This window comes from Rattus norvegicus, chromosome 20 (assembly GCF_036323735.1).
Source record: "Rattus norvegicus strain BN/NHsdMcwi chromosome 20, GRCr8, whole genome shotgun sequence".
Lineage (NCBI taxonomy): Eukaryota > Metazoa > Chordata > Mammalia > Rodentia > Muridae > Rattus > Rattus norvegicus.
The window spans coordinates 29231042-29373689 of NC_086038.1; the positions used below are offsets into that span (position 1 = coordinate 29231042).

General features: G+C 50.9%; 1 protein-coding gene, 1 long non-coding RNA gene and 1 pseudogene across 5 annotated transcripts; 2 read left to right on the plus strand and 1 right to left on the minus strand.

Moving 5' to 3' along the window:
• Positions 1 to 9597: 9597 nt before the first annotated feature.
• On the minus strand, positions 9598 to 76229 carry Unc5b (unc-5 netrin receptor B). Of its 4 annotated transcripts, none has more exons than NM_022207.2 (17): positions 75830 to 76229; positions 28888 to 29112; positions 27853 to 27996; positions 27438 to 27541; positions 26402 to 26582; positions 25397 to 25564; positions 24666 to 24830; positions 24441 to 24473; positions 22407 to 22601; positions 21776 to 22165; positions 21282 to 21369; positions 19893 to 20061; positions 19568 to 19801; positions 15881 to 16030; positions 15109 to 15273; positions 13758 to 13939; positions 9598 to 12434 (listed from the first exon to the last, which is right to left on the minus strand). In NM_022207.2, exons 1-17 carry the CDS (start codon positions 75909 to 75911, stop codon positions 12269 to 12271), a joined length of 2841 nt encoding a protein of 946 aa, NP_071543.2. In that variant the 5' UTR covers positions 75912 to 76229; the 3' UTR covers positions 9598 to 12268. The 4 variants fall into 4 exon arrangements, with proteins under 4 accessions (NP_071543.2, XP_063135559.1, XP_006256485.1 ...); XM_063279489.1 differs by lacking the exon at positions 75830 to 76229 and adding an exon at positions 53729 to 53874; XM_006256423.5 differs by lacking the exon at positions 24441 to 24473 and having other exon boundaries at positions 75830 to 75966.
• Positions 76230 to 121293: 45064 nt separating this feature from the next.
• LOC134483804 (uncharacterized) lies at positions 121294 to 127346 on the plus strand. Its single transcript, XR_010060841.1, has 2 exons — positions 121294 to 121859; positions 123484 to 127346. It is a non-coding gene; the product is annotated as an uncharacterized LOC134483804 (long non-coding RNA).
• An 8321-nt stretch (positions 127347 to 135667) lies between these two features.
• Positions 135668 to 141595, plus strand: Rps7-ps18 (ribosomal protein S7, pseudogene 18; annotated as a pseudogene).
• The last annotated feature ends 1053 nt before the right edge of the window (positions 141596 to 142648 follow it).

Here is a 142648-nt window from a genome sequence, read left to right on the forward strand (position 1 = left end):
AAGGAAAGGGTTAATTTGGCTTCTATTATCACAGTTCACCACCAAGGAAGTTGGAACCCAAGCAGCACAGGAACCTGGAGGCAGGAGCTGATGCAGAGGCCATGGAGACCGCTGTTTCCTGGCTCGCTCAGCCTGCTTTCTTATAGAATCTGGGACCACTAGCCTAGGGATGGCACCACCCACAGTGGGCTGGGCCTTCCCCATCAATTGAGAAATGCCCTACCAGCTTGCCTTATCTTATGGAGACATTTTCTTAATTAATGTCCCTCCATTACTATAGCTTTTGTCAAGTTGACCTAAAACTAGCCAGCACACCATGTCTCTTCAGTTTCTCAAAAAATAACTGACTTGTTGTTGTAATAATATAAAAATAGAAAAGTTATGGTTGTCTTTTACCCTGCTAGCTCTACACCTCGGTGCCCAAGATATCTGCTAGATATCTTGGCGGAAACACAGCCCAGCCGCACACTTTCCTACACTCAAACCCTCACATAAAAGAACACACAACACAATAATCTTAGATCCAATTGGTAAGATATAATTGCCCACTTAAGCATACAAAGCCCGGTACCATCCATCCCTTGAGAACATTAATAACAACATGTAAATACACAGAGCAGAATCTTAACATCACCTGCCATCTTGTCCTGCCACGGCTTCTCTCTCCTCTCTTCCTCCTGTCTCTTCCTCTCTCCCTTTGTCTCCTCCTCTTCCTTCAAACTTCTCTCCCGCCCATCCTTCCTTCTCCTCCAATGACAGGCCTCCTTCTATCCTGTACCTGCCCTTCACCTGTACTTTACAAATTCAATGGGGAGGCCCTGGTGAAGTCACCTGATTCCTGAGTTGGCAGCTGTCCTTGGGGCAGTGGAATTAGCATCAACATACAGATAACTTCCGGGCAAACCACAACACTAACTCAAAATAACTCTTATGGGAAAGAAGTGTCTTTTTGTTTGGCTGCTTCTGGTCTCCTACTCTCCTAGTTTGGGGTTGTTGTCCTGGTCCCATCATTGTCTGTGCATGGGGCAGCCATACTTTCTGTTCTAAAGGCTTGCACTCCAACTGTGGGGTTATCTGGGACATTGCAGCTGAGGAGTGCCTACGATAGTCACCACTGAAGCATGAGCATTGTCAGACCAGAGAAAGAATTTGTAACAGCCTTCTGGCGGCTTTGTTCTTACACACATGAAGAGAAGGAAGAGGAGGAGGGAGATGAGGAGAGCGAGGTGTCCTAGTTGGGGCTATCACTGCTGTCATAAAGCAAGAGATGACACGACCAAAGCAACCTGAGAAGATAGTGCTTTATTTGCCTTATGCTTCCAACATCACAGTCCATCACCAAATGAGGTCAGGACTGAAACTCAGACAGGGAAGAACCTGGAGGCAGGAGCTGAGGCAAGGCCATGAAGGGATGCTGCTTATTGGCTTGCTCAGCCTGCTTTCTTATAGAACTTAGGGCTACCAGTCCAGGGATGGCACCCTCCCCCCAACCCCCATCACAGGCTGAGTCCTACCTCATCAATGAATAAGAAAATGCCTTAGGGCTGGATCTTATAGAGGCATTTTCTGAATTGAAGCTCCTTCTTTTCAGATAACTCTAGCTTGTGTCAAGTCAACATAAATGTCGCCAGCAGAGATGGGAACTCAGGGAAAGAGGGAGGCAGTCTTGGTTTGGTTTCTATTGCTTGATAAACATCATGACCAAAAGCAACTTGGCAAGGAACGGATTTAGTTGGCTTAAATGTTCCAGTCACACGCGGTCCATGTGAAAGGAAGTGAGGGCAGAAACTGAAGAGACAGGAGGAACTCCTGGAGGCAGGAACAGAAGCCATGGGGTAAAGCTGCCTTCGAGTTTGCTCAGCATGCCTTTAATACAAGCTAGGACCACCCACAAGGCCAGGCTGTAAAAGTATTTTTTATTGACCCAATGTAATTGTCATCTCAGAGGTTTACTGCCTCATCTGCTAACCTAGGCCTAGGCCTGGAAGCTTCTCATGTCTGTACCATCTAATCTAGGTCTAGAATGTTTTCAGCTTCTGAGACTTCCTGCTGAATTCCAGTTCATCCTTCCTAGTTCTTTCTGAACTCTGGCTGGCTGGTTCAGCTCAGCTGTTCCGGCTCAAACTCTTCTCTACACTGACTGCTTCAATCTGGCTTCTCTAGGCTTCTCCTGAATTGCTCTGCTTGGCCTCATACTAACTTTAGCATTCTGTTCTAGTTGGTGGGCTCCCTCTCAGTCTTTGGTTCGTTCTATCTTCACCTGTGTTTAGCTTGTTCTCTCTCTCTCTCTCTCTCTCTCTCTCTCTCTCTCTCTGCAACCTGACTCTGTAAAACTGCCCCTGTTATAACTGCCTGCTTCTCCTCTTCCTCTCTGCATTGCTCCCTTTTCTCCTCTGTTCTTGTGAGAGTTAGGCATATCTTATTCTGTCAAATCTTTCTCTGATCCATCACTTTGTCTGCCACTCAATCAGACATCAACTTTCAAGCATGGGTGCTTCCTTCTGCAAACTAACTTTACCTTCATTGTTTTGGATTAAAGGCGTGTACTAAGGGCATGTCTGCATTCTAGTCAGAGGGATTAAAGGTGTGTGTGTGTGTGTGTGTGTGTGTGTGTGTGTGTGTGTGTGTGTGTGTGTTAAGGCTGAGCCATACCACAAATAGGCACAGATTTTCCAAGTAAGCGACACAGTCTCTCGGTTTACAGTATGATCAAACACTGCACATGTCACTGTCCCCCTTGGGCCAATCACTATCACTAATTAAGAAAATGCCCCACAGATTTGCCCATAGGCCAATCTGATGGAAGAGGTTTCTCAACTGAGGTTTCCTGCTTTCAGATGACTCTAGTTTGTGTCCAGTTAGCAAAAAACATAGACAGTGATGGGAAATTCAAGTTGAGTGGGCCCATAAAAAGTATTTGGGCCCTCATCTTCTAAGACTGTAAGTCTACAAGCTCTCCTTTTCATGCCCTTACCAGATGTTTTAGTTTACTTTTCTGTTCCTATGACTAAACACCATGGACAAAGCACTTGAGAAAGGGTTTAGGCCACAGTTCCTCTTCCTGTCTGTCTTGGCAGGGAAACCAAGGCAGCACAAGGCAGAAGCAGCCGGTTGCATTCCACCTAATGTTAGCAGAGAGCAGTGCATGTGTGCCTGTGTGCGCTCAGCTAGCTTTCTTCATCTTTATGCAGTTCAAGATTTCCCTGAGTAGGGAGTGGTGCCGCTCATAGTGGTCTGGGTGCCCCACTTCAATTAATGTAGTTTATATAATGCATCACAGAATTGGCTGGAGGCCTATTTTCTATGATTCTAACTTCTGTCTGGTTGACAGTAAACAGTGATCACTATAACTACAGTTTTGTTGTTGTTGTTGTTTTTTTTTTTAAGTCACATAGTCTTTCCCCACAACTGGCCAAGGTAGAGAATGAGACTATGGAGTGCTCAGTCCTAAATGGGACATCTATAGAACGCTCTTCCCTCTGAGACGTAGGGATCACTGACGGACTGTGGAAACATGATAAAAGCCAAAGGTGATAAATGTGTCAAGGACACAGTGTTCTGAGGTACAACGGGATGCTGCACATATGAACTCACGGGGGTTGTGATAGTATGCTCTGGTGGTTTGAATTGGTGTGGCCCCCATAGAATCCTGTGTTTGGATGCTTGGCCGTAGAGAGTAGCACTCTTAGGAGGTGTGGCCTTGTTGGAGGAGATGTGGACTTGTTAAAGGAAGTGAGTGACTGTGGAGGTCTTAAATGCTCAAGCTATGCCCAGTGTGAAACACACCCAGTCTCCTCCTGGTTGCCTGTGGATCAACATGTGGAACTCTCATCTCCTCCAGCACCATGTCTGCTCCCATGATGCCATGCTTCCTACCATGATGGTAATGGACTAAACCTCTGAAGCTGTAAGGCAGCCCCAGTTAAATGCTTGCTTTTCTAAGAGTTGCCAAGGTCGTGGTTTTGGTATCTCTTCACAGAGATAAAACCCAAACTCAGACACATGCATAAGGCCCATGCAAACTTAAGCCAGACAAAATCCAAGCACGGGGAAGCGGGCAGGAAGTTCTACCCTTACCGGAAGAGCTTAGACAACTGAAATTGAATTCAGAGAGAGAGAGAGAGAGGAGAAAGGAACCAGAATAGCACAACAAGTTGGGTAGACAGGGAGTTGAAGTGGAGCTGGGGGAGCTAGGATGAATATGATTAGAACATATTCTACAAAATTCTTTAAAAATTAATAAAATTATTAAAAATTTAAATTCACAAAAGAAATTGTGTATACGTTTTCAACAAAATTGGTTGATACTTTTCTTGCCCCCCAAAAACAGAACAAAATAAAAAGGACAGAGTCTTCCTAGGTAGCCAATCCTCCTGCCTGGGCCGCCAGCAGCCCCTCTCCCTCCTTTCCCTGGCGGGTGCTGGGAGTACCTTCTCTGGAGTCTGTCTGGCAGGCTCAAGGGCGTCCATCCGGGTTTACCGGCAGATGCTGCCACCTTGAGGTCATATTCTGCCACTGCAACGCTCCTGTTTTAGGCTCACCAGTCTGATTTTCTTCAGGGTTCCAGGGCCCCCAGCGAGGTGCTCGTTCTTCTAATATTCCTACAATAACTAGTTCTAATCCAAGTTCTTTCTCCAGTTGACTCCTGTCCCCTCTCCTTGATATGGCTCATAGCTCCCTTAGAGCCCGAGGTCTTACTAACACCCTAAACACCCACATCTGTTTTCCTGGTGTCCTGGGCAGCTCACTTTGACCCAGTTTATGAGTGTGTCTAGAGAGTCACTAGCACTCGGGTAGGTCCACTCGAATCCATGACCACCAACCCAAGCCAGGGCTTCCCAGAATTCCCTACACATCTCAGCTTCTCTTTCACTTGATTCAAATCCTAGGACCATACCCCACCGGCATGGTCTGTCCTCCTGTCCACACTTTACAGAAAAGATTAAAAAATCACCAACTAGGAGTGTTCACCCTTCCCTGTATCCCCTACCCCAATTCTGCATTTACAAAGAGGAAGTTCCTCTACTGCTGCCTACTTAGCCTGGTCCCCTCTCTACTGCTCCTCTCACTGACTACTCCCTACCCTGCTCCAGACCTCCCCTCCCTTCCTGCTCATGAGCCTCCTGGACCCACCGACCTTGGCTTTCTCACACTCTCCTCCCCACCGCATTTATTTATTTATTTATTTATTTATTTATTTATGCATTTATTTGCTTTCTGATCTCTCATATTACAGCTTCCTATGGAATTGCAATCCACATAGAGATCTGTGTGCAAACCCCACATAGTGTTTGCGAATGACTACACATGGTAGGTAACAAAGCACACCCTCCACATCCAGGGCGTTGTGCTTGCTAGGCAAGCACTCTACCGCTGAGCTAAATCCCCAACCCCATTAGTTACCTTTCTTACTCCTGTGATAAGCTATGGTGCAGAAGCAACTTAATGACGGGCTTTTCTTGGCTCCCAGTTTGGTGGCTCCCAGTCCTCCGTCATCATTGGGGAAGGCCTGGTAGGAAAAGTGGTGGTTCTGACTGTTGCTGGGACCTGAGCTGGAGTCCCTGAGCACAGTATAAGCAGCTTCTTACTGTGACTCTTTAGCTTCTTGCTGTAGCTTTGTTGCATGGTGATGGTCTCTGTCTTTTATTGCTGTGAAGAGACACCGTGACCAAGGCAACTCTTTTTTTTTTTTTTTTTTTTTTTTTTTTGGACCCAGGCCTTGTGCTTGCTAGGTAAGCGGCTCTACCACTAAGCTAAATCCCCAACCCCCTAAGGCAACTCTTATAAAGGACAACATTTAATTGAGGCTGGCTCACAGTTTTAGAGGTCCAGTCCATTATCAACATGGTGGGAAGCATGGCCGTGAATAGACAAACCTTGTGCTGGAAAAAGAGCTGAGAGCTCTACATCTTGATCCAAATTCAACAGAAGAGAATTATATTCTTCACTGGGTGGATCCTGAGCATAGGAGCCCTCAAGGCTCACCCCGACAGTGACAGACTTCCTGCAACGAGGCCTCACCTCCTAATAGTGTGGTTCTCTATGGGCCAAGCATTCACACACATATGTGCATTCTAACCACCACAGTCTCTGAGGATGATCATCTTTTTGTGACCCAGGACTTATCCAAGGTGGATTCTCACTGGGCTGACCTCCAATTCACTGCTTAGCCAAGGATGGCCTTGAATTCTAGATCCTCCTGTGCTGTGGCATTAGGGTTGTACATCACCACACCTGGCTAATATTCATCTCTAGATGGAGGAATTGTTAGGCTCCACTAGGCTCCTCCCAGGGACCTAGCAACAGCTTACATCATCATTTGTTCACTTGCTGCCTGCCAAGTGCTGGTGGTCTGACATATAAAAAGACTGCTTGTTGTCCCAGCGCGTCTCTCTCTCTCTCTCTCTCTCTCTCTCTCTCTCTCTCTCTCTCTCTCTCTCTCTCCCCTATGTGTTCCTGGCTGGCCTTTCTGTCATTCTCTGTCCTTGCCCCACCCCACGCCTCTGTGACTCTGCTCCATCTGTCTGCCCTTACCCCTTCTCCAGATCCTTATCCCCTCTCTTCCCCCAAAACAAACCTCCCTTATCCCACCAGGTCTGTCGCATGGTGTGATTTCTCAGGGAGACTCCTTGGCATGGGCCCACCAGATACTCGCTTACCTCCACCCACCGCCGTATTATGTTTCATAACAGGAGTGCCCAGGTCATTTTGGAAGGAAATTGAAGCAGATGGTGAAACTGGGTCACAGAGATCCCAAGACACTCTGGTGCCACAGCCCCTGCCTGCCAGGTCTTGCGTTTCTGCTCTGCTATAGTTGAATCTACAGTATCTGAGAACTCATAGGTGTTTCCTTTCTCATTGTCACAGCCACTGCTATTTCTATCCTGGTGCACCCACCCCATGCTCGACTCCACCTGCAACCATTTCTGCTTCTATCAAGATGAGTCTTTAGAAACCTTTAGAAGGACAGCTCCCAGGGTCACCAGATAACTCAGTGGGTAAGGGGTGTGTGATGGTTACGCTTGGCTCAGGGAGTGGCACCCTTAGGAGATATAGCCCTGTTAGAGTAGGTGTGTCACTGTGGGTGTGGGCTTTACGACCCTCCTCATCCTAGCTGCCTGAAATTCAGTCTTCTCCAAACAGCCTTCAGATGAAGAGGTTGAACTCTCAGCTCCTCACGGTACAGGACACTGCCTGAACACTGCCATGCTCCCACCTTGATGACAATGAACTGATCCTCTGAACCTGTAAGCCAGCCCCAATTAAATGTTGTCCTTATAAGAGCTGCCTTGGGGCTGGAGAGATGGGTCAGCGGTTAAGAGCACTGACTGCTCTTCCAGAGGTCCTGAGTTCAATTCCCAGCAACCACGTGGTGACTTACAACCATCTATAATGGGATCTGATGCCCTCTTCTAGTGTCTGAAGACAGTTACAGTGCACTCATAAAATAAATCTGTTAAAAAAAAAAGATAAAAAGAGTTGCCTTGGTCATGGCGTCTCTTCACAGCGGTAAAACCCTAAGTAAGAGGATTGATGAAGAGAACCAGATCCAGAGTTGTCCTCTGATCTTCACACTGTGGTATATGTGTGCTCTGTCTCACACACACTAATAAGAAATATATATTTTAAAAAGAAGTGTCTGGAATTCTTAGTTGGTTTTCTTTTCATTTTTTGGATATTTATTTATCACCGTTTGCTTCTGAAGGTGATTTCTGTCAATCAGCTGAGTCTCGTTGTTATTCCCATTTCAGACCAGAGGAGGGCGCGCCTGAGCTGCCTGGAGAAAAGCAGTCCAGTCTCCCTGGGCGGCGGTAATAAACATCAGGGACTCTGGAGCTTTGGGGAGCCAGATTCTTCCTGGTTCTAACTGCATCGGTTTTCGGGCGCCATCTAGTGGTTAATTTCTTATTGTTCCTGTGGCCCGTTGGCCAAAATGTGACTTAGCCACAGCTCCCAGGGCATGTGTTCCAGGGGGCCCTGAGAACCTCATTCATTCATGCCAAGGTCTATTAAGGCCCTACCGCCCTGTTCCGCTATGATTCGGTAGGAGGGTCCCTAGAGATGAGCACCTGTGCATTTTGCCAAAGTGGAGATCTGCTGCTAAGAGGAGGCCAACAAAGACCAGCTGCCAATCATCCCTGGGAAGTGCTATGGCTGCCTCTCTAGCTCTCACAACTCAGAGGCCAGGGTGGAAGTGTCTTTAACCTCAATCTAGGTACAAAATTCTGAGGCCGTGGTGGCTTAGAAGACCCCCACCCCCACTCCCACGCCTCTATAATTTAGTCTGTCCTCATGCTGTTTTCTCACGCTGCCAGCCACTGGGCTTCACAACCTTTGCACTGAAGACCACCTGTCCTCTCTACCCCACTATAACCACTCTCTAGGCAAGGACCCTTTCTCCCCCACCCTCTGTGTAGCACCTATAAATTTCACTTTTTATACTTGAGTTGCTCAACTTAGTTAAGCCTGGCCCATTTCCTATACCCCCAGGATATGTCTACACCCGCTGACAGATCAACACACTTTTCTTGAATGTTCAGACCAAAGACCCTGGCAGCCTCCAGGCCTATGGATTTGCTGAACATGTTTTCGTGGGTCTTGGCTACCCAGGTAGTGAAAGCAGGCCAAGTGTGTACGTGTGTGCACACAAGTGTGCATACATCATGTGCGCTGCCTTCCCCTCGCCCCATAAACACCCAGAGAACCCATGGACTTCCTTTGTCTTGATAATTTCTTGCTCCAGACTGGCTCCCCTTTGAAATGGCCCCAGAGCCAGCCATAGGCTCTGGGAGCCAAAACTGGCAGGGCCCACAGAAACCTCACATTTGAAGCTTAGCAGACCAATGTCTGGAAGAATACCATGTGTTAACGTAAGATCAGTCTCACCACAGGACATCCCAGACCCTTAAATGCTTGGTGGCCATCATGAACCTCCATAACCAGACCAAGAGCTCTCATTCCAAACTCAGGGGACTGGAGGCCACAGGGGCTGGGAACTGCCAAACTGAGGTCCACAGGGTTATGGGAACCAGCTTATGCAGAGGTACCCATCAGTCATGAAAATTAAAATATGCAGGCTTCCACCTGCAGATTTGTTCACAGGCAGGAGAACTGACACAGACCTATCGTTTTCATTAGCAGGCACAACCTGCACGGAGAATCTTGCAGAACACAGTGTTGTCTGTCATACACTTGGTAACAGTGCACTCTCCTCCTTAGATGGGGTATTTGCTGGTGTGTAAACCACCAGATCCGCACCCTGGAAGCCAATCACACACTCCCAGTATATGCACATCAAGCTCCTCCTGCCCGTACAGCATCTGACTGACCACTCAGCCTCAGTTGGGGCACATCCTATTGACCGGGCCAATGGGTGCCAGCCTAAAGCCTTCATCTCTCCCTCCTATGCTCTGTGCTTTAAGCCCTGGCCCTAACTCGGTGTGCAACTGTCAGAAGGCCCATTTTCCCTTCTGTGGGATGGGGCTATTGAGCTGGGCCAAGGACTGGAGTTCTGAATGGTTGTGGAAACACAGAAAGAACAGGACACTCCCATCTGCCACTAAAAGACACTGAGAAGACATCAGACCAGGACCTGGATTTTTTTTTATAGACTAGGAAATATAATTTATTTCATAAAAATTAATTTTGTTACAAGAGGAATGCTAAAGGTTATTTACAAGTTGTTTACAGAATGAACGGGTGGGGCTGGGACTATCCCCAGTGGATCAGAACCCACAGACACACAGCCATGTTCACAGCCTGACATCCAAGCTCCCACACACCCGACCTCTGAGGGCGGGAGGAAGGTGCTGACTCAGATGCCTGGGAGCCTCAAGATGGGGACCAGAGAGCCCTGGCAGATCCAGGGATGAGGAGGGTCTCTGTCCCTCAGGAGGTGTCTAGCCAGAGCGCAGAAGCCTGGAGCCCCCTGAGGAAGGGCAGGAGAGGCACATTAGGAGATACACGGACTGACTGACTTGGGACAGCAAACAGGCATGTCCTCCTCAGTGGCACGAGCCTGGGCACAGAGGTCATGTCCACGTGTGGGGACAAGTGTGTGCGTTCTAGGAGGGGTGCCCTGATGTGCCCAAGTTGAAAAACACAGGCAAGCACGCACGCGCGCGCGTGCGCGCGCACACACACACACACACACACACACACACACACACACACACACACGATGACACAGAAATACCCTGCAGGACCCGGCAACACCAAGCTGGCCAGGAATGGGAAGGGGAGGTGCCATCTCATTGGAGGCAGGAGTGGAAACCCAACCCAATAGCCCTGCCTGGCTCTGCCCAGAGTTGGCCGACATTCCCCGGGCGGCTGCTACCAAACTATGAGGTTGGAGCCCTGCCCCAGGCTCCAGCTCCAGCCTTTGTGCTCCAGATGCTGAGCACCTCCCAAGAGTCAGACCGTAAACTGGGACTCGCTCCCTACGTGCTCCCACCAGGGCCCAGACAGGCAGGTTTCTGAGGATGGGCAAATGCAGACCACAATCAACTTGTCTCTACTAGAGTCCCAGAGGAGTGTGGGAACCTAAGGGGCCTCGTGGAGCATCCCAGGATAAAAGGACACTTAAGCCCAGAGAAAGCGGTTATGTGCCTGAAGTCACACAGCATAGCTACAACTTGGTTCCCGGGCTTCCCATTTCTATGTGCGGGCTAACAGTGACCAGCAAGAGTATGCCCACGGGGATGAGCATCTTTGGCAGGAGGAGCTGAGGACACTCTATGAGGCACCATTCACCTAGATGCCAGGAGCACCTCGGTCTCAGTCTTAGAGTCCCACTTCAGGAGCCACTGCGGAAACCCAGGGCACAGACGCTCGCTGGGTCTGTGGCCATGAAACCTGCCTCCCCACAGAGGCCCCAACTTTCAAAGCTCAGGACCTGCCAGGGTGGTCTCAATGGGAGTTCAGGGAAGTTTTACAGCAAGTCTTGATTCTACAGTAAGTATCCTTCGATAGGATCTCTATGTCTACAGTGAGGTCCTGGTCTCCATCACTGCCCGTGGGCTGAAGGGACAAGAATTCATCCCTTCTACTGTGGCCCTGTGGAACATCCCAGAATGGGCTGTGGCCAAAGGTGGGTGGAAAAGTTACCTTCACAGCTCCTGACTCCAAGAAGGAAGATGAGTGGGTAAACAGGGTGCGGACTGGCTAGTACCAGCCTAGACACAAAGCCATCCAACCTGGGAGGGAACCATCCCTGGAATAGCCCCTCCCTCTCAGTAAGAGCCACACCCTTGGCCATCACTAGACCAGGAATCACCAAAGTAAAACAGACCTGAACAGTCTCCCCCATCACAGCTGGCCTGGGCCTCCATTTGGGTTCCCCAAAACTAGAGGAGGCCACAGAAGAGCACAGAGAGTGGGAGGACCACCAGGCCAGCCTCTGCTCAAGAGTTTAGCACTTGGTGTCATGGCTAAAACCCTGTCTCAGCTCCCTGCACAGCTAGGGACACTGAGGTCTTGCCACAGCAAAGTATTCCCCTGTGCAGTCTCTTGCTGACCACACCCATGCACACGTGTGCCCGAGAATGCACTTGCCTATGGCCCAAACCACAAGCACAGCCACTCTTAACCACATTCAAGGATAAAAGTTTTTTTTTCTTTCCTTACTTTTTTGTTTGTTTGTTTGTTTTCTTAAAAAGGACCTATCCAGGTATCTGGATGATAAATCATTTTCGTTCCCTAAGAAACTGGGTTTCTTTGCCCTTATAGTTTTTGCACTATCATTGCCCGAGTCTCGCTGACTTCTGAGGCTCATATTCTCTCTCTCTCTCTCTCTCTCTCTCTCTCTCTCTCTCTCTCTCTCTCTCTCTCTCTAAGTTTGTGGGCAGGAGAAAGCGAGCAGTTTGCTTGAACTGAACTTGACCTTTCAGAGAGGACCCGGGATAGGAGAGCAGTCCTTAGCCGAGGACCATGTGAACACAGAACTGAAACCCGTGGGCCTCCAAAGTCACAGGGCTGAGGGTGGTGTGTTGTGGGGGGAAAGCCTCTGGCCTTCAGCTGCCCCCGAGGACTCAGCCCACCCCAGAGTGAGCTGGGGAAACGGTGAGGCCGAGGATCCCCGCCTCCTGGCAGTAGAGCACAGAGTCTTTCTAAGGCTGGTGGTGGTCTGAGGGTTGTGGTGGGGAGGGGCGTGAGGGACCATTCCAGCTGTGAGCCAGGGATGGTGGAGGTTGGACACCCCCACAGAGAGGTTGCCAGGCCTCCTTGCACCATCTCCTACTGGCCCCCACAGGCCTGAGGTCACAGGCACTCAGCAATCGCCATCAGTGGTCATGGCTACCAGCATCTCACTCTTGCCCATCTCCTCCAAGGCACTGGCCAGGCTGTTGAGGTCCCCATCATCCTGCTGCCGAGCTTCCCAGAGGTCTAAGATCACGCCTGTGGGACTAGCTTTGGTGGCGAAGTAGTTCAGGTACCTGTTGGAAGGAAACAAAGAGAAATTTTGGCGCCCCTGAGGTGACCAGCCTGTGAACTGGGAAGCCTCGGGTGGTGGGAAGACTGTGGGCTCCAGAGTCCCCTGGCCTTGAGTCTGAATCCTGTGTTCCTCAGTTGTAGGCTTTGTAGTCCTAGGTAAGTCAGTACACTCTAAGACTCATCTCTCTCTTGATCTCCTGTGAGCAGGTTTTTAGAGGTGGGGCTCTGAGCAAGCCCTACATCCTGAGTGTCTGCCTTCATCAACAGATAAACCCACGGAGGGACTCAGAATCTGCATGAGGGCAGGCAAGATGGTTCTGTGGGTAAAAGTGTAGACTCGAGTTCAAATCCCTGCAGCCAACATGAAAACCACATGTCTATAATCCCACTGTTCCTTGAGCACTCCGCTTCGGGGGGATGGGAAACAGACAGAGGTGTCCTTGCAAGCTCCTGGGCTAGCTAGCCTGACACACAGGGCAGAACAAAGAGACCAAAGGTTATCTTCTGACCTTCATACATGCTTCATGAAGAGTGTGCTGTGTACATGCGTGTGCAACATCTAAATATGTTGTAGGCCAGGGCTGGACCCGTGGAAGGTGGGGCATGGTGGGAGGAGACCAGTCACTGGGGTGTGTCCTGCCCTGGCCCTTCCAATCTATATCTGAGGTGACTTTGCTTCACGACAGCCTCCTGCCACAGTTGTCAGCTTTGCTTTAATGCACAGCAGCGGCAGTGAAAACTGTGCAGGGACAAAAGTCCTGAAGCTGTGTGCCAAGATCCGCCTCTGTTCCTTTTAACTTCCCACATTTCCTCACACAGCTGATGAAGCCCAAGCTCACCCAAAGCACCCTCTCCTCTTCATCACCATCACCAAAAGACACAGGGACCCTGAGAGACCTTCCGGGCAAGCACGTCCCGTTCTTTCTATAAATCTTTTTTATTTTTATTTATTTTTTTAAGAGTTATTTATTATATATAAGTACACTGTAGCTGTCTTCAGACATACCAGAAAAGGGCATCATATCTCATTACAGATGGTTATGAGCCACCATGTGGTTGCTGGGATTTGAACTCAGGACCTCTGGAAGAGCAGTCAGTGCTCTTAACCACTGAGCCATCTCTCCAGCCCCGTCCCGTTCTTTCTGGCATTCACTTTCACTCTGGGCCTGATCCTGCTGCCCGAGCTTCTCTAAGGGTCAGAGCCGAGTCTCAGACCACCTATGTAGGCTCAGCACAAGGGAAACTGGATTGGGACACGCGCCCCACTGCTCTGCCAGACGCTGAGGATGAGGGCAGCGGGGGTGACTGCGGCTTGGGATACTCACCGGTCCATGGAGAGCTTCTGTGCCAACAGCCGCCAGTCATTGCCCCGTGAGTTGGGGGCGTCCAGGCTGTTGCAGATCTTCTGGCGGATGGACAGTGGTATCTTGAAGGCATAGGGTCCCAGCTGTGTGGTGGCAGCATTGCCAGGGGCAGAGCAGAGTGCATCCAGGGAGCCAGCAGGCGTCTGGAAGGGCGGGCACCGGAATGAGATAACCTCAGCGCTACACAGGCGCTCACCCAGTCTACCTGCCTGGGGAGGGGCTTCAGGGCGGAAGCTGTAGCTTAATTGGAAGAGTGCTTGCCCAGTACCCATGATGCACTGGTTTCTATGCTCATCTTTGTCTCCTTTGGGTTCTCTCTAGCTGCCCACTTCTGGAGGGCAAGGGTTTCTCAGTGTCCCATGTCAGTCATAGCCATGGCCTAGCCTACAAAGACTAACTTTGATATAAGTGGTTTTATGTGCCAACTTGACACAAGCTGAAGTTGTCACAGAGAAAGGAGCCTCAGTTGTGTAAATGCCTCCATGAGACCCAGCTGTAAGGCATTTTCTCAATTAGTGATCAAGATGGGAGGGCCCAGCCCATTGTGTGTGGCACCATCCCTGGGCTGGTGATCTTGGATTCTATAACAGAGCAAGCTGAGCAAGCCAGGGGAAGCAAGCCAGTAAAAGCAGCATCCCTCCATGGCCTCCGCATCAGCTCCTCCCCTTCAAGTTCCGGCCCTGTGTGAGTTCCTGTCCTGACTTCCTTTGGTGATGAACAGCAATGTGGAAGTGTAAGCTGAATAAACCCTTTCCTCCCCAACTTGCTTCTTGGTCATGGTGTTTGTGCAGGAATAGAACCCCTGACTAAGGCAGTGGGGAGCAGTCTAGAGAGCACAGGTGAGCTGCCTTGGGCGGAGTTGGCTTGAGACCTGTATGGAGTGCTTTTTGCTACACTGGTCAGCTTAGGGTCTGGGCTTTATCCCCGGCTTAGTTTGGATTTAGTGGGTGGGAGCCATAGGCCGGTCCTTACCCTGACCAGGTTCAAAGCCAGCCTGATGGCCATGGATAATACATTGATATGCCCCTAAGGACATTGATATGTAGCTAAGGACAATCTTGAACTTCTGATATGATCCTCCTGCCTCCACAGCCCCAGCCCTTGAGACTTCATCTTCCACGTGGGGACCATTACGACCCTCTCCCCATGGGCGTGATACCTTGCTATGGTAATATGTGTCCCGTGAACTCAGTAGGCGACTGTTGCTTACTCTAGGTGACCAGACCCCTGCTGTGACTCAGGAGGTGAGTGTCGTTGTGGCAGATGCTGGGGGGTGAGGTGCTTTAGCCCCCAGGGTATCAGTGAGCCTCACCTCAGCCAGCGTGGTGTGCAGCTGGAAAATCTGGCCTTCCCCTTCTACCTGCCGCACGCAGACCTTACAGGTGAACTCAGTGGAGGCTAGGCTATGTCTCTCCAGGGTGAAAGTGCAGTGCAGGGCTTTCTGGCTGCCGTTCCACACATGGTAGAAGGGAATCTCCTGCAGGAAAGGTGGTCAGGGTTGCAGGTTAAGACCGGGCACTTGGAGAGGTGGGTGGGGCCCAGCCTTAGAGAGGGCTGGGCTCTAGGGGCAGATGAAGTCTCTCTGAAACAGCCAGAGTAGGGAAAGACAGGTAGCTGAATGGATTTAGGTTCTGGAGGGAGTTGAGAAGTGGGCCTGTGTGGGAGGGGGAAGACAGAAGTTTGAATGTGCATAAACACAGAAGCTGGCACGCATAGGGCCTCAGTGGTGTTGTACATTCCAAAATGGAGCAGAGGGACTTGAGTGCCAGCGACGAGGAGAGTCAGTCTTCAGGCTAGCATTCAGATGGGTGTGGCCCCAGACCAGCAGCTTGAAGTATAAAAGGGGCTGAAGGGGGGTGAGGGCCACGAGCATTTGTGCTGGGGGAGGTGCAAAAGGGGACAAAAATGTGGCTGTTTGCGGCTGAGAATTTAAGCTTGGGCTTGAAGATTGCTGGGAACATGAAGAATGTTAAAGTGGGGAAGAAAGGACAGGGACAAGAGACCTAGGAAGCCGGGCTTCACTACAAAGGATGGAGTAGTGGTCCCCCGCCACCCTGCTACCCCTCCAGGAGCCCAGTGCTCACCTGGTACTTGGCCAGTAGTTTGCTCCTCCAGTGGGCATGGGGGATGTCATGGAGGGAGAGGCGTAGGTTGTGGTAACTGTCCTTAAAGAGCAAAGGCTTGGGCTCCTCCACCAAGTAGCCACCCAGAGTCCTCTCCAGTTCTAGGACCTCCTGTTGGGGGAGGGGGACAGAAGGAGGGACTTGTTACCCTTAGCCTAAGGCTCTTTGATACCTCAAGTTGCAGGTCTGGGGCCAGACCTGTCTGGTCCAGTTAAGAAGGTGTTTCAGTTGAATAGATGGGCAGATACACCAGTGGGTGAATGGAAAAATATGTGGGTAGGTGGATAGATAGATGATTGATAGATGATAGGTAGATAGACAGACAGATGGATAGATAGACAGACAGGCAGACAGATAGACCAACTGACCAATGGCACAGATAAGTGGACAGACAAACAGATAAGTAGATAGATGAATGGATGGATGCGTTGTGGTTTGCCCTGGAGCTATCTGTATTTTGATGCTAATTCCGCTGCCCCCAAGGACAATCTTGTACTCAGGACTCAGGTGACTTCACCAGAACCTTCTCCCCATTGAATTTGTAAAATACAGTTTAGGGGCAGGTACAGGATAGAAGGAGGCCTGTCATTGGAGGAGAAGGAAGGATGGGCGGGAGAGAAGTTTGAAGGAAGAGGAGGAGACTAGAAGAGAAAGGAAGAGACAGGAGGAGGAAAGTGTGAGAAGCCATGGCGGTGACGTTAAGATTCTGCTCTGGGTATTTACAGGTTGTTATTAATGTTTTTAAGGGGTGGATGGTACCAGGCTTTGTATGTTTATGTGGGCAATTATATCTTACCAATTGGGTCAAAGACTATTGTGTTGTGTGTTCTTTTATGTGACGATTTGAGTGTAGCAAAGTGTGTGGTGGCAGGAGACATGGGCTGCCGAGGAGTTGGGATGTGTTTCTGCCAAGATATCTAGCAGATATCTTGGGGCACCGCGGTGCTGGACCAAGCCGGGTAAAAGACAACTGAAACTTTTTTATTTTTTATATTTTTACAACAACATGGATGGATACATGGATGGATGGGATTCATGAATGAATTTAAAGGTGGCTGGATAGATAGATGAACTGCTGGGAAGGCTAAGTAGATAAACAGACAATAAACTGGATGGATCATACATGGGAGGACAGGGGGATAGGCAGACACACAAAGAGAACATGTAGGTGGTTAAAGGGAGCTTGGAAGGAGAATTACATACATGCAGAGATAGGTTAGACATTCGGTAGGATACTGACAGAGGTCTGCTGGAAGGACAGGGAAACAAAGATGGATAAATGATGGATGGGTAGATGATGGATGGGTGGGTAGATGATGGATGGGTGGGTGGATGATGGGCGGGTGGATGATGGGTGGGTGGGTGGATGATGAATGGATGGATGATGAATGGGTAGATGATGGATGGATGAATAGATATATGGATAATGATGGATGGATAGATGGGTGATGGATGGGTGGATGAATAGATGGATGGACAGACAGATTGATGGACAGGTGACTGGCTGGCTGGATAGATAGATGGATGGATGGATGATGGATGGGTGGATGGATGGATGGATGGGAGGGTGGAAGGATGGTTGGATAGATGGATGGATAGATGATGGATAGGTGGGTGGGTGGATGATGGATGGATAGGTAGATAGATGATGGGTAGATGATGGATGGAGGGTGGAAGGATGGGTGGATAGATGGATGATCGATGGATAATTAGATGGATGATGGGTGGATGATGGTGTTGTGGATCTGGTTTATTGCTTATATTATGTTAATTACATGGGAATTTGCACGTCTACATGTAGAATGCCGAGGGTCCCTGCCCCTTGTTGGCTTTGACTGGTAAATAAAGATGTGCAAGAGGCTGGGCAGGGAGACAGAGGCAGGAGACTTTTAAGATTCCTGGGCAAGAAACACAAGCGAGGGAAGAACAGGCAGAACCGCCATGCTGGGGAAGCAGAAGGATCAGGTGTGAGAAGTACAAGACAGGGGTTGGGGATTAAGCTCAGTGGTAGAGCGCTTGCCTAGCAAGCGCAAGGCCCTGGGTTTGGTCCCTAGCTCCGAAAAAAAGAAAAAGGGAAAAAAAAAATTCAGGAATATCACAGGGAAGAGTGGGTTAGCTGTGGGAGGTCTGGAAGCGCCCAACCACTGAGCTGTTTAAGGCATAATAAATATAAGGCTCTGTGTGTGTGTGTGTGTGTGTGTGTGTGTGTGTGTGTGTGTTGTGTGTGTGTGTGTGCGCACATGTGCGTATGTGTTTGTGTGTTTCATTCAGGAATCCAGAACATTGGGGCAAGTTCCTCACTACCCACTGAGTAGACTAGAGTGGATTAACCAACTACAGTAACCATCGTGATGGTTGGATCACTGGATGGATGTGTGGGTAAACACAGATAGATACACCAATGAGCAGGAATATGACTAGAACAACATCTGAAGGAAAGATACACGAGTGAAGAGTTGGATACTAGCAGGATGAGCACACAGGCTGTTTACTGAGTAAGAGTATTATGTATATACAAGGGTAGAGGGTGGACGGACAGGTGAACGAGTAAAGAATGCAATCAGGCCAGAGCGCGGCAACTTCTCCGCCGATCTTCACACCACCCTCTGGCTACGATGAATACCAGCCCACACCAGTGCCACGGGATCCACTGGAAGGGATTCCCAGGGGTGCCTGCCCCCCTTTTGGAGACCTCCTGGAATGTCAGGGTAGAACGGTCCCACAGGGGACATACTTCTCCCACAGGGCCTTTTCACCTGAGTTGCATCAGTCCCCAGAATGCAGCCTGAGAAAGCCACATGAGACAGAGTGAGTAGGAGAGACCACAACAGAGCCGGGAGGAGGCACTGGTCCTCCAGAAAGAACTGTGAGATTCCTCAGAAGGCTGCCGGAAGGGTGGAGAAGAGAGCCAACTCTATCCTCCAGTGTCACCCCCACTCCATCTCTGCCCCTGCCTCTCTCCCTCACTTCTGTCGCCACTGCCTTTTCTTTTGTGTCTGCTAGAAGCCCATGTTTTCTTAGCTAATCCCACCACCCTGGTCCATCCACCCTATTGACCAACCAATCACAGGTTCAGGCTCAACTCCTGGACACTGCCACTGTCTGAGGCTTACCCTCTGCCTCTTGTAAACACACACACACACACACACACACACACACACACACACACACACACACAAGCATACCTGCAGGGAATTCTACAGAGTACCTGTGAACAGGTGTCTGCTATAGCTGGGCCCCCTACCACTGGATAGCATGACCTGAGCTTACATGTCTCTCCAGGCCTCTCTCTCTCACACCATTATACAAATGCACACCCTACACTGCTCACAATGCTGAACCACACACCTATCTCGGCAGAAGGTCGTTCTGTGGGTCCGAAATGCCCTTCCTCTTCTCTACCCAAAGTGACTACTTGCCACCCAGGGCTTAGGTCTGAGGTCCACTCTCTCAGACTTCTCAAAGATTTCTGCTGCTGGTCTCCCACCTCCAGCCCAGAGCTAGGAGCTGTGGCCTCCATCCCTGTCTGAGGGTCCAATGTTGTTCTGAGGATGGTGCCACAAAGAAGTCTGAAGGAACCACGCACCCGGGGAGGGTCCTAACAACCTGGCTGGGCTGACGCCCTGCAGTGCCCTGGCCCGCTTGTACCTTCAGTGCTGCAGGAGTGTCCTCCAGACAGTAGACCCTGAGACTATACTCCAGGGAGGTGCAGAGGGCTGGGGCGAAGATGGCTAGCTGGAGCCGCTTGACTGCGGAGCGGGAGTAGGACTCGCCCGTGAACACGTAGGTACCCAGCTGGTCCAACAGGATGTGGCAGGATTTAGCCTCTAGCTGGCAGTAGCAGGGGGTGTTCAGAGTCTCCTCATCCAAAGTCACCACCTCCTGCGGGGGACAAAGAGGAGGTTGTCATCGGGGTTGAGATTAGTCAATTGGGGGCAGTTCTGAGAGTCAGTCACCACGCCCGGCGCCTCACCTCCCAGTGGCCCTGATGGGCCTGGGTCTTGAGCTGGAAGATCCAGTCTCCGGCAATGACTTCAGCACAGTGGGGCACAGTGAGGACAACAGGGCGGCACAGGAGGAGGCCCGTGGGCCCGCAGGTCACCGAGGGGCTCAATACTGTCTGGGAACCTTCTGAAAGTGGGCTGAGTGGGGAAGGGCAGAGGGAGGCAGGAAACAAAGGCCAGAAGTAGTCATTTAGTGAGAGATACTCTACTGTTGCGGAACTCCCAACTCTACCCAGGACCCACGCCGAGGCAAGTCTCTGCCCTCTGTGGACTGGGACCATATCTCAAAGGGAGGGGAAGGAAGATATAGCATAAGGAAGTTCTAGATTTTTGCTGTCACAGCAAAACAGTCTCAGCCAAAGCTTTGCACAGCCTTAAGACCTGAGGCTTTAGAGAACACTGTTTTTTCCTTTCCGGTCTTTAAAACAAAACAACAGAACAAAAAGGAACAAAATTGTTTTGAGCCCAGCCGCGATGACAACCTCCTCTTTGTCCCCCGCAGGAGGTGGTGACCTTGGAGGAGGAGACTCTGAACACCCCCTGCTACTGCCAGCTGGGCTCAGTGGTGCACGCCTTTAATCCTGGCGCTCGGGAAGGCAGAGGCCGGCGGATCTCTGAATTCAACGCTAGTCAAGTCTACAGAGTGAGTTCCAGGACTATCCAGAAATAAAGTTAGACCCTCATCTTGAAAAAAACCAACAATAAAACCATTTGGGGTGTGTGTGTGTGTGTGTGTGTGTGTGTGTGTGTGTGTGTGTGTGAATTGCTTGTTCATGTTCTATGTTCTATGCCCGTGTTCAAACTGAGATGGTCAGCTTTTCTTTGTAGCCGTAATCGTTAATCTTTGCTGTCAGGTTGACTGAATGTGGGGTCACCAAGAAGATGCACCCCTGACATGCCTGTCTGTGAGGATGTTCCCAGAGAGGTCTAAGTAGGAGGGAAGATCCAACCTATATGTGGACCACAATACTTGTGGGCTGGAGACCCAGACTGAATGAAAAAGAAAGAAAAGGGAAGGGAACCTTGGACACCAGCGTTCATCCCTCTCTGGTTCCCAACTCTGAATGCTTCATGTTCTTGTGACCACAACTAGAGGGACTCTCACCATGGCGAGCCCAAATGGAGCCCACCTCCTTAAGTTCTTATCATGCATTTGCCATAGCAATGGGACATACGCAATACGGTTGTCTATAAATCCCCTTCCCATAGGAAAGGTTTGCTGTTGCATTAGAACATGCTTTCTCTGAGGGGACACTGGACATTGAGGCCAAGCTCCAAGGGGCAATCAGAAACGCGTGTGGCCAGTGTGGGCAGAGTGGGAGGGGCGCTGGCTGACCAGGGCTGGCCTGTCTACTCACAGGGTGCTTTCAGTCTTGTTGATACGTAGATACAAGTCATAGAACTTGCCCTGGGGAATGGCTCCATTTGGTACCAACAGGCTGACCCCTAGGGAGGAAGAGAGGCCATCAGGAAGGTCACCAGTAGGGATGAGAAGGATGGGGTAGGCTCTGGTTCCAACTTAGGGAAGGGAAAGACTCGAGATGGGGGGTGGGGGAGATACAGGGAGCACCAGCGCCCTGGGCAGGAACACAGTGGCCTAACACTGCTGGGGGGTCAGAGCCTCCAGTGTTAGCCTCACTCTGGCTTGGGACAGGACTCTGAAAAGCTGCCAGTCTCTACTTCACAAGTTGACAAGAGCCTTGCTGCCAGTTAAAGCCAGGGCTGCTCTGTGGGACTAATGATAAGAACCACTCTCAACCCAAACGGAAGTGAGACCCCCTCCAAGTGGTTGACCCAAGACTTCCCTGGCTTTCATTTCCCATCTGAGCAATGGAACCAGATGGAGGCCTACCTGTGCCGGGAATGGTCAGCCTCCCACCCAGGCAACCAAAGGTGCCACTGACACTGCTGCTGGGGTCTCGAGGGAGGCCCAGGAGGTGCTGGGAACCGAGGCTGGCGCTGCGCAGGTGCAGGAAGTGGGTGTCCCGGGAGAAATCGCCTGGGTATGTACCGGGTGGTAAGACACCCAGCAGGTCGGCTCCATCAGCCAGGCCAGCCCCAGAGCCGATGGTGCTGGAGTCATAGACCTTGATCTTGAGGCTGGGCAAGGGATCCAGCAGGGGTGAATTAGTCATAGGGATCTTGTCGGCGGAGTCCTGCAGGGCATACACAGGTCCGCGGTAGATGCCAGCACTGGCCGTTAGGTCCGGAGGGGCGGATGGGTGCAGGAGCTGTGGGTTGCCTGCAGGGGTGGAATGATGGTTAGAACCACCGTTCCCACTCCTCGCCACACTGGTCCTGCCCACTCTGTCCCCTCCAGGCCTTCTGTCCCACCCACATGTCTAGCCACAGGAGGCTCAACTGCCACCTGCCACAGGAAACTCTGGGGCAAATGGGGGCGGTACTCCAACTCTGGTGACAGCTATAATGCTCTGGGAGCCCCACAGCCATTTCTGTCCCACCAGGCTTCTCCAGGTCCTTACTGGGCCTTGCAGTCTTGAAGTTGACGGGGTGGAAACCACCAGTGAGGGCAGCAGAGGAGTCAGTGATGTCCGTGTCGAAGTCCCGGCAGTTTCTCCGGTACACGATCACTCCTACAGCCATGAGAACTGCCAGAACCACAAAGACGGCCACCACGAGGCCCGCATACAGCGCCACGTCTCCCGACGGCTCCAGGGCTGTAGACGCAGTAGGGTTAAGTGAGGGGCAGGCCCTTTGGGGTACCAAGGAAAATCTAGATTCTAGGCTTCACCCGCCAAGGCAGATAGATGGTGGCCTCAGGCAAGTCTCACAAGCTACTCTCCCTTAATAAGTTGTCACAAAGTCTCCACCCTATTGCCCGCCCTCCCGGTACAGTGTGGAAGGAAGGGGATGGAACCAACAGGTCTGATTCACGAGCTCAGTCTGGCTCCCTGCTGAGGAGCCAGCGGTGTGAGGCTCGGAAACACGAATCTACCTACGTGATAAAGCTTTGCTGCGAGCCCACAACAACTTCCATAAGGCCAAACATCCTGGTTCCCCCCGAAACCATCTTAAGTAGTCTCTTCACTATGCATCGGGTGGGAGCTGCAGTGGGGGTAGGGGTGGGATGAGAGGCAGAGCAATGGATGGAGAGGTGGCGAGCAGATGGTGAAAGAAAGATGGCACCCGGGGAGGCCACAGCACAGGTTCAGGTTCACTGCCTTCCTCCAGCAGGGGGCGGGGCTGCAAAATTACTACGCTCTGCTACTAAGCAGGAATGTGCAGGGTCCACAGATCATTCTAGAAGGGTGGAAATATCCTGGCCCCATCATCCTGAGTTTGTGGCTACTGAAGGCTAAGCTGTGAGGGCTGCAGTCGAGGAGCTGTGTTTCCTAATGAATTTAGTTTTAATTAAGTGATACAAGAATTTTAAAAGCCACCCATGGTAACTAGCACACCAGCCAGCTCAGGCGCAGCAAAATGGAGGCTACCCAACAGCTGCTCTTTGACCTAACTTCTTTTGGGAGCTCCAAGAATCACCTGTGCATCATTAAAAACAGGGAACTCTGGGAGAGGGAGCCCGAGTTACGCCTGGCTTTCTGCACCCTTAGACCAGCCCACAGTCACACCTCGTAGCATGGAAGGCCATGGCTTCCTGCTCTGGGAAACTCTCTACCTCACCTCAACAATCCCCCCCACCCCCACCCCACCTCCCACTCCCGCAGCATCCTGGCAACCTTGGGAGGCGCTACCAACTCTTCCTCAAGGCTGGGCTCCCACTTCTCCGGAGGCTCCTGTCTTAGCTGGAGCACGCTCTCCCCTAAACCTGGCCCCACAATCTAATCAAGTCCACACTCACACTGAGGGCCACTTGCTTGGTGATTTATACCCTCTAAACCAGCCCCCGGCCTGTCCTCTCAGTGAGTGGAAGACTTCCCTGCAGATTTTATGATTCCGGAACTATCTGGAAATTGTTCTTCAATTACCACAGGCTGCTCTGAAAGAGAGGCTGTGTTGCCCTGACATTGCTGTCACAGCGGTAAGGGCCCTTGGGGTGGGAGGGGAGTCCTTTGGGAGCTGACTCCAGGCAGCAGCACTCAGACCAGTGTTAAGCTGGGAGGTGCGGCCCAGGGCTAGGGATAGGGCATGGTGCAGAGGTGGATGGGCACACCACTGTCTCCTGAGAGAGTCCCAGAGGGACAAACACTAAGACCACCTGCTTTGGCCACAAAAATATTTAGGTTCAAGTCCTGGCTGTGCTACTCCCTGGATGTTCCTTGGACAGGTTTCTTCCTCCTCCTCTGAGACTCAGTTTCCCATTCTCTAACAGGAGTGAGTGTAAGGGGGAGTCTGGGGCCTTTCTGTCAGCCGAGAGTCTCATTGCCTCTCCGTGACAGAAGTGTGGCAACATGCTTGACGTGCAGGGATCCTGTGGGGTTGTACTGGGAGGAAATAACATCAACCCTTCCTGCCTTGGACCCCACACCCATGGAAAGCCAGCCAAGGAGAGCCAGGAATCCCCAGAAGAAAGAAGAGAGGCGTGAAATGGGACTTACGGCGGCTTTTAGGGTCGTTTAGAGTTCTCTGATCTGTCAAGGGAAATAAAGGGAAAGACCATAATGACCCAGGTGACAGAGAAAGGGTGGCAGAGGAGGTGACGGGGGCGTGGTATGGATGAGATGGAGGGCAGAGGCTCTCTGGCTGCTCTGCTCAGAATGAGCACAGTAGCCAAAGGCTGGGCCAGGGCAGAGGGGCCTGTCACCCTTCTCCAGAGCACTCACTCAGCACGCACAGCCCATCGGTGCAGTTCTTGGAGTCAAGTAGCGTCCCGCTGCAGTCGCGGCCTCCGTTCTGGGGCGGCGGTGCCATGCACTCGCGGCTGCGCCAGTGCGCACACTCTGTGCTGCAGGCGGACCACTTGCTCCACTCAGTCCACGCTCCATCCACTGTAGGAGTACAGCATGGGCACGGACACGCAGTTAGGCAAGCAAGGGGAGACACAGAAACAACACACACACACACACACACACACACACACACACACACACACACACCAATCAGTAAATCCACAGAGCGTCGGGCTGGGGACAGTTAGATGCACTTGGTAGACGAGGGTAAAGATACTCAAGGTTACTGGCACAAAACCTGGGCGAGAAAACAGTCACACGGGGTCACACACACACACACAACCAGAGCACAGGCACAGAGTGGCAAACGAACCCAGAACCAGGACAAGACAGTCAGAAAGGAGGCTGCTGACAGTATGTGTATCTGTGGCTAATGGGCATCTCAACAGATACATGCAGGGAGCTCTCTGGGACCCCAGCAGCCCCTGAAGCCAGGCTCAGCCCTGTCCAGCTGCAGCTCAATGCCTCTGATCCCAGCTCCCAAGCAGCCTGGGACTGAACCAGAAACTAGAGACCATAGAGTACACTGGACCTGGGCTCTGTACCGTCCCAACTCTATACCTATCCCATGGGCAGAAGAGCCAGGATGGGCTTGTGGCTCCTACCTGGGCACACGGTGGTGCAAGCCGTCTTCTGGAAAGCCTGTCCCTCGCAGAAGGCACCTCCATTGAGTGGGGCTGGGTTGGTGCAGGTCCTAGTACGTTTCTGCCAACCTCGGCCGCAGCGGTTAGAGCAGGGTGACCATTCTGCCCAGCTGGACCAACCTCCGTTCACTACAGGGATGGGCCATCACATGACTAACATGGATTTGGTTTCCTCCAGGTCATTTCCAGCCCATCACCCACCTTTACTAACCCAGCCACGCTGGGTGGAGCCATTCACCCTTGGGGCTGGGCACTGAGATGCCACTGTTGGCACCTGAGAGGGTCTAGGAAGTCACTATCTCATCCTGACCTGTTGTACAGTGGTGCAGTAAAGTTGTTAGAGGAGTAACACCTAACTGGAGTCACACGGTGTGTGGTGGGTACTTGGCAGAGGGTAACAGTTAATGAGGGTCACCCAGTGTATGATGGGTACTGGTAAAGGGTGACACCTAACCAGGGTCACACAGTGTGTGATGGGTACTTGGTAGAGGGTAACAGTTAACTAGGGTCACCCACTTTGTGATGGGTTACCTGGGATTTGGCCTGGGACTAAATCTCAGGAGAGGACTCCCTACTAAATTTTAGACACCTCCACTGTGGTTTTCTCCTGTCCTTAGATCCAGAGAAACAGCAGAAAGCAGCAACAGGCCTGGACAGCATCCTTGGCTGTCTGGCTGTGACCCTGCCTTGGGACTAACTCAGGAGAATTGGGCTTTTTATAGAGAGGGCCAAAGGGTCCTGAGAAATAGCGTGCTCCCATCAGGGGACCCAGAGTCCTGACTTGGCCACCTATCTATCTGTACTCTCCATACAGTTTAGGGGGCCCACTGGCAGTTTAGGGGGAAGTGGCAGTGGGGGTGGGGTGGGGGTAGGGGATGGATTGCTTCAGGCCTCCACCTGAGAGCTCCCACCAGAGGGCACCCCAGGTCAGGATTGCAGCACATGCCAGCAAACACCCATCCGCACCATAGACGATGACTGTGGCCGTCGTGCTCCGGCGCTTGGCCACAATATTCTTGGCCACACAGGTGTAGTTGGCTGTGTCTGAGAGGCGCGCCTGGCGGATGATGAGGTTGTGGTCAATGGTGAGCAGGAAGTTAGTGTCCTGAGCGGGATCGATGACATCTTCATTCTTGAGCCATTCCACCTGTGGAGGGGTGGCAGTGAGGACTCATCGTCTGCCAATTGACACCAAGAATGGGTCTCCCGCAGAAGGAAGGGGGCGTCCAAACATAACTAGAACAGCGGGTCCCGCCTGTGTCGTTGCCTATGCCTAGGTTCACGCCTGGCACAACAGGTACCGGCAGGGCTGCAGCTTTACCAACTGTAAGCTGGATCTTGAACAGCGCCCACCCCATGAGGCTGGGGTGAATGTGACCTGCTGGGCTCAGAGAGGTACCAAGCAAGCATAGGCTGCTAGTGTCTGCCCCTCCCGAAGTTCCTATAAGCAGCAGGACCCTGGGTTTGGTCCTCAGTTCTGCTACCCACCAGCATTCATAACCTAGGTGGTCACCCCATCCCTCTCTCTAAACAGTGACCTTGCCCACACTGCAGGGCTGCTGAGGAGATCAAGGCCCAACAGGTGGCAACCACCACTCTGGACCCCACCCATTGCCTAGGAGGGCACAAGCAGGAAAGGCCAGGCGCCCAAGTTTGGGGGCCTCGACGGCCAAGACGTGAATGAGAGGCCTGGCCTTTGGTAGAAGGCTACATGTCTCCCATGAATGCCTGGACACAGGGTGTGAAAGGGGAAAGAAAGGAAGGTGGTGGAGTGGGTAGCGCCTAGACACACCCACCGAAAGCCAGTGGTGTCCACAAGTGTGGTTTCTGGGGTTATGTCAAATAGGGGTGTCAGAGACCAAGACCTTTCCTTGTGAGGCTGTTCCTACGGAGGGCTGGGTGGGCTGTGGGGTGAATGGGGTTCAGAAGCACAGGCAGAACCACAGGACATCTGGAGCTGCTGGTCTATACCCTACCTCGCTGGCCATGCCCACCTCCTCACCTCAGCCACAGGCACTCCCTCTGGTGGGCGGCACTGCAGAAGGACCTCATGATCCAAGGGTACCTCCTTCGCCAGAGGCTCCTGGTCAAAGTTCTTGCGCAAGTCTGAAGAGAGTTCAAGAATAATATCAAGTGTTGAGGGCAGCGTGAAATGCCCACTGTGGCCACTAGGGGGCAGGGCACACCTAAGGAACTGTTTACAGGATCCCTTTACCTGTGGAATAGGGTTCCCCTCCCTGACTCTGGACCTTGCCTGGAATCTTCCAGCTCCCTTTTCCAGGTTGCTGGAAACCCCGGAGCCTGAGGAGGCCTGGCCTCTGGGTCTAGGAGCCCGTGTAGCCTAGCATACCGTGGAGGGTATTTCTCTTCCTGACCTCAATGGGGAGGTGGGGGGAGGGATAATCGGGGAGGCATACAGGCAATGCGGATGTAGGCTCGGCGACTCTTGGTGGTTCCCGAAGAGCTCCAGGCCACGCACTGACACCAGTAGTCCTCGAGCCCAAAGAGTTCCTCCACCTGCTGCCGCGACACCTCTATCTGCACCTCTCGTATTCGCAAGCCTGAAAGGAGAGGACACGTCCACGGTGGCGCCGGAAGAAACCTCTTCCCTCTACCCGAGCCTGTGGCTCGCCTGCAGAATCCCACTGGCTTCCATCTGGATCTATCTATGGCCATTTCCCGGGGCAACGTAAAAACCAAAGCAGAGGGAAGGACACAGGGCCCAGAGAGGTTGTATGACTGCTCCACAGTCACACAGCCAGAGTGATAACGCCCCGGAGGGTCTCTTCTGTTTTTAAGAGGGTCTCACTCACTGTGTAGCCCGGGGGTTTAACAGGCCAGTATCACACTGACAGTTCAATCGGGCTTGCTTTGCTTTGCTTCTAATTCTTTTATTTATTTATTTTAGATGAGAGTGGAATTTCAAGTCTTGAACCTGCCATCCTCCTGTCTCAGCCTCCAGAGTAGCTGAAACCACAACCATACACCACAAGACTGCAGCCCCAAACCAAAATGATCGTTGACAGAATACTGCAGAAACTGCAGGTTTTGGAGCATCTTGAATGTTGTGTTTCTAATTTTGTTTCCTTTTCTTTTCTTTTTTTTTCAGTTAGGGGGCACTATCTGATTCAGAATCTGAGCGAATTCAAAGTCTAAAAAAATTCTGAAATCTGAAACACTCCTGATCCCACGTGTCTTGACAAGGGCCACTCAACACGTGTGAATCTTTTCCTTTATATCAAGAACAACTTCCGGCAAGGAAACATACCATGGATATAACTGGAAACAGTACAGAAAGTATGGAAAGATGGAGAGACACTGCCAGTGTTGTCTTGTCTGGTACACAACTGCAAGACTGGCCAACTGTGAGGGAGGAGGGGACCCTGAGGCCCAGGGGGCATCATGGCTCACTCTGTGGCATCTCTGAGGAGCCCAGTTGGGGCTGGCCTCACCTGTGGCCTCATCCAGGCTCTCCTGCGTGACGTGGCCTTTCTGGCTAACCCACTCGCCATTACACTTGAAGTAGATCTGTGTGGCAGGGAAGGCTCGGCAGTGCAATTCCACTGGCTTGTTCTTTACGATGTAGGCATCCTCTGGTTCCAGCAGGAAGTGAGGCAGCTGCTCCGCGGGTGCTGATGGGAAGGAGTCTGGGAGTGCCTGGCCACCAGAGTCAATGCCTGTGGAGGGAGAGTACCATGAAGTCCGGGCTGGGCACCTCATCCTGGGGACCTGCACCACCATTCATGCAACGTCTCCAGAGCCTGCAGTTTTCCGGCCTGGCCAGCCCTGGGAGGTTAGTGATCCAGAGACAAGGACACCGCCATTAGATCTGCCCATATCTCCAACTCTGGCTCTGATTGGCTTCAGTCACCTCCCACGCCGAAGCCTCAATGTACCACAGTTTGGCGCTAAAGCATAAACCAGGCCAGTTCTGCCTCAAAGCCACCATCGCCCTCTGCGGCCCCACTGGGGACACAGAGACATCCAGGACCTTCGGGGTGTGTTGTGGGGGACATGGTAATGCCAAGCCCAGGGCTCTAAGCACTCCACAGGCTCTTCTCTGGCTCATACCCGCAGCAGAACACAGGGGAACCCTTAGAGCACACAGCTAGGCTAAGCCGGCGGCCACCTCCTCCCCCATGTGGCCTGGTGGAAAAGCCTGTGTCTCTGGAAAGAACAGCACCTTGGGAGGTGAGACAAACAGGAAGGGAGGAGAGCAGGCCAGGCCTGTGATTGGCCACAATTCACTTAGGAAAATTGGCTTTACATCACAAATTCAGAACAATCAGGCAGCAGCTTGGGACAAGCAGTGGGGGGCTTGTGCTCTGTGTTCACTACTGGGAAAATGGAATCAAATACAGGGCGCCGTGTGTGTGTGTGTGTGTGTGTGTGTGTGTGTGTGTGTGTGTGTCCTCCCACCAGCAAAGTGCTTGTAGAGGCAGAGGGGTCCCGGGAGGCCTATATAGGGATCATGCACTTGTCCTTCAGGTCAAAATGTTGCGTGTGGCCCTAAGGAACCCCCCTGTAGGCAGAGGGGCAGGGGATACACAGTCCTTCCGTAAGACCAGAATAAACAAAACATGTCTGTTTTTTCTCTCTATGCACCAGGAGACTCTCCTAAGGCACGCGAGCACACACACACACACACACACACACACACACACACACACACACACCCTCCCCAAACCTAGTGGTTAAGGAGAAGCCAGCCAATGGGATGCAAAGCCATTGCTTCCAGCCCTTTCTATATGGACCAGAGAGTGTGTCTTATGGGTATCCTGCTCTTGTTGCTAAGGAAGACTGGAGGGAAGTTCCAGCCTCCTGATAGGCTGCTTTGAAGATCACACAGTGGTTTGGAGTGGGCCTGGCACATTGCCCCATTTTAGTCTTAGCAAATGCCCACCTAGGCAGTGAGTCATTGAGTACTTGGGAACAGCTGAGTTAATCAAATTCTTGCAACAACCCTCTAAGGTGTGTTCTGTTGTCTTCATTCATTTGATTGCTTGTTTGTTTTTCAATACAGGGTTTCTCTGAGTAGCCCTGGTTGTCCTGGACTCACTCTATAGACCTGGCTGGCCTTGAACTCACAGAGATCCACTTGACTCTGCCTCCTGAGTGCTGGAATTAAAGGTGTGCGCTACCACTGCCCAGCCTGCTGTCCTCATTTTATAGAAGAGAAATTGAGGCTCAGAGAGGCTGGCTGACAAGTTGCTCAAGATCATATGGTTGAGCTAAGGTTTGAACCCAAGAAACAAAAAATCTGGCTATGCCCACCACCAACATGGTGCGGCATGTGTGGTAACCACTACCAGGTCCTCTGGCAACAGCCAAGGATGAAGTACTGGGGGTTCCTGGGGGCTACTCTGCCTGGCCCTGCTTAGAGGAGAGTTCCTAGCCCCCAGATACAACTCAAGACCACCGTCAACACAGCCACCTGTACTTTCTAGCCGTTAGTCGCTTTATCAGTTTTAATGGTATCACAAGGCCACCAAGAATTTATTATTGTTGTTGTTGTTATTGTTATTGTTATGATGTAGTCAGAGCCGAGGAACTCAGTATGAAAGCTGTTGAGTCATCACTCACAGAACACCTGGTTCAGTCACACGGCCACGTGCACCACTGCTCTCCTCACAACAGCAAGGAAACTGAATCAGCATAAATGCCTATCAATGAAAGAAAATGAAAATGTGGTAGATACACACAGTGGAAGTTTATTCATCCACAAAAATAAAATTCTGCAGCGAAGGGGGGGCAGACCTGAAAATTGTCACCATAAGTATGGTAACTCAGAGTTATTTCATGTTATTTTTCATAGGTAGATCTATGGATCCTAGTTTCTAACATACACACACACACACACACACACACACACACACACACACACACACACACACACACACACCCACCCCTTGGCTGCTTTGACAGACCAACAATGACTCACAGGTGCCACCTGCTGGCCATTCCAGTCATGACACTGACCTTGAAGATCACAAGACCAGCTTCCTGGTCTCTGGGGATCCCAACCAGCACGCTAATCATGGTGAGGTCACACAGCCACCTCACCTCACCTCAGCCCCCAGATTCTCAAACTCTTTTGTCTCCTGTCTCTAAGGCCAGGTTTGAGTCAACCCACACTGCTGTCCTCATAGGGAGGAGTTCACTGTTCTCTTGGCCAGGGACACAGGTGGATATGGGGACCAGTAAGCTGTGCAGGCACTGTATGTGGGAGATCCGAGTCGCCTTAGCAGCCTCAGTGACTGTTCTGGAGGACAGAGGATGTACCACACTTCCAATGGACTTCAGTGTTCACGTCAGGAGACATGATGGACACGGGCAGTGGGAATGGCGAGATTGTTCAGTCCACAGGCTTCTCCCCAGCCATGAAGACACCGAGGTGTCAGGATCTAAGGCACTAGGGTAGGCAGGAGGCAGAGCAAATCTGATCGTCCTGCCCCAGCCTCCTGAGTGCTTCAATTATAGGCACATGTCACCTCACCCCATTCTAGTCCTTTTTTAAAAAAAGATTTATTCATTTATTATATGTAAGTACACTGTAGCTGTCTTCAGACACACCAGAAGAGGGCATCGGATCTCTTTACAGATGGTTGTGAGCCACCATGTGGTTGCTGGGAATTAAACTCAGGACCTCTGGAAGAGCAGTCAGTGCTCTTAACCGCTGAGCCATCTCTCTAGCCCCATTCTAGGCCTTTTATGAAGAAGGAGTAGCTTTGCTTTCCCTGAGGTGACCTTTGACTCCAGGCTCAGGCTGGGCAGAAGTGGGCAGGTTGTCTAGAACCTTCTCTGACCTGGTTCAAATCCTCAATCCGAATTAGATCTGAGAAGGTGGTTTGCCCTTTGTCTGCTAACTTCAGGGGGTCTCCATGAGGGTTGTCACCCAAGGAACCAGATGAAAATGTGCCCCGAGAGCAGTGGTCCTGCAGTCTGGGCAGCAGGTGGGGGATGGCCTCCAGCCATGGGCAAGGATCTGGAGATCTGTACTTCGGGTCCTCGGCCATGGTCACCTGAACCCTTTGAAGAAAGTTGTCTGGACCCCTGCATGTTACCAGCTCAGAAATGAGAGGCACTAACAACATCACACAACAAACTAACTCGACCAGATCAGAGTTCTGCTTCAGGCTGGCTGGCACAGGACAGGGAGGCGAGGAGGGGGTAAGGGACGTGTGCACAGAGCTGTCCCATGCTGGGCACATTTATCATCAATCCTCACAGTGGCTCCTCAGCCCCTGGACACTAGCTAATTCTCCCAGCCCTGACTCCCACTGCATGGAGAATCTCTCCCATTCACTGTGGGCCGCTGTGCTCGGTTGGAAGCGGGCAGAGCTGGAGGAGACGAGCCAACTTATTATTATGTTTTAAAAACACAAACCCCACAGGGTGGACCCCTCCTTGGACGCAAAACACTGCCTCCATCTGGCCCCGGCTCCTGTGGGGTTCAGGCTGCGGTCCCCCTCAGAGGCTGTTACAATGCCCGTTACTCATGACAAATGGGGGCTGGCCAGCTTGGAGGATACCAAGTTGTTCCTAACAAAGAAGGCCTCTCTTACCCAGCCCTGTTCCCACACCCTCCACAGACCCATCCATGCCCATGATGTCATTTCCTGTGATGGCCACAGGAAGCAGTCTTGCCAAGAGGGCTGGGACTTGCAACCTCAGGAGGGTCTCCCTCTGAGGCTCAGACATTCCCACTTACAAGAGTGGGGATGGACACACGGTCCTTGGGGAAGCTATACTGCTGCCCTCCCTCCGGATCATTCCCCTGAACCCTGGGTTCTCTGGCATGGACACCTCCATAGTTAACTTCAGTGCCAGGTTTGGTGGGGTCAGAGCCCTGAGGAATGGTCTTCTGCTTCCTCCTCTCCTAGGTAAGAGGACGAAGGTCTTTTATCCCCCCTCTTCCAGAAAATGACCTTCAATCTCACTCGCGGCATTTAAAAGCCTGTATGGTACCACACACACCAGCCAAACAACATGTTCCATTTTACAGGGCTAGAAACTGAGGCTCAACAGCTAAAGGATACACCCAAGACCATCCAATCGCATTGATGATCCTCTGGACCACTGAGAATAGCTGTATCTGTCGTCTTGGTGAGAATCAGGCCTTGGCCTCAAGCCTAGCATGTGGGCCCCTTCCCCTTCATCTGACCCTCCCATGTTCCAGACCTGTTTGTGGGCACCTCAGCCAAACAATGAGCTAAGCTTATACCCACAGGATCACACACTCCAAACCAGAAATCACCCATTACCATCTCCCTACACATCAAAACCATATCCTGGCAGGGACAGAGGCTCCATTCCTGCGGCCCGCTACGATAATGCTGCCATCTCTCTTCAGGGGATGCCAGCCTTCCACCCTTTTTTTTTTTTTTTTTTTTGGGTGACTTGCAATTTCAAATTCCACCAAACACTCAGCTGCTTCTGTGGACAAGGTGGGAAGTGTGTCCCTGGTACATGGACGGGGTGGGAGTGTGTCCCTGGTACATGGACGGGGTGGGAGTGTGTCCCTGGTACATGGACGGGGTGGGAGTGTGTCCCTGGTACATGGACGGGGTGGGAGTGTGTCCCTGGTACATGGACAAGGTGGGAAGTGTGTCCCTGGTTCTGTGGACGGGGTGGGAGTGTGTCCCTGGTTCTGTGGACGGGGTGGGAGTGTGTCCCTGGTACATGGACGGGGTGGGAGTGTGTCCCTGGTACATGGACGGGGTGGGAAGTGTGTCCCTGGTTCTGTGGACGGGGTGGGAGTGTGTCCCTGGTACATGGACGGGGTGGGAGTGTGTCCCTGGTACATGGACGGGGTGGGAGTGTGTCCCTGGTTCTGTGGACGGGGTGGGAGTGTGTCCCTGGTACATGGACGGGGTGGGAGTGTGTCCCTGGTACATGGACGGGGTGGGAGTGTGTCCCTGGTATATGGACGGGGTGGGAGTGTGTTCCTAGTACTCTCTTCTTTCACCCCACAGCCAGATGCTGTGGATAACCATTTGATGCTTCAGACCACATGGCAACCCCACTCCTTCCTGTAGCCCCGCAGCCTGCAGGCCCTTCCCCATTGGACTGGAGACTTTTTCTTTTGCCCCCCTGGTCTCACCCTGGGGCCATCTTGAGAGTCCTCTGTAGTCCCTGCAACAGCTTCCCTAACCCCACTTTAGAAACGCACATTTCAGGGTTGGGGATTTCGCTCAGTGGCAGAGCGCTTGCCTAGCAAGCACAAGGCCCTGGGTTCGGTCCCCAGCTCCGAAAAAAAAAGAAAAAAGAAAAAAAAACTAAGGTGACAAATAATAGAGGAATGTTCTACACCATCCTCCAAACTCTATATACATGTACAAATAAATGTTTAAAAAAAAGAAACGCACATTTCCTGCTCTGAGCCATCTGGGCAGCTCCAGCCCCTGGGACAACCCTCCCTGACCTCTCTCTTTAGACTGTGTCCCTTCCCCAGGTTCCCAGCTCTTCCGGAACCATCTCAGCTCCAATGCTGTGAGCGCAGGGCATTCCTGAGACAAGCATCCCACACCAGCCCCTCACCTTCACTGTGTCCTTGGCGTACAGACCCTAGGTCACTACAGAGCAAACTCCATGGTGGCCCAGGGCCCTGTCTGTAGAGGTGGGCCCACTAGGTAGGCTTTTCTCTGTCTCTGCTGCCCAGCTTCCTTGGAATCAGGGTAGCAGTTGGGGTACAGGAGAGCCTGGGCCACAGAAACCGACTGGAAAGCCGGATCCTCAGAGCTCAACTGATAACTGTCCCCCGAAACAGAACCAGAGAGGGTATGTTTGGGCCTTCGATCACACAGCACATGATCAGTAGAACCACTGGGCACTAGACCCCCAGGGGCATCACAGGGACTTTATTTTAAAACTCTTTCCTTTGAGCTGGGGGCAAAGTTCAGCAGTTCAGCACTTAACCAGCATGCATAGGCCCTGGGTTCAATCCCTGACACATATAAGTAAATTTACTTAAAAAATTAATTAATTAAATAAATAAATTAAATAAATAAATAAATAAAAAAGCTTTGGTCCGTTCTGATTGTAAAGATAATCATACTGTTGACATTAAATGACATTAAGAATGGTTTGGGAAAAAAAAATATAAAAGTAAAACCCAACCCGTTCCACCATGCCCCTTGATGGCTTAATTTTTTTTTTTTTTCGTTTTGTTGTTCGTTTGTTTGATTGGTTGGTTTTGGGTTTTTTTTTTTTTTTGGTGTTTTTAAATTTTTTGTTTTTGTTTTTCAAGACAGAACTCTGTATAAGAGGTTAGCTTTGAACTCAGAGAGATCTGCCTGCCTCTACCTCCATAGTGCTGGGATTAAAGGTGTGCACGGACACACACAGCCTAAATATTTTGTTACTTGAGAATTTCACACAGGAGCATAGGCATGACCTCCTCCTCCTCCCCCCCTCCCCCTCCTCCCTCTCCTCCTCCTCCCCCTCCTCCCAGTCCTCCTCCCCTCCCCCTCTTCCCTCTCCTCCCCCCTCCCCCTCCCCCCCCCCATCTCCATGCAGCGGGCATCAACCACTGACACCTCACAAGCATAGGAATTTCTCATCTCTAGCTTCTACCATCCCATGCCCTTCTTGGTCTGGAAGCCACTGGTGCTGTCTGACACCCCAGTGGGCTGTCCTCAGAGTGTCCACTTCTCACAGGGCCTTGATTTTCCCATCTGGGACATGGGATCATTTTAATTTGCTCTGCCAATTTCAAGATGCTGGGCTTCTTAAATTCAGAAAACCCTTTCTTCAGCTGGGCTGCCCTGTCAGCCACCGACTCCTCTTCCTTTAGAAGAGAAAGAGGTGGCCTTCAAAGGGGGTGCTGGGGTGCGGGCTTATAGCATTTCTTTTTTTTTTTTTTTTTTTTTTTTTGAGACATGGGTGTTGTTCTGTAGCCCAGGCTTGCTTTGACTGGCAGCAATCCTCCTGCCTCCTGAGTGTGGGATCTCAAGCATGCAATTACGCCCGGCTTGGGCTTGACGGACAGCCTCGGGTTTCCAGGGTCCCAGGGTAGACTTCCAGCCTCTGTGTGTGTAGCCTGCTCTCTGATGACACAGAGCTGTAAAAGGCTGATGCAAGCTGGAAGAAGGGAATGAAACAGACTCCGTGGGGCAGATGGAGCTGTTGCCAGCCCCGGGGGACATAGGTCCCTGTTTCGCCTGCCTGTTTGCGACTGCTGATGTAATCACCAGGCCTCCTTGGCTCAGGGCTGGGCCTGCTCACCTGGTTTTCCAAGTGAGCTGCAGGTGGCAGGTGAGAGGGCAGGAGGGCAGGGGGGATGACACAAGCGTCCACGGAACTGCAGGAGATGCACTCCAGGTCACAGGACCCACTGTCACTTCAGGGGAGCTGGCCCCATCTCTGATGTGTCCGTGGCGTAAACCGGAGACACAACAGGCTCTTGGTTAGTTCCCACCTGTGGAGTTCTTGTGTGGAATAAAGAAGGAAACTTGGATCTACGGAAGAAAAACACTTGAACGGTCCCGGATCAGCTACTAGCCCACTGGGCGACTCTGGGCCAGCTGCTTTAACCTCCTGAGACCTCAGTTTGTTTATCTGTAGAGTGGGTGTGGTAACATGTACCCACCCACCGCTGAGGCAATTGGGGGCCAGAGAGTGAAAGCACTTGGGCACTTGGGGACAGCAGTACTGGGTGGGTGGAGGAGCGGAGGATCAAGTGCTGGGATCTCAGGAAGCTAGAGCCACAGGCTGGGCAGACAGCGCTCAAGAGCCTCCCCATGGGGAGGAAGCAAGGAAGAGGATAGCCAATTCCCCAGGGTCTTGAAGGAGCCACTAGAAACATGCTGGGGCAGAGGCCTGCAGGGACCCCCAGAGGCGTTGGGAACAGTAGGCTGCATGGTGAGAGTTGGACCCTAGGGGAGACTAGGCCTCCGATTATGGCTGTGGATACTAGTCTTCTAGAGCACTTCCTCTGACTTGTCTAGGTCCAAGGAAGTGTCCCTCCTCTGCATGCTGTTTAAGTTCTTAATTGTGTGTCGGATTGACTCTGATCAATTATGGTCAGCTCTGATAGGAGACTTTTCACAAGGAACCAAAGGAAAGACACGGCTACACAGTGCAGGTCTGGTCCCTGTCTCTCCCCCCCCCCCCCACACCGCTCCACCCCGCCACCACTCAGAGAACTGGGCGACACCAGGAGGTTCCAGTCTAGAAGCTCCGAATCTCTTTATTAACGTCTAGGTCATATATAGGATCTCAATCACTGGTGTTGTCACCAAAAGTCACATGGTTACTAAATGGCAGAGTCAAAGCTGGGTGTCCAACCCCGGGGCAATGGATGTGCCACTGGCAAAAAGCAAGCATGTCCCTTAGGCTGCTTCCCCTGGACGAGCTGTGTGCGTTTCTAAAGGTCTTTAACTTCCTCCTAATTCAACACCTGCCCTTGATTTAGCCCAGGGCACACACAGTCATTGTCACCCGGGAAGGGAAAAGGTCTCAAATATGGGGACTGGAGGCTGTCGCCTTGGTTAGCCCAGCGAATTCTCTCTCAGACTGTCCGTCCTCTGGCTCCTTTACTCGACATTTCTGAGGTTTAAGAGTGGCTTGTATCATCCGGGTGAGGGACAGCCACCAACTTCCCCGAGTCCCCTGGGATCCAAAGTTCAAAACAATAGCAGCCGGGTTGCCCTTGATGTGGACGTTTTGTAGGTGGCTAATTTTAGCTGAGGACTACAGCTTTTTCCCAGCCATGTCACTGGTCACTGTCTCAGCCCTGGCCCTGGACACAAAAGGTCTTGCTTTTCCTCCCCAGCTGGGAGCTAAGGGCTGCCTGGAGCTCAGGACAATTCCCTTTGTGCCTGCTTCCGGGTGGCTCTTAAAACTCAGAGAATGGTCAGCCTTGAGCCCTCGGCCCTAGCTCTTTGGCCCCTCAGTCTCTACCGCTTCAAGGTCCCCTTGTTATTATTCCCAAGAGGCGGCATTGGTGGTGAAAGACTAGCAAATTCCTTCCGGTCAGGGTAGAGTGAGGGACTGAAGTGCTAGCCGCAGTTCAGAGAGGGTGTGAGTGGCCTGAGGTCACAGAACACCCGGGGAAGGACTCACCTTGGACTGTGCATCTCTCTACATACATCTAGGTCAAAGCCGTATGCAGAAATTCTGTCACCTCCACCAGGGCTGCCTGAGTTTCACCTTGACACCATCTGGAGGTGAGAGGCTGCCTCCCCACTTCGCTGCCCTGTACCTGGTGACTCCTGGCTCCTTCCTCAGGCCTAACTGTCCTCCTCAGAGCCCTGCTCTGCCTGCAACCCCTGTACCACCACCAATGGAGTCCTGTTCTTCCTCTGGCTTGTTTTTCTTTATGACCCACGCCGCCTCCTACCCCATGTCAACTCCTACAGATCAGGCGCACTGGTCGCTTCCTTGTTAATATCCAGGCCCCTCCAGACCCCAGGGTCCCAGGGGACGGACGTTCTGCAATGCTCTGCAACAGCGCATTCCACACAGACAGCCGTTAATCATATGTGTGGGTGCTGAGGAATCTAAAGACCTTGGGACAGGAGCCTGGAGACCCCGCTGTGCCAACTGAAGCCACAGGGTCCTGGGAGAGTGACTGACTGAAGTTCTTGAGGCTTGGGGCAGAGACGTCTTCGCATATATTGTAAACAGCATGGCCTCACCACGTCTTCACTTTGAGACTCAGATAGAATGAAGGCACTACTCTGCCTATTACTGTGCCTTTGGGATATCTTTAGTTTTTTAAGGCGGGGCCTCAAGGAGCCCAGGCTGACCTTGAATTCACTGTGTAGGCAAGGATGACCTGGAGATCCGCCCACATTGCCACACCTCTTTCTGTAGTGCTGGGGATTGAACCCAGGTCTTCATACGTGCCAGAGCAAACGCTCATCAACTGAGCCATGTCCCCAGATGTTTCTGTGTATTGTAGATGCTTACGAAGTGCTTCTCTCGCATGAAGTACTGAAGCCCCTGGACTCTCCTCTGGAGGCCTCACCTTCCCACACAGGCAGGGGGAATAGGAAGACTTGGGGAGCTTGCCCAAGGCCAAGGACAGCTCCCACCCCCCAGCCAGCTCCCTGTGCCTCCCTGTAGAGGCAGGCCACAGAGTAGCCGGGCCCCTGCAGCCACTCCAGCCGGCCAGCATGCTGTAATTAGAGTGCTCCTTGCAGGCCCTGGTAATGAGGGGGTGTCTGGTGCCAGCCGTAATTACAGCCTGGTTGGAAGGCGCGGGGGCCGGCCTCCAAGCCACATTACAAAGTCTGCAGCGGGACTCCCGCCCGCCCGCCTGCTCCCTTTTTATGGTGCTGGTTAAAGGGAGGGACAAAGAGTTGATGGGGAAGCCAGCTCAGGCTGGGGGCTGTGTGCGGTCTTGGGAGAGTTGAGCCCTGAAAGTCCGGGCCTGTACTGCTTTGAAATTATGCTCCTGCCTCACCCCTACCCCACCCACGCCAACATTCCCATCTGAGGTAGAGGTCAGACATGCAACGACACCAACGGAGACGTCCATGGGGCTCTCACTTCGGCCCAAGGTCATAAGCCTTGGACGACAACCTCACCACAGTTAGCACACCTATTTACTTAGCTAAGGTTTAAACAACTCAGCCTCAATCACATAGCCAGTAAGGGCAGATCCTAAACACCGGCCTAGCCTGTGTCCCTGATGCCAGTGGTACAGGGCGAAGGGCAAGGACGGGCTCAGCCAAGCCTGAGAGGCCTACAGTTTGCATGCCGTTTGGAAACTTCCTCTTTAAGAGATGAAAAACTTGAGCCAGGGTGCCTTGTTTAGCATGCTCAAGACCAGACACTGGGTTTGATCACCAGGAATGGGGTCCAGAGGTAAGAATCTCAGACCCATGTTTTGGCAAGTATGCAGGATCCAAGGATACAGTGCCAGCACAGCAAGGGCCTTGTCTACACCATCCTGAGCCTTGCTGGCCTCAGGATGTTAGTGTGGATGGGAAAAGTTATTCCACCGGGTAAATTCTGTGTGGCAGTCTGGCACAGTCCCCGTCTGCCCACCAAGGCATGACAGACATCACTAATCAATAGCAGCACATCTGGACAGTGACTGCATCCGTGCCCTTTTTAACACAGAGTACAGTGAAGAAGAGATTCCACAATCCCCGATTTAACGGGTCCCTACCCACCCTCTCTCAGGAACATCACCTGGAATTGGGTGACTTAACTTCCTTAGAGACCAGTGTCCATGCTCGGTCAGCCTGCCACACCAACCTTGTGGATATGAGGCTTGGGTGGGCTCCTGTTAAACCCTAGTGCAGACCAGGGGCCATTGTGATGCACGGACCCAAATGCAGCTTTTGCAAGGAGCGTGTTCCCTGCAAAGCCATCCAACACAGCAGCAAGCATCTTTGCACTCGGCCCCTGTGCCCCTCTCCCTTCCACAGCCCAACACCAAACACCAGGCTCCAACAACTACTAGCCACTCGCCACAGGCAGCCCACCATGCCGGAGCCTCTAAGGTACTTCCTCTCGCCCACTCTGCCTGGAACCCTCCCTCAGAGCCTCTCAATAGTGCCTCTAATCCTAGCTGTTGCCAGCTTCAAGAGAATATAAGAGTTGCCCTAGAGGTTAGTGTGGGCTGGGACAGGACAGGGTGGACACAGCTCTTCCAGCCCCAATCTCTCTTTCACAGCCTAGGTCCCGGGCCTCTGGGCACTGCATGGAAGACAAGAAGCTCTTGAGGCAGGGACGCAAGTAATTGCCTCATCTGCTTTTCTGAGCCAGGACTGGAGGGCATTTTTCAGAAGGGCACTTTAATTAGGGAACAGGGCAGCTAGCCACCAGGGCCACACCCTGTGCAATCAGAGGCCTATATAGTCTAGGCCCAGCCTGCTCTCTGACCTCAGGTAGCTTCTACCTCCCGTGTGGCTTGGGCAGGGGCCACAGCACCCCCATGCCTCCTCAGACTGTGGCCTCTGGCACAGAGCACTAGATTCTAAGATGTGTTTCCCGTGCAGAGCTCAGGCTCTTGGAGGTGGGAACGGCATCAACCAGGCTAGTGGAGCCAAGCGGCCCCTCGTGACAGGGGCAAAGGCGCCAAAATCCCTGTGCTGGGCCACCGAGCCCTGCTCCTGCATGTCCCCACCAGCAGAGACAACAACAAAAGTCCCTTTTGGCCACTGCCTTGCTTCTCAGAGTTTCAGCTCAAACTCTAAGCTGTGAGGTCCCATGTGTGGTCCCCAGCAATGTCATTCACCTTAAGAACTGCGTGCCCTGCTGTCTGTCTCAGATGAGTGACCAGGACAGTGCTCCACCCTCCACCTTGCCCCAGGCACCTGGGTCGTCAGTCTCAGGCCTCCGCTCCCTTATTTACTCCTCTATAAAATGGGAGTCACACTGAGACTCCCAGGTGACAGCTAAGGCAGTTGTTGCACTATGACAGTGACCAGGCCAGCGCAGGGCAGGGCACTGGAGCTCAAGTCTGCCCCACAGACTCTTAACTATCTGGCTATGGGGCTGAGCCTTTCAAGCTTCCCAGTCTTGTCCACGGTCTTGGATAGGTAAACACTACGGTCTTATGAATGCAAAGTACTTTATAAACTGTAAAGGGCTGCCCAAGTCTAAGTTTAGTCATTGTCATTCTTCTAATTATCTACTTTAACTCAATGACTCACCTCCACCCTGCCCAGGAGAGCCACCTCCATCCCAGCTCAGCCTGTAGAACTCTAGTGATATCTGCTTTGTAGGAACCCCAACAGGCTTGCACCTTGAGGCCCGAGCTCCTCCTTAGGTAGGGCAGGGTCTGTCATCCTCAGGCAGAGTGGAGGAAGAGGGGCTTTGAATGCCTGGTTTTCTGGCAGGAGGACCTTTACCCATCACTTGGATGCTCTGCAGGACTAGGAACCAAATCCAAGAGAAACGGCCACGCATGTGTGAGGACCATGGTGACTAGCGGGCTTGGGTGGGAACAGGGTAAAAGCTGGTTGTACAAGTCCATCCTTGGCTCCTTTTGCCTTTTCCTGATAAGAATCTGGGATGATTACCCAGGAGACCCCATGCTGTTTGACTTCTGGCAAAGCTTCCCCACTCCACCTCCCCTCCTCAAAATAGGCAGTGCTTCTAAGTTCAATGGCTTGTCCTGAGACCTGGGCGTCAGGGGTAGAGGTTCTAAGAAAAGTATTTCAGCTGCTGTGGAAAATGCCATGCTATCATGGCGTGTGTGGTGGTGTTGGTGTTGGTGGTAGGGCCAAGAATAGGTATGGAGGGGTGGCTGTAGCCTTGACCCTTAAGAACAAGACTGGGGGAGGGGGGCTGGAGAAATGGCTCAGTGGTTAAGAGCACTGACTGCTCTTCCAGAGGTCCTGAGTTCAAATCCCAGCAACCACATGGTGGCTCACAACCATCTGTAATGGGATCTGATGCTCTCTTCTGGTGTGTCTGAAGACAGCTGCAGTGTACTTATAGCATAAAAGAACAAATAAATTAAAAAATAAAAAAGAACAAAACTGGGAGAGACTACCAGGCTTTGGCCTCATCTGCAAGCCTTCCTCATCTCAGTATGCTGCTCATCTGCAGCAGGCGGGCAGAGACAAGCACAAAGCAATCCGTGTGGATGCCTCCAACCCCACCAAGGTAGAGGCTTGCCTCTGCTCTACCCGGATATCTAGCTCACCCAGACACGGAGGGCGGCTTGTCCTTAATAAAAAGGAACCAACACACAGGACAGGAGCTTGGCTTCAACAGCTGTGAGATTTTAGGCGAGTGACTCGGCCTCTCTGAGCCTCATTCCTCCCCTGTAAGTCCCTAGAGAGGTAAGAATAAATCTACTCACACATGGCACCACTGGCTAGATGGCCGACATAAAGGGGATGCTCGAAAAACATTCCCTAGTTAGTTATCATTTTTTTTCTGGGACACTCTGTCTAAGTCTCCAGCCTTTATTTTCCTAGCTGCGAAGTGGGCACACTTCCATGGGACCTTCAGCAAGACACACACACACACACACAGAGAGAGAGAGAGAGAGAGAGAGAGAGAGAGAGAGAGAGAGCTCGAGCTCGAGCAGGCGCTCAGTGTTTGTGGGAACCACTGAGACCGGGTGACTTGGCAGCGTTCTCTGCACACCTGGCCACAGTCACCTCTCAGCCTTGCAACAGGCACGCGTTGTTGTCAGGTCCCAGGTGGCTGTTGGGCCCCCGGCCAGAAGCAACACCTTCCCAACCCACACACACCTCCGAGGAGCACCTGGCATGAAGAGGGAGCTCGCCGCCCAGCAGTGGGATGCCAAGGAAAAGGGATACCAGAGCCTACGCAGGTGGCCCTGGGTGCTGCCCACTTCTCAGTGGGGTCCAGCATGTGTGCACTGGCCACCTACCTAGGTGACTGGTCCTGAGGCCTTCATCGGGAGGAGGCTGAGAACACAGCCGTTCTTAGAATCCGAACCATGGTCAGCATTTGTTCCCCATAGGCTTAGAACGCTCAACCCCTGCCTCCTGCCTTTCCTACGAGGTAATAGAATCATTCCATTTAGCAGGTGGGGGTGGGGTGGGCAGAAGCCCCGCAGAAGTGAGTGGCAGAACACGCTGAATTATGGGTGGTGACATCTGGGGTACAGTCCCTTCCTGCTTGCTCCTCAGTGCCTGACAGAGAAACCACAGGATGCTCCAAGCAAACGAGGGACCCACTTGGTTGTGGGACCAGTGTCCTCCAATGTCCTCTTGGCTTCTCCAGGTCTATCTTCTCTGCTCCCTCACCCCATGCTGGCTGGGCTGCTCCTGCAACTCAGCAGAGAGGCAGGGGTTGTGGGCTCTGGACTCAGCTCAGTAGCGTGTGACTTTGGAGAAGTCCTGACCCTCCTCCAGCCTGCTTTTTCTCCTGTCAGTGAAGGGTCAGATGAAATGCTTAGATAGTCTATGATCACCGAAGATCACTTACACACAGAGGCTGGGGGGCCGCTGAGCATCTGGGACCTCGAGTCTGAGTTCACCTCTTGAATCCCCACTGGCTGCCCAAGCAAGGTAGTCTGAGGAATGCCAGGCCACGCCAACCTCCACACAGGCACCCCCTGGTCTCCATCTGCTCTCTCCCTGAGCCTTCTCGCCTGGGCTCGGGCCTCTGTCTGAGTTCCCTAGGCTCCCATCCTGCTCTTCAACTGTGGTGGCTGCCCCTGTCACTAGATCCATTCCTGGCAGAGCTATTTCCCTCTGTGTGAGCTTCCATTAGGCAGGAAATACACCGGTTATAGGCGGGGCACAGGAGGATAAGGTGACCATAAATCACTAGACTCTCCCCTCACCACCACCAAGGCTGCCGGCTCCCCATCGCCTCCCTTCCTGGAGGAGCGGTGCGTGGCTGCGTGCACGTGGCTCAGTGAGGGGCCATCTGCGCAGGTGCAGCAGGCATACAGGGCTCACCCAGTCACTTGTGAGAAAGCCTCTATGACCGTAACAGTTCAACTTTCTTCATGGTGACACCTGGCTCTCCAGAGGGAAGGGCCCACCGACGTTGGGAAGAGATCAATTCACTGAGACTTAAATGATTACCGCAAGCTCGCAGAACACAAATCTAACTCCGCCTCAGGAGCGCCCGCTCCTCGGAAAGAATTCGACCCAGGAAATGTGGGTGTTCACATCAAAGAGCGCAGCCTCGTCCCTATTTACAGATACCTCTTCCTCGACACACCTCCCCCTTTGCAGCACGCGACGGATAGCACTTTTGTTTTGGGGGTACAGGGTGCCGGGAGTGAGGGAAAGCTCAGCAGATCTTCTGAAAGTCGCGTCTGCGCCGGGAAGGGTGAGAATCAGCCTGCTAGCTTAGCGGGGTACGGAGCCTCTGGCTTCCTCCGTGAACAAAGTTTGGTTGAGGAAATTAAAGGAGATCACAGGGGTGATATTAAAGAGCAAATTACTTTAAAGGGCTTCCGCTTGGTCCAGATCTGACTGTAGATGGATGGTGCTAATTACCAACAAGGAGTGGCCCGAGTTGTGAGGCTGGAGCTTCTAGGGGTTCTGGAAGTGAGAGCCCCCCTGCCCCGCCCCGCCAAGTGCCTCCTTCAGCCCCTCTCCCCCAGCTGGTGAGGCACGATGATGGATGGAAGATTCTGCCACTTCTGCGTCCATCCTCTGGTACTCCCGAGAATGAAGTTGGGAGGTGACTCTTACCCCAAACACACAAAGCGAGGGCATGACTTTCCACCTACAGTTCCACTTCTGGGAAACTCTCACGAGGGAGTCTACTAGCTGTGATCACAGAGATGTTCGCCACAGCATTACTTCCCAGAGTGCAATGCCCCTCTGGCAGAGTAAAGGAGGCCTGTGATGCGAACTGCAATGCGCTCAGGTATGACAGCACAAGCTAAGAAGTCTGCGGCACAATTATTCAAGGACAGTCCCCGGGGGGTGTTACATGAGGAGATCAGAGAGATACTAAGTACATGATTAAACCATAAAACAAACCCGGGCATGTGCCTGAGAGGAAATGTACTAGCAGGCAAGGAGGAGTCAGGTCTGGGTGGAATTACGAGTGTTTCTCAGAACTTTTTTTTTGTGGGGGAGGGGGACGCGGGGCGGGTGCAACTGAACTCATCTGGACAATGTAAACAAACAAGCAAACAAACCTCTTCCTGGACTCCCAGATACTTGTGAGGGCAGCCGAGCCCGGAGTTGTTTCAAAGGCCTCGGGGATTCTGGGAAGTGAGCTTCCCCAGTGAGTGGCAGTTTGGGCAGCCTGGGGGCAGGGAGCCCAGGGGCTGCAGCTCTCCATCAGGGGCTGCACCTGCTCCCACAGGAAAAATACCTCCGGGGACCCTCATTGTTCTCTGGCTAGGAGCAAAGTGAGGGGCAAGGAACAGAGCTCACTCCAAGCCAGGAAATAAATCTCCCCTCCTTCACTCAGGTCAGCTCATTTGATGGGGACCTGCGGGTCTGAGGACTCGTGAGAAAAATCTCCCCAGGCTGGGCCCACGCCATTGAGTAGACTCCAGGGGCCCATCCCAGAAGCTTCCTTTGGCTATTTCCTGGCATTGTTGACCCCATAATCCCAGCAGCAGCAGGACATGCTACCTAGCCGCCCTCCCTGATCAGCAGACTGTTGGGACCCAGGTCTTCCTGGACCTTGTGAGATCTGATAATCTGTGAAAGAGGAAATCCCCCTAACCCCCTTCTCCATCAGCTCCACGGACACCCAACTCCCCAGGTGCTGGTTAGGAAGAAGCCATTCAAATTTGCATAAAATTTACATCAATTTGCATAGCCACCTGCTACAGTGGAGAGCGCACTGAACCAAGACTCACACTTTGGAGCCCGGTCCCAGAGATATGATTACTGACTGCATGACCTTGAGCAAATCACTGTCCTCTCCCAGCATCAGTCTCTCCCTATCTACAGAACCAGGGGGAATGCATTGTCAGGAAGTGTGGGCCTGGAACAGCTGTGCAGGACAGCAGGAAGACAGACAGACAGACAGCTGGGAGTGGGTCACTACTGTAATCCCTACTTCGGGCAGGTGCTTCTTGAAAACTTCCTGGGAGACATGGATGAGACAACATCGCTAACTTCCTGGCTTCCGTCACCGTATCCCCACCCAGGCTGTGGGGACACGCAGGGAAGCACCCACACTCTGGCTCTCCCCAGCTGTCCCAGAGCTCCTCCCCTAGGCAGCCGCTGGGAAAACAGTAACTCTGGCACCCTGGAAATGCTTTCAGCCAGGTGCCAGGGAGCTCGGCGGGCCCCGGGGAGTAGGAGGTGAGGCCCTGGGTTGTCCTGGAACCGGTTGGACACAGCACATGCACACACATACACACACTCACACATGCACGCACGCACGCACCTTAGCTTAGACCAAGACAAACATGGAGACCGGTGACATCAGTCTGTACACCAGAGTCCTTGGGCCTGCTGCAAGTACTTCCCGTGTGATGGAAGGGGAGGAGGTGGAAAGAAAACTTCATTCCTGGGGAACCGCTCTTGCGGCTCCTTGCATCAGGATCTCTTGGGCATGGTGTGGGAGGAAGGGCAGAGGTCACCAGCATGGGGCAGTTAGAGCAGCTGTGACCAGGTTTTGGAGAAAAGGGCAGGAGAGCTTTGGCAGCAGCGACATGGCACTTCCCACACTCTAGCAGGGGTGAGGCAGGCTTTGGACTGTCCCAAGGAGTCTGCTCCAGAAGCATGGAGCACAGACTGAACAGCAAAGGAACATGGGGGTTGTTGTTAGCTGCGAGAGTACTTGCCCCGCATACATCAAGTCTCAGATTCGATCCCCAGCACCGCATAACCTAGGGGTGGGGTGGTGGTACAGATCTGTCATCCCAGCACTAGGGGGACAGAGGCGGGAAGACAAGAAGTTCAAGAGCAGCTTGGGATGTATAAGACCCCGTGTCTCAGAAATAAGAAAAAAAGGACTGAGCAGGTAGCAAGGGAGAATGCCTTACCCTTGGAAGTCCTCTGAGGTCTCCTGCTCTAGTAACCCTCTACCCCTTCCCATCCCACCCCCATCATGCCACACCCACGACCAGAAGCAGGTGGTGAATATAATGCTAGTGGTTTTTATATAACCCATGGTTTCCTTGGCCAGGGGGGAATGGTCCCACCCACAGTTAAGATGGCTCTTCCTATATCAGCCCATGCGATCCAGACGGTCCCTTATTCTCAGAGGCTAATCCTACTTGAACAATCCCCAACAGGTGTGCCTGGAGACCTGCCTCCTGTTGTGGCATTGGCAGTTACTGCTACCCATCATCGGTAGTGTGACCTAGGTCCGATGCGATGTGCGAGGAGAGGTGTAAGTCTTTTAAGGTGAAAAGGTGGAAGTTCTCTACGAGCAACCGGGGGATAACCCGGGGATAACCCCGTAGGAACCACTATGGAGCGGTAACAAGATGTTGTAATTTGGTCCTGGATCTATGACAGTGTATTACCGTGTCCGCAACCCAAAGCAGACATCACTAATCGATGCTGACCTGGACAGTTTCCTGTAGCTCTAGAACTCTCAGCTCAACACACCAGGCAACAGGCGCAACAGACCAGCCTCAGGCTTCCTGACAGGAGCCTTTTAGGGCACCTTTACCCTTGGGCTAAAGGCACGGACTGGCTGCTTGAATCCAGGGAGGTTGGGGTCAGGGACAGGAACTAGGCTGGGACACACAGATGCTCCCCTCAGGAATGGGAGAGAAGGCACAGAGGTTCTTGGGGAGCGATGGTTGAGGCCTCCCAGGAGGACTAGAGCATGCAGTCAAGGAAAGAGATACTGTCTGGGGTCCGGTTGAACAGATGGAAGCTCAGGGTCATTCCTGGTTGGTGGGGGAAGGCAGGGGGCTCGCTCTGATGTCTGCCTTGCTGGTGCTGTGTCACTAAAGGCGTCCAGAAGAGCAAGGGCTGCAGCTCCGGTGTGGTAAGAGGCCTTTAGCAAGCTGCTGGCTCCATGGTCAGCTCTGGGCTTCCACACCTAGAGTTGGGGGCTGTCTGGCACCAGGACAGACACTCCAGGGGATAGGGAAATGGGCACCTGTAGCCACCGCCACCCCACTTTGTACCAGGCTATGTTGGGACTTAGACTGCTTCTGCGTTCCATCTAGGCACCAGGACCAAGCTCCGTGTGCACAGTGACCCATGGCCAGAGTCATCCTAAGTCCTCTATCCCTGCAACATGGATGACCCACTCCACAGAGGACTGTTCTGCCAGCTCACTACGGGCCTTCACCCTCCTTGTGAGTTGGGAAGGAGTCAGAGGGAGTCCTGCCAGAGCCCCTTCTGAGACAGTAACAGCTGTGAAGCAAATTCAGGGCGACAGCTCCAGATCCGAGCGAGGGCCTTGCCCAGATAGTATGGAACTGAGGCGCCTGCCTACGAGGGCAGGGATACATCTCAGCCAAACAAGCTCGTGTGAGGTCATCGCTCTGGTCGCTACTGTCCTTAAGCCTGGAAAGTCAGGGGCCCGAGGTGAGGCAGGGGAAGCTGGGCCAGGATTCTAGAGGGAGCCGAGAACCAACAATCCCAAATGTGGTCCCCTTGGCAGCACTGTTATGTCAGGGCAAGAGCTTAGGCTGTGCCAAGGCCTAAGCTGGCAACGTGCCTGAGAAACCTGGGTGGAATTCACGTGTGGTGACAGGCCAGGCCTAACGAGCAAGCTGGACATGTGGCCACCTGCCTATACTCCTCATGGTCTTAGGGGTGTCGGGTGCCCCTAGAGAGCTACACAAGGAGGGACCGGATGCCTGGCCATAGAATAGCTCATGTGAATGAACACCTCCCAGAGGCCCAATGGCCCCCATCAGAAGTGGTAAGGTTGGGACAACAGGTGTATGCTCGTCACTTGCGGGAACATTGAGGGGTGGCACACGGGTACGTGAGTATCTGATGAGGAAAGCATTTATATCTTTCTGTGGGGGTGTACACACTCCAGGGAGGACCCTGAGACCCCCTTGTCTCTGTGTGACTGCCACAATGAGTGCGAACCGTGATTACAGACAGCCTCCTGGTGCGCTGGTAAGGAGACTGCCACCTTTTCCGGCTCGGCTCCAGTCACTATGTATGCAAAGAAGCCACTTTTAAAACAAAGACCTTGGACTGCAGAGAAAAAAACGCTGAGATCCGTGGGACCATGGAGCTCAGCGGATCTCCACCGGTCTACTGGGGGCTGTTACATGAACCGCGTGTCCATTCTGCCTAATGCATAAATTACTAATGTAAATTAAAGGCTAATTGAAGCCCTTTAGGCCCTCAAATTTAAATTATTTAGCAGGTAGTCAGGAATAGGAGAAAAGGGAGGAAGAGCGGAGTTTAACACCCAGAGGAAAAAAAGTGCCAGCTCAGGGGGAACAGGCAAGGCGCCCCTCCTCGCTCCTCTGCCAGCTTCCAACTGTCTGCTCTGGGACTCCTCCCGGCTCTGTCTACAAAGCCTTCCTCCCGGCCATGTAGCCTCCCAGGAGGACATTCCTGCTTAGGTAAGCACCACTGGACCAGCAGCCAGGCTGTCTCTCCTAGGGGTGCTGTGGGCAGGGCCCTGCACAGACTTCTTCAGCTCCTTGGAGGCAGGATCTGGAGAAGCCTCAGGATGACCCCCCCACCCACCCCAGGAACTGAGAACTAGAACCAGGGGGCTTGGGTTTAGATTACTGGGGGAGGAGGGTAGCCGGGGTGGCTGGCCATATCCAAAAAGGAGTTCCCCATCCTTTCCCAGAAAGCTTGAGTTGGGTCAGCAGGACACAGCAAGACCGCCAAGTCACTGGGGAGCCATCCTTCTCCAGAGCCCTGAATCCCAGGCACGCCTAGATAGCAGGGGTGATTTTCCCTGAACCTGCTGTGTATGAAGTATGGACGCTTCCAGTTTGGGGATAAAGCCATTCACTGCCCACGCCCTGACCAGGACTCAGGGGGTGCAAAGAGGAAAAGCCTGTGCTTGGGTTCCTGAGTCGGCGTGGGCATGGCGTGGGGGTAAATGCCAGGCAGAGTACAGAGTCCCTGGGACAGTGACCGCAATACCCACGGCCAACTGTGGAGCCATTAGCGAGGACGTGGGCCAGGGCTGCTGACACCTTTGCCCTCCAGCTCATGCGCTGGCTGAGAGCTCTTCTCTCAGAGTGTTCATTCAGCTCCCGTGGTGCCACGCCACTTCAGATCGGCATTCCCAGCGTCTGGGGTGTTTCCTCTTTGGCACTCCCGTCATCTCTGACTTTACAGCTTTGGGACAGGGATGTCCCTTAACTACCCTGATTGTCTCCTGGAACTTCTGCCAAATGGCTGGGGCTCAATTACTGTCCAATGACTGGCTTTCCTTCTGGACAACCTGCCGGGCCTGAACATGCCACTGGTGGGTGGACAAGGCCAATGACGTTCACACTGGGTTTATGCTGGAATCTAAGCAAAGGCTCAGCCCAGACATCGCTGGCGCCAGTGCCCTTGGAGCAGCAGAGGCAGGACCAGGCAGGTTCCTGGTCAGATGGGGGATGGGCAAGAGACTGGCAATGCCTTGGGCAGGAGGTAAGCTGCGGAATGCTCGGTGCTCCCCTGTGGGCCTAACTCAGTCTCACGCCACCTTGGACACTGCTATGGCTCTATGGTCCAAGAGGGAGAGCATGGGGTCAAAATGGTGCTTGTTCTGACAGGATAACCAGCGCTCACTGTGTATCCATATGGCTTCCCTCCTCAACTGATTACCCATCACTCACCCAGCAGTTTTTGATCGACGGTTGGCTGATCCTCAGTGCAGAAGGGGTACCAGGCTCCCACAGCACCTTCTGCCTCTCCTAGGAAGGCTCTCTTGACAACCCAGGAGGGGAGATTCTAGCATAGACTCCATCCTTCTCTAAACCCACCTGCCCCTGCGTTAGACAGCCACGAAGCCACCCTGCTCCTTGGGAAAGCCTCATTGATATTCTTTCCTGGGGCCTTCCAGCTTGCTGGGACCTCTCCATGCCCCCTCATTCCCCTCTGCAGGGCACAGAGCGCCTTCTATTTCCAAAACCCCAAGTCAGAACACCCTGCTCTCTGTTTCTACCTTTCTTGCTTTGTTTGTGTCGCCCAATGTTGTTTGCAACTCCTGATCCTCCTGCCTCAGTCTCCCATCTGCTGGCATTACAGGTGCATATCACCATGACAGCTCAGACTCTGTTTTTTGCCTAACTTTTCATAGGTGGTAGCCTGATCCCCACCCCCACCCCATTAAGCTATCAGCTAGGAGGGGGTTCAAACTTGAGTCTATCCTTGAGACACTTGCTACCTCCACCCAAGCCAGCTGCACGACTCACGGAGAGACAGGGGATGAGCCCCAGGCATGCTCAGGACATCAGATCATTTACAGAACAAGCCTATAGGCTATATTATTCAATCTATTAATAGGAGACAAGGCCACCATCCAGGACACACAGGGGCAGAATACAACTCCATGGCATCCCTGCAGAGCTCAAGGACCTCTCGACTGAGAGTGTGTGTGAGAGACCTTAGAGTACAGCGGGGGATGGGCAGGCGACTAGAAGAGTTCAGGTCTTCTTTACGAGGTTATGTGGCCAGGCTGGGGTGTGTGGTATCCAGCCTGCTGTCTTGATCAAGGCTAGGAAGGCATCAGATCTGGAAACATATACCTAACACGTCCATCTTGTCTCTCATCATCAGAAGCAGCTAAGCTAAGCTGCCTCTGATCCCTCCAGACCACCCAGAAGGACAACTCAAACCTCCAAGCTTCTGTGTCCTTGGGACCTGCCTACGCCCAGGCTGATGATGCGCTCTGAACGTGAAGGGAGGTAGGGACTTCTGGGAGCTTCTGGCTTGAGTCTGGGTGGCACTGGGACTTCACACTGTGAACTAGCTTCCAGGTGAAAATGACAGAGATGCTCTAAGGAGGTCCCAGCTTCCCTCCACTTTCCCAAGCACCAGCTTCCCAGAGAGCTAGAGTCACGGACAGCACATACACCGTGGGGTATAAAAAGAACTCTTTTCAAAAGCAGTCCCCGAGGGCGGGGGAAGGGAGGCCGATGAGAAAGGAGCCGGAGGACAATAGTGAATGGAGTTAGGATTATTTCCTGAACTCTGACTCCTCGTGGGAACGAGGTTATGAAAAGCTTTTCTTAAAATGGTTATTATTTAGTGGGCTACCCAAAATAAACACGTACATCCATCGCACGGAGCCAAGCAGGAAGCAAGAAACATCTGGGAGACATCTGGCTGCTGGAGAAGAGGGAAGTGGTGGGAAGCTGGTTGGGGAGGGGCTGGTAGGGGCCGGACGTCTGTCTGCGTGCAGTGGTCACCCATGGTTACACACTGCCATGCCAGCACGCCAAGTCCGTGGCCCAGTTTGGAACACAAATCACACACACACAGAAGCCTGCACACAAGCAGGGGGGGGGAGGCGGGGGGAGAACAGCCCCAGCTCATGGCACACCGGAGTAGATGCATTCAGAAGCAGACACCTGTGCTCAGCATCCTCCCCTCCTCCAGATTCTCTGGGAGCTGCTGTGAGGACTTCAGTGTTTTACCTGATCCCTCTGGTAACCTAAGAAAGCAGAGAGGAAAGTACACAGTGTGGAGGGGATAGGAGAGCTGGGACTACCCTGTTCTGTTCTAAGCAGGGGGAGACCTAGGGCAGTTCTTCAGGCTCCCCTGGATCTGCTGCCTCCTTCAGTAATACCAGCTGAGAACAAGCTGAGGAGGTTAGGCCCAGACCCCAGCATCCAGGAAGAGGACAGTGCCATATTCTTGAGACGTCCAAGAGTAGGAAGCCACCCTCTCGCAGCGGTCACAGGTTTAGATTGCAGACAGGAACGTCACCTTAGTCTATGGAGACTAGAGGCAGCCTCCCAATTCAACACCGGGCACCCTGGTGTTGTGACATACTTCCTGTACCTGAGAGACTCTGAATGCCACTCACCCCACAACGAGACCCAGAGGTCCAGAGAAGAAGTGTAGCACGCAAGGCAGAGGATGTTTCTGGTCTGCTGGGACACGGCCCCAACCCTCTGAGGGAACATGATGGTCTAGCAGGGGACGGTCCCTTACAAGAGCCAGAACCCCAGCGCCATCATCTTCCAACTGCAAAGAACTGCTGTGAGCTGTGTCCACCCACGCTGCCCTGTCTCAGAGGGCAAATGACAGGGGCTGGACCGCTCTCCGCCCTCTCAAAGAAGAAAGTCCTGCTGGGTAGTTGTGGCCCCCAGAAGGTGCTACCCGCCCACAGCTCAACCTCTATTCTCTCTGCGTGGGCTTCCCTCTGGGCAGAACCAGCCTGTAGGATTCTGAAGTGCCTCAGCTTCCTCATCTGCACAAATGAGACTGTCCCACTCTGGTGACACGAGGTGTACAGCAAGCCTATTACCTGCCCTGGAATGCAGAGACCCTCCCTATTCTACTGGGGTTACTACATTAGCTAATTACGAAGGGCCTTGCCCCTCAGCCAAGCAGACTGACAAAAGGGGCCATTGCAGCCTCTAAGCGCCAGGCAGTGTGTAAGTCCATCACCACCACTGGTGACTGTTCATCTCTTCAAGTGGGGTGGCACCCACTGCAGGTAAAGGGCACCTTGACCTAACTCAGGAGTTTGAAATCACTCCAAACCTGGTCATACCCTACCTAGTATCCCAGAGGCACCACTGCGATCCTGGGCCCCTGGGTGGCACTGAACACACAGAACTCCCCCTGGGCCGCTAACAGGAGGTTCCCCAACAGCTCTATCAGCCTGTGGTTTAGAGATCTCCTAGGGATGGGTCAGGCTAAGAAGACCTGGCCAGAGATCACTGCAAGTTCAAGTCCAGACCATCCCTTGCACAGGAACACAGTGACTGGCACATTTCTGTCTCTGTGCCCTCGTCCTACTTGGCGTGATACCAGGTTCCAGGAAGCAAATGCTGGCAGCTCTCAACAGCTCCCACAGGGCCAAGCTGCACATGAGACCGCACCCCATATCTAAGGCCTTCAAAGCCCCTGCGACAGGCGGGGCTTGAGTAGGACACCTTCGGGGGAGCTCAGAGTCCCTCCAGAGACTGCCTTGGCTTAGGTGACCTACTGGGCTTCTTGGACCTGTGTGGACCACCTGACCTCAATGGAAGAGAATCCCCGGTACACAAGACCTTAGAGGGGATGGAGAAATATGCAAGTTGCCTGGCTCCCCTCCTTCCTCTCCTGTAGCTGGAGGACCTAGTTTCTGCTTCCATACAGGCCGAGGGCTCCGAGCAGGCAGGCCCTGGCACACAGGAGGCCTTTTGATGGGCTCAGAGACGCACCGATTCTAAAATTAAACAATCCCACAAAACTTACAGCTTCAGGCGGCTAGCTTCAGAGAGGGTCATCCAAACCTGCCCCCTAGGCTGGAATCCTCATAAAAGCCACCTTCCACCTTCTTGGTCCTTGGGTCTATCTATGTACTGGAGAGTCTACCTAAGACACAGGCTGGGAAAAGCAAGAACACACATTCTGCTCTCTCCCTACTCCACTCCCACCCACAGTGGGACCAGGCACCCACTGGGAGGCACCAGGCTGAGGAGTAGTGAGGTCCTAATGGGTACAGGAAGACAAGATACTGTCATACTCTGGCCTCCGCTCTGATGTAACTATTCAGAGGTCACTGCACGGCGGCGTACACCTTTAATCCCAGTACTCAGGAGTCGGGGGCAAGTGGATCTCTGTCAGTTCGAGGCCAGCCTTGGCTAACCAGAGACACCATGTCTCAAAACAAACAAACAAAAAGTCACCACATGGGCCTGTGGGAGGCCAAAGTCTAAGGAATGCAGAAAGGGTGAGAGGAGACTAAACTTACCAAGCTTCACCAGTCACCTTCCCGACCCACTGCCTCCCATGCCACAGTTTGGGCCTATCACAGGCAGGCCATGGTACCAGCCTCCATGGCTGGGCTACTGGCTGCCCTCCCTGAGACCTGCCTTTCTTTGTGGAGTCTTAAGGACCCTATACTAGAGAAAGGGCAGGCGGCACTGGTGAGCAATCCACATGCCCTTGGTAGCAAGCGGCTGGCCCTGAGCTGAGGAGGGAGGTCTAGAAGGGAGGGGATAGCAATTTTAGCATAAACACAGTCAAATTACACCAAACCTGTAGTGGGCGTGAGGGCAGGCCGCACTGGTCTACTCATGAGGGGCCCAGCTCATGATCTCTGGGGCTACTGCTGTAAGCAGAGCTTCTGAGGAAAACCCAGAGGTTCAGGGTTGGGGAAGGAAGGGCAGAGCTTACTGCTCCCCACTCTCACTCGTCTTAAGCTCCCTTTACTGACTCTGTTTCCATCTAAGATCAAGGCCAGTTGTCCCACGGGCTAGCAATTCCCAGTGGACAGGCACAATGGCTTACACACTGCTATATTGAGCATCCAGCTCAGACCTACACTTTTTAAAAGAAAGCATTGCTATTTTATTATTGTTATTGTTATTATTATTATTAACTATTTCATGTGTATGAGTGTCTTGCCTGCATGAATCTGTGCACTACACACGTGCTTGGTTCCCGAGGAGGTGGTGAGCCTCCAGGGTGCTGAGAACCAAACCTGGGTCTTTCACAACAATAACAAGTGCCCTTAACCACGGAGCCAACTCTCCGGCCCCAGAGACCTACACTTCATCACGTGGAGACCACAGGACAGAAATTCAGGAAAGTGACCCAAAGAACCTAGTTTCAAGTCACCCGTGAGCCATCAGAACATCTACCACACCCACCCACCACACCCACTCCCAGGGAATCCTGCTCTGGAGGAAAGAACTCCCAGGCCCTCTCGGTGACCTCTTCATGACCTTCTCACGGGTGGGATGGAGAGGTGAGGGTCCTGCCAGGGACCTGCATGTGGAGCCCCCAGCTGCACACACGTGATGCACCTGACACACCTCGTTCATCTCGTTCCTTAACACGCTAGTTCCTAGGCTTGGAGGATTCTCTTCTGGGTAACTAGGCTCTAACTGGTGGAGCTGCTGTCTCATGCAAATTTTTGTATGGGAAATGCTTTCCCCTGAAATCCAATCACAATTCTTTTTTTTTTTTTGGTTCTTTTTTTTTTTCGGAGCTGGGGACCGAACCCAGGGCCTTGCGCTTCCTAGGTAAGCGCTCTACCACTGAGCTAAATCCCCAGCCCCCCAATCACAATTCTTACAGCCGCCTGCTACCCACCAGTTAGGTACTGGGAAGACGCTTCAGCCAGCACTCAGAAGAGCCAGCACTCAGAGGAGTGACCCTTCTCTAGGTTACGAGTAGCCCGGGCGGCCGGGCAGAGAGGGCAAGCTTAGGATGGCTTGCACAGAGCCCCTCAAACCGGGCTTTACTCTCCCGCCCTCCACCTGGGGGCAGCTCAGAGATGAAAGAGAAGCAAGGAGGTTGCTTGCCTCTGTTTGCAACTCTTTCCTGAGGAGGTCCAGACACTCCCCCCTCCAAAGTCTGGAAAGAGGCCAGGAAGACAGGTTAAAAACCCAGTCATGAGCCCTGTGGGCAACAAGGAGCTGAGGTGGAAGGATATTCAACAGCATGGAGGGGTGGGAGACAGAAGCCAGAAGCCTGTAATGGTAGCAGGTCTGGCCAGTGATCCACCCAGACCAGCTCTGGCCTGATCCCCAGGGGAGCCCTGTGAGAGGCATGGTGGGTTCTGGTGGATTTTGCCTGGTTCTCCTGATCTCTACTCTGAAATATGAGTTTCAGACCAGTGCCTGGCATTCCACCTCATGGAAAGGCTGGGGTCCGTAGTCTCCGGTAGGAACTGCGGCTTTCCTGTTTCCACCCTCCTATTTATTCAGATGCCCAGATTCCTATCTGGGGGTGGGGGTGGAGGGAATCAATGATTGTAATTGTTTATGGGAAAGTTAATGAAGCACTGCCTTTGCTGTCCCTACACCTGTGGGAAGATGAGGAGGACCAGGTCCCCTGCATGGGGGAACCTCACCCCCACCTCCTTAATTCTTTCTCCCAGCTCAGGTTACAGCCTGCTCCCACTGCCCCCACCCCTACTGCAGACCCTCAGGCTGGTCACAGCTAAAAATAAACTCAGTATTGGCATACCAGCACACACCATTACTCCCCAGGAAAGATGCTTCCAGCTTCCAGACAGGGGTCGCTGGTCTGAGGGTGGAGTCAGGAGGCTTCCAGCCCAACCCACTGCACACACTGCCTATACACACTGCTTAGCACAGCGTGTATAAAGACAGACGTGGTGGTAGTGACCCTTCCACTAACTGGTGCTAAGAATGCGCCAGGCTCCGTGCTAAGGACCTTCGGTGAATTTACTTCCATCCACATTAGGGCTCATCTACCCATTTTACAGACCAGAGAGCTGAGGATGGGATCCGCGAGAAGGAAGAGCGAGTTTCAGATCCAGGCTCCAGTAGGAGCAAACAGGCCAGAGTGCTCTCTGAACTTTGTGGCAATGTTATATGGCAGAACGCTATGGATTTTGTTGTGTAGTTGAAAACGAGGCTCAGATAGGCTCAGTAGCTTATCCTAAGGACTAAGGGATGGGAGGGGCGGCTTGATGCTTGATAATCAGTTATCAGGGCTTGTGACAATAAAGAGGGGACTTTGGTGGTCCCAAGGTGGCTTCTGCTCACACCCAAAGGGACCAATTCCTTCCTTATCCTCCACTGGGCTTCTGGCCTTCCCTCACTGGGACAGGCCCCTAACCAGCCTGCATACACTCATTCTCACCCTCACCGTCCCCTAACTTTCATAGTCCTGGAGACCCACCCATGTCCAAATATCCCTCCCCCCACCTCTCTAAGGCTTCAGCCATAAGGACCCCAACTCCTGAACTGTACAATGGGAGCTCCATCTAGACAGACACTTTCTTCCTCTCTTTCTGAGATAGTGTTTCCCAGTGGAGGCCTGGAACTTGCTCTGTAGACCAGGCTAGCTTTCAACTCAGAGATCTGCCTGCATCAGCCTCCCAAGTGCTGGGATTAAAGGCACACCACCACCGGGCTATAGATGAACGCATTCTTTCGGTAAGTGAAATTCTGGGAGCTCTTTGGATGTTGTTTGGGTAGTCTGGGCACAGAGGAAAGTAGGAAAAAGCTAAGGGCTCACTACTGTCAGGACCACAGAGAGCCCTGCGATCTTTGGGATGTTCAAGGAGGAGTGTGTGCTGGGAGACCCAGAATGCACAGAGAAGAGGCCATGGTCTGGGTGAGTCAAGGCGGGACAGGAGACCTGGCTCCCAGAAGCTCCAAGAGGTACTTTACTAAGTGGGTGCCCTGCTGATGGCTTAAGGACAGTTCCTCCTGGCCCTAGGCTGTAAATTTATGAGCTGAAAGGCTGGGGTTGGGGGCAGGGGCGCTCAGGAGGAAACCAACCCAGGCCGATAGATTCTCAGCCTTAGGGCTCCAGGTCCAGGAAGCCATAAAGACTATCTCTCTATAGCTAAGCTTTCCCTCCCCGGCGGGCATTTTAGAGCTGGGGAAGGGCCAGCAGGGAGGCAGGAGGGTTGGAGGGAAGGGAAGGTAGGGAGTTGGAAGGAAGGGAAGCCTGCACAGTCAAAGAGTGCTAGGTGGGCTAGCCTTTAAGTTCTGCCCTGTACTGGGGGTCCCTAGCCTGAGCTATAGCATGGGCTGACCTCATAATTATGGGTGTCCCCTCTAACCACTCTGGGAAGCTGGAAGTGTCAAGAAAATGGTGTCTGCTCCCTCCCAACCCTACCAGAAGACACCCTCAGTTAACTGCAGAAATATGAGATCCGCAGATCAAAAGGAACTTGTTCAAAATCACAGAGGTCATAACTGACAAAGATGTAAGGCAGAACAGAGGGTTCCCACCTCCCAGTGAGGCAGGGCTTGTGAGGCGGCCCTGGGAGAGAGCAGACCAGACTTGCCGGCTGGCCAGAGGGTTTGGTGTTCCCTTCTGGTCCGGAACGGTTATCCTCTCTGTAGACTGCCGGTGAGGCCAGAAACTCTGGAGGTAGGGAATGGGGTTCAAACCATCATCTGTCTCCCAGAGTCTCTTGCTGGGTTCTAGTTCTCTGGCACTCCCTCTCCTGTCCCAAAGTGTCCTGAGCCCTTTCCAGGCCAGCTGCTCCCACAGGATGTGGATGTCTGACTGGCTGGCTGCAATCTCTACCACATCCCCTCTGGGCATGATCCAGGCCCAGGGTTGAGGAGTGCTGGACCACAGAAGTGACTCCACCCTCAGTCCCATCCAGGCCCAGCCTCTAGTTTACACACTTGATTCTTCCAGAGAAAGCCAGTCAGTCCTACGCTTAGGAAACCAGTCCTGAGCTTGGGGCTAAATCTCCTGTGGAGTTTAGCAAAGACAGAGAGGGGTGAGGGGCTGGGGAGGGGGAGGGATGGTGGTGGCTGATAACTGGTTTCACCTCCGTCTTGCTCGGAGCTCTCAGCCCGGTCCCTGGTGGCCCCCTGGAGAGGGGCCGTCTGCAGATAATCAGGGGACAGATTTGGAAAGGAGGAGGAAAAAAGCACCCAGGCGCCAGACAGGATCCTTATCTGCTGGGGCGGAATGTCAGAGGCAGCACACTGGTACAAGAGGCCTGGGGGAGGCCGCATCTGCATCTGAGCCTGGGGGGATGGGGGGGAGAGACACAGAGGGGACCTGCCTTGGGTCCTAGGGGACAAACATTGGGGGGGGGGACGACTTTCTGGCCCAGACAGGGAGGAATGCAACCTACCCGGAAAGGACTAGATGCCACATCCTGTAACCCCTCCCCCTCCCCACCTCACTCCCCACCCCGCTCTAAACTCTCACCTCCCCCAACCGAGAAGGGAGAGGGACCAAGATTCCCAAGGACAACCAGACCTAGCAAGCAGTCCCTAACTGGCAGGGCTGTCTGAGTCACAAGACTAGCTGGGTCCCCTAGCTAGCTGGTGCTCCTGCACCCCAGAAACACCATGCAAGTTCTACCCAAAATTCTAGGACACTTAACCCGAACCACCCAACCTGGAAGATAATACCACACAAAGGCAGAACCAAGCAGCCCCAGGAAGGTCACGGAAGAGCACTATGGCCCCTCAGACACTCGCAGTGAAACCTCAGGCTGCATCTGGCTCCAGTGAGGAAGGCACGTTTCTGGTGGGCACTGTGATGGATTCCCTGGCTGGGACTTCTTTCCTGGCCTCTTTCCCTTGTGTCAGTGTCAAGGCACAGGCCCCAGGTTCCTGTTCAAGTACAGGATCTGCCACTGTGAAGCATCTATTGCCTGAGGCCTCAGTATCTTTAGCTATAAAATCGACTTTTCAGATCTAACATCCCAAGGCTCTACAGGGCACCTAACGGCTCCTGAGAACCTGAACTGACTGTATTGAGAAAGCCAGGAGACTCGGATAGCTCACACAATATCCACAGAACATCAAGTGGTGTCCATGTGCTCTGGGACATCATGGGCTGCCCTGGGCCACCTGTGGACCCTAGTTTTAACTTCCTGGTGACCTCTGCCAGGGGCAGTAGCTGGTTCATATCACAGGTAGAGAGCCATAGAGGGAAATGCCAGCAAGGTTCTGAAGCCTGAACTGGGGGGGGGGCATCTCTTCTGGGCCCCACCTCCAGTCCCAGGAGGGCCTGGCTGGTTTGTCCTTCAGCTGCCAGCAGCAGAGCTGGTCTCTATTAGCTACTCTGGCTGCTGAACGAACAAGGAGCCCAGGACAGAGTGCAGAGCTAAGAACAAAAGCCAGGCCAGGCAGTGGCTGCCCGTGGGGCTGAAGTGATGGACAGGGACCCGCGGAGCCACGGAGCAGGGGAGACAATGGGAGTGGGTGGGTGACCGGGCAAACAGGTTCGTTAGGTCGGTGGAAGGGACATTGAGATCTAGCAGGAACCTCCGGCATTTTCCGGGGCTGTTATTCTAAGAGGCTTTTTATTTATTCAGAGGTTGGGGATGCGGCTCAGCAACTGTCAGCTCGATATTTATTACAGGTGCATCAGCCTGGACCGCGGACCCCGTGATGAGGTGACCACAGGACCCTCTTCCCCCATCTCCTTAGTGTGGCATATACTTGGAAACCTTCAAGGAAAGCAAGGAAAGACAGTCAAAGACAGCCCTTGGTTTACTTTTGGGGGAAAACTGAGGCATCACCCTACCTCAAAAGGTCACAGAGCACACTGGTCACTGTAATAAACTAATGCTCTGAAAGAGAAAAGACCACATTCAGAAATGCAGTAGCGACCTGCCTGTCGCCCCAGATGATCCTGGTGCCAAGACTGCAGCCTTGCCTCCAAGGTGCTCAACCTCCCACTGCCTCAGTTTCCCCCTCTGCATAAGCAGGGTCAAGCCTTCTACCCTGGCTGCAGGTTGCAACTAGAATTTGCTTATTCATCTCTATGTGGCTCAGGACGTGCTAGGGTTGGGGGCTTATGTCTGTCTATAGTCACCAAGTGCCTTCCTTATTAGGTCTCTAACAAAGGCTTCTAAAGAAGGCAGAAGCAACCAATAAATCCTCACCAAGAGTCTCTTCCTAACACACTGAAGACGTGTAAATGACCCAGTGCATTGCTGGGAGTGCCAACAGGCGGAAGTGGTGGTGACATCATGCACCCATCCGGCTCCGAGCCTTCCAGCAGCCTGAGGTCAGCTCACAGAGCCATGGCACCTCCCCCCAGCAGCCCCGTGCTGAGCCAAGAGGAGCCTGGCACTGCCAGCACTGGGGCTGGGCTGCCAGCTCGGATTCCATGAGTCTCTCCTTCCTCACGTACCCTCTCTGTGATGGCTCCCCCACCACCCCAATCGCATCCCTGAACAGCATTCCCCGACAAACGTGAGAGTGCTGCTTCTCATATAACACATGAGCTGTGGTGTGAACTTCTGGTAAATGAAGATCTTATTTAAACTGCGTGCTATCAGGGGAGAAGAGACAGGTTCCAACACAGCTTAGCTGTCTTGCCAGAAAAATGGAGGTGCTGGGGGTGCTGGGGCCCAGAGCCATCAGTATTTCAGAGGCACTGGGAGAGGGGCAACAGGACCCTGGATGGCACTTTAAAATTTATCTGGGACAGACAGGATACCAAATTTCCTAATAGGGTTTGGTAAGGTTACCTTACCATGGAACTGCTCTGTGGAACAAAAGAATGCCACAAGGTCACAAGGCATCTGCAAAAGGCAAAATTTGGGTGGGACATGAGGGCCCAGAGTATACTAATCGCAGCCTTCTGCCTTTGCACAAGAGCTAAAAAGGAGCTGGAGTCCCAGCATCCAGGTCCAAGCCTACAGTCACTGTGGCTGGAAGTTCTGAACAGATCTATGTACCCACTGTTCAGCTGCAGTTGAGGGGATACAGGCTAGAATCACTGGGAGCCTTGCAAAGGCCCAATGTCTAAGCCAAACCTAGATCTGCAGACCAGGGTGGAGAATGGCAGGTGTGTGAACTCAGGCAAACTCTGGATGACCATTCTGTGACATACCTATCAAGCAAATGTTCACTGAGGCCTACTCTGTGTGGGACACTGTTCTGGGCACAAGGACATTCTCAAGGGACACAGCCTTGCCCTTGTGGAGTGAGAAGCCAGATAAAGTGGAGAAATCTGTGTACACTCGCATGAGAACTCCAGGTGGAGGCAAATGCTGACTGGCTGTTAAGAAGCTTTCTAAGAAGGGACATCTGAGATGACGCAGGCCAAAAAGGTGTCAGTCCAGGCAAGTTCAGGGTTCCAGTGCTCCACACTGGAGCAGATTTGCCCATGTAGAAACAAGGGTTCTTCTTCAGGAGCTATGGAATCCACACTCCTGCCAACACCCCTCACATTCACAGGGCGCCCATGGTGATTTCCGGCCATATTCGAATGGTGGGATGAGGTCAATGGACATTGAGAATCTCCACTGGGCTATGGAGGACATTAGAAAGTGTTCAACGGGAAGAAGGAAGGGATTCGAATCTACTAAGCTAACCTCCACCTAACAGGTGGGGAAACTGAGTCTCAGAGAAAAGTGTGCTGCTTAGATGTGGCATCTCTACCTCGAAGGGGGATGGGGACAATGACCCCCGTTGTGTCCTAGCTGCCCCTTCAAAGTCATCACCAACAACAACCCCTTGCACCAAACTCACTCCAAGTCCCTGTCACTCAGTTGCTCTCTAAACAGCCTGTTCTGGCCATGATTCAGGTCCGGGACACACTTGGGGCACCTCCAGGGCTCCCCCAGTTTGTGAAGGTAACATCGATGGCCTTTCCTCTCACGATACCAAAGCCACTGAGGCAGACAGAATGGTACCAGATAAGACTATGGAGTTGGGGGGTTGGGGATTTAGCTCAGCGGTAGGGCGCTTGCCTAGCAAGCGCAAGGCCCTGGGTTCGGTCCCCAGCTCCGAAAAAAAAAGAAAAAGAAAAAAAAAAAAAGACTATGGAGCTGGAAGCTTGGTGGGATCTGGAATCTCCCTTGTAGGGCACACAGCTCAGCTGCACCGAGAAAGAAAATAGGACACAGTTGGGTTGGAGTGACTGGCCCAGGGAGAGGGCAGATGGGAGTCTTCAGAGGTCCCTGCTCAGGAAAAGCAGGCTGGATCACTGGTCAGTCAGTGGACAGACAAGTGAAATCGATTTCCAGCCTGGCGATTGGCTTGTGGAAAGTCATCCCTGATTCTACCTTTGGGGTGAGGCCTGGAAACCGGCCTGTGCGGCCTTGGCTCTTCTGGACGCTTGGAATCAGTGGCTCCCTCTCTGAGCTCAGAGAAAGGGGTGAGTCCTGCTCAATCAGTAAAATGTTTGCCTGGAGTTTGATCTCCAAAACTCATATTAAAAAAGGTAGGCCTAGTGGAACACACTTGGCAATCCCAGCACTAGGTAGGCAGAGACAGGCTGATTCCTAGAGCAGCTGACTTAGAGCTCTACTAAGTGAATCCTACACCAGTTAGAGACCCTTTCTCAAAAAGAGGCAGATGGTCCCTGAGGAGGGATGCCCCAGACTGTCCTCTGGCCTCCTGACACGTCAACTTCACACACAGGAATACATATATACACTAAGCGTGTGAAGACCCAAGCCTCGGGAGGTGTCTAGCAGGACGTGATGCTCACACAGGCTTACTCAAGTCCAGGAGTCACTCTCATGTGCCCTGGGAACTGCTGTTTACCGTCCCTAAAAAATCAAAGGGCAGTTCCTTCTATCCATAAACACAAGAATTCTCTAGAAAGAGCCTGGGGGTGGGGGCGACCCAAGAGTCCCAGCACTCAGGGATCTTGCATGGTTTCCTTTTTCAGCAGCATCCTGGCTCCTGGCAGTGGGCAAGTGCTCTGGTTCAGTAGCCAAGGTGGGAAGCAGGGAGACTGCCTCACCCAACTCTGCCAGTGGCCCTCTCAGAAGAGGCAGACTCTCAGCCCCGCCCCTTCCTCTGCAAGGCCACAGGATCCAGGTCAGGGTGGATTGCACTTTCTAGGTGCTATAAACACTCACTGAGGGCCAAGCAAGATTCTCAGGCTCGCACACACTCTTCCAGTCATTGCCTCTAGTGCCTCTGGCTTGCCAGGCCCCGTATCTCCTGGATGAGGCTGGCACACTCCTGTGGCTACAGGGCCCTGGTAAACATGCTATCCCTGGCCATACTTAAATGGCCAAGGGCTGCCTTGAGGCTGGGGCCATCTTTAGAAGAGCCCCATCATTCCAAACCTGTCTTTACTCTGACCCAGTCACATGGTGGAAAGTCTGCACTTGAGAGGACAGCCCCAAGTCCGTCTGTTCAGTCAGCACCCGTTGCTCTACCGGTAATTGCTAAGTATCTGCCATCTTCCTCTGGCCTCCGCACACGCGCGCGCACACACACACACACACACACACACACACACACACACACACACGCTTGCTCGTTCAGCAGCCAGGTATGCAGTCAGCAGGCTCTTTGCATATCTCCTGTAGTCCACAGAGCAGAACCCTCATCAAGTATCCTTCCAATCTCCTCTGCTTTGATTGCTCACTCACTCGTGTGTGCGCTCTCTCTCTCTCTCTCTCTCTCTCTCTCTCTCCCCCTCCCTCTCTCTCTCTCTCCCCCCCCTCTCCCTCTCTCCCTCTGGCTCCAGGCAGCCTTCGATTGGCTTGGCCTGTCCATGGTGGACCAGAAGGGAACAGACTGCACAGGCTGGCCTGCCCGTCTTCTAAGAACTGGTGGCCAGCAGAGGCTTATGTAACTTCTACCGGGCATAGCAGATGGTACACTGGCTCACGTGCCAGCCAAGCCGGAGCTGACGGTAACCTGCCCTGACATGGCACCCGGTCTCCTCTGCTCGTGAGCATAGGACACATACCAGGGCATGAGGGCATGGAGAGGTATGGAAGGTGGCCCAAACATTCGTCATTCAGTACTCACGGCCCAGCCAGGCCAGCAAGCAGGTTCCAGTGCCGTGTAAGAAGGGAACATGGTGTCCCTATCGCTGCCCCACTTTTTGGGCAGTGGCATCTCTGGGTCACAGCCTCTGGGGGGTTCAGACAACAATTTTCAAAACAGGGGCCTCGCCTCTGCAAGTTGCAATGCAAAAAAGTTGCGGGGCTGTTGGCTTACTTGTCTTTGCCCAACTCAGTTTTTGGGTTTGTTTGTTTCTTTGTTTCTTTTCCTGGTGGGTTGGATGAAAGTCCCCAAGGGTCTGTTATCCCTGGGTCACACAGAGACTCGGCCTTTGAACAGAAGCTTCCAAGCTCAGAAAACTCCACCTAGGCATGGAGTCTCGACTTGAACCTGTGATATTCTGACTCCAGGATGGACCCTGCTTATTTGATTAGAGGAAGGACAGAGAGAAAGAGGCTGCCTAATGTTACCTTGCAGATCCGCTTTGGGACTGAGATTAGAACCAAGCTCCCAAGATTCCTGTGTGTGTGTGTGTGTGTGTGTGTGTGTGTGTGTGTGTGTGACAGACAGAGAGACAGACAGACAGACAGAGACAGAGACAGAAAGTGAGACAGAGAGAGACACACCGACCAGAGGAGAAGGGGAGGGGAGAGGAGAGGGAGAAGAGGAGAGGAGGAAGGGAAGACCAGACCAAGACAAAATTGGCAAGCCAGGAAATGTGAGGCCAGATGAAATTTGCAGCAGGGGTCAATGTGTCCAGCAGCCCGGTCTGCTTCAGCTGCCAGACAGGAGTTCAGATCAGCCTGTGACTCCTGGCAAGGGCCAGTGGGTACCCAGCTGTGAGGCTGGTATTTGAGCCAGGCATCTTGCTGCCTCAGCCAAGGGCCGGGGGATATTTATCTCTTAGGAATACTCTTGAATATTAGTGCTGGATGCACCAAGGGCAGCCTCAAGCAGCCTGACCCTGCAGCCAAATCTGCCATCCTCACAAGGCCCAATTCATGCCAGGAAGCTGGGGGCAGTTGCTGTGGAGGGCTGGGCCTGGACTCAGCCCCTGGCCCTGTGCCTCCCTGCATGCTGCTTAGTCTGCACCTGCTGCAGGCTGCAGAGCCAATGACCATGCAAGGGCCACTCACTCTGCGCAGCTCCAAACAGTGATCGACGGGCTTGGGCACGCAAATCGGAAACGGCTTTATTTTTGAGATACAGTCGTATGCGGCCCTTGCTGGCCCGGAACTGGCTTCGTGCACCAAAGTGGGTCTTGAACTTATGATACTCCTGCTCCTGAGCCCTGGGGTGACAGGTGTGTGGCACCATTCCTGACCAAATGCAAATGTTCTACAACCTAGTATGTGTCTAGTCTGCTCTCTGCTACCCACGCAGCAGGGACCAGGACACCTCGATGCAAAACTTCACTAATTCCTTGTGACTTTATTAGATTTATGGAACAAATTCTTTCTCGCTCAAGGGCCCCCGACCACCTAGTACTTAGCACTTACTGTGCTGGCTCAAACAAGGCAGAGCAGAGGCAGTGAGCAGAGGGCTGGGCCCTTCCTACTCCCCAGTTACTCACCCAGGCAGACAGGCACCGGTCAGAGCTCCCTCCTGGCCAGTGGCGCCTGCACATAGTTTCCTCTCTGTCTCACTTTGCAGCCACCTCACATCTGACACTACTGGTCCTCGGACACATCAGGCTTTCCTTTGACTCCTGGTCACACAATGACTGATGTCACTGCTGACAGCCCTGTTCCCATTACTATCTCCTAGTCATTTCAACCCGTCTCCAGGAGAAAGGACACAGGTGGCCCTGTGACACCTCTGGTCACCCCTGGCTCTGCCTCTGCCCTTCTGTGTTATGAAATGACTTGCAGGGGTCTTGGAACAACTTTCCTGGCATTTCTGATTCAACTTCTTATAAGCTCCGCATCTCGAGCTAGGCGCCGAGGCCCGGGGTTGGGGCAGCCGGGCGCCTGATAGCATTACCAGCCGCTTTGCTTCAGCTCCATCTCTTGCCGCCAGTAACGCCTCCGGGCGCCACACGGGGCCTCTGGGGGATCGCAGACTACGGGTGATCAGAGCTGGAGATTCTCTGAGCTACTAGGCAGCAGGGTGGCCACCAGAAGCTTTATAAAGCTGGCCTCTTTCCTGCCACCCTGTCCCCCAGCTCTTCCCCCAAGGAGGACGCTGCCACCAGGGGCTCTGTCCCTTGTTCTCTCACAGAATCACACGGGAGAGCATGGCCCATCCCCCCACCAGAGCTCGGCCCAAAGGAGTGGTAGGGCAAGGCAAAATGAGGAGGCACAGGACTTCAGAGGACTGGACTGGGGTCAGATTCAGTCACATGGCTCACCAGGGAACTGAGAGCACCAAGAGGCTGGGCTACCTGGCCCAGGAACTGGACCAAATTAAAGCCATGGGCTCTTTGCTCAATGCTGAACAGAGACCGCAGGCTCCAGAAGTCTTCTGAGTCAGACATAAATCTAGAGTCTTCCTTGTGGGGCTGTAGACGACTCTGTCTCCACATATGAACAACTCCAGGCATTCCACTCCACGGCCCAGTCCCCAGCTCCGAAAAAAGAACCAAAAAAAAAAAAAATCAAACCACTCCACGGCCCAAACCGCTGAGCCTCCAAGGGGGTACTCAAGAGCCACCCTTCTCTCTCCAGGAAGCCTTTCCTGACCCCAGGCCCCCAACACACACTTCCTGTTGTTTCTAATCCTGCCGGTAATGATGATGGCTGCTAAGAGAATGAGACCTGTGTCAAGTGTAGGGCTGGGCTGGGGTTCCTGTGACCAATGTGTACTAGGAATCCTCACCCCTGCCCTGAAATCAGCTTCCCTTGGTCCTAAAAATGAGTAGAACCGAGACAGACACAGGCTGTCTGTCCTGTTAAAACCGCTGTAGACCCCTTAAGCCTTGGCGGGTTCTTTCCTTCCTTCCTTGAGTCTCCTGAGCCCGGGGCTCTCGGTCTTTGAGCAGAGATGCTTATGGAGCAGGGAAAGTGAGCTTACTAAGTCCTAGAAGGTAATTTATAGGCAGGAGAGCATAGAGAGAAAGAGAAAGAGAGACAGAGACAGACACAGAGACCCAGGGCTGCATAATGCACACATGGGCATCCCTGTCAATAAATCGACTTTCCGGATGGGCCTCTATAAAGCAAATGAAGTGAAGTGGTTCTGGGTCGTTGGTAGCTCTGTCTGCTGCTAACTGCTAGCTAGAAAACCCCACAGTCCTTAAAGATCTACCTTCTACCTCTTCTAGACTCCAAACACAGATGGGGAGGGAGAGCAGTCAACCCTGACCCAGAGAGGGAAAGATCGCCCATGGTCACAGAGCAGAAGAATAAACAGTAAGACCCAAGTTCAAGGCCCAGAGGGGCTGGGCCTCCAAGCCCTGAGGCTCCCTGTCTTTTCCAGATCCACCCCCTTCTCTTTCTGAGCTTGTGAACAGTGTGAGCGGACACTACTCGCTAGGCACCCCACACCCCCAAAACGGTTCTATGAGGATTTACAACCACCCCTCACAGAGGAGGAAACTGAGGCACAGAGATGAACTGCGCCAGTAAATGACACTGAGGGTGAAGGAGGTGGAGGAACTATGTTGGCCTTCTCAGATCCCAGCTGGCCAAGTCAGGGCCCCTACCTGGCAGCTAAGGCCCTAGGGACTGGCCCCTGCAGAGAGGTATCAGAGGAGGTATATGAAGACTGGGGTTTGGGGGTGAGGACAGCAGGCAGGGAACTCACCCCTAGTGCCCCAACAGGATTCCACCCCACTTGCTAGGCTCCACCCATTTCTAAGAGACACAGAAAAGACAGAATGTAAGAAACCTTTCCCTCTCAACCCTCTGCCCCAGGTTCTACCTTGAGCCAGAGGTGCCGGGAGGGGCATCTTCAAGGCCCCCCAAGTCCTGGATGGGGGAGGGAACTGGTGGTGGAGCTCCAGGCCATCACCACCTCTAGGAAGCCCCCAGGCTTTCAGCATTTTTCTGCTGTGCTCTCCTCTGTTGTCTTCCTGCAGCGCCCAAGACTTTAAAAGCCATTTCCTCATTTTTGGAATGGAGGTCAGGGTGCCTACAGACAGTGACCTCTTTGGGGACCAGCATCAGGGCCTCTGTGACTGATCTGGGCCAGGCCTGCCTCTTCAGTTTTCCAGGAATGCATGGGGTTCTCGAAGGCAAGCTGAGTCCCACACAGAAAAGGGTTTTACAAACTATAAAGGGCTGTGCACATGAGCTGGGGTGTGAGCCTCCTCAAATATGCTGTCTCACCTGAGAGTAGAATGGCAGTGGTCCTTAGCATGGGCACAAACAGGAAGGGCAGGGTGCCCTCCTTCAACCAAGGCAGCAGTGAGAGGAATGGGAGAAGCTCCACAGAAAACTTCAGAGACCTCCCCGAGAGAGGGTCTGCAGGAGCCAGTCAGGTGGGAGGGTTAGCCTTCACATCAGCCCCCCATACCCCACCCCCACCCCAACAACCATGCTCTGTCTGGGTGGGCTGGGGCCGAAGGAGCAGCACAGAAGACTAGTGTCAGCTTCCTGGGCTATCTATGAGTAACCTTTCTTCGTCCCTCTAGGGCACCCTCAGCTTCCTGGTCCCAGCTTCCCCAACAACAGGGTCTGGCACTCAGGCTAGATAGCCAGAGGGAGTCTCTAGCCCTGCAGGACAAATGGCAGGTCCTGTCCTGTCCTGAAGAGGAATCCCCAACAAGGTACAAAGGACGGAGCTTCCCAGGCCTTCCATGATTCATTACACACACCTATGTACACCCAAACAAAATGTACCACACCTATATGACATTGCACACCCCCACATGCTCAAACATCCAGGGTCACACACACGCCACACCCTCTAAACAAAAGGTGGAAACTGCAGCACACTCTGGTCCCCCTGCACACTTCGCCTCCACACACACACACACACACACACACACACACACACACACACACACACACCTAAGAGGGCAATAACATCCCCCCACCCCCTCCTTGAACACTATTCCACCTGCCACCTTCCCACCGTACACTCTCTCAAACACTCCTCAGCGCACAATCTCACACCCACAGGTCCGCCTCGCTGGAGCCTGGGAAGTTGTGATGTGCTGGGGGCACCTTGGGGGAGCTGAGAAAGAGGGGCGTCGGAATGGAGTGGGACATAGAGCTCAATGGTTAGGTGGCACCTTTGAGCTCCGAGGACAGGGCAGACACACATCGATTTAGATTAGGTGGGGAGAAGGGAGCGGTGAAGGGACACAGGGAACAGGAGGGCTTTGGTGGAGAGTGGTTGGTACTTGGGGACACCAGGTGACTGTACGGAATCCAACCTCCAAGCTCCAGAGATGCTAATCAGGCGGCTTTGTAGAGAAGGGAAAAACAGGAGCTCCTAGCAGCCCCAGAGCTTTGGGAGGGAAAACGACACAAAAGGAGGGAGGGGGTAGACAGCTGATTTATGCCTGCACTTCAGCAAATGTTTTCCCTGCCATTAGCCTCGGGAAGCCTAGGAGCCAGAGGAAGGCGCGTGGGGGGTGGGGACCTGTGGCTTAGGGAGCTCAGTCTGGGCTTGTCTGCCCGCCGGCTGCAGCGGAGTTCCGTTCCGATCCACAGCCTCTAGATCCGACGATCCAGATTTGGCTTGTCAACGAACTCCCTGGGAACAGCCGGCAGTCGGCTTCAGAGTGCCAGTCTTCTCCCAGAAGGCTTTAGGAGGGGCTCACTTGTTGCCCTAGCTTACCAAAATGGCCCGGGCACCGGGGAGTGTGGGGCAGGAGCCCCCCTCACCTTCCATCCCCACCCCCGGTGCGATGCCCGGACCGGATCCAAATGGGGCAGGAGGTGGCGCTCCAGCCCAGATTTCAGGACCCAGCCAATCCGGAGGGTAGCAGGGTTCTCGGTCCCTTCGGACTCATGCTTTTTTTCCTGAATGATTCTCATTATGGGATTCTAAATTTCCTTTAAAGGGGTGAGGGTGGGGGGAGCACTGCCCGCACTTGTTTGGGTTCATTCTGCCTTCACAGCTTTAATGACTCCATTTGTGGAAGCTGTTTAGGAAGCTGGTGGAGAGGCGGAGGAGAAGGCCACTAAGTAGGGGAGCCAGCTCAGGCCTGGCAGCAGCCTCCCCCTTCCCCCTGGAGGCCATCTGCCTAAGCAGCAGTTTCTCTGGGCCCAAGGCCACCAACCTCAACTCAGCCCCGTGCCCAGCCCTTTGCGTGGTCCCTACAGACCTGAGCTTCCATCTGCCTCCTTGCTACCTAAAACTCTACTCCGGAGTCCCCAGGATGGTACCAGCCCCAGGGAGGATTAGGTAGTGTTCACTCAGGATCACCAGCCTTGCTGCCCAAGCACCTGAGATGGAAGGGATACAGCTCACCCTGCTGTCTCCCAAAGTTCAGCCCATAGCCACCCTAGACATGGGGTGACTCAGGGAAAGGACGCTGGAGAGCCCAAACCTCATGCTATCCCGGACGGAAGAGAATGGGGTCATGGTGCCTTTCACCTAAGGATTCCATAAACAAACCAGTGGAGACAGTTGGGCTCCCAACTCTACAAATGAATGTGACCCTGTTGTAAACGGTTGCCATCTGACTCACTCTACAGGCTAAGGAGCTTAGCCGTTGGCCTATGTTTTGCTACAGCCAGTGCTGGATGTTGGTGTCATTTGTGAGCATCTACCCGGTCTTAGGAACCCTATGCCCAACCCTTGGTCCAGCTGTGTTCTGTTGAGCAGGATTCCTGCGTCCCAATCAACCCTCCCTCCCTATTCCTGCTACAAGTCCAGTGAAATCCAATTGCCAAAGGAATTCTACCTTTCAGTGCCCTACTTAGGTAGCGTCTCAATTTCACTCAGCATCCTGAACAGCCTTCCGGTGAGGGAAGAAAGGTTGAAACAATAGCTGAGGCAGGCCCTTGGGCCCTGAGTTCGAATCCTGTCTCTGCTGAGCTCCACTGTGACCTTGGGCAACTCCAAACACTTCCCAAAGCTCCAGCAGTTAAAAACATGGGGGTTGTCAGGTCCTACGGAATTCCCCACTATGCAAGGGGGAGGGGAGGAACCAGAGCAGAGAGATTCCGGGGAGAAATTCCTCTCCTGCACTTCCACACTTTAATGAGAAAGCCCATTAAGACACTTGGATTTCCATTTGTTTAAGCGAGATGGGTGCCCGCTTCGGTGGGTGCAGAGGGAGCTAAGGGTTAAGGCACCAACCAAAAGCCACAGAAGCGGCACCAGCTCAGACGCTGGGAAAACTCCCGCTTTAATTGCAGCTTTAAAAGACTGATCAAGAGCTCTCAACTCCGGCTCAACTGTCCCAGCCAGAGGCCTTGGAAGGGTTGCATGAGTAGGGAGGGGTAGAAGGAAGCTCCCAGAGCAACCCAGGGCCTTTGAAGTGGCCTCTCCCAGCCAGTCACTTGCTGGCTGGTGTCTTCCTAAGGGCCTGCAGTTCTAGGGGTCTGGTTTTGATTCTTTCACCACCAAACTTAGTGCAAAAAAAAAAACAAAACAAAAAAAAAACCAAACCAAAACAAACAAACAAACAAAAAAACCCCACAAAACACAAAAAACCTCAGCACTCTCAAGGAGTTGACTACCAGAATCTCAGGAGAAAGGAGGAACTACCTGTACTTTGTTTGGAGCCTTCCCAGTAATCTCTCCTACCTCGGCAGCAGATCTCAACACAGCCAGATGGAAGGGTTCTGAAGGGCACCCCATCCCCCCAGTCGAAGTTGACCTAACTAATATAAAGGAGCCCAGTGTCCTAGTCAGAAATCAGTGTGAAGAAGATGAGATGTGGAGAAAGACTGAGCTCTAGCCTCGCTTTTCCCCATCTGTGAAATGGGATCAGGAGGGAGTCACTGGAAAAAACCCAAAGAGCATTCTGGTAGAAAGATGCTCTGTGCCTATGGCATTGGGGAAACCAGGCTGTGTGGGAGGAAGAGGCATGCTCTCCCTCCAGAAGGTAAGAAAGGCAGCGTATTCTAGGCAAAGGAAGGCTGCAGGCAGACCCCAGCAGCTGGCCCTTCTCCAGACTAGTGGGCAGGAGGCCCCCCCACCATGCCATGGAATGAACACAATTCCAACACCGCTTCAGCTCACTGGTGAGAAATCAAAGCTGGGTATTACAGGCCATTTCTGACTGGGCACCGTTCATGCCCAAATCCATCAAAGCCCTGGGCCTGGGGCTTCTTCCGGGGTAGATGGGGGCTGAATGCTTTGTTAAGCAGAAAACGCAGGCCACCTCCAGCATTCCTGGCCCAGCCCACCCACCCAGAGCCCAGCAGTCCCATTTTTCTCTAAATGGAGCCCCACCCCCAGTAACTGTGGTATCTATTCCCGATCCCACTACCCTGCTGATAAATATGGGGGGGAAAAACGTTTCCCAGGATGCAACCTGGCCCACGTACTATTTGCAAAGACTTCACTCTACCCTCCAGTCACCCCCAGACACTCTTAAACAGAAACTCACACCCAATCCTGCCCCTCCCACATCTAAGTGCACCCTTTAAAAGGAGGCTGGTTATTTAGCGTGCCTCCTCCCCCTCCCCATCATTACCTTCTAACTTCAAAACACTGCTTTAAATACCCGAGTCTGCCCAAATCATAATTAACTTGGATCAAATGATTGAGTGTTGTAACTTTACAGCACAAGGCTTGGGGAGAAATAAAAAGTGGGGGGATGTGCTAAAAGCAAGCTCAAGCCGTGGGAATCGTTCATTCCAGAGGAGGGACCTTTAGCTCTAGAAGAAAGAGAGAGGTGGGGAGGAGGGGAGAGCGGATGCCATCATCACTGAGGGTGGTGGGGTGGGGAGAGATGCGTCAACTCAAGCACTTTCTGCTAGTTTTCTTTCCCCATTCTCAGGGAGGTCTTTGTATAGGGTGGTCCTCCAGTCCCCAAATCACCTCCGAGAGTTGATTCACCCTAATGACAGTTCACCTGCTTGGGTACCAGAGAGGTTGGTATGAGTGTATACTTTTCCTTCCAAGGAAGACTCAGCCCCCTTTGCAACGCCTAGCCGAGCTACTACAGAGCTAGCAAGACACTTCCACGTTCGCGGTGAGAGAGGAGAATTGGGGACTTTATAAACTTAGGAGTCCGCCAAACCCTCTTAGAGCATCTTTACTGGGTCCAGGGGCAGTGCAGAGGCGAGCTCACTTGGTCTAATCCCCGGACAGCGAGAACGTCAATAACCTATATAAAACAGGCAAAGTCGAAAGGGGACACATTACGCCCCTCCACTCTCTGCCAACACTCACCCCAAAACAATCCACCAACCACAAAACCTTTCTATAACCGCCCGAGCCGTACCTGCGGAGAGCACAGGACTCGGCCCCTCCCCCTTCAATAGCTAAAGCCTTCAGACCTCGGCTCCCCAAAGGCCGAGGGGAAGAAGCGCTTCCAGGGTTCCGCAGTCTCCCGCTCTCTCTCCGTGACCCGCAGAATGCTGCTCGTGCAGCCCGAGGGAGCGTGTACTCAGACTTAAGTTGCAGGCGAACCGCAGCGAACGCACACCTGGCTCTGGCAGCGACAGTTTTTCGGTGGCAATCAGGGGTCACTTGGAAGTGAATCAGACCCCATTCCATAGTTAGCAACTATCCTTGGAGGCAGGAGAAGGGAGCTTCGAGCTTACGTGGCACCCAAGGTGGCCACGCGTCGCCCCCTCTCTCGGGCACCGAAGCTGCCTTTTAACTTGGGTGCGTCCATTGCGTTCTCCGAGCGCAGTGACTCCGCCAAGAACCACCCGAACTTGCAGTTGGACGCTGGGACGCGCCAGAACCACATCCCCTATCCCACTCCCTCTCGCTCCTACCTGCTAAGCTCGGTGTCGGATCCCAGCAGAGCAGCAGCGCCAGCAGCAGCAGCGCGCCCCGCGCCCCGCTCCGGGCCCTCATGCTCCTGTCGCCCGGCCCGGGCGCCTCTCCCTCGGGGTTCTTTCCCGGTCCCCAGCCTCGCCGCCTTCGCCTTCGCCGCCGCCTCGCCGTCCTCGCAGGCGCCCGGCAGCGCCAGCCCGTGCCCTCCGTGGGCGCAGCGGCAACCACGCAGCGCCGGGAGACTGCCCGGAGGCTCGGAGCGCTCCGGGAGTGGACGCCGCTGGGGAACCCGGCTCTGGTGCGCCCTTTCCGCGCTCTCCGGCGGCGACCGCCGTCCGCGCCCTGCTCCGAAGTTGCGCGATCCCAGTGGAGTGCGCTCAGTGGCGCTCGCAGCGGCCGCGCCGCAAAGTCTGTCCAAGTGGGGTGTGCGCTCCCCTCCGCGCCCTGCCGCTCCCCGCGGCTCGGCACCTTCGCCCGCCCCGCTGCTGGCCACAATGCCCAGCGCCGCCGCGCGCTCGCCCTAGAGTCAGCGGGCCGGGCCGGGGACTCACACGATAGGAGGCGGGGCCTGAAGGACGAGGGCGGAGCCACGGGGCCCAGCGAGGGGGGTGCCCTACCTCTGTGTAGGCGCGGCCGAGCTGGGGCCTATCAGAGGGGATCCTTGAAGAACGTAGGCTCCAAAGCACCGGAAAGCCGGTTCACTGAAAGCGGCCCGAGTCTACCGGATTTTCTTTCCAAAAATAAAGGAAATAAACATTCGTGCCCTTCTTAGCTTGGGTGTGAATCAGCTTTCGCTTTTGATTCTATCTCAAAAGGGGTGGGGGGGTGTTTAAGAAAAATGTCAAACACCCAAGTCCTGCTGGAGCGGAGGATGTAGGTGGGGAGTTCCAGCTGTGGATATTTGGGCATGAGTTCGGATAGTGATTGGTTCTATTTGTCTCCACGACCCAGGACAGAACTAGAACTCTACGTAGGATCCGGAAGGATGGCTCATCCTGGGATATGGTGAAACAGCCCAATTGATAAAAGGACATGTGTGGGGAGGGGCCTGCTGCTGTGCTTGGCTCAGTGTATAAACTTGGTTCCGCTCCTTAAGTACTTGACCTTGAAGGAGCTGCTTAGCTGTCTCCGTCATTGTCACCTGCGAAATGGGGAATAATGATGTCAGCTGTCTCCTTAGGGATTGAGGAACGGAATGTAGGAAATAGGAAGAAAGCAAGAAAGCGGGGCACAAATGGTGGCAAGTCTTGAGGGAAGCCGTCATCACCCAAGGGTGATAAGCTAATGTGACCAGATGAGACTTGGGAGATAGACATCACCTCACATGAAACTATCAGCATTCCAGTGTGGAAGCCCATGAATAGGCACCATTTCAGCTAATTCCACAACTCTATGAAGAAGTACCATATACACTCTTTTATAGAGGAGAGAAGTGGGACCATTGGTCCAAGCTTTGAGTGAAGGTGTGAAGGGGATAGGGGAAAAAACCCTCCAGGTGAATATGGTGGCCCACACCTTTAATGCCAGCACTCAGGAGGCAGAAGCAGGACAATCTTGGTGAGTTTGAGGCCAGGGCGCTTACATCGTGAGACCTTGGATGTGGTGAGAGGAGCACTTGGGGTCTCTCCCTGAGGCCTAGATTGGCTCTGAGAAGGAGCTGACAGATACCAAACGTCTCCTTGCTGCCCCCTATCCCTCATCGGCTGACCAGGTAAGCTTTTCCTCCTTGCAGATCTGGAACAGTCCTCTTCTTCAGGAAGAGAGCAGCCTAGCCAGGCTCTGAAGTCCTGTGGGAGGGTGGGAGGTTTACAAAAGAACCTAGTATTTCCAAGTTGTTCCTAGATTGGAGAAGAAAGGGTTTGGGAGCCATAGTTGGTGGTGGTAGTGTGAGGGCAGAGAAGCAAGGCCCCCTAGCTGTGTTTGGGGGAGAGGGAGCAAGAAAGTAGGATTTCTGGACACCCCCTGTATCCCAACTCCACCAAATGAAGACTGGAGATCTATTGGAGGCAGTGGGTATAGGCAACGCCCTGCCTCATGGCTGGCCACCCAGGGCCAGGAGGGTGAATCGGGTGGAGTGAACGCCCAAGGCAGGACTTCGGTTTCTGTGGGCAAAGGTAAACGGGCTATATTTAGCCTGGCCTGGAACAGCATGAGCAGCCGTAGTGGCTGAGCACACCCAGCCTGTTCCACCCATGTCAGACCGCAAGCATGCAGCCATACACGCCCCTGGACAGTTACACATATCCGCACAGGAACATACCAGTAAATACACAACAGAGACACACAGGTGCAAGATGACCTTCCCTGAAACACCCTGTGTACAAGCAGGCATCCACCTAGAAAAACACCTTCAGCACAGAGCCCTCGAGATTCAAGGCATATACACAGAGACCTCTGACTGGAAAGGCAAACAGGTATTTGGGTATTTAAAGACTGGCAAGAAACACGAGGGGGCCTGGGTACCAACACTCGCATCCCATGCTCAGACCCAAGACCCAGGCAAGGAGGTGGAAGATGCTGTGCCTGGGAGCTCAGTAGACGCTGCAGCCCCATGCTCCCCTGCTGGAATTTTGCTGGTGTTACTTTAGAAGTTGCTTAATTCCTTCTGGGGAGAGAGGGGCGTAGGAATAACAAGCATTTCTCTTCTTCCTACCTAGCCCCGATCCACCCTTCAGTCTGGAAGCTCTCTCTACTTTAAAAAAGCAAAATCACTTTATTCTAATTAACTCACAAATAAAAGCGCCATACAGCTAGCTTAAGGCGGCTACTGTAATCCTTGTGCCTTCGCTTTCGGCCTCTATCTATCTCAGTGAACATCTCTGTGCTTAGAATGACCAGTCTGAGGCTATGAAGCTTCCATGGGGCTCTGCACTCTTACTGTCAACTACAGTTTTCATTCAGTTACACACGCACACACACACACGCACACACGTATGCACGCACACACGCATGCACAAATTATAACAGAGTGAAAACTAGATTAAAAATAATATTCAGGGGTTGGGGATTTAGCTCAGTGGTAGAGCACTTGCCTAGCAAGCACAAGGCCCTGGGTTTGGTCCCCAGCTCCGAAAAAAAAAAAAATTCATGGGCTGGAGAGATGTCTTACTCTCTCCAGAACACTTTACTTTTCCAGAGGTCTTGGGTTCAATTCCCAGCAACCACAGGGTGCCTCACAACCATCTATCCTGGGCTCTGGTGCCCTCTTCTGGCATGCAGGTGTACATGCAGATAGAGTACTCGTATACATAAAATAAATACATCTTTTAAAAAAGATTCATATCCCTTCATGACTGTGTGTCCTTTTGGTTACCACATCTGCTCACAGAGGTCTTGCCTCTTATCTACCGTGTCTCCCCCGGCCCCACCTATGTGAAATCTCAGGGAGATGCGCTTTTTAGTCACTTGCAGCTAGCTCTTCTTTAGTCAGAAAACCTTATCTTTGGCCCTCAACTGGGAATGACCTCTTCTCTCCCGTGTGTAAGGCCCCACAGCCCTAGGGGTAACACAATGGAGGAATTGTATAGAAATTTCCAGAAGCGTCTTTACACCCTACGCCCTGGCACTCAGTCAGGGCAGAGGGGCGCTGCTTCTAGTTAAGTAAAAACAAGGGCACTGGTTTGCTAAGGTTGGCCTCCGTTTTTTCCTATTTATCAAGGCATGACAATAGTTTCCTGCACACAGTCGGAGGCAAGAGAAAAAGGGAGGCCTTATTGATCCAAAGCCATAAGAAGGAGTTCCAAGACTCCACCTGCATGCCTTGGAGGCTTAAGTGCAGATGTGGAGGACTGTTTAGGGGCATGTTTAGGACTGGAGGCAGGGAAATTTTAATTGGGGCACAAACTGCCTTGAAAGCTTGAGCCAGCGTTGACCCTTGTGGAGGCTGCAGGTGCTTCGGGGAACAGAACCACTCTCAACATGATAGCATGTAGGACTGGAAGTTGGAGCACAGATGATGGATGTACCTCTCAGCCCCCATCCACACTCTCATCCCGACTCCCCGCTGTTCTTTTTACCTGCTTGCTGAGAGATCTTACACTTACCCTTTCCTGGCATCAGCCCCCTCCGTCGTAAAAAGGAAATAATCACCACTTCTCAGGACTAAAAGGAATATGCACACATACTCTGATCTACCTAAGTAAAAACTACCTATTTCATAACAATTATGATTTGAAAGCAGCCTTTGGGGCTCCCTGAGAGAGTGGCTGGCAGCTTGGATGTAGCATTTCCAGCACTGGCCATGCTCGCAGGTGCCACTAGGCGGCGCACTGCAGCCTCAGCCTCCTCTGCGCCGCAGCAGGCTCTGCGAGGCAACTAGGCTACGGAACAGTCCCTGTCCACTCTTCTGGGACCCTCCAAAGAGAGCTTTCTCTTCCCTAGGTGATGGGAGTTGGTGTATGTGGGATTGTGAGTGGGAAGAGTTGAAAATTAAGTTCGCTAGGTCTCTCCTGATTAGTTCCGAACAGAAGGACTAAGTCATTTGTAAACTGCAGAAGGGAAGTGCCTGTGGTTGAAGTCCTTCAATTTGCAATAATATTAGCACACTCAATGCTAATCCTGGCCTAAGTCCTTCACATGCTAACCACACACATGGTAGGGACCCATTCACAGATGAAGGCAGTAAGTTGAGGGCAATGGCGTGTCTAGTCCTACCCCAACAGAGTGGATCACAAGCTGGAACTTAATTGAGATCAGGGGCCAGCGAGATGGCTCAGCCAGCAAAGTGCTTGCTGCAAACCCAGGAAGACCTGGGATCAGGTCCAGAACACCCAGTAAAAGCCAGGGTTCAGTGAGTCCCGTAAACCACGAGCTGCTGGAGGTAAGCTCTAGATTCAACGAGAATCCCTCTTTCAAAACAATCAGGCAGGGGGTGATTAAGGAAGACACTTAAGGTCATCCTCTGGCCTCCACATAGATGCACACACATGTGCACACAGAGGAGCTCACACGATACACACAATACATAAAGAAATGAATATAGCTGGTGGGATGGCTCAGTGGGTAAAGCTGCTTGCTGCTGTGCCTGGTGACCTTGTGCCTTGTATCTTCATTCTGCGACGAGGTCCCAGTCAGGACCTATCTCACGGTGACTCCCTAGGGTCCTGTTGGCTGTGGCAGTTTCTCAGCACCCCACCCTCACTTCCTATGACCCTGTCAGCTGAGGATGGCCGGCTAAGTATTTTGGAAGACGTTTCCCATCTGGTATTTGCCCATCTTGACATTCACGATCATCTCCGAGAGGGGGTTCCGATTTTCCCTAACCACAGCACTTCAGCTTCTATGGTGGGCACTGATTATGGGCAAGCAAGCCTTTGACATGTAGTGGGTGAGGTCACCGCCCTAAATTTAGGATGCTGGGAAGTATACACAGGAGCAAAATATGAAGCTGTAAATATGGGAAAGGGAACAAGAGGGATTCAAGGCATTAAGACGAGGGACAAAGGCCCTGAGGCAGTGAGAGGTGGCAGGTGTGTGTGTGTGTGTGTGTGTGAGAGAGAGAGAGAGAGAGAGAGAGAGAGAGAGAGAGAGAGAGAGAGCTGCATGATCACATACCAGGGAGGGAAGAGACCAGAAGGGATGGTCCTAGCCAGGGCTAGTCTCGTGTGCTAGACCTGAGTTCAATATTAGGGAGGTAGCAGGTTCTCACAGCTGCTCACTGACTGCAGAAGGCCTCATGGCTGCTGTGTCAGGGAGCATCTTTGGGATTGTGTGTCATGGTAATCTAAGGTGGGGTGGACAGTGATGGTGGTGGCCACTGAGTGATCCTACAAGAGGACCTTGTCCCAGGGCTACAAGGAGTCTACCTGGGAGATACACAGAGGGAGAAAGAGGTGTCTGCAATTTGTGCCACAGTGTTGGAGAGCTGGAGTCGGTAGGAGAAGCCGTGAGATGGTGAGGGCGTGTGGCTGGGGGAAGTAGAGAACTGGAGTTTGGATGCTCTGAGCTCGCCGTCTCCCCGGAGCACACAACTGTGGACACAGCATTGACTGGTGTGCTCAGAAGTGGTTATCCCTTAAAAGATAAGGACACCGGCTAATGACCGCATGGATAGTTTGAGCCCTTACAGCCAGACGTGCCAGATGAATGAGCTGTCAATCACTGTGATAAGCGAGAAGACGCCTAGTGATCCCCCCCCACCCCCCATTAAAAACAGGGAAACTGAGACTTAGACGACCTTACTTAGCTATAGAGACAGAGGCAGGTTCAAACCCAGGCAGCTGGTTCCAGAGCCCATGAAGCCAACAGACAAGGCACACAGAGCCTTTTGATCCCTGACTTGAAGGGCTGAGGTAACTCCCATGTCTTTGTGTTTTAGGACACACTTCCTTGCTGCTAGCCACCTAGTTTACTCTTGGAGGTTGATGGCAATTGTGAGCGTGTTAAACTGGAAACCAGGGAGTTGGAAAGCCGTTCGGGGGCTTAAGTACTTGAAGGGAGAGTATGAGGACCTGCATTTGTATCCCCAGAACCCATGTAAAGCCAGGTGTACAGCCTCCGTTTGGCAGAGACAGGAGAATCCATGGCAGCTCTAGGGCCCGATAGCCCAGTGTGTGTAACAGTAGACAGCAAGAGACAGCCTCAAATAAGTTGGAAAGTGAGGTTTTCCTCTAACTACTGGGAGGGGATGTGAGAGGAGAGCGTGGAGAGGAGGGAGGGAGGGGGGAGGGAGAGAGAGAGAGACAGAGACACAGAGAGAGAGAGATACAGAGACACAGAGACACAGAGAGAGAGACAGAGGGAGAGAGAGACAGAGGGAAAGAGAGAGAGAGACAGAGACAGAGAGAGAGATTTGTTTTGTTGTTGCTGTTTTGTTTGAGTCAGGGTTTCTCTGTGTAGCCCTCGCTGTCCAAGAACTTGCTCTAGAGACCAGGCTGGCCTTGAAGTCAGAGATCCACCTGCCTCTGCCTCCTGCGTGCTGGAGTTAAAGACATGCACCACCATGCCTTTATCATCTTGCCAATTCTGGCGAGAGAAAAAAATACTTATGCTCAACGGACACAAGCAATTACTATGAGGACCTCCGTTCAGTTCCCAAAAGCCACATCAGGCAGCTCACAGCAGCTTGTAACTCCAGTTCCGTGACGATCTGACGCCCTCTCCTGGCCTCTCTGAGTATTGCATCGATGTGGAGCATCCACAAATTATCAGGCACACCCTGATGCATACATACCCACATTAATAAAAATATTTTTTTTTAAAAAGTGAAAATAAAATTCCCAAAGGAAAAGGACTGATCTGAGGTTTCTGTTGGGTTCTCACAACCAGCCCACCCCATCAATCCCTCCTAAGTCACAAATGGGAACCATGGATATAAAGGTCAGACAAAAGGAGGGAACACAAGTTACTGCCCCACCAAAAACAAAACAAAAAAAAAAACCCAAAACAGCCTTTTTCTGTCTTCTCACAGTTGACTGTGAAGACATTCCAACATCAATGTATTCAGGTGAATAGTGAGATACCTTATGTAATAAAAACATCTACAGTAATCTTATTCTATATTTATCTTAACAGTGTAGTAATTCAGCTCTTGGCAATACAATTTCCTTTTGGTCTGTCCAGTTTCTGTATTGCTTATAAGACGCTTCCAATACTGAGCACGGTATAATAGACGGCTTTATAGAATCGAGTACAGTATCTGTCCCTTTTAGAGAGGGCAAGGCCACATAATCCACAATATGAGGTCCATACTTAAATCAACTTCTTTACGAAAGGCGGCTTTCCCAGAGACTTGTGATTCTGGATGGTTTGTGTTGAGGCAGACTGGCTGACGCTGAAGTTATAGCTGTCACTTAAACTGAAGGCAAGAAACAATTCAGAAGGAATTTGGAACAGAGACGGCCTCCTCTGTTATGTTTCTTGTGGTTCCGCGTTCACTGCCGGTTCTCTTGAAGACTGAGCCAGCGCTGAAGATAACGGACTGTCATTTTTAGGACGAACGCCAGACACATCCTCCAGTGGGAGCCATTCAGGGCTGATTCACACGCACTTTCTGGAAGAGCGGGAGGAAGGAGGGTCTCCCGTAGAGAATGGTCCCTCGGGATGGGCTGGCAACCAAGGCGAATTTATTTTCCATTTTTCTAAGATATACATTGAGAAGCCTCACTTCAGTAAGTGAACAGTCTGGTAGGGGAGACCCAGTGAAACCCCTCCTTCTGAACTCTAACCCCATCTACCATTAGCACTGGAATGGGTACTCATCGGGAGTGAAGTCGTCCACACACCTGCTTCTGAATACTTGGATCTCCCTCGGCTTTGTTCATTTGCTACAAAAATCTCTTCCACTCCAGACTGTGAACTTGGCCCTGTCTAGCTTTCAGTGTTGGCTGTTCCAACACCACCATGCTGGTTGGCATGTTTAAAGTGGGATCTCGCCGCCGTTAGATGTGTCTGTTGAGAGATGTGTACTCTCTCTGAGCACAGCTTTCCAAGATCTTACTCGTTTACAAGTTGTGTGACGGGGTATTTTCAACAAGGCAAACCTTGAGCTGCAGATGAAGGGAGATATAAAAAAAAAATTTCCAGGAGCCACTGCCCAGAGATCGCCCCTTCACTCAAGGACACTAATGGAAACGAAGACCCAGAAAGACAGGGCTGGAGAGATGGCCTAGCAGGTAGGAACGCTGGCTGCTCTTTCTAAGGATCCGGGTTCAATTCTCAGCACCCACACGGCAGCTCACTGTTATCTGCGACTCCTGGGAATCCACTGCCCTCCTCTGACTCCATGGACACCAGGCAGATGCACGGTATACACACATACATGCAGGCAAAGCACCCATACACATAAGATAATAAAACCCCAAGAGAGACCTAGAGAGACACTACTGGGTGTGCATGCTCTCTGAACCAGGGAACACTGAAGGTGTCGAAGACCAAGGTCAAAGAAAGGTCAAAGAACCCCTACAATCAGGTTCTGGTCTTCCCTCTCAAGGCTGCCTCCCTCACCCGCTCTTCCAAACTCAATTGAGGTGTAATTTACACACAGACCGTAAATGTGAAGTTCTGTGGAACCCGGCCAAGCATGAGCATGAGAACTAGGAACCCAGTCAGGACAGGAACACCTCAGCCCTCCCAGAAGACCCCAACCCTTCCTCAGCCACATCTAAGAGCTCTGGGAGAGTGCAGGTGACACTTGCCTGTCCCCAGAAGTCATCTAAACGGAGGCAGAGGATGTCCTCTGTAAACAGCTTCCATCTCAAAGCCTCATGACTTGCTTAACCAGCTTGTTATACACGGGAAGGTCATCTTTTGTAATTTCTTAGTCATATTAATTACTAGAGTGTACCAAATGCTTTTCTTCTCTCTCTCTCTCTCTCTCTCTCTCTCTCTCTCTCTCTCTCTCTCCCCCCCCCATTCCTTTAGCTATAGATGTTTGGATTCCTTCCCATTTTAGTCTAGCACAATCAAAACTGCTGTGAATATTCTTAAGCAAATACAATTTTTTGTGGACATATGTTCTCATTTCTCTGCTGTGCATACCTATGGGGGCTGGGTCATCGGGTGAGTATATATTTAGCTTTCTCGAAAACTGCCAGGGGACCACAAAGTAGCTCAGCGTGTGCGAGCATTTGCTGACATTGCAGAGGGCCTGCCTGGGTTTAGTTCCTAGCATTCACATCGGGTAGCTCACAACCACCTCAACTCTGGGGGATCTGGCGCCCTCTTCTGATCGCCACAGGCACCTGCACACATACAGCCTACATCCACATAACGTAAAGATTTTTTCCCCTTTCTTTTTTTTTTTTTGTTACTACTGTACTTTATTGTGTTCAACCAAATCACCATGTTACAAAAATAGCAAGCTGCCATAATAAAAAATACGGCTCCTCTATCCAGCACCAGATAGCATCATTTTACTTTCAAGCCTAGAAATTGCACACTTGTATATAAACCAACCGAAGATGAGGATTGAGAGTTCATCTTGGTGGATTTTTCCTTTGATGAATATGAAGTGTCCTTCCTTATCTTTTTTGATGACTTTTAATTGAAAATTGATTTTATTTGATATTAGAATGGCTACTCCAGCTTGCTTCTTCTGACCATTTGCTTGGAAAGTTGTTTTCCAGCCTTTCACTCTGAGGTAGTGTCTGTCTTTGTCTCTGAGGTGTGTTTCCTGTAGGCAGCAGAATGCAGGGTCCTCATTGCGTATCCAGTTTGTTAATCTATGTCTTTTTATTGGGGAGTTGAGGCCATTGATATTGAGAGATATTAAGGAATAGTGATTATTGCTTCCTGTTATATTCATATTTGGATGTGAGGTTATGTTTGTGTGCTTTTCTTCTCTTTGTTTTGTTGCCAAGATGATTAGTTTCTTGCTTCTTCTAGGGTATAGCTTGCCTCCTTATGTTGGGCTTTACCATTTATTATCCTTTGTAGTGCTGGATTTGTAGAAAGATATTGTGTAAATTTGGTTTTGTCATGGAATATCTTGGTTTCTCAATCTATGTTAATTGAGAGTTTTGCAGGATACAGTAACCTGGGCTGGGATTTGTGTTCTCTTAGGGTCTGTATGACATCTGTCCAGCATCTTCTGGCCTTCATAGTTTCTGGCGAAAAGTCTGGTGTGATTCTGATAGGTCTGCCTTTATATGTTACTTGACCTTTTTCCCTTACTGCTTTTAATATTCTTTCTTTATTTTGTGCGTTTGGTGTTTTGACAATTATGTGACGGGAGGTGTTTCTTTTCTGGTCCAATCTATTTGGAGTTCTGTAGGCTTCTTGTATGCCTATGGGTATCTCTTTTTTTAGGTTAGGGAAGTTTTCTTCTATGATTTTGTCGAAGATATTTACTGGTCCTTTGAGCTGGGAGTCTTCACTCTCTTCTATACCTATTATCCTTAGGTTTGATCTTCTCATTTTTTAAAAGTTGTATTTCTATATAAAACTAACTTGTCTGCACATATGTCTGTATATCATGTGGTGACTGTGGAGGTCAATAGAGGGAGTCAGAGCCCCTGGACCTGAAGTTACAGATGGCTATGAGCTGCCATCCAGGTACTAGGAATTAAACCCAGGTCCTCTGGAAGAGCCGTTAGGGTTCCTAACCACTAAGCCATCCTTCCAGACCACACATACATTTTTAAAAGTAAAATAAAACTGGCAAGACTTTCTAAAGAGTTGGTGCCATTCAATCCCCTATCATGAATGTGTGAGAACCCAGCTGCTCTACATGCTTAGCAGCATTCGATAGGCTGGGCTGTCACTCCATGTTAGCCAGGAGACGAAAGAGACACCAGTTTAGTTTTAGTTGCCCCATCCCCATTGTTGCTGGGCTGATGCTGGGCACATTTCCAGGTGCTTATCAGCCATTTACTAATCTTTCTCGTGAAGGGTCTGTTGAAATCTACAGCCTCATTTTTATTGGGCTGATTGTCCTGCGAACTGGCAGGAGCTCTTTAAATATAACACATACACCACGCGTGTCAGGTAGAGGTGAGGTGAGTCTTCTCCAGTCAGCAAACTTCCTCTCCCTTTTCTTAACAGTGTCTTTCAAAGCAGTGTTTTAGTTTTGCTTTCTTGTTTTTGTTTTGTTTTGAGAGAGGGTCTCACGGAGCCCAGGGTAGCCTCGAACACCCGATCCTCCTGCCTCCGCCTCTCACTACGTCTAATTTTTTTTCCCTTTTTTTTCAGAGCTGGGGACCGAACCCAGGGCCTTGTGCTTGCTAGGCGAGCACTCTACCACTGAACTAAATCCCCAACCCACTACGTCTAATTTTTAAAGCTTGAGAGAGAGCGGGTTTTTAATGCTTTTGTGATCATAGTCACTTGTGTCACCTGTTTCCTTCCAGGTAATCAGCCTCGAGTTTAAATGTGTGAGACAGTCCCGACTGCGGCCTTTTCTCTACACGACCAACCAGGGGTGCCAGTGCCATCTTTTGGAAAGATTTCCTTCCCCATTGGGTTGCTGTGGACGCTTTGATCAGAACCAGCGGACTGATCTCGGTTCTGGACTCTTGAGGACAGTACCTGACTCAACCCTAACACCACACTCTATGTGTTATGGTAGATTATGATGTTTTAATTAGGTTCTTTTTTTGTCCGTTTGTTTAGTGTGGGAGGCCCGGGTGAGATCAGAGAACAACCCGTGGGAGCTGGTTTTCTCCTTCCGTCATGTAGGCCCTGGGGACCGAACTCAGGTTTTTAGGTTCAGTGTCAAGAGCCATCTGGTTGGCCCTACAGAGGTTCAAAGCTCATCTTCAAGTCTCCTACCCTGTTTGCAGCTCTTAACATTATTTTGACAGTCTATGTTTCAACTTGTCTTGGAATGAGGTAGTTATGGTTTTTACAGTGAAAATAAATCTTAATGTGAATGCAGTATACACTCGTCTAAATATAAAACAGTCAAAAAACATTGCCTGGTATGTAGATCACGTGGCTGAGGATGAGAAGAAAATCCTCCGACTTAATCAATTTTCCTATGCTAAATATGTAAGTCAATTGATACCGTGCATGTCAACAGTGCAGAATATGGAACGAACTTTCACTTCACAGCAATGATGGCTGAAGGTTTGATGCCATGTAACAAAGTGGGAGTGATTCATGACCACGGAACGCTCACATATCTATCCATGTGTGTATCTCCACTCGGGCTCCTGCCTTACAGCACGTGCCTGTAGGTCAGGACAGTTCTTAGCAGCTGGCTTTCTCTTCATGCACCACGTGAGTCCCAGGAATGGAACTCAAGGCTTAGTGGCATTCTGCTAAGCCATCTTTCCAGCCCTCAAACGCGTAATTCTTCTATCCTAATATGTTTCTAATTGTGAAGAGTTAGGTGACTACCACTAGATAGATATCCAATCACAACATGTATGTATTTTACGTGCCATGTTTTATGGGTTTTAAATCTTATTATTATTGTTACATTTATTCTATAATTATAACAATTATTTAATTTTATAATAGATTATTATTAAATTGATTTATTATTAATTAAACTTTATTCATTATGGTAGGGGATACTAGTAGAGGTCAGGGGGTTGGGGATTTAGCTCAGTGGTAGAGCGCTTGCCTAGCAAGCACAAGGCCCTGGGTTTGGTCCCCAGCTCCGGAAAAAACAAACAAACAAACAAACAAAAAACCCAAAAAACAAGTAGAGGTCAGAGGTCAACTTTGAGAGTGGGTCCCCTCCGTCCACCTTCTTTGTGGGTTCTGAATATGGAATTCAGATTGCCTGGCTTGCTCACTGAGCATCTTTACTGGCTGAGTCCTTACAAGCTCACATGTAGTGTTCATGATGTTGTTTGTGTACCTCTGGTCCTTTCCTGTGACCGTGAGGCTTTATACAGTAACACAGAACATCTAAAAACCACATGTGGAGGCCTCCGGAAGACTTGGAGATGCCGTCAGCCTTTCAGCTCGGTGGGGTCATGGGTATGGTCTCAAGACACTCACACACTGTCACGTCAGAGATCCCATGACCACAGGAAGGATGGGGCTGTCTCCCTTAGTGAGGAACTCTGAGATTTGACTTCATTCTAGGTCAGTTCCAGCAGGGCAGACAGAGGGGTTGGAATGAGTTAGCCCTCAGGAGGGAAGATACAGAAACTGTGATATAGAAGCTCTACCCTGGGGTATGCAGATGCTCCCAGAGACAGGTGAGCTCAGAGCTGCTCCCGGTAGGCAGGCCTGTACCTGGGCTGCGTTATTCTAAGCACACGGAAATGCAGCGGCTCTTACAGAATGGGTTACTGAAGTACTGGGATGCTTGCTAGCCCTATGGCTAGCTCCCAGGTCTTTGGCAGACATCAGGTCTCTGATTAACACTCCATCCAACATCAGAGGATCTTCATCTCTTCCCCAAATAAGAATTTTGCTCATTTCCTGGTCCTTGTTCAGGTAGACTGGGGTCCTCGGACCTGTTCCTCTTCTTCCTGGATTTCTCCCAACTGAGCCGAACTTTACCTCTGAAATTCCATTGAGAGTTTCAATGAGTGCCTTCAGTGGGCAAACCCCAAATGCTATTCCATGCACTCACACAGGGAACTAAGATGATTGCAGGAAAAAATGGGGGGCGGTGCTAGCTGTTCCTTAGAGCCCAGAAACATTAATATTGATATTATTATTAATAAAAGAACTTGGGGGGACTCTTGTAGGATAGCACTGAATGCAGACACCAATTTATCAACATCATAGACGATCCCAAACACAACCAGCTTCTCTCTTTATTTTCTTGTTTTTATTTTTCTCCTCAGGATTGCTTTATATCTTGGAACAGAGATTCCTATTACAGTTATGAATATGTTTTTAACTTGTATGCAAGCAAAATGTTTAAAATCGCATGTCCTAATAGTGGGGGGGGTGCAATTGATGTTTATCTATTGATCTTGTATCCCCTTCAACAGACAGCAGCAGCAAACTAATAGCGCTCGTTTTGTTCTCCAGGGCTTTGAATTCCACACTACCACGTCCAGCTCGGTCCCAGGGACTACCCCAGGGAGGCTCCGGAATGAAGAAAAGACAAACAGAGAAAAGCTGGGACCCGATGGACCGGGCTCTCTGACAGAGCAGCCTCAGCACCTCCGAAGCTCTGAGCATTATGAGGTGGACAGGAAGGCGGGACTATTGCATACACTTGAACAAGGAGGCGGGGTTATTCCAGATAAACAAGGAGGCCGGTCAGCTAATCTCAGTAGGCGTGGTTTCTGGTGAGCCGGCTTCCAGCAGTTAATACCTGGGGGTAGAAAACTGTGGTGAATATTTTCTGCACAGATGGTCAGCATTTGCACGTGGACCAGAAGGCTTTGCTGTCCCTCTGAACCTCATCTGGGAAAACCTTTGCCACTCTTATGGGGTTTAGGCACTGGGGACTATGTCAAGAGTACATATTTATGGGCTGGAGAGATGGCTCAGTGGTTAAGAGCACCCGACTGCTCTTCCAGAGGTACCGAGTTCAATTCCCAGCAACCACATGGTGGCTCACAACCATCTGTAATGGGATACGATGCCCCCTTCTGGTGTGTCTGAAGACAGTGTGCTCACATACATAAAACAAGTAAATACATCTTTAAATAAAAAGAATACACATTTATTCAGGGCTTCCCGTGCTCTCTGTGCCAGACACATATAGTTAAATAAAGCATCTTTCTGTTCCTTCCCAACCGACTTACAAGGTATTTATTTTTTTGCATTGTGCTGTCAGAGAGCCAAGAATGGACATCTTTGCCTGTTCTAGATCTGAAATGGGAGGTATTTATAATGTCTGCACCCCTCTAACATTCTTATTCTGAAGGCTAGTCTCCACGGTGATGCCATGGGAAGGTCATGAGGGTGATTAGAAGCAGGGGCGGTTTGAATACGCTTGGCCTAGGGAGTGGCACTATTAGGAGGTGTGGCCTTGTTTGGAGTAGGTGTGTTACTGTGGGTGTGGGTTTTGAGACCCTCCTCCTCGGTACCTGGAAAACAGTCTTCCGGGTGCCTTCAGATCAAGATGTAGAATTTTTGGCTTCTCTGAAGCACCGTGTCTGCCTATACCTTGCTTCCTACCAAGATGATAATGGACTAAATGTGTAAGCCAGTCCCAACTAATTTTGTCCTTTTTTTTTTCTTTTTTCTTTTTTCTTTTTTTTTTTTTTTTCCGGAGCTGGGGACTGAACCCAGGGCCTTGCGCTCGCTAGGCAAGCGCTCTACCGCTGAGCTAAATCCCCAACCCCTCCAAGGCAACTCTTAAAAAGGACAAAATTAGGGGCTGGGGATTTAGCTCAGCGGTAGAGCGCTTGCCTAGCGAGCGCAAGGCCCTGGGTTTGGTCCCCAGCTCCGAGGGAAAAAAAAAAGAGTTGCCTTGGTCATGGCGTCTCTTCTCAGCAATGAAACCCTAAGACAGAAGGCAACAGGCCTTACGGCTCTGTCCTCCAGAGATTATGTCAGCCCCCTTGGCCCTTCCATCTTTTCTACCAAGTGAGAACAGAATGTTATTTTTTCTACCAGGTGAGGATGTTGCAAAAACCATGAGCTATGAAGCAGGCCCTGCCCCAACACTGCATGTGAGCTCGAACACCCCAGCCTCCAGAACCATGAGTCATGTATTTCTATTATTTATAACCTAGCCAGATCCCAATTATTTATTTTGTGCTACAACAGGTTTATACTCAGGGAGAAAAATATTTTCCATGAAGATGCATTTTCTTCTAGAAAACGTACTTTTTTTTTTTTTTTACTGGTTTAGCATCTGAGTCAGTGATCCATGCTGAGTTACTGTGTTTGTTTGTAACGTTGATTTTAAGTGCATCATATATCTGCCTGGTGCCTGAGGAGACCAGAATAGGGTGTTAGATCCTCTGTAGACAATTGTGAGACACCATGTGGGTGCTGGGAATTGAACCCTGGTCCTCTGGAAGAGCAGCCAATGCTCTTAACCGCTGAGCCATCTCTCCAGGCCCTGGGTTACTTTTTGTGAACATTGTACAAGGCTCCAAGGCCTCCCATTCTCCTCCTTGCCCTCTGTCTCCACTCCCTGTTCTCCATCTTCCTCCTACTTTTTTTTTCTTTTTCTTTTCCTGTCTTCAAATATCCAATCATTCTGGAATAATTTGTTGAAAAGACCATTTTGAGGCTGGAGAGATGGTTCAGCAGTTAAGAGCATTGACTGCTCTTCCACAGGTCCTGAGTTCAATTCCCAGTAGACTCACAATCATCTGTAACAAGAGCTGATTCCCTCATCTGGTGTGTTACACACACACACACACACACACACACACACACACACACACAGAGTGAATAAACCTTATTTTTTTTTTTTTTTGGTTCTTTTTTTCAGAGCTGGGGACCGAACCCAGGGCCTTGCGCTTCCTAGCTAAGCGCTCTACCACTGAGCTAAATCCCCAGCCCCCATAAACCTTATTTTTAAAAGGCCATTTTGTACCCGGCCTTTTCCTGAGTCCAGGTTAAAACTCTGCTGTGTACCCAAGAGCAGGTCATACCTTATGCCTTTGTTCATCCGGCTTTACTCCACTCTGCTTTGTTCTGAAGGTGCTGCCTTGTTAACGGGTCTTGACATCGTGCAACACTAGCTCTCCAGCCTGGGTCTTCTCTTGCAAGGGAGTTCTGACTACTCCAAGCCCTGAGCTATTTCCGTGTAAATTTCAAGACAGCCGGTGGATGTCAGCTGAGAAGCCTGCTGGGACCGTGATTGCCTTCTATTTCTCCATTGAGTTTGAGATCTGATATTTTAACGATATCGGGTGTTTAATTTGTATCCACAATGTCATCTGTGGTGTGTTCAGAAACATCGCCTGTTTTGTGGGATCTCTTTCCACACACCTTGCATTTCAATGCTACTGCGCATGCGACTTGGGCTTTTACAATTTCAGCTATTTGTCGTCAGCAGGTAGAAGCACAATCGACTCTTTAACACTGATCTCTTCTGTGACATTGTGAAACTTATTAATCCCTCTAGCTTTTTTGTAGCTTTATCAGGAGCATCGCGTCATTTTTTAGCAGAGAGAGCTTTATTTACTTCCTGTCGATTCGGCTGCCTTTCTGGTTGTCTGAAGGTCCTGGCTAGAACCTGAAAGATGCTGTATTGAAGAGCTGAGCACTTGAGCACTGGGCTGATGAGAGGGCTTAGTGGGTAAAGGGGCTTGCTGCCAAGCCTCAGTTCAAGTCCTAGAACCCACATGGCGGAAGGAGAGAACTGACTCCTGAAAGTTGTTTTCTGGCCTCCGCATATATACACTGTGGCATGTGCATACCCTTTCCTGTACTTACAACATAAATGAGTAAGATGTTTAAAAAGAAAAACAGTGCCAAGAGTGGGCACCCTCCACTGTTCCCATCCTGCACCTCAACTTTCCTCACTTAATGCCTAAAACGGAGGTGTCGGCAGTGTCCTTTGTCAGATCTAGGAGCCCCCATTCAACAGTCCTTGGGAGCTGAGGATTCTTTTTTTAACCAACAAAGGATGCCAACGATGTCACATTCATTAAACTCCTCTTTCTTTCTGGCAGGACCTTGAACTCAATGCTGAGGAAAGGTCCAGTGTTGCCACTCTCTTTCTCAAAAGCAGTGCAGTTTAGCAGGTAAAGGCAGAGGTTGTGGAGTCAGGTTTCTCATTCCGGTGCTGTGCCACGCCCCCAGCCCCTGACTGGTGGATCCTAGGCAAACATTTTATCACTGAGCCACGCCCCCAGCCCCTCACTGTTGGATCCTAGGCAAACATTTTATCACTGAGCCACGCCCCCAGCCCCTAACTGTTGGATCCTAGGCAAACATTTTATCACTGAGCCACGCCCCCAGCCCCTCACAGGTGGGTTCCAGTCAAAGGCTCTACTATTGGGCTATATCTCCAGTCCTTTTATTTCAAGACAAGATCTCACTAGGTTTCCCAGACCGGCCCTTAATTCACTCTGTGCCTCATATGTGGTCCTCCTGCCTTAGCTCCCTGAATAGCCCTCTGCAGGCACAGCCCTGGCTCCTCTGCTTGACAGAGGTGCAGCTTTGATCAAGACTTGGCCATCGCAGGCTCAATTTGTGCATGGAGATAAGTGACCTCTCGTGACTGTTGGTGAGGAAGGAGGAGCGGGCATTGTGACCAGCCCAGCGCCTGCTGGGATAGGATTTTCCCTTAACAGCAGCTGCTACATCCCTCAAAAACAGAACTCACATTTTCCTGGAGGTGGTGGTTTGAGGATGCTTGGCCCAGGGAGTGGCACTATTTGGGAGTGTGGCCCTGTTAGAGTAGGTGTGGCCTTGTTGGAGGACATGTGTCACTGTGGGCGTGGGCTTTAAAAGCTTCATCCTAACTGCCTGAAAGCCAGTCTTCTAGCAACCTTCAGATGAAGATGTAGAACTCTCAGCTCCTCCTGCACCATGCCTGCCTGAACACTGGAATGTTCCTGCCTTGATGATAAGGGACTGAACCTCTGAACCTGTAAGCCAGCCCCAATTAAATGTTGTCCTTTATAAGAGTTGCCTTGGGCATGGTGTCTGCTCACAGCAGTAAAACCTTAAGAGAGTCTCCTTAGCCCATCTCTTGGTACCAAAAAGTCCTTATTAGGCATCCTTAGTTTCCCCCAAAGTTTTTTAACCTGCTCTGCCTCAATGTCATCCTTCAAAGTCATAAGTGCCGATGAGGACAACTGCCATGTTTCTGAAGCCTGTCCTCTGCTCCTCTTCTCTAAGAGGCGCATTGAGTCCCTTGTGCTGTCACTTTATCTGGAGATAGGTCTGTACAAATGTACATCTTTAGAAGAGGTTACAGAGTGGCTCTGATCCAGTGGGACTGTGTCCCTACAGACAAGGCAAACCTGGACACAGATGTATACAGGGAAGACAGTGTGAGGGCAGTGGGGGAGGTGGGCAGTCAGGATGCTCCAGCAAAGGCCACGAAACCTCTGTCACCAGTGATCATGGCTGCTAGACCAGGCTGGGAAAGAAGCCAGCATGGTTTGCTGACTTGTAGGGAACACAGCCTATTCCTTGAGCTATGACTTTTAGCCTCCTCAACTGTGAGATGCTGTGTTGGTTTAAGCCCCTGTATGTGTGTGCTTTGTTACAACAGGCCTCGGACCTCAATAAGCACCAGGAGACTTCTAAGTGGATTCTGGGTGATTGAACCTGGGTCCTCACACTTCCGAGGGAAGAAGCACGGTGCTGACTGAATCATCTGTCCCATTTCTGGAATTTCTTTATTTGTTAAAGTTTATTTTATTGATCAGTTGAATTTTATAACTTTTGATGACAAACTTTTTTACAAAGTTTGATGACATTATATTGACTGTGGGAGTGCGTGTGAGCACTTGTGCCACCGTGCACCGGTCAGAGGACAACTTCCAAGATTCAGTTCCCTCCTATCAGGTGGGTTCCAGGGATTGAACTCAGGTCGTCGGACTTGGCAGCAGGTGCCTTTACCTGCTTAGCCCTCTTGCCAACCCTGAAAAGTTACTCGTGTTGGCTCTGATATACTACCACATATTCCTACTGCCCTACTGCCCTTCTGCCCTACTGCCTTCTCTGAGGCTCCTCATCTGAGAGCCCCAACCCTGCATTACCCCAATCTCTTTCAGAAAAGCAGCTCCCAAGATCCCTCTCTTTCTCTTTGGCCTCTTCCTCTTTGGCTTTGTTCTCCAACACTGTCCTTCTCACACTCTCTGTTTGGTCACCTCTGTTCCTCCCACAGGAGCATCTGTATCCCTCCTGTATACATCCGTGTATCCTCCCTGGGACCTAGCTGGAACCTGGTTCCATGGTGTTTTCATAATCCCTCTGTAGTGTTTTGAGTAAAAATGACCCTCATAGCCCATAGAAAGTGGCACTACTAGGAGGCGTGGCCTTGTTGGAGTGGGTGTGGCTTGGTTAGGGGAGTTCATCACTAGGGGGTGGGCTTTGAGGTCTCAGATACTTAAGCCATGCCCAGTGTGGCAGTCACTTCCTGATACTTCGGGAAACAGTTATAGAACTCGCAGTTACTTCTCCAGTACCATGTCTGCCCGCATGTCCCCATTCTTCCCGTGACGATGACAATTCACTAAACCTTGAACTGTAAGTCAGCTTCAGTGTTTCCTTTACAAGAGCTGCTATGGTCATGGTGTATCTTCACAGCAATAAAACCAGGAATACAACATCCTCCTTTACTAGGAGGATGCCCCAAAATCCACTTAGACACTGAGGCTCCTGGAGATCAGGTGACCAGCTTGCTACTGGTCAGATGGCTCACCTGGGTCATGGGATTTATCAGGTACCTCTGAGACCCAAACCCAACCTCTTCCTGGCCTGGGTCACATTGTCTACTGCACACATCCTGGGCTTCTAGCCTCTGTCCTGTCAGACACCATGTTCTAGCTGCACAAACAAGCTCTCTTCTTGGTGATGACAGAGTTCTGGGTCTGGTCTGGTCTTTTCCTGTTGAACAGTCACTGTGTCTCCCATAGAGCCTCTGCAGGGGAAGCACATGGAAAATCAAAGATTTCCTGTGAAGACAGCACATCCTCGGGTGCCTACTAGTGATCGCGTAACACCCCATTCATCTTCCCCCTCTTTTAGCACTGGTTTGGAGACTGTTGATGCTTGGGGGCTGGGAGACAGGATCTGAAGAGGCTTCCCAGGTGACTTACCCCTAGTGTTCTTGGTGGTGCTGTCCACTAAGCTCCTGCTATATGCTAGACTCTGTGCTGTTGTTCCATCTTCTCTCAGGTCCTCCCAGGCTATGGCCCCCTTGAGTGGAAGAAGGCTTGGCACTGTCCGGCAGGAATTCCACCCAAGCTGACATGGACAGTAACAAGGGTCCCAGTGATGGTGGGCTGCCAGGTTACCAAGTTGTTGCTGCTCCCTCCTTCTGGGTCTCAGTTCCCCTGGTTGTGAAACAAGGGACCAAATGGTTCTTGGACTTCTTGCTTGTCTCCAGGGCTTCACAAGAAGCAGAACACATAGCAAAAGCCTCTAGAGTATCACTTGGTCAGACATGGTGGCAATTATATGGCACTAGTTTTGGGAGATATGAAAAAATGTCTACTTTTCCCAGATAAGGAACTGAGAAGAGACCAAAGCAATAGTAACGCCAAAGTCCAACTTGGGGATCAATGAGTTTATTGGGATTATTGATAGCACCGTGGGTGAAGGGTTACTATCAGAAGCTTGGATACTCAAAGGCAGCTACATCACTGAAAGCCCACCCCAGCATGTGTGACAACTCATGAAAGCTGGAATCCTAGATCTCCCCCAAGACTTGCAGGCAGCTCCTCAAGTTGGAGAATCTCTTTTTTTTTTCCAACACTCCTTAATGTGATGTAACCTTGGGAAGGGAAGGGGTCCTATGAATCTGGTAAATTTCAGGGATTTTCCTGAGACTTGTAAGTTGTCTACTTCCTGGGTCTTAAGAAACTTCCTTGCAGGATGGAATATTTCAATCAGGAGAAAACTACTGTATAACAGAGACACATACATTGCAGAGGCAGGAGAGTTGGAGGTTCCAGGTCATCTTCAGCTACAAAGTGACTTTGAGGTCAGCTTGGGCTACATAAGCTTCTGTGTATAAACATCAATATGCTGCCCATCTCTTTCCACAGGGCCTCTGCTTGTTGGCTTGTTCAAGTGCACAGAGAACAGAATTAGTCATGGGTGGTGGGAAGCGCCTGAGGAAGTGCTGCCTCTCCCAGCGTGGTACTTGTGTAGTGGGGCCCAAACACAGAGGTGGGCTCATAAGGAATCTTGGCGGCCGGAGGTTGCTTTTGCTAGAGGATCATCAGTCTTTGTTTCTCACAGGCCCACACTCTGAGCAGACACGGGTGTTCATATGTACAGACAATGGCTCCTCTTGCCAGCTTCTTGCCTGATCTGTCCTGACCTTGCAAGACACACATCTGTACCTGACAAGATCAGAGCAAAACAGAGAGTCCAGAGGAGCCAAAATCTTGCAGAGCTATGGCATTTCCCTGAAAAGCTGTGAGATCAAGAAGTCTTTCTGGTATACGGTGACTCGCTTCCTGGAAGCTAGCCATCTGAAGCGATGTGGAGCCTCCTGAGCCACCCGTTTTAGGAATGGTGGAGTCGCCATCTTGTTTCTGTGAATAGTAACTGTTCTCTCTGGTGGGATTGGTAAATGTCTCCAGACCCCGCCATACTAACCGCTTCACATGATCAACAAGGTCCTGCAGCTCTTGCCATATGGGGCTGAGCATGCTCAGTAAGCACCACAGAACTTCAAGGCAAAATCTTAGTTTGTTGACTGAATACACTGATGGAATGGCTCTAATCTGGTTTGGGGGTTTTGCCCTTTGGTGTTTTCAAAGCTGTTTATTTTGTTTTCACGTTTTCAGTGCTAGGGAAGGGACCTAGAACCTTCAACACTGTACTAATGTGTTACACACACACACACACACACACACACACACACACCCGCTTTCCCCTCAGTTCACCTTGGGCTATTGCTGAAAGAGGAGACTGCCTCAGGCAGGAATGTTTGAAGGGAAACAGGAAGGAGAATGTTTGAACCCTTTGCCGGCCTGTGACGTCACCCACTCAGTCTGTTTGTCCGTTTAAATGTAGAAATTATTTTCTATCTCCTCCACATAAATGTCTGATGGATTTTGGGTGTGGGGCAGGGGGACCCATGCAGAATTTTGTTCCTAGGTTTTCTCTTTGTGACAAGGATCAGCTTAAAGGTGGCTTCAAAAGCTGCAGTAGAACCCATCCCATGAAATGTATGCAGGGAATCAGGGAGAGAGGAAGGATGCAACAGGCCAGGCCAGCCAATCAGGTTCTTTTTGGCCTGAGACCACCCAACCTCCTTTCTCTAGACAGATCTGGGCAGTTTCAGGCCAACCCAGCAGCTTTAGAGCTTGTAGCTCGAGTGCAGACATTTCCAGTTTGAATTGTGTCGCACTTCACTGGGCTGTGTTCCTCTATAGCATCGGAGCTGACAGGCGTGACAGGAGTCACATCTGAGGAACTGTCCAGCTTTGTGCTCTCCTGGGTGCCTCTTCGGAATCCAGCCACAGGAAGGCTGCCATGGTGGGGAGTGCGGAGGTAGGCAAGCCGTGACCTCTGCCCTGTGCCTGTGCAGATGCTAGGTGAATCAGAAGAGAGAATGAAGCCCGCTTTTCATGCCTGGACACACTGAGGAAGTCGCTGGGTGTGGGCTGGAGACATCCAAGGGAATGGGGACATTAGAACCTGAAAACAGACCCCCAGTCCTTACACTGCAGCTCTGGATTCTGGGTATCTTGAAATACACACACACACACACACACACACACACACACACACACACACACACAGACACACAGACACACACACACACACAGGACAGGGTTTCTCTGTGTAGCCCAGCTCTCCTGGAACTCATTCTGTAGACCAGGCTGGCCTTGAACTCAGAGACCCACTTGCCTCCACCTCCTGGGTGCTGGGATTCAAGGTGTGTACCACCACTTCCTGCTGGAATCTTAGAATCAAAGCATTCTTCCCCCTCCTGTTGGAGAACACACAGACGGGGGTCCTACGTGCCCTTGGAATCATGAAGATATCTTAGGGTTGGTCACATCCGCCTGAGTCACTTAGTGGCTAACGCATGTTCTAAGGAGACAGTGAAGCCAGTATCGGAGATCTTCAGCGCTGTCAGACGGTAAAAATAATGCTAGTGACATGCTGTCTTTCTTCACAGTGTTAGCGGATGCTTTTAGCATGAGGAAATAGTTCCAGAATGGGACGGACCCTCCAAAGGAAAAATAATCAGCTTGGTGTCCCAAGACAATGGACAATGGAAGGCAGAACGTTCCACGGTTCCATCCCAAGCGTGAAAACACGTGCTTGGGATGAAATTACAAGTGAGGCAAATCTGACATGAAGAGAAATGATAACCAAGTAAAGATCGGAGGCCAACAAAACCGAACCAGATGCTGGAGAGAGGCGAGAGCTGGAAGCTGCTCCCTGGAACCCATCCATCTAGCCAACTGTCCACTGCCTGGAAATGGGAAATCAGAGCACATGATTGTAGGCTTAGATGTTTAAAAAGCCTACTTTTTAGAAGGGTTCTGAAATGCTCTGGTCCCCCTCAGCCCACCGTCCAAAGGTAGGGGAGAAGAGATGACAAGTAGGAGACATGGACCTGTTTGAAGTAGTTCTTTGGGGTGTGATTCCAATCTCTGTTTGTCAGGACGCCAACAATACAGTTCGATAACGTTAAGATACCAAACATGAATCAGCAGCGGCAGCACGATCTAGCGAAAACCGCCAGGCTTCCTCCAAATCGGCACGAGTCAGTGCGAGCGACCAGGACCAGCCAGAACACTAAGAGTTCTTCTCTGCCTTACCTCTCTCAACAAAGCAAAGATCAGCCAAGGTAAAGACACGAGGCCAACAGAGTGTTGCAAGGGTAGCTATGCAAGAACCCAGTCGCTGACCATTGATTCCTATCTGTACTCTTATTACGCGTCCTCCAACAGGTCTTGCCTCAGCAAAGCACCACATGAGTCTGTCTTAGCAGAATACCACGAGAGTTTCATCGCATGACATATCCAGAAACTTTTACTCCACATGATTTAAGGGAAGGTCCTGAAGTCACCACCAGTACAGCTTCTAGTTTTTACAGTCAGCTGCACACATCATTTTAACATTTTTTCTTGTGTGTGGTTCGTGTGTATATGTGTGTGTAGGTGCACAGGCGTGTGTGCGCATGACACGACGAGGCCATAGGACAACCTCCAGCGGGGTCCATGTAGTTTTCCTGAGATAGAGTCTCTCACTGGGCTCACTAGGCTGGCTAGCTGTAAGCCCCAGGGCTCTACGCCTGTCTCCACCTTCCTGGTGCTGGGATTACAAACCAGGTCACCATGCCCAGTTCTATAAGCAGATTCTGGGGACCAAACTGAGGTCCTCATGCACATGTAACACCTGGTAGGCTCCAATTTTACATTTCTTGGTGGTCACATTATAAAAGCAAAAAGAATTTTAAGGTGGCATTAATTTGGGTAAATTTTCAACACGTTCTGAATACAATTTACTTCAACATGCGATCAATATAAAAATGATTCTTAGTTATTATATTCCTTTGGCGCTGTCCTGAAACCTCATCCCGATTTGGACACTATCGTTTCATTAGAATTACTTGATCAGTGTTTGCATTTCATAAAATTTATCTCAATAAAGTACTCACATTCTTCCAAACATATTAAAAAGTTTTCTAATAAGTGAATTGAGTATTTCTTCTTAAATTTAAGTGAATTAAATTAAGTAGAATAGGAACCTGGGCTCCCTCATGACTCCAGTCCCATGTCAGGTGCTCAATGGCCATTGGTGGTCATGGCCGCTATTTTGATAGCCTGCCCTCCTCCCCTTCTGCTAAGGTCCTTGGCTACCACCCTTAGTCCCAAGAATCCTTGGTCCTCAGAGCCATCTCTAGCCCTTGCCACCTCTTGAAGGGTCCCTCAGCAAAGAGACCACCATTTCTATATTTCTATGAGAGCCTTGCCTTGTCATTCCTGTTGGGAGGGATAGAGCCAGATGTGTCTCTACCCAACAGTCAGTCTCTCTCTCTCTCTCTCTCTCTCTCTCTGTGTGTGTGTGTGTGTGTGTGTGTGTGTGTGTGTGTGTGTGTGTATGTCGCCAGTCTTTGCTCCTGTCCCTGTAGCTTATGGGGACTTGTCTCTCAGCAGCAGAGCCAGGCCAAGACCTCCCTCCGTTTGCCCAACCCCCCACCTGTGTCCCCCTTTTCCTCACTCCTCCCGGTATCAGGCTAACCTTGCAGACAATCACAGACACATGGATTGTTACAGCCAGCCTATGTGTGAGATCCTCTTAGACTTTTTCCCCACCTTCAGAGATATGAACCCTGTAGTGTCTGAGGATGCAGTAGCCAGGGTGTCAGAGAATACGAACTCACTGGTGCCATAGCCCACCCAGGGCAGGTTCACAACTTCCACTCAAGTTCAGGGGTTCCCCCAAGCTCTCAGAGCCTGTTTCCCCACATACCCAATAAGATTGTTTACGCCTTTGACCATGGTGACGTTTGAAGGGATAGTCAGCGTGAGCTACTCAATCTAGCACACACCTGGATTACCCCTAATGGTCTAGGAATAGTCACCTGGTCACACTCTGGGCCTCTTGCTAATAGATACCATCTTCAGGCCAGTGTGAACTGAGGCTCCCTGAATCACAGGACCCCTCTGACCCCCAGGTCTCCTCTTTTGATGACCCATCCAAAGAAAGACTGGCTTACTCCTTGGAGGGTGTCCTGTGAACCAGGCTGTCAGATGAATCCATGTCCTCAACCTTTCTGGGCAAACACTCACTCTCCCTGGGCCCCTGTGGCTGCTGCCATGTCGCCCATGGTACCTTGAACCCACCAGGGATTGCAAAACCAGCAGAGATTACACTTGCATTTTCAAATGGGACAGGTCAGCATCTTCTTAGGTCTGTTCATGTGTGTCCCCCCAACTGCCACACTGTCACAAGTACCTCTATGACCACAGTGAAGAAACAGATATCTTTTACCTGTCTGGCACATCAGGATATTCCCCAGAAGAGCATGCCTGAGATGCATCTCCCAGGGCAGATCCTCAGGAAAGAGCAGAAACATGACCGGAAGATCCAGAGAGGGAGACCACCCTAGAGATGCCCCAGAATACGAATACAACTTTCCCGGAGTTGAGACCAGGTTTGCCCAGATGCCTCAGGGTCACCTGTTTATAAGACACTGCTCAGAGCATGGCAGTGCTGGACGGGACCACTGTGAGCTCCGAGCAGATAGCCTTGGACCATCTGATGGAGGGCTGTTAAGAGTCTTCAGTGTCTAACCTTGTTCGGTTCATTTGTGTAGTTTTGTTGGTTATAGGCAGAACAGGCCTAATATAGACTAACCAAGGTATGTTGGTTTGTGCCCAGGCTGCCCTTCCTTAGCTGTGGCTTCTAACCCACTTCCTATCCTAGCAGTTTGGGGGGCCATTTCTCAGTAAATTCCCAAGATCTCACAGGCAGGTGGATTTATACTGACATAATGGAAATGTTTCATTTTAAAACTAAGACGGGCGTGTGCACTGGGATGGGTCCACCTAGCATCCTGACAAACGCCTTATTTCAGGTTGCCGGGCAGAGTTCTCTAACTTTCGACCGAGTGGGGCACTTGTGTGATATGCCATAGGAAGTTGGGCCTGGCTGTCACCCCAGCCATTTGGGAATCTGAAGTAAATGGCTTCCTAGTAGTTTGAGACCAGACTGGACAATATGCTTGTCTCTAAGGGGAAAGGAGGAAGGGAAAGAGCAAGAAGAGGATAAGAGGGAAAAGGGGGGATAAAAGGGAATAGGAGGGGAAGAGAAGAAGAAAGGGGGAGGGGAGAAGCGGAAGAGGAAAAGGGAAGGGAGGAGAAGGTGAGGGCAGCAATGATACTCTATAGGAGGGTGTACCAGAACTCTGTATGTGTGTGTGTGTGTGTGTGTGTGTGTGTGTGTGTCTGTGTGTGTGTGTGTGTGTGTGTGTGTATGCACACACACATTCATGGTGAATTTAGACACTAAGTCAAGACCACCCAGGCCAGTTGCTTTGTGAGACAGGAAGTGCCACCCCTTGGTGATACCTAGTATCCTTGCCTTACAACAATGGCTGAGGGCCCAGATCTGTGTGTGGAGACCAGGACATCTTCTGCTCACCACCGACAACGTGCAGCAGCACACAGCCTCCCTCAGTGTGACCACTATCATGGGTGCTGGCTCCCGTTTGCCCTACTATGTTCAGGAGAGCCAGGAATAGGGAAGCACAGGGCGATTTCCCTCAGGTGCCTGGCGGATGATCTGGTGGTGCCTTGCAGATGAGCTTAGAGCGGCCCTGTCAGGGAATGCTGCCGAGCTCTGGGCAACCTGGCAGCGGGAGACAGAGGTTAGGGTTCTGGAGTCCCTTCCACAGAGCTACTCTGGCCCTGGCCCAGCTGCCAGCCCAGCTGCTATGTGTAGATAGAGGTAGGGTGAGCCCCAGTCCCTGAGGAGGCAGAGGAAGCAGCCAGGCCCAGCAGAGATGGGAGGGAGCTGCCTCTCTGATGTTTTGGTCACAGCTCTAGGCTTGGACCAGGTGAAGAGAGAAGGTGGCACCATGGTGAAAACATCCTCCACACTGCAGGGAGGACCCACCCCTCCCCCTCCTGCTGGGGCCAGAGCTGGGCTGCCAAAGGAGGTTGGTGGGGGAGGGTGATGGGAGAGGTTAGAGGCATCCAGGGACCCTGGAGGAGAAGGGATGCTATTAAAAATATAATTTGCTATGTGTGCCTTTTCTGATTACAAAAGCAATGCATATTCATTGTAGAAAATTTGGAAAATAGAGATAAGCAGGGGGTAGGGGGAGGCAAATAAAACCTGCTCCTAATCTCCCCACTGGGGGACAACTACTCACGCAAGCAGTGTGGTGGTCAGGAGCACAGGCAGGGACCCCGGACACAATGCAGACAGTCTGTGTAGTACAAAATGCAGTACACAGTCCTGGGTTCTAGAACTGGGACTTAAACAGCGGCTGCGGTGCCACCCAGGTGGCTGGAAGATCAGAAGGTCAAGGTCATCCTGGGCTACAAAGGGAGTTCGAGGCTAGCCTGGGCTACATGAGACCCTGTCTGACCACGCACGCAGGCATACGTGCAGGCATGTGCACTCGCACGCATGCACGAACACACACACACACACACTCACACACATACACACACATACACATGCACACACGCACTCACACACACACACTCGTGCCCGCAGCCTGACTGGGCTGGAACCCCAGCTCTGCTACAGCTGGATGTCTGACCCTGAACAAGCGTCTGACCCATCCATGCCTCTGAGAATAATGAGTCTCCCCTGAGTCTGCTGGAAGAACTAAGTGGAAGTTCCTAAGTGTCTGGCGCATATTAAGAGCCCAGTGAGACTGTGTATGACAGCAAACACCTGTGATCCCAGCACCTAAGAAGTGGAGGCAGGAGTTAGGGTCATCCTGAGCTTTATCAGGAATTCGAGGCTAACCTGTGCTACGTGAGACCTTGTCTCAAAAAGATAGACGTCAAATAACAAAAACCCAAGGGAGAAAAGGAGAAAGAATGGGACCAGTGAATGAGTGTCAGCCCCGGCCACCTCCAGTGACGGACGGATATCTTAACAACCTGGCGAAACCAGGCCTCTTAGTTTACTTGCTAGCTTTCTTCTAGGCTGAGAAACAGGACCCAGGCCCTGGGTGTCTGAACACCTAGAATTGGGGCCAAGCCTCAGCTGGATGCCTACCAGTCCACAGACATAGTCCTCAGTGAGCACCTTCGACATCCACAGATGGGGAGCAGGAGAACAGAGAGGCCGGGACAGGGGGCGAGTGGGTAGGGAGAGAAGGAGGGAAGAGAAGACAGGTGCAGGAAAGATGGAGAAACAGCCGTTTCTCTAGCCCTTGATCCTCCTGGCTAAACCACACATCTTCCCACAACTTTCTGAGGCTACGCCACTCCCCCACCACACTCCCACCCTGGGGCTTCTGCTCTGCAGCCCTTCACCAGCCATGGTCTGGCCTGTCAATAATTCATGGCTGGCATGATAGAATCGCTATCAATAATGCACGCACGATAATGTTCAACAGCTCTGAGCACAATTGTGTTACCCCTAATGTAGCAGGAGCAGGGTCCAGCCCCCTAGTAGCTCCCTAAGAGGACCCCCAGGGCTCAGGAGAAGAGTAAAGCAAACCAAATCAGAGCGGCAAGGGCCTCTTCTGTGAGACCAAGCGGGACCCCAACAGGGCCAACCAGCTCCCGCCTCTTCTTTTTAACCACCTCACCCACAGACACGGGAGCACCACCAAGCCCAGCCCTGCTACAAGCAGTAGTTCAAATCCCACCACCCCACCTGTGAGCCAGTGGCCTTGCCTGGAGGCTCCGCTCTGCTGAGAATGCAGATGTGGGGTGGGGGTGGGGAGAATTGGGGTGACACTTTGTATGTTGACAGGGTTCAACAAAGGTCCAAGTTTTATTCAGGCATACAGGGTGTCATGCAAGGTTGCTCAGAAAGGGGTTTCCTGTAGGACAGGCAGGCAGGAAATGTGCTGTGCGCAGGGCTATAGGAGAGAAGGACCTCATGCCCTGTGTAAACTGAAGACAGCATCACACGGGTACTTGGGTCCAGGGTGCCACATTCACTTTGAGACATAGCTTTTTCAATGTAAAACCTTCATTTTAAAATTGGTGTTAACCCCTTAAGGGCTGGCTCCGTGCCTGGAGGCCAACACAGATTAACCCAGTGGTATTTTTGTAGATAGTTTTTTGGTCTTAGATTGCTTTGTTTGTGTGCTGGTCTCCTGTTATATATTATGGTTTCTGAATTTGTAGGGTTTTGTTTTTTGTTTATGTGTCTCATCGTTTTGCCTGCATGTATGTCTGGGTACCATGTACTTGCCTGGTGCCAACTGAAGTCAGAAGAGGGCATTGGATCCCCTGGAACTGGCATTAGAGCCAGTTGTGAGCCACCATGTGGTGTTGAGAATTGAACTCAGATCCTCTGCAAGAATCACAAATGCTCTTAGTTATCCCTAAGTCCACTGATTTTGTGTTTTTATGAGCATTATTGTAGTGTGTGTGTGTGTGTGTGTATGTGTGTGTGTGTGTGTGTCTGTCTGTCTGTCTGTCTGCTTTCCTGCCTGCCTATATGTGTTTCTTGCTTTGTGCTTTCCTCCCTCCATCTCTCCCTCCCTCCCTCCCTCCCTCTTTTTCTTTCAGGTTGTTCTCTGTTTTCCCAAGAAAGGGATTTCTCAGTGAGTACAGAGTAGCCTGGAATTTGGCCTGAATTCGGGGAGCCTAGTGATTGGGTCTTTACCTTGTGGAGACGAAGAGTGTACGGGGCCTGGTGGGTAAAGCTTCCCCAGAGTCTAGAGAACCTGGTGAGACCCTAGGCTTCAGCTCTGGGGTACCCCTAAGCCTCCCCACCTTAAGCAACCTGGCCTGTGATGCCCACTGAAAACTGAAACCCAAGCCTCTGAACCTGAACACTGCCACGTGCCAGCAATCCTGCTTCCCAGGAGAGAGTGCCCCCCCCCCGGAGAAAGTTGCTATCCAGCAGCCCCTGCGGGAGACCCCTAGGACTGAGTCTGGGGAAGGCCAGCTTCTAGGGCTAAGCTCTGCTTGGGAGCCAGCTGGAAGCATGAAAATCACTGGAGTCTCACCCTTACTGTAGTGTTTTCCTCATCCTCCTTAGGCTGATCTTACGCCATTCCCTTGATCAGACCCATGCGTGAACAACCCAAGTCAGAGTCTAGTTGAAGCCTAACCTCAGGGAGCACGTGAATTAATGCTGAGCCCCAGACACGTAGCCGCATGCCGCATGAATCTTGGACACACAATACGCGTGCCACTCGGGGCCCTTAGTTCTTTGGCAGCTTCCTTTTAAAACGCACACGCAGTCACTTCCTGCTTCACCATATCTGGGAGGGGTGCCTTTCTCCTGCACACCTGTGGCCCGGCCCCTCCTGAAATATTAACCTGGCTCTTTATCAATGTTTCATCCATTCTCTGCTCCACATCACCCCTGCGACCCATTTCTCACTTTCGAGCCTGGAGCATGAAAAATGGATGCGCTTGCTCCACCTGCCCTGGCGCTTTGGCCCAGGTTTGGGACTTAACAGGAAGTGATCTTGTTCACACGTTCTTCCAATCATCCGATTCCCCAGCCCCTCGGCACCTCCTGCCCCGCTGGGCTCAGCATTACCATGCTTCTGCCTTTTTCTGGGCATGCCTTTGTGCTCTCTGCGTTCCAGGCAGGGAGAAGGAGCCATGTTTGATCCCTACAGAGACTCATACTTGCCCAAGGCCACGCAGTGAGCAGTCGATTTTCTCAAAGGGACTAGAGCTGGTTCTGAGGGTTATTGTTGTTCTAATTTCTTAGATCAGGGCACCCCCACTGCCTCTCTTCTCCACCAGTATTGCCCCTAACCCCGAATTCCCTAGACCAGTGTTTCTCAAACACTGCCTACCTTGCCTCGTCCCTGTTCTGTCTCAAACTACTTCCTCTCCGGCAGATGGTCCACCTTCCCAGACCCTTGCTGAGGTGTTCTTTAGAAATGTTTTTTTTTTTCCTGAGCCAGGCTACTGCTTCTCAGTTATCACTGAGGATAACTAACCCCCCGGGGCCTGAAGGTTCTGGCATCATCCCTGAAGACTCTTGTCAACCCCTTCTACAGAAACAGCAAGACCAGACTGGGGGACCCGTTTTCCCCGCAATGGCCGAGGCAAGCGTCTCTGCTGGTCATCTATCGTCTCATTAGTCCGGGCTATTGAGGAACCACAGAGAGCCACAACTCTTGACTCTTGGTGGTCATTCATCCCTTTGCGGGTTTCCCAATGGCTACTTTGTTGCTCCCTGCCAGGCTGCACACCCTGGCAGGGCACAGGCCCCAGCTTTGACTACGACCCCTCAGTAACGAGCTTGGCATACACTAAACGTTGGCTGAACTTGAGATCACCGCCCCACCACAGCACTTAGGCAAGACTAGGTTCTGGGAAGACACTGACCACCTGCAGAGCTGAGGGCTGGGCTCTGCCTAGAACCCAGCTCCTTGGGTTTGTAGGACAAACGTATACCTTGCTTAACCTCTCTTCTACTTTGCTTCTCCATCACTCTCTGATCCAGGAAGCACTGTCTTTCCATTGACAAGAAGCACCAGCACTGCTGTCTTAGGGACCAACCCCCCCCCCCCCCCCCGCACTTGCTCTCTCTCACTTGTACAGCGGAACAGAGCTGCATGCCCTGAAGCAAAGAGAGCAGAATGGTGCCAGAGGCTGAGACCCCACACACAGGTGTCCTGTTGCTTGGTAGGTGGCTATAATTAACAGTACCATCTAAAAACATAAATCTGCAAGCAGGGGGGTTGGGGATTTAGCTCAGCGGTAGAGCGCTTGCCTAGCGAGCGCAAGGCCCTGGGTTCGGTCCCCAGCTCCGAAAAAAAGAAAAAAAAACCTGCAAGCAGGGATTTTAGAATGAAGGCTCAGTAGGTGTCCGAGGGGCAGATGTGGTAACCATCCTGATTCGACCATGCAGTGTATATATTCATGTCTCAAACGTCATGTACACGCTGCAGATATGTATGGTTCCAGTGTCGATTAAAAACAGAATAATAGGCTAGGGATATCGTTCAGCTGCTAGAGTGCTTGCTTAGTTCGCACAAGGCGCTGGCTTTATCCCCAGTCCTGTGTAAACCCTGTGTGATATCGCATGTATATAGGGTGTGGAGACATAAGGATCAGAAGTTGAAGGTTGTTGGTATTCTGTCTAAGCTCCACCCCCACAGCTACCTGGCAACAGCCAGGTGTACTCCGCCCCACAGTTGCCTGGCAACAGCCAGATATGCTCCGCCCCATAGTTGCCTGGCAACAGCCAGCTGTGCCTGACATTATATAAGGGGCTGCTTGGCCCCTCCTCACTCTCTTGCTCTTTGCTCTCTTCTCTTCCCTGCTCTTTCCCTTTGTCCCTTCCCTCCTTGTTCCCCTCCCCATCCCTTCCCTCCACGTGCTCATGGCTGGCCTTTCCTCTCCTACTCTTCTCTCATTAAACCTCTCCACGTGGAACCATGTTGGCTTGATGTGTTCTGTCTGGATGTGAGCCAAGATTTCTGCCCCAACAAAGGTCACGCTCTGATACATTGTGATTTGAAGTCAACCTGGGACACATAAGACCCTGTCTCAGTCAAAAATAAGGTAGGACCGTCAAAATGACTCTGAGGCTTAAGGTGTCTGTAGTCAAGTGGGACTACTGCCTTTGATCTCTGGGACCACATGATGGAAGGGGAGAACCGACTCTCTCAAGTTGTCCTCTGACCTCCACAGGTAACACAGTACAAGTGTGCACACGCATGCACAAACACACACATGCGTGCATGCATGCATGCGGGCACCCAAACACAAAACGTAAAATGAAATGAAATGAAGTATTAACAAACCTGGAAGACTACCACCCATCCCCCACAATGCTAACACCATTCTTGTCAGGCTGCTCTGGAGAATCAAGAACAGCCGTTCTCAACATGCTGGCCACAGACTAGCATGCTGGGTACCACCTGGGAACACACTCGGGAGAACATTTTCCAGGTCCTGTCCAGACCTACCGAATCAGGGTCTCTGGGGCTGGGTCCAGCAATCATGTGTTAAGCCTCCATGTGACCCTGATATCATCATAGGGTCCAGAACAGCTGATCTAGAAGGAACAGCTGTCCGTAAAAACCTTTTTTGCAAAGCCCTTCCTGCTGCTGCCCACTTGCCCACCTTCTGCCAGCCCTCCTGTCCACTGACCCTTGGAGGACATGTCTCTCCATCCAAATCTCAGACTGAAGCAGGGCTCCAGTGACAGGCTAATGTGATCTGCATCTGACTGAGCCAATGAACCTCTAGGACCTCCTGTCCATGGGCAGAGAACCAATTACACTGAGGACATAGCCCTGCCCAGCCTGGGCTGAAGGGGTCTCTGGGATGCATGAATACTGAGAGTGAGGATCTGGAAGAAGCCGTGGTCACAAGACTTGGTATCACCTCAACAGGGGTTGGCGGCAGGGGTGGGTTGGGTTGGGGGGAAGGTAATTGGCTTATTGACTAGCTGTGGCTTTGGGGTCACCGGAAGGACCACTTGCTCCCTTGTTCATCGTGAAGTTATCCAGTGACCTGGGATGGGAAAGAAGTTAATGGGGGCACAGACAGCTCCAGGATCAGGCTGGAGAGGAAAAGGAAGTTGGCATAATGGTAGTCTTCGTGATAGCCTGGGAAGGAGGCTGAGTGACTGCAGCAAAAGCTGGGGGTTAGGATGAGGCTAAGGCTAGACTCTGAGTGCCTTTGGAAGCCTGCCCTGCTGTACCCTGGGTGGGTGACCTTAGATAGGTGGAGGATAGCTGGAGCCAGAGGCAGTGTTGGCTTTGGACACTGAAGCAAGGACCCCGGGACCTGCCCTCCAGCTCCCAGAAGGGCTGACAGGTGTGGGCAAGAATTCCAGAAATGGCCCAACCTAGGTTCACATACTTAGGGTCTAACACTGGAACCAAAGACTGTCTTGGAGAATATTCATGGCCTTTAAGCCATGGTTTGATTAGTTGGGGAGTCGCTGTTGATACTATGAAATCTCCTGGTAGCCCTTACATCCCTGAGGTCACCTGGTGTTGTAGAAATAATTAATCCCAACCCGGAGTTTTGGCCCACCTCTGAGTATTTGGTTTTTGGATAAAAGACACACAACCTTCATATTTATAATAAGTCTTAATCATCACATGAGCTGGGAAGATGTCCATCCTCTATGCTATTGTGTCTATTTCCCAGCCAGTAATCCCATTATATAATTTGCCATATTTCCTCTGGCTGCTCTTAACTCCAATTAGCCAACCCACATGGCCATTACTTTAAGATTCTTAGCCCATGGCCCCTTCTCACCCCCACTCCCATGCTCTTGTTGTTCTCCTCCAACCCCCAAGCCCAGGAACCCAAAACATCTCTGTTTCTTCTGCCCAGATATTGGCTGTTGGCAAATTTATTCACCAATCAGAAATAACTTGGGGGCAAGGTCACATAGCATCAGTTGGGTCTATGTGCAGACTCTCTGGACTCTCTCATCTCTGGAGCAACTAGGTCTTGAGGGCCTACACTTAACATTGTAATTGAGAAGAACAAAGCAGACCTCAACAGTTCTGGTGTGTGGGCCCTATTCCAAAATGGCTGTTGGGGAGGTCCCAAGCCTTGTCATTGAAGAGTTCCCTGGGGGCCAGCAATGGGGAAGATATCCAGTAGAGTCCTCAGGTGCTAGGAAACCATGCTAGGAACATGACTCCCGAGGCAATGATGGAGGGGATCCCACTTGGTATCAAAGTCCCTAGTCTGGCAGGGAAGGGAGCTCAACTAGATGCCAACAACTAGATGCCAGTTGCACATCATCTACAGGTTCATGTGCCCTTGGGTCACAGAGCAGGGAAGAGGGAGGTATGAGGCTCTTCCTGGGTTGCATCCATTCTGTTGTTCTCTTGGGAGTTTGCTTAGCTGGTGAAGGCAACTGTTCACACTTGGGCATACCCTGAAGGCAGTCCCATTTAGCAGTGTTCTCCTGAGACTCCCCCACCCCCCCCACCCCTTGTGAATAGCCAGCTCCTCCCACTTCCTTGTGAATAGCCAGCTCCTCCCACTTCCTTAGGTCTGCTTAGCTCTTCTAACCTTTCCCAGCTTTCAAGCACAGAGAGGTATAGAATCTCCAAGCCAGCTTTCTAGGGCTTGAGGTTTTCCTGTCTCTGGCCTTTATTTGACCTGGCTTCCATTTTTCGTGGTGATGATTAATGCTAATTACCAGTTGGACAAGCTTGTGGAAGAGACAAGCCTTTGGGCATGTCAGTGAAGGATTTATCCAGATTTAATTGGTTGAGATGGGAAGCCACCGTGGCTTCCTGGACTGGGTGAAAAGTGAGCTGGGTACCAGCTCGTCTCTCTTGCTGACTGTAGGTCCTGCCTTGGTTAGGGTTTTACTGCTGTAAACAGACACCGTGACCAAGGCAAGTCTTATAAGGACAACATTTAATTGGGGCTGGCTCACAATTTCAGAGGTTCAGTCCATTATCATCAAGGTGGGAGTATGGCAGTGTCTATGCAGGCATGGTACAGGAGCTGAGAGTTCTACATCTTCTAGAATGCTGGCTTCCAAGCAGCTAGGATGAGGATCTTAAAGCCCACGCCCACAGTGACACACCTACTCCAGCAAGGCCACGTGTGCTCAAACAGGGCCACACCTTCCAATAGTGCCACTCCCCGAGCTGCATATGCATATGCAAACCCTCACAGGTCCTTTGTGCTCCTGCCACTGCCCTTAAATCATAAGCCAAAATAAACTCTCCCTCCAGTTACTTTGGTCATGCATTTTGTCTCAGCAATGAGGAATGTAAATGTATCCACTCTGTTACCCTTAGCAACACCTCTGATCCTTTGTCCTTCCTCAGGAAAATGTGTGTGGCAGAACCTAATGAATAAAGACTTCAAGGGACCAATCACTGGGCAAGGAGTAGGTGGGACTTCTGGATCGGAGAGAGGAAGAGGGGAGATGGGAGAAGGATACTCATGTTTGGGAATGGGAGATGAGTTTGGAGGCACAATGTAGATAGTGGAGTCCCCTCTCCCACTCCCATCTGCTACCGGAGGATTTATAATTTAGAATAGTTTACAAACTTAAGATGCTAGTTTCTGCGCCTAGCAATTGTGTTACCTGCTGATTCTAAACTAGGTGGTTTGTTTTTTTTTAAAGATTGATTTACTTAAAGTATATAAGTACACTGTAGCTGTCTTCAGACACACCAGAACAGGGCATCGGATCCCATTACAGGTGGTTGTGAGCCACCATGTGGTTGCTGGGAATTGAGCTCAGGACCTCTGGAAGAGCAATCAGTGCTCTTAACTGCTGAGCCATCTCTCCAGCCCAACCGATTCTAAACCAAGTTTGCGTGGTGTTTTCCTTCACACAGCGACTCAACTGAGTTCCAGAGAGAAAGGTATGAGGGCAGAGGGTGGGTTCGGGGGAAGTGCACCCCAGTTAGCTGTGGAAATTTGGGAGTGTTGATTGGATTGGGCAGTAGCCAACGGAGGGGAGGAGAGAGAGTTTTTTTCAGAGCTCTGAGTCAGAGTCTGCCGGGCTGGTAACAGGCCAGCCTGTCCACCAGTGCCACACCAGTAGTGTGGATGGCTTTTTACATATTTCAGGAAACAAATTTGTCCCTCCCAAATTCTAGGAAGCCACTGTGTCTCTAGGAAGTCACTTATCTTCATCTGTAGCATCCTCTGCTCGGCCATCTTCCTGCCTCACTGTGTTCCACTGCTGCTCTTAGCCTGTGGTCAGCCTGTCCTCTGCTTCCACCTCTGTGACGGACTCTAGTGAGCCACCTTGACCTCTAGTGAGCGGTGCCATCCTTCTCCAGGTGACAGGGTAGAGCACCCGGAAAGTGTGTTTGTGGAAATAGCTTCCTGGGGCAGTTCTTCCCCTGGTTGCCAGGCAGAGGTGTTGAGAAGACCAGCATCAGAATGTGACTGGCCAGCCCTGGAGAGTACAGTTGGTAAGATGGCGATTTCCTGTCAGGGAATAAGTCCTGAGTTCTCCACCTGACTGGCTGCCTGGGTTTGGTGTCTTCATGAAGGCTTGGAAGCTTTCATGAGCACAGGTTGGAAGCAGGGCTCGCCCTTTGTGGTACATTTTGGGAGAAGCAGATGTCACAATCCTGCATCTTTCATGCTCTGCCAAGCTGCTGCTGGCCTGGAATGGAATCATCTCCTCCACTGGGTCAGCCAACCCCAACCAAAAGCTTCCTCTTCTCTCCCCTCTACTTCACTGCTTCCACCTCCAGGCATGGTCCTTGTATGTAGAGCTAGCAACGGTGTGCAGCCTCTTTAGTTATGGGCACCAGGTCTAACCTTGCCCCTCAAGCAGTTAAAGGAGAATGCATTTGCATACTGTGGCTCCGTGCTGACTTTGGTCATAAGGAGCAGATGTATGTCAAAATAGAGCATGGAGGCCACTGAGGTGAACAGAGCTTCATGCTCTGACTTATTGACTCTTTTGCCATGTTCCTGGGAGGAACTCATGTGCCCTCTGTCTTGTGGGCGAGGCTATCAGCCAGTTTGGAAGGTTTTTGCCCATCTCGCTCTCAATCGTGGCTTCCTTTCCATCCCTTTACATTTCTGGCTCTGCTAAGGTGTCCAGGATCCCAGAAGTCTGTGTTCTGTTAGAAGGAGATTCTCTGAGTCATGAGAGAACAGCTGCTGTCTGAGTCTAGCCGACCTAGTGACCCAGTGGACAAAGATATGACAGTGAGCATGCTCCTGACCTCAGTGCAATGGAGGCTGCACTAGAGACTCTCAGAAGGCGAGGCTCAGCCTTGGGCTTGGGAGCTGCTTTGGCACCTGTCTCGGGGAGGCAGCCAGCCGCTGTCTCCCACTTGGGGGTTATGGGTCTGGTGTATGAGGAGGTTTGAATAGGAATGGCCCCCATAGACTGGTGTGTTTGAACGCTTGGCCGTAGGAAGTGGCACTATCAGGGGGTGTGGCCTTGTTGGAATAGGTGTGGCCTTGTGGGAGGAAGTGTGGGGGCAGCCTTTGAGGTCTCGTATGCTTGAGGTATGCCTAGTGTGGAACACAGTCTCCTTCTGCTGCCTGCAGAACTCTCAGTTCCTCTAGCACCATGACTATCTGCATGCTGCCACGTTTCCCACCATGATGACAATGGACTAAACCTCTGAAACTGTAGGCCAACCCCAGTTAAATGCCATCCTGTATAAGAGCTGCCATGGTCATGGTGTCTCTTCACAGCAATATAACCTAAGACAGTGTGCATACACAAAGGGAACTGGAAGGCTGAAGAGAGAAGAGGAGAGGAGAGGAGAGGAGAGGAGAGGAGAGGAGAGGAGAGGAGAGGAGAGGAGAGGAGAGGAGAGGAAAGCCTTCTGATCTCTGGGGGACCTGGAGTTAGCTGAGGTCTTTGGGATTCACCATCTGGAAGCTTTCTTGGTGGCTTCAGATTATCCTGTACTTTGGGGGTCAGGAGGCTCAGCTAAGAATGGGCCAATGACAAGGCTCTATTCCTGCAGCCACCCAGCAACTAGATGTGATCGGAGTGAATATTCAGGATGCTGGGAGCATCTTCACTTTCATCGTGTTTACAGAGACTGCCTCAGACTTCCACAGTCCTCTCTGCCCTGGTGTTTACAGCCTAGGGATCTGGGACAAAGCTGGGAACCTAAGGACAAAACTGGGACTGTGACCTCCTTTCAATGTGTCCCATTGATTGAGTCAGCCTGATTACCACAGGTTTCTAAGGGGACAGGGAAAATGTTCTGGCTGAGAGCAGGGCCTCTGTTGGCAGAGTGGCTGCTGTGGCTCCACTCCTCTCAGCCGGCTGCGACCGGTTTTGAAGGCTTTCCCCTCCTCCAGTCTTCTACTTGTCACTCAACAGCATGAGTTTGGAAGGACACATAGCAGGATGACCAAATGGCTTTCTCTGATGACAGTCACTCCTGAATGAGATAACCAGGAAATGAAATCAAACAGAACAGGGCTCCTCTGCTTTCTGATGGCCACGCTATTCTCTTCTCTTATACTTTAGACTTCCTTCTGGGATTTCCTTTCTGGCTGAGAAGGCTGCCGAGGGAGGGTCCCTGCCTTGTAGAGACCGCACTTCAGGGTTGTTTTGTTGAAGAATGCTTGTGCTAAATATATGCAATTATTTCCATGTCATAGACCACTGGAAACATGATAACAAACAAGATGGAGGTCTTGGTTCTATATTTCTAGTCAGTGGTGGTTTGTATATACTCGGCCCAGGGAATGGCACTATTAGGTGTGAAGTGTGTCACTGTGAACGTAGGCTTTAAGACCCTCATCCTAGCTGCCTGGAAGCCAGAATTCTGCTAGCAGCTTTCAGATGAAGATGTAGAACTCTCAGCCCCTCCTGCACCATGTCTGCCTGGATGCTGCCATGTTCCCGCCTTCATGATACTGGACTGAATCTTTGAACCTGTAAGCCAGCCCCAATTAAATGTTATCCTTTAGAAGCCTTGCCTTGGTCATGGTATCTGCTCACAGCAGTAAAACCCTAACTAAGACGTAGGTGAAACATAGCTGGGTTCTACCAATTCAGGGCATTTGACGCTGACACTTGCTCTCAGCCCAGGGTAAGACCATGCCTACAGGGATGTTCTAGCATATGGGACTACTTAACTTGCATGAAGGAAATGGTGGCAGCAACTCCCTGGTTCCCACAGTCTGGGTCATGAGGTATGTTCTTTAGGCCATTGTGAGCTTCCAGCATCACATTCTGACTTTTGTTGGCTGCCTATACTGGTTTTCCTTACACATTGACTCCAGAGAGCTAAACATCACGTTGGGCATATGCAGTCACTAAAGCAAGCAGGTGTATCAAGCTTTTTTTTTTTTTTTTATTAACTTGAGTATTTCTTATATACATTTCGAGTGTTATTCCCTTTCCCGGTTTCCGGGCAACATCCCCCTCCCCCCTCCCCTTTCTTATCGGTGTTCCCCTCCCCATCCTCCCCCCATTGCCGCCCTCCCCCTGTATCAAGCTTTAATGATCTTTCTGGAAGAATAGATGCGGCCTTGAGGTTGAGTTTGGGCTAAGTATAAGTGAGGAAGCCAGTTAGCATAGAAGTGACACCCAACAGAGACAGGAAAAGCAGATGGAATGTCAGAAGTCACAAGGTCACAGGGAGAGAGAGGCCCAAGTATTTCGCTTCAAAACCAAGAGGAGTATAGTCATGTGAGCTAAGGAGTGTCTGACAGACTCCATTCATAAGAAATAGGATCATTTCAGTCCTTGGCAAGCATGGCTGATGATGCTCCCTGGGCCTTTGTAGTATGGACAGCAAGGTCCAGACAGCAGAGCATGTTCCTCAGCTGATGTCAGGAAGATAAGCCCTGGCTAAGAAGAATATGACAGCTAACTAAGGAGATGGCAGAGGTGACAGAATAGGGTGTCTAAGGGCCTGATTGTCAGTGACTAGACAGAAGCACAGGCAAGGCACAGAGAGCAAGGGGTTGGTGGTCAGGTGGTCAAGGGGACAGCTTCAAGACAGGTCTCATGTGGAAGGGACAGGGAGTGTAGAATGGGGGCATCTGTGTGGCTTACCAAAGCATGTGACTTGTCACCCTTTAGCAGCTGTTACATCCGTGTAACAGAAGCTGATTAAAGGCATCACGAGGGAGGGTAGATGACTTTAACAAAATGGGTGTTCTGGTGTCTTGCTCACAGTGTCATTCTCCTCTTGGCAGGATGTGGGGAGAAGGTCTGTTGAGTTGACCTTAGGCCCTGATGGCCTCCCTTCTCTGTGGTCACCCTTCTGCCCTTAGTCCATGCCTAACCCTCCACTCTCGGGCTAACTCACTGCATCTTTCTTGTGTATTCTCTCTCACTGTCCCTTGCCTGTACCTGGCTCTCAACTCCTGATGAGACCAGTTTGTGGGGGACCATAGGCCTTTCAGGAGTGTGTACCATCTGGTCATTTCTCAGAAAGATGGTTACCTATCTCTATTGTTCCTCTGTTCTGCTGCCTTATGAGCGTTCTACAATGATCTAGAAAGTTTATCCCATGTGTCCATCTTTTTATTAACAATTTTCTAACAATTTAATTGTGTTTAATTAAAACACAATTCCATCATTTTTCTCTTCCTTTTTCTTCTCTCCAATCTCTCTCATTGACTCCCTTTCTCGCTCTCAAATATATTGCCTCTTTTTTTTTTTGTTACCCAGGCAGACCCAGACAGACAGACAGGCATGCATGCACGCACACACACACACTTCTAAATATATAAATATAACCTGCTCAGTCTATATAATGTTACTTGAATGCATGTGATCTTAGGGATGACCACTTGGTATTGGATAATCAACTGTAAGGCTCATCTCTGGGAAAGACCATCCCCCACCCCACCCCATAACATACCATAGTTTTTTGTCTAGGGTTGGAGACCCATGTCTATTGGTGGTGGTGTTCAGCCCTTGGTCATGAAGCCATGTTGTTGAGACTATATGGGGGTAGAGTCTCTGACGTTTTTAGGAGACACAATCTCACAGTGAACCTCCTGTTTCTCTGGATTTTACAGTCTTTCAGGCTCTTCCTCCACAATGTACCCCGAGCCTTGGGTGCAGGACTATCTAGCCTTTTAAGCCAGAAAGAACTCTTCTGTTTAACATTCTTCTTAAACCTTGGCCAAGTCCTTTCGGTGTTAGTTACTACAGTTTACTAACAGTAACTAGTTAGTTACTGCTACCAGTTTACTCTGGTGAAGCAGAGTAGAATGCTGTGTTCACAGCAGTGGATCTATTTGCAACAGAGATAGAAAGAAACATTCAGCAGGGACTAGATGTGGCATTGTGGATGCTTAAACTTGACCCAAAGAACATGGATGGAGTATCTGTATATGAACACACAAAGCAAGTAGACGGTTACTAACTAATGTTGGTCAGCACTACCTGCAGTGTAATTACCAGCCTTTGATAAGATAATGATCAGGAGACAACCCTTCCATAAATAATACTCCCAGGCAGTATTATTAGAGAAGGCAACTTCTGGTCATTTCTGCAATATCAGTATTTATAATTAGAATACTAAGGAGGAGACAGGCCTAGTGGTTTGCATCTGTAATGCCAACCCTCAGGAGGCTGAGGCAGAATCATGGAGAGTCTGAGGCCAGCCTAGGCCATGTGACTTTAAAAAAATAATAGATTCATAGTAAATCAGAGACATGGTTCCTGAACCAGGAACATGTTGGTGCCAACTCCTGAAGTCGCAGGCTAGACTGTTTTGAGCTTCTATCACATCCAGATGTGGATATGTGCTAAATTCTAGTCAACAGATTATGGCCACAAATCCTTCTTATCTGAAAGCCCTCCAAGTCTTGCTTTTTCTCTCATCTACAGTGAAGACCAAGGGCCCAATGGAGGGCAGAGCCACAATGTAGAAGGAGGCTGGGCCCTGAACAGGTGCTGAGGATTCTGGCCAGGAAGATCCACATTATTCTGAGAGGTAAATGAACAATGTCTTATCCATGGAGATGGATTATTAGGACAGCTAGGACTAATTACAAGAGGTAGCATGAACCAGTACTGCTGAACACAGCACATAGTTGCCTTTAACTGTGACTAACTTACTGTTTCTGAGAGGGCTCATTGTTTAGCTGTTAAGAGCAGAGGATTTAGGAATACACATACTGGTCTCAATGTGTCTTTAGTAATACCACAATAAAATGTAGGTATGATTTTTTCCCCAACCTACACTAATAAGCATTTAACCTCCCCTCTAGCCCACCACCCATCAGAGGTAGCAGAAAAGTTATTAGGACATGGGGGAAGTAAAACTGTTTAGAAATAGTTCTTTGGGGGGGAGTCCAATCTTTGTTGTCAGGATATCAACAGTTCAGTCCTATAACAAACACCAAATATGAATCAGCAGCTGCAGTCCACTCCACTCGGTAGTCACCACCCATGAACCAGCAAGTGCAGCTCAATCCAGAAAAACCCACAATGCTCGACAACCAGCCCTAGGCTGTGGAAGTAACAAGAAGCTGCAGGAAGTTCTTTGGTGAGTTTCTCTTTGGCCTCACCACAGGACCAATACATGCATGTTGTTAGCGAAGGCTAGAGAGGCAGAGCAAAGCAAACCAATCCTTGAGCTCTCAACGTGTTGTGGTTTGCCCTGGAGTTATCTGTATTTTGATGCTAATTCCACTGTCCCAAGGACAGCTGCCTAGTCTCATACTCAGGACTCAGGTGACTTCACCAGAACCTTCCCCCCATTTAATTTGTAAAATACAGGTGAGGGCAGGTACAGGATAGAGGGAGGCCTGTCATTGGATGAGAAGGAAGGATGGTTGGGAGAAAAGTTTGAAGGAAGAGGAGGAGATGGGAACGGAAGAGACAGGAGGGACAGCCCAGTAGCTTCGGGACAACATGGAGGCTGAGGTTAAGATTCCATGCTGTACCTTTACAGGTTGTTATGAATGTTCTTAAGGGATGGATGTGTACCAGGCTTTGTATGTTTAGGTGGGCAATTACATCTTATCAATTGGGTCAAAGGTTATTGTGTTGTGTGTTCTTTCATGTGCAGATTTAAGAGTGTGTGCATCGGCTGGTCTGGGCCACCAGGGAGTTGGGATGTGTGTTTTTTGGCCTGGAAACCTGCCTTGGGAACTAAATAGGTAGAGAGATTGCTGTCAGGCTCAGAGAGAGGCCTTTGGCAATGTGATATGGGATGGAGCAGAGCAGGTGAGACACTTTTCCGATTGAGATTTAAGATATCTAGCAGATATCTTGGAGCACTGTGGTGTAGACCTAGTAGGGGATAAAAGACAGCATTTTATTTTTTATATTTTTATAACAGCATCACTGTCTGTGGGGTCATATTTACATTCCTTCTGGACATCGTGCGTCCTCTCATGCATCTTCTATACCAAAACATCCTTTCACTTGTGTCTGCTTTGAGATAACATTCACATCTGCTTTTGCAAAACATCCTTTTGCTGTGTTCCCCAGCGGTCGCCCACCCCCAAATCATTTGACATAACTGATGTTCCAAAGAAACCAGAAGTTTCTACTTCTGTATCACAGTTCTAAGACATGCAAACAGAGCAGTTCTTGAGAGCATTTTTGAAGGAAGAGAATCTTTATGAAGTCATAATGGAGCTTTCTGAGGATCCTCTGGACTCCCCCCGCCCCCATCCCCAAACCCCTGTTCCAGAGGGGCAGTTCTAATAGGGCTGAGTGCAGTTTGAGAGACATTTTCCTACTTTATGGCTCCTCTTCACTAACTTACAAAGCAGTGGCCACTGTGGGAGCCTCGGAGCCCAGAGCCCAGAGCCCAGGGAGAATGGCACCTGCATACGTGTGCCCAGGGATAGAGACAGTGATGAGGATGGGACCCAAGAGACCAGTGTGCCAGTGTTCCCGAGGGATCCATGAGTCACTCTGGAAGATCTTGCTTGCCTCAAGCTCCTTTTTATATGGTTGTCTTGGGGCATTTTCGAATATCAATTTCTTGGAAACTTTTTTTTTTTTTTTTTTGGTTCTTTTTTTCGGAGCTGGGGATCAAACCCAGGGCCTTGCGCTTCCGAGGTAAGCGCTCTACCACTGAGCTAAATCCCCAACCCCAATTTCTTGGAAACTTATCAAGTTCAAGAAACAACAGTTACTTTTCATTGTGACTTTTGGGGTCTGTCAAGCGTGAAGCCAGTGACATCATGTCTACAGGGTAGGCACAGGTTGCCAGGTATAGCATGGCACCTGTGTATGGGACATGTTTCTATTGAAACAGCATGTTCTCTGAAACTCAGGATCACTGGGTGGCCCTGTGTCTCTGTTCCCTGCTTCATATAAAACTTCAGACTCAAGGACAGATGGGAGGAAGGTCCTAGTGGAATTCATTACTATACACAGACATCCATTGGTATAAAAATGTGAGGCCTCCAGTATGGACCACAGGCCCAACTATCTTACCTCACAGCCTCTCTGGATATCCAGAGAGTTATGATTGTCTGGTCTGTATCTACAGCAAGGATGAGACCTTCAGTCTCTTCAGAACCAATCCAAGGACACCTGTCTGAGAACCAGAGCTTTTTTTTCTCCTCTCAGGGTCACACGGGCATGGCTTCCAGGGCTCTGATTCCACTGGGGGCTGTTTAAGGAAAGGCCAAGTGTACAATTTTCTTTTTGAGTCATGTGATCAGTCAAAGTCATGGATTCAGGAGGGGTTGGTATTAGATATAAGAGAAATATCCAATAATATCAGTGTAGGAAGAGAGCTCACTGAGGTTCCTGATAATAACTGAGTCTGGAGACATCCAGTGCCATGTTCCCCTTAGCTTCCCAACTCCCCAAGTAAGAAAAGCCCTAAATACTTCCAAGGATGCTCATGTATCCAGAAGTAGGAGAGTAGGAATCTAATCTCTGCCCATTTTATAAGGGGCCGCCAGGCTGTGGGACCATTGGCCAGCAATTATATTCTCATTGCACTTCTTTTCTTTTTCTTTTTTTTTTTCTTTTTTTCGGAGCTGGGGACCAAACCCAGGGCCTTGTGCTTGCTAGGCAAGCACTCTACCACTGAGCTAAATCCCCAACCCTCTCATTGCACTTCTAACCTCCAGAGGAGCCTATTCTTAGCCAAGAGCCTGGCCATAAACCTATTCTAAGAACATGGAGTCACCTGGACCATACCAGCAACTTAAGAGCTCAGTAGGCAAAAGTCTCACCAGCACAACCTAAAATACTAGAGGGAGACTTGTGGACCTATCTATGAAATGAGGGCGCCATGACCATCAATGGGAGGGGCCACAGTAGGAAACCATACACTCTCTGCTGTCAATCACACTAGCTCTCCTTTCCCGTGGGCTGCTCCAATTCCTCTAACACCAGTCAACCAGAGAGTCAGACTTGTAGGTGTCTCCAGTCTCCTTGTCAGCTAACCGGCAAAAAAGCTTTTCCTTGTTTCAAAAAAAAAAAAAAAAAACCATAGTAACAGACATTCAGCCCTCACTTTGAATCACAGGCTTAGTATCTACAACTGGTTCTCAAAAACCCTAGATGCCCCACCCCCAACCTGTCTGTGTGCAGAACTCAATGGACTTCTGAAACCTCCCACTCAGAGGTCAGAAGCACCTGACTGGAGGCAGAGGAGACCTTGCTCTAGATTTCTGTTTCAGCAACAAGGCTACAGACTGCCTCGACTCCTCCTCTCTTTCAGCAGTTGCAAACATAGGACTGCCTGATTGAAGGGAGAAACCATCTCAAGTGGGAGAGCCCAGCGCATGCTGCAGTCCAGGAAACACGATTGAAGACAAGCATCAGATTGAGGACCCACGGCGGGGTCAATGGTACCATCATAGTCTCTTACAGTACTTGGGCAGAGTGACATTTGAGCAAAGAAAAGAGGCTCATGAGAAAAGTGGTCTGTCAGATCCTAGGGAGCCTACTGTCAAAGAGCCAGCGTGGCAGCAAGTCCAGCTCAATCCAGCCATGAGCTATAGAACCCAGTACAGCTTCTACATCCATCCTAAGACCCAGAACAGCTTGATCAGAGGTCCAGGATGTAGCCCAGGCTGGAACTGCACACTCCTCAAGGTTCCCAGCAGTGTCTCCTAGATGACTGCTAGGTCCAGCTACACACTCCCAAGGACAAATCCAGCATCAATTAGCACCGTATTATTAGCACCCTTAGGTAACTTCCAAGGTCACACTCTTATACATAATGATCAGAGACAACACATTCTTTCATTCCACCACCACCAAGGTCTGATGCAACCAGGGCAGTACAAACTGAATTGAAAGAGAATTAACCAATGACCGTAGGCCATTGAACAGTCAGGTCCAATTAAAGAGCAGGCGTTCAGTTTTCTATGGTAAAGCTAAGTCCAAAAACACGGCAACAAGCAAGCGGCTGCTTGCATTTTCTTCTACAGCGTTCTGAGACTGGAGCTGCACTCTCCAAAGGGAAAACAAGTCAGAGTTGACCTGACCCTGCAGGCTCCTCCTTCATCTTCAGCAAGGCTTGGAAACCGAGTGTTCTCTGAGCCTTTGCTGGCCACTCAATGTGAACAGAAGACCAAGCAGCTCTCTCGTGACCTCCCTTATGGGCAAAGTTCATCTGACTTCGATCTAAGAGAGCTACCCTCAGAGGAGCTAATGGGGTTTTGATGGCTACTTCAATCCAGAAGGCTGGGTGTCCTTCGCAGGTGGGGACTCTTTTGAGTAGAAGCAGGGGGTGATCTGTAACAAGCTTACACAAAGAGGGGTAAGTGATAATGCTGTGATTGCCCCCTAGTAGGGGGCCATGTATTTCCAAGAGCAGACGTGCTGGTCTTCACTCTGGCTTTGTGCAGAGATCATCTTAGAGATGACAGAAGCCCTGTGAATCAGTTGTGAACATCCTCATAGCTCCTGCCCCAGCTTTTGTTCTGTGTTGACTGAAGGCTGTATATAAGGAGTCTTCAGTCTTGTTTCCTAACACTTCATCATTTTGCTGCTGCCTGGGGTTCTTAGAGCGAAGAACCATGACACCCAAGACCAGTCATGGTAGAGTTAGAGCATAGGTTGAGTCCAGGATCTGTTGAATTTAAGGAAGTCTCCCTGGGGTGCTTATAGACCATGCTATCGGCCTTTGAGCATGGATCCTTAATTAAGCTCCCCTTCAACCATCAAATGACTCAGAGTCGGGTCTGGTTTCTCTAGCATCCCAGCCCCAGGGTTTTCCCCCTTGGCGGTGTGAACACTGTCCATCTACCAGTTTCTTCCTGCACATGTTAAATTGCTGGAGGTGACATCAAGGGCCATAGACGAAGGTTACATGAGTAGCCTGAGAAGAATGGCCTCTCGGTTTTAGAGGACAGAGGGCTGAGCTGAGGTAGTTTCCTGTAATGCCATGAGAAGGTCTGCCCCAAGCTTCCAGAGACAGATTTCTAGCCATGACCTTGGTCACTTGTAGAAGCATCGCCCCAGTTGCCATTGGCTCATGCATGTCTGTAGTCTGATTTCCTATCATGAGGAATGCAGTTGCATTATACTCCAGTTCATTTTAATGACTTCCTGTTCACTTGATTTCCTCCTAAAGCTATAACTTCAGATAAGATTCCATTTTGGGTCCAGTTGGGTAGGACCTCATGGGTCTGCTGAGTCTAAAGCTAGCCCGGACCATGCTACAGGTACAGCAGGGTCTGTCAGACTTCTGCTTCAGCCATTGCCACAACGGGCTCAGTTGATTGCCAGCCTCAGTTTAACTCAGGTCTTTTGTGATTATTCTATAACTTGTCTAGTTATAGACATCCTTGGGTTTGGTGATAGGACCCTAGAAAACAGCATGAGATCAAGTTGGCAAGTCATGTAGACAACTTTAGGAAGTATCATATGCTCCAGGTTTCCCGTTTCCTCCTAGATTGCCATTTTTTCCTTGTTTATTTTTTTGCCACTAATGGCACGGTGATGTCTCCTCTTTTGGAAGCTCATTCCTCACCAGCTTGGTCCTCTTCAGATTCTGGCAATCCATCTGTGGTGTTTATAAACATCATAGCTCCGATGTGGAAGTGGCCCCAGAGACATTGACTTGGGCTTGGCCAGCCCTCTCTGGCCTTGTAGACTGCCTCCAGGTCCTTGCAAGTCCTTGACGTTAGTCATCTCTGCTCAACTCATGTCAGCGATGGAACTCTTCTGCTTGGCTTCAAAGTCTCTGTCTGGAGAGACTGTGTACCTGGAGAGGGCTTTGTACCTGGATAACAGATCACCATCAGCTGGGCAGTAGGACTTGCCTCAAGGACAGTAAATGCTTCTGTGGAGGGAAGGGACTCCAGGAGACCGTTTGTCCTTGGAAGCAGATGGTAATTAGGAAAGTACCAGTCACCTACACCGGCACGTAAGCTCATATTACCTGCCAGTGTCCTCCAGACTTTTATAGGCATGAGAGCCAGGTGTCTTTAGAGCACCTGACTCAGGGGAAAGATTTCTGGTATATTCACAAAGGTAACTACTTGAATTCCAGTAAGAAGGGGTTAACCAGTCATGGTTGTGCCACAGACTGGAGCTTGAGGTGTGAGACATTTGGCTGAGAGTGGTTACTCATTGGGTTACTCAATGGGGTTTAGGTAGACCAGATAATCCTTGTAACCTAGGGGTTGTAGATCATAGTGTCTCCTGCAGTTGACAGTTTTGACCTGGCTTTGTCTGTAACTAGGGATCTTTCCAGACTGGACTCTTTCTCCATTTTCTGTCTTTGTCTGGCCTTGTTGCTCCCTGGGCTTCATGCCCAGAACTGAAGTATTCAAGTTGCTGGGTGGCCAGAGCATTTCCCTATTGCCCAGCACATAGGGAGAAAGAGATCAGATTGCCCTTCAGGTGCCCTGCCTGCCATTTCCTGGGGGTAGAGATGTCTTCTTGTGTTTGCTTATGGAATCTCAGTAATCTAACATCACTTCAAAGTTGGCTTGTGGTTCTGAGAATTATTTCTCATGCACTGGCTCACTTTCCTGTCCGAAATATAGGGATTAGGGTTCTATTTCATGGTTCTATTTCTGGACTCCATGTTATCTTGTAGAATTATAACTTAATTGTCCCTCTAGACTAGACCAGTGGAGACAAGGCATGCGCTCCTTCCTCTCTGGAGCCCCGTTTTCACATTGACCCCTTTTCAAACATGGTTGGAAGCAGAGTAATGTACTATGCATCTCTGCGATGGGGTGGGTCTCCTTGTTGAGTAGGCCAGTGAGTTACGAGCCATGAAGCTTCCGAAGTTTCTTGGTGATGGATGAAATTTTGTCCTGTGTCACAATCTCTTCCTATGCTGCTTCAACTTCAGTTCTCTTGATAGGGGTCTATTGGAGGAATTCTAGCTGGGAGAATGGCTAGTCACTTGTGCCTGGAGGGACAAAAACTGAAGGGGTCTCAGGGACATAGTGCCCATAGATCCCAATTTCTCCAACAGTGATAGGCGCTCCAGCCTGGAGCCTTGTGGGAACTTTCTGCTGATGCAGATCCGGAGACTCAGCTGAGTCTTAGTTTATCCCCCCACCCCCTTTTTTCTTTTTCTTTTGGTTTTTCAAGGCAGGATTTCTTTAAACCTAACCATAACCCTACTACTAATACTAACCCTAAGCCCTGGATATCCTGAGACTCACTCTGTATATCAGCCTGGCCTCAAACTTAGAGATCCACCTGCCTCTGCCTCCCGAGTGCTGGAATTAAAGGCACGTACACCACTGCCCTGCTTATTCAGCTGACTTTGAGGTTGGCCCTTTCTGGTCCTGTGTGGCCGAGTCTGAGGACAGGGCACTTAGTCTCAGCTAGAGGCTAAGTCCAGGGCTCACATGGGAGCCAATGGAAGGGACTAAGGCATGATGAGGCCTTATTAGCTAAGGCAGAAGCCACCCACAGAGTGTGTCTCCCGAAGACAGTACAAGGCATAAGACTGTTTCCTCTTGGAGGACTTGATCATTTCCTGGTCTCAGATGTCACCGCTCTCCCTATAGTCATAGCAGAAGAAGCTGAGCGCATTGCCTGCACAGACTGTGTACATGGTTATAGTATTCCCATCTGTATAAACCCATTCCTCCCCTGTCTAAGTTGTCAGCCTAGGACCCATGGCAGCTAGACGACATGTAGCTTGGTCTATAGTCTGGTGAGTTCAAAATGTATGATTTTATTAGCAAAGTCTTTAGTCCCATGGACCCCTCCCTAGGAACCCTTCACTGACTTTAGGTGGTATCGGACATTCTTTGTCTTGCAGGGCACACAGAATATCCTAAGAGTCATGGCTCATGGTGGCCAGTGGTATAGTCACCTCTAGAGAAGTCATGGGGTGACGGACTCCTTCTTTCTGGTCTGCTGTTGGCTTCTCTCAAACATTTAGGACTCTGTAGGTCTCAGACCCACATCCTTGTGGGAGAGCTCTGTCTTCTGCCAGTGCCTCCACTTAGGGAGCCCTCCTGACACAGCCCTGACCCCATGGACAGTGTTCCAATTTGGCTACTCTTTGCTTGGTTCTTCCTCTGGTTTTGTCTTGCGCGCTAGGGCAAGTCTGAGGTGGCTCCGTTTCTATGATGCCCTTTGTACTGTTTGTAGCCTTGATGCTCAGCCTTCTTGGTAAAGTAGCTGGGAGGATCTTTTGGTTCAGCCTGGCCAAAGGGTTTCCAGTGATGTCTACCTGGATGCTTTCATGTTCTGGATCAATCCCTGAGAGTCGTGGAGCTTATGGGGTGGAGGGCGTGTTTTGAAGCCTATGGTTGCTACATCATCTGCAGGAATGCTGGGAGATGTCCGTCTTTCTGCTCATGTGGAAGTTTCCACCTGTGATGGTTTAAGGAGCATCCCCTATGTTTCTCTAGAGGCTCTGGCTGTTCTCCCAGGAGCAGTAGATGACTCTTCCTATGGGAAAGATGTTTCTAGAAAAGGATGATTACTCATGAATATTTCAGAAATCCATGGCTCAATGATGCACATGGACTATTATTATGATAGAGAAGGATGGCAGCTGTCTTCCTGTGAACCACACAGCCCCAGGTCCTCTTTATCCATAAAAACCTATAAACATCAGTCTTTCCTAAAAGTGCTGGCCACTCTCTCAAGAGGTCTGTGACAGAAATGTCTCTCCCATGTGATGTATTCTTGAAATACTATTCACAAGTGTTTGTCAAAGGCATCACCGACGCACACGTTCTACTACAATGAGGTAGACACACCCATGTGTACATAGACATCACACAGATCTAGTTAAGGTCCAAAGCTCCTCAAACCACCATCAGAGAATGCGATAGATAGGCAACTTGCTTACAAGGGTTAACAGTGTGAGTCTCTTCAGAGTTGTGGGGGACAGAATGATTTTCTGCATGGATACTGGCCTCCACGATGGACTAAGCATGTTTGTAAACACTCGTCTGTCTCTAGACTGACTCACCTGTCCTGCTATCTCTGACTGAAGGGATGATCAGGAAGCTGGCCGCAGGCCTCTTTTGGAAGTGATGATTCCTGAGGTTCAGTGTTTAAAAACTGCTCCCTCACAGATTCACTCATGGGACCTATGGCACCTTCCTTCTCCTGTCCAAGTTGTCTCCATTCTATCTCTCCCTCCAAAAGCAGTTACTTTCAGAATCTGGGCATGTTACCTGCCTACAGTATACTTCCTTACCCCTCTTTGTACCCCCAATGTTTAGCCTGCAGAGTTAACTTCCCACTTTTAAAAAGATTTATTACTTTTTATTTTTCATGTATGAGCGTTTGTATACCTTATGCTTGTGCACTGCATGCATGGTTGGTGCCTGCAGAGGTCAGAAGAGGGTGCTGGGTCTTCTGGAACTGGACTTATAGACAGTTACGAAGTTGCCATGTGATTGCTGGGAACTGAGCCTTGGTCTTCTGCAATAGCAGTCAGTGCTGTTAACCATGTAGCCCCCCTCTCCAGCCCTCTTGGTCCTCTCTCTTAACCTCTTTTACTTGACACTGCTAAGGTCAGCAGCTGAAGAGATAAGTTTTGACCACGTTATTCACATGAAGATTGTTACTGGCTGAATTCTTGCTTAGCCAAGCCTGGGTCCAGTGCTTTTACAAGAAAGTTATTGGTTTTGATGACACTCTGACCACCTTTAGAGCTTTGAATGTGGATCTGTGCCCTCTTACTCAGCGTCTGAGATCCCATGTAAAAAATTTCATAGACAAAGAACAGAGACTGGCCTGTGTTAGAGGTGGACATTACGTGTGGCCCCTGAGTCCCTGCTTCTGTAACCCTTCGAGGCTCCTGCTGTGTCTGCCTTCTGCTCCTACTGGATCAGCCTGCTCTGCTCCTTTCTCTGTCCCACGAGCCCCTGACCAGGCTGTAGATTCCACTGAATCAGACTCGCAAATCTCGTAAGAACACATGATGCTCAGACGCTGTCTTACCGACTTAGTTTCTTTAAGCCGATGTTTGGCTCTGATGCCCTAGCTTATGTACCTCTGGTAGAACTTGAACCTTTCACAGCAGCAGAGATTAGCAGACTTCCTGCACGTCAGAACCTGGTCAGTAGACCCTGTTTGTAGACGCCTGATGTTCAACTGAGTAAGGAGACCATCTCCTCCATCTGAGGTTACCAGAGCCCTGAACCGCAGGGTTCCTAAGTAGGATGCCCTCACCACGCCCACATGGCAGGTTTGCTGGTCAGTGTGCCCAAACCCAGTTCTGAGCTGAGCGGCACATGGAAAGAGTGTGCTTGACTTTTCCTGACTCAGTGTGTAGGGATTCAGGCAGAGATGGACCGGACCTTGGCCTCGAAGCACAGACCATAGTGAAGACCCCCAGAATCTCTGTCATCTTCAAGAACTACTTGGTGGCCACGTGGTAGTATGAGAGATGCACAGTGCTGCAGCTCAGAACGGCTTCTTTCTAACGGCGACTTGCTTCTCTTGTGTTTCTCCCTGTGCCAGCGATTATCTCAGGGACCAACGGAAAAGAAATATTTTATAGGATGTTAACTCGTTGCCCTCTCTCTTCCCTGATGGGCCCTTTCTGGCTCACTTGTGTGTGTCTGGCCTACTGGCCATCTGTTGTGTGAGATGCTCAACGGTAGGCTGTCTTAGTCACTGTTCTACTGCTGTGCAGAAACACCATGACGAAAGCGGCACTTATTAAAGAAAGCATTTAACTGGGGGCTTGCTTCCAGTTTCAGAGGTTTAGTCTGTTGTTATCATAGCAGGGGGCACACCATGCAGGAAGGCACTGGAGTAGTTGAGAGCTACATCTTGATCCTTAGGCAGAGGGGAAGAGGGGGAGGAAGCAGGAGGGGGAGGGGAAGGAGGAGAATGAGGGGGAGGGGGAGGGGGAGAAGGAAGGGGAGGGTGGAGAGAGAGACTCGTCTCTGAGCTTGGCATGGCTTTTGAAACCTCAAATCCCACTCCCAGTGTCACACTCCCTCCAACAAGGCCACGCCTCCCAATCCTTCTAATCCTTTCAAACAGTTCCATCCCCTTGTGACTAGGCATTCAAATACATGAGCCTATGGGAGCCGTTCTCATTCAAACTGCCACACAAGTCTTCTCACCCTGCCTTTCCCAGTTCCTCTCCTGGGTGTAGTCACTCAGATGCCGCCAGCTCTCAGTACAACCTTGACTTGTCTGCCCGGAGGACCAATATTTTGTTTTCCACCCTTCAGGAATGTAACAAAATGATACCAGATTGTTCTCTGGAATAGCTATCCAGGGCATATTCCCACCACCCAGAATCCCTACTAAGAATCCACACAATCCAGCTATCTAACACTCAGCAACCTAATTGGCATGAAGGGATTCCATTGTGGCATTGGCATTTCTGAGTTTGAGCATCTCCTTAGGAAGCGCTCTTAAGTAGCCTTGACCTTGCCTTTCCCCCTTGGTCTCATTTTAAAGGATATTTTCTACATTACAGATGCTGACCCCTGGCTGAGTTTACACAGTGCATGTCACTCTAGCTTCTGTAACCTGATTTTGAGCTCAGCGGAAGTGACTTGTTTATTCTGGTCAAATTCACTTGTCTGCTCTAGGGTTTATGGCAGTAGTTTTACAAAGTCACTTTTTAGTCCACAGTTACCTAATGTATAACACGCAGTGCCTTCTATTATGTTTCTAATAAAACTAGGCTCTTACAAAAATGGCTGTGTCTTAAAAACTTCTCTAGATGATTAGAGGCTTAGAGTGGTACAGCTCATAACTTGCTGTGTATAGGAGAATGACTTTGAACTTCTGATTAGAGCACTGGGATTATAAGCGTGCTGCCATGCCTGGTATTGGACCTTCTCTCCTTTTCCCTCTGCCGTGAGCTGGCTTCCCTGTCTTACTTAGACAAGTTTGTCCTTTGACCCAGATTTGCGACCACCATTTTCATACATGTGCATCTAGGCCTTGCTGTTTGCTTTGTGTATCCTTGTGTACAGAACTCACTAGCTTTGTCTCTCTGGTCCCGACAGGTGGGACAAGTCCTCTTCTTGTTGTTTTGTTGTTGACTTAGACATTTGTAGTTTTTTTTCTCCATAGAAACTTTAAAGTAATTCATATTTAAATAAGAGAATTTGAGATCATGTTGACTCTATAGACTAATTGAGAGAAATAACTAAGACTCAAATAGTTTTTGTCTTAAACTAATTCTCTTATTTTGTTAAATCTGCTAATTCCTAACCAGGGGCTCACTTGATAGACTTCATTTACATATGCAAATGAGGACACTCCATGGTAGACGTCACTGAAATCAACTCTCATTTCTAGAATATAGCTGCTGGATCACAGCATAATCTTGGTCAGCAACCTCTCTAGTGTCTCATGTTCTTGTTCACGGGGTACATAAACTGAACTTCCCCGAATTGGGTATCAGTCACCATCCAGAGCGGAAGGAGAGTCAGTCGTTCTTTCAGAAAGCTGAAGGGATACTGAAGAATGTAGGCCCCACACAGGAATGTGTCCTCAAAAAGGGATAGGATTTGGGTGGTACATAGTGTATCAGCCAAGGTATTCACACTAGGGGAATCCCCATGCATGTGAATAAGGGGTCTTGGGCTGGAGAGATGGCTCAGCCACTAAAGGCTAGGCTCACAACCGCAGATATAAGAGAATAAAGAGTCCTGGTTCACACCTCTCTCAGGTATAGGGTAATATCTTCTGCAAAACTAATAAGGAATATATGTTCCAGTCCTGTGCACGCACATCAAAGTGGACCTCAGCAGACCTGGTGTGTCATAAGTCTGGCTGTCTATGGCTAGGGAGCACTCCCTCTCCATCCCTTCGGGGTTGTCCTACTAGTAAACATACTACCTTTCCTATTTGTCAACATCTTGCCTGGCTGAAAGGAAAAGTATTGGCTCAGACCAAGTCCTCGACACAAAGGAGAGGTGTCTTAGAGGGACAGAGGACAGAGAATATGAGTCAGAGACAAGACATAGAAGATGAGGGAGAAGGGGAAGGGAACAAGAGAAAGGGGAAAGGGTATTTGTCCTGGAGGACAAAGGATTGCCTCTGGAGAGAGAGGAGACCGATGTGTCATATAGGCAAATGGTTGCTTGTAAAGGTAAAATGGGAAATCCCATATTAGGGTGAGGTACTTCATTTTAATTGGGCGTGTTGATCAGGTGAGCCAAATGGGACTTTTGATTGCTGGATTTCAATACTTTGATAGCTAGACCTTGGTCATCCGTCTCAAGAGGAGGAAGTGACCAAATAAGGGAATGGACTGTGGTGCGGGAGGGCTGCTAGTGTTAGGAATGGGATCTAAGGGTTTTTAGCAAGGCAGAGGGAATTGGGGAGAAGGGCAAGGCCTGCCAGAGCCACGCTCACCAAAGCGCAGCTGACAGAGTCCCTTCGCTAGCTATTCTAGTCTCATTTCTGCTGATGTGATAAAACTCTCTGGCCAGAGGCAACTCTGGGGAGAAAAGGACTTCTTCCTCATCTCCCTCCAGGCCACAGTCCCTTGCTGAGGGAAGTAAGGTGGGAACTCTAGCAGGAAACTGAAGAGAAAATTATGGAGGGATGCCACTGGCTGGCAGGCTCTCTGGCTCATGCTTAGCTAGCTTATACAGTCTGGACCCATCTGCGTAGGGATAGCACTGCCCGCAGTAGGATGGGCCATCCTCCTACAGTTAGTGATCAATATCCCACAGACATCGTGCCAATCTGTCTGCAGCAACTGTTCGATTGAGGTGCTCCCTTCCCAAACGTGTCAACAGACAAACGAACTAACCAGGTCACCTCGGGCGCCTACTCCTGAGGACACAGCTGACACCTGCTAGTCTCTCTTCCCAAGAGCTCTTCAGCAGTTCTGCCATTTCCGTTCTCCTTGGCTGGTTCCCACAGGACTTCCCCTGGCAGACAGGTGCTTTGCAACAGGTTGTGCTCAGGACAGACTGTGGGTTCTCACTCTCTAGCCACACAGGAAATCCTCATGGCAGCACCGACTCATCGGTACACACAGTGGGGATGGGGCCACATGGTCCACATTCCAGAGGAAACTGTGGAGGACAGCAGTGTGTAACCATGGCTTGGGAGGCCAAATCTCAAAGGAGGTGTTGCGGGGGTGGGGGGCTCTGTCAGGCTGTAGGATCTGACAGAGTGCTCTGGGACAGTTGATCTCTCGGTTGGAGGCTGAGATGGGTGTCCCCTTTAGATTAGTTGGGCTTGGCATGCCATTCCAAAAGGTCACACCCTGGTGTTGACAAGCAGTGTCCAAGAAGAAATACTAGTAGCTGTTCATGAAACTGTTGGCTTCCAGAAAGCTCTGCTATTCTTGTATCCCTGAACAACTGACAGCTACTGTGGATATAAGACTACCATCGCCATCCCCGGCAGGTCCCTGAGAGCTTGCTTAGGATCGGTCAGTGTGATAGTGCTGCTGTTCCCTTTGCAGTATTGTCTTATTAACAACTGTCAGCTTGATTGTGAGTGGAAGCCATGTCACTTCTGACTCAAGGCGGTGAATGGCGTTGTGCCTCTCTCGTGCTCTCTCCGTGCTGAGGAGCTGCTGGGACCAGTGCGTTCACAGAAAACACATGCTCATTCTTTACCTGGGTACAGACCATAGCTTAGGTCCCGTTGCTTAGCTGTAATTATTCCTGGGGGGATGTTCTTGTCTATTCTCCTCACTCTGCTTGCACTCAATAGTCAAGGGCACTTAGGAAGCCCTGTGTACTGTCCCAGACACCTCCGGATCATCACCGTGGAATATGTCACTTCTGGGTCTGCTCACCCTTCCAACCTGAACAAGGCCTCCTGGAATCCAACTGCCGTGCTAACTCTATTTGCTAAAACCTGGAGGTATAAAGAGAATTTAAGGCTTGTCTTTGGGGAGCTGGAGGTAATGAGTAACAGATCATTGGTGGTGTGTGACAGCCCAGGGCTATAACACAGGCACAAGCCAGAGAAGTCCTGAATTGGCTTGGGAGGTATCCTATGCCTGTGAATCAAGGCTCAGGGGTCCCTGGATATTGGTAACAGGAGTGGGGTGGGGAGAGGGGAGGAGACCTGGTGGCACAATGGGGCTTCTGGCTCTACACAGCTGTCCTTGGGCCTACCGGCTTGGGGCCAGTGATTGCTAAGGTCATGCCTTTTAGTTAACTTTGCTTTAGCCATTTTGACTCAGTGCTAGATGGCCCCATTGAAGTTTTGGTTAGAAACAGCAATGCAGAGAGATCTCTGGCTATACTGACGGGGGCCAGGTCGGTGTGTTCTCACAAGTCTATCAAATATGTCCCTGGTACACTCAGGGACAGTTGACTCCATGTCCCCTGCTGTCTCTCCTCTTTCCCTCTTCCGTGCATGTTTCCAACTGCCCTGCCTGTTTCTTACAGGTGTGCATGTCCTGGGACTAGGTCTTGGTCTCCATTCTGTGTTCTGGTACTTTCTATCCTTACTCTGCCACCAGGACATGTTGCTAGGGACATCTTTGCTCTTCTCAAGAGGCCATGAGCCTTTTGGACGTTTTTGACATCCTTTTGTCTCTGCCCTGGTGCCAGGGCTCTGATGATGTTGCCTCTGAGGCTGCTCCTATGGTTCTAGATCTGACTCTTGTTCCTTTGGATTGTGCTGCATTAGCCATGACCGTCATCTTGCTGGTCCAGATGTCGGAGCTTCTTGTCAAGAACAGGCTGGCTTCTTGGGCATCCAGTGATCATGTGGATAGTAGCAGTCTCACAGTGGACTGTTCCCTGTCTATCAAGGAGTAAGGATAAAGCCTCCTGTGCTGGCAGAGAAAGGGAGCTTCACTTTCGGTGCCAGGCATCCTTCTAATGATGGGGCTTGGGTAGTTCCTGTGCCCCAGCAGCTGAGCTCTCCACTGAGCTGTTCCAGGGACACCAGTGAACAGGGACAGAGAGGGCTCCATGTGGTGGCTGGCCTTAGCTAGCAGTCAGATGTTTTTATGTTGCTACCATGCCAAAGGAGAATAGACTGATGTTCCTGTGCCCACAGTGTATCCTTGGGCTCTCTGTCCTTTTCATAGCCTCATGGGGTGAGATAGTCTTCCCTGTATAACAAAGGGGTGGCAAGGGCTACATATGTATACATCTCCACCCAAATAGAAGGGGCTTTCTCAAAGCCTTCCAAAATGGGCTTAGAGTGCTCTGGGGAGATGGGACCTCTGCCAATGTCCTCAAGTACCAATCCTAGGATTTGCTTAGACCAGGTTACGGAGTCCTAGCATGGGCAACAAGATGCCAGGGTCCCCGTATCTAGGGGAATGTATTTCTGGAGAAGATGGCAACTGGAAAAGAACACCAAGCAAGGGGAAGGGGCAGAGGGTACTGACTAGTTACTGCTCGAAGTTCCAAGGGCTGGAACATTCTGGAACAGAATGTTGACTGTGGCATGAGCGACACTCACTGAAGTGACATGAACATTACTGGGCCTGAGACAGGGTTGTTTTGTTTTGTTTTGATCATACTTGAGACACCTGGGTTCACTTGTCTCAGGGTCCTCTAAGACCCGCTGATGATTGTCCTTAGTGACAGTTGGCTTCTTAACACTGCAACAGTCTGAGAAATGATCAGGCTTCTGGGGGCAGTCCTTGTCTGAAGAGAAGTTTTGGGCCTCTTTGCTGGACACTGTGGTTTTTAGCTCCTATTGGGAGCTCGGTGTCTCATGACATAGCAGCAGCAAGGGTCTGGAGAACCTTTGATTTAGCAGAAGGCAGATCTGAATATGGGCTTTCTAAGCTATTGCATCTGCTTTCAGCTCCTTTTGGCAAAAGCCAAAACAAATACTGCCCCCCAAATGCAGGATAGGCACCTCCTTTCTCAGTCTGAGGCTCCCAGGGGACAACAGAAGTGTTGGGGGAGAAGCATGAAGGTTGATGTTACTCCTAGGAAGAGCCAAGAAGGCTGCTGCTGCTGCTGCTGAGAACAGCCCAACCCTCTATATGGCCAGACTCACAGGTAAGGAAGAAGGGGAAGAGGAGGAAGAGCAGGAGGAGGAGAAGGAGGAGAAAGAAGAGGAGGAGGAGGAGGAGGAAGAGGAGGAGGAGGAAGAGGAGGAAGAGGAAGAGGAGGAAGAAGAAGAGGAGGAGGAGGAGGAAGAGGAGGAGGAGGAGGAAGAGGAGGAGGAGGAGGAAGAGGAGGAGAAAGAAGAGGAGGAGGAGGAGGAAGAGGAGGAAGATGAAGAGGAGGAAGAGGAAGAGGAGGAAGATGAAGAGGAAGAGGAGGAAGATGAAGAGGAGGAAGAGGAAGAGGAGGAGGAAGATGAGGAGGAGGAAGAGGAAGAGGAGGAGGAAGATGAGGAAGAAGAAGAGGAAGAGGAGGAGGAGGAGGAAGAGGAGGAGGAGGAAGAGGAGGAGGAGGAAGAGGAGGAGGAGGAAGAGGAGGAGGAAGATGAAGAGGAGGAGGAAGATGAAGAGGAGGAGGAAGATGAAGAGGAGGAAGAAGAAGAGGAGGAAGAAGAAGAGGAAGAGGAGGAGGAGGAGGAGGTACTGGCTTGGGCTTCCTATTTCCAACCCATGTGTTCTTCAGAACCAAGCAGAGGCATGAGTGGGGCTAAGTTCCCTGATGCTTTAGCAGCAATGAGAGATTATACTGGGCTTTCCCAGAACATCTGGAGGAGGTTCTTCAAAGCCATGGTGTGCTCCTACTTAACCCAGAACTTGGTTTAGAGGCTGAGCTCGAACTGATGTCAAGACTATCGGCCTCCCGTGGAGGCTGCTGATGGGCACGCAGACCTCAGCAGAGAGCAGACCTGAGGACTTTGGTCAGAGGAGGCTCTCCAGCTGGCCAACATCACATCCGGCCACTGAATTTAACATGAGCAGTATGGAACACAGCAGACACAGCCAAGGAGTAGCCATGAAAGTGACAAAGGACTGCTCACCTTCCTCAAGCCTGCGGCAGCAGCAAAAGCTTCTATAAGGATTTGACTTGTCCTTTCAGGGTAGGTATCTAGGGTAAGTGGGGAGATAGAAATTCTGAGGAGACTTGGTGAGCTTGGTGAGTTTGGCTAGTCTGGCCCACAGGGTAGTTGAGGGTGTTTAGTACCTGGAATGGATTCCAAGGTCAAGCCACTTGTCCTTAAAGGACTGACTGTGTGCTCGGGTGCACACCAGAGCTTGTTTATTCCTCCTGGACTCTGAGGTTGAGGTTGCCACACATAGACTGGAAATCTGCAGTAGAAATAAGACTCCAGATATGAGCTGTTCTCGAGAGAGCTGTGCCTCTTTCTAAGTCAGCACTCCGTAAGCACGAAGCCATGTTAGCTTGTGCACCAAGATTGTGAAGCCCAATGGCGAGAAGCCGGACGAGTTGAGTCTGGCATCTCTCAGGCGCTGCTCGAGCTGGAGATGAACTCAGATCTGAAGACGCAGCTGTGGGAACTCAACATCACCGCGGCAAAGGAAATCGAAGTCGGTGGTGGTCGGAAAGCCATCATAATTTTTGTCCCAGTTCCTCAACTGAAATCTTTCCAGAAAAATCCAAGTCCGGCTAGTTTGTGAGTTGGGGAAAAAGTTCAGTGGGAAGTGTGTAGTCTTCATTGCACAGAGGAGGATTCTGCCCAAGCCAACCCAGAAAAGCCGTAGGAAAAGTTAGCAAAAGCGCCCCAGAAGCCGCACCCTGGCCGCAGTGTGCGACGCCATCCTTGAGGACTTGGTCTTCCCAAGTGACATTGTGGGTCAGAGGATCCGTGTGAAACTGGACGGCAGCAGGCTCATGAAAGTTCATTTAGACAAAGCACAACAGAACAACGTGGAGCACAAGGTTGAACCTTCTGGTGTGTACAAGAAGCTCACAGGCAAGGATGTTAATTTTGAATTCCAGAGTTTCAGTTGTAAAGAAAAGGACTGAATAAAGTGTCATTTATAGTTGAAAGAAAGAAAGAAAGAAAAGAAAGAGAAGGAGAAGGAGAAGGAGAAGGAAGAGAAGAAGGAGGAGAAGGAGAAGGAGAAGGAGAAAGAAGAAGAAGAAGATGAAGAAGAAGAAGAAGAAGAAGAAGAAGAGGAGGAGGAGGAGGAGGAGGAGGAGGAGGAGGAGGAGGAGGAGGAGGAGGAGGAGGAGGAGGAGGAGGAGGAGGAAGAAAAGACTCCAGCTTCCAGCCTGCAGCCTGCAGCCTTCTCACTCCTGTCCATCAGAACAGACATCTGTGTCCTTTCCTTTGGCTCCATGGTCTTGTTATGGTTCATGGACGCCAGCCACATCAGAAACTCTCATGACCTGTGGGATGTGGGTTTCTGCATGCACCTCATTGGTAGGCCCTGTCTGGAGCAGCACAGAGAGCCCTTGTCTTCACAGCATCACTGCAGACAGTCCTACTGCCACACCATTTGTTCAAGAGCAGTGCCCAGAAGCCCTTTCTTAAGCTGTTGGCTCTGAGAGCTCTTGAGGGAGAGTTGGACAATATACCCAGGCCTAAGTCAATATTAAGATTCCCCAAAGCTTACAAAAACCTACCTGCTAGAAGTAGATTGGGGTCTGGGTCAAATGTGTCTCACCTCCTGTAGTCACCTCCTTAGGCATGACTAGAAACCATAGGCCTTGGCTAGTGCTGGGTTCCAGTCCTCTTGCTTTGTCTGTGGCAGAAGGGCAGGGTCATCTGTAAGGACCATGCCTGGGAGTAGCGAGTGATGGGTTGGGTAGGTGTGGGAGACAACGCAGTAGACCCCTGCCTTTGGACTAGACGGAAGATGTGTTATCACTAAGCTGGGTTCCGAGGGCTGAGACGCTGAGAGCTGGTCATTACTATCATGAGGACTCCCAGGTACACTGTGGGCAATGGGCGAAGGTTGAAATGACGGTCGCTTCGTCTTACTTGGCAGCAACAGTGCCCCTGGGCCCCAGGATAAAGCACCCTGAATCTGGGAGTCCAGCCAGCTTACATGATGGTGCGTTTGACTCCTATTTTTGAATGGGAGGGGACAAGTCCTAGCTGGATCTATGCCTTTCCCTGCCTGACAGGTTTGTTTTAAACAATCCACCTATGAGTTTCAGTGATTCTTAGCCACACTGTTTCCCCCACGGCACTGAATCTGACATAAGTCCCTTCTCTGTACGAATGAATCCACAGGGGAAGCTCAAGCAATCTTTCGTCGGGAAGCTCATCTCAGAAGCAACTGGCTTTGTGGAATGATGGGAAGTGATCCTGGGGCCTCCATCCTGGGGCTGCCTGTGGGAGGCTGGTTTGTCAGGTACACCCAGCCAGCTTAGATGCTGCTGAATCCTTTGCTAACAGCAGAAGCATAGCTTCTTCCCTACCCTAGATTTACCGAATTAGATTCCCATTTCTTAGATTCTGGTTCTGCTAGCCAAGAGGCCTTTGTCACGGAAGAGAAGACCCTTCTATGTAGGGGTATGACATTGTCCCTGAAATAGAGTCATTTGGTACTCTGTACCTATTTTTGAACAGGCAAAGGGGCAGCTTACAATGTTGGCTGGCATGACATCAGTACTGGACAGTCCATGCAGCAACGTCCTGCTGACCCAGGGAATCCACAGTCCACCCCTCCAAACTTAGACAGGTTAGCAGAGCCCCCGCAGGCCTGTCGAAGGTGACCTCTTGTTAAAGACAAACTTGGACTGTCCTACCATTAAGGAACCCAAGCAGCTGGATCTTCAGTGGGAGAGGAAATACAACAATGCTTCTGTCATAATTAAGGACCATTCTTTAATCTTATGATTAGTGTTTACCTAGGTCCTTTAAGGGGTGGGGTGGGGGTGACCAGTGTGTCCTAGTCCCTGGCTCCTGATGGGATTGGGACAGAGTTAAAGACAGACAGGAAGTCACACTGAAACAAAACAGGAGCCAGGGGAGTGGCCTCAGGGACTCTCCCTAGAGGGAACAGGGAATGGCTAAAGCTGGGTTAGTGACTAAGGAAAAGTGAGATGTGGAAGTTTGTTAGAAGGATGGGTCACAGTGAACGTCTGCATTGTTTTTCTTTGATTTTAGCTCTTGCTACCCTGAACTGGTATTTCTGTTCTATCTGAGCTTGAGGCTTTGTTAGACTTCATGGTTTTGTTTGTTTGTTTGTTGATTGTTTGTTTTAGTTTTTGGAGACAGGATTTCTATCCAGAAATTGATTCTGTAGACCAGGCTGCCTCGAACTCAGAGATCCGCTGCCTCAGTTTCCCTAGTGCTGGGAGTAAAGGTGTGTGCCACCAAAGGCTGGTCCATGTCTTTAAAATCATCCTTTTTGGGTAGTCTCACAGCTCATACTGGGGGGGGTGGGTATACAGAGAGATTGTCAGGAACTTCAAGATTTTCTACATGTTTCTGAATGCACTTTTCTTTCTGATCCTGAGTACACAGGCTTCAGGGACCTTGAATAAACTTCTCAGTCTCTGTCTAACACAAAACGCTTGGCGTATGCTTCTTGGCCTTGATTAAGCCGCTGTCTCCTTTTCCCAGATATGCTGTCTCCATTAGCCTGTGTGTCACGACTCTGTCCTCCACAACTAGGAAGTCCTAAGTTAAGCCACCAAGTCCGTGGAGATTTGTGGTAATAGAAAGTTATCATCACCTTAAAATTCAGCTCTCCTGGGGATGTAATCCTGATGTCCTCAGCTTTTGGAAGATTTTGGATGCACATGCTTGTTAGTATTTGTATGTATGTATGTATGTATGTATGTATGTATGTATGTATGTATGTATGTATGTTTGTTTGTATGTATGTATGTATGTATGTATGTATGTATGTATGTATGTATGTATGTATTATTTTGGGTTTTGGTTCTTTGAGATAAGGGTTTTTCTGTGTAACCCTGGTTGTACTGGAACTAGCTCTGTAGACCAGGCTAGCCTTGAACTCTCAGAGATCCGCCTGCCTCTGCCTCCCAAGTGCTGTGATTAAAGGAAGGCACCACCACCGCCCTGCTTGGCCTCACCATTCTTTATCTCAAGAGCAGGTTCTGCCTGCAGAATCCACCACTAGACTCAGCGTCCTGACTGCGTTTTGCTTTTGACCTGGAGAAATCCTGCGAGAAGTTTCAGGGCTTCTCGGTACCTTTGAGTCCGGGCCTCCTGTCTTCAACATGATTCAGAGTCCTGAGTTCTTCAAATCTAGAGGGAAATTGATAGAGATCAGCCTGGTACACTCTGCCTTGGGGCTGGGGCGGGGTGAGCACTGAGAATCCAGGATTGGAGCCGAGAATGTAGCTCAGTAGAGTGCTCGCCTTGGGTGCACAAGGCTTTGGGCTCTGTTTCCAGTGTCATGTAAGCCATGCATGGTGGCACACGCTTGGAATACTAGTGATTGCAAGTTGGAAGCAAGATCAGGAATTAAAGGCCACCACCATTCTTGGTTATACAGGGAGCTTAAGGAACATGAAAACACATCTCACAAAAAGAACCCAGTATCCTTTGCTTTGGCCTTGAGAACACCTGCTTTCCTTCCACTCACTCTAGTGACTGATGCTTTACTTGTTCTCATGCCCATTGGATGGATGGCTTGAGTGGATTCCTCTCCTTGACCTTGA

Excerpts from the sequence above, each read along its gene's own strand:
- Unc5b (XM_063279489.1), bottom strand. The coding sequence starts at position 53,828 with ATGTTCCCTCAGAGGGTTGGGGCCGTGTCCCAGCAGACCAGAAACATC. Across the intron at positions 24,831-25,396 it reads TTGCACCACCGTGTGCCCAG|TGGATGGAGCGTGGACTGAG; the intron begins GTAGGAGCCACA and ends GTACTCCTACAG. Across the intron at positions 19,802-19,892 it reads CCCATCAGGGCCACTGGGAG|GAGGTGGTGACTTTGGATGA; the intron begins GTGAGGCGCCGG and ends TGTCCCCCGCAG.